The sequence below is a fragment of the Drosophila pseudoobscura genome, chromosome 4 (genome assembly GCF_009870125.1).
Source record: "Drosophila pseudoobscura strain MV-25-SWS-2005 chromosome 4, UCI_Dpse_MV25, whole genome shotgun sequence".
NCBI classification, from domain to species: Eukaryota; Metazoa; Arthropoda; class Insecta; order Diptera; family Drosophilidae; genus Drosophila; species Drosophila pseudoobscura.
This window is the reverse complement of record NC_046681.1, coordinates 4,466,031-4,589,539: the sequence shown is the minus strand read 5'-3', so window position 1 is coordinate 4,589,539 and position 123,509 is coordinate 4,466,031. Positions and strand designations below refer to the sequence as shown.

The 123,509-nt window shown below is 41.7% G+C and overlaps 6 protein-coding genes and 5 long non-coding RNA genes across 16 annotated transcripts in view; 4 read left to right on the top strand and 7 right to left on the bottom strand.

The window, feature by feature from the left end:
- The first annotated feature begins 9,776 nt into the window (after nucleotides 1–9,776).
- On the top strand, nucleotides 9,777–58,750 carry beat-Ia (beaten path Ia). Of its 2 annotated transcripts, none has more exons than XM_033380040.1 (7): nucleotides 9,777–9,862; nucleotides 50,339–50,547; nucleotides 52,871–53,006; nucleotides 54,194–54,327; nucleotides 56,845–56,967; nucleotides 57,036–57,234; nucleotides 57,456–58,750. In XM_033380040.1, exons 1-7 carry the CDS (start codon nucleotides 9,799–9,801, stop codon nucleotides 57,848–57,850), a joined length of 1,260 nt encoding a protein of 419 aa, XP_033235931.1. In that variant the 5' UTR covers nucleotides 9,777–9,798; the 3' UTR covers nucleotides 57,851–58,750. The 2 variants fall into 2 exon arrangements, with proteins under 2 accessions (XP_033235931.1, XP_033235930.1); XM_033380039.1 differs by having other exon boundaries at nucleotides 57,435–58,750.
- LOC117184036 (uncharacterized) lies at nucleotides 16,322–17,096 on the bottom strand. Its single transcript, XR_004469190.1, has 2 exons — nucleotides 16,622–17,096; nucleotides 16,322–16,550 (listed from the first exon to the last, which is right to left on the bottom strand). It is a non-coding gene; the product is annotated as an uncharacterized lncRNA (long non-coding RNA).
- On the top strand, nucleotides 34,093–35,602 carry LOC6902679 (allergen Tab y 5.0101-like). The gene is made up of 3 exons (XM_002133159.3): nucleotides 34,093–34,252; nucleotides 34,323–34,705; nucleotides 34,763–35,602. The coding sequence occupies exons 1-3, from the start codon at nucleotides 34,139–34,141 to the stop codon at nucleotides 35,466–35,468; spliced, it is 1,203 nt and encodes a 400-aa protein (XP_002133195.2). The 5' UTR covers nucleotides 34,093–34,138; the 3' UTR covers nucleotides 35,469–35,602.
- Nucleotides 40,079–42,098, bottom strand: LOC117184035 (uncharacterized). The gene is made up of 3 exons (XM_033380038.1): nucleotides 41,928–42,098; nucleotides 41,475–41,857; nucleotides 40,079–41,413 (listed from the first exon to the last, which is right to left on the bottom strand). Exons 1-3 carry the CDS (start codon nucleotides 42,081–42,083, stop codon nucleotides 40,354–40,356), a joined length of 1,599 nt encoding a protein of 532 aa, XP_033235929.1. The 5' UTR covers nucleotides 42,084–42,098; the 3' UTR covers nucleotides 40,079–40,353.
- Nucleotides 58,751–83,011: 24,261 nt separating the features above from the next.
- Nucleotides 83,012–84,237, top strand: LOC4816334 (uncharacterized). Its single transcript, XM_001356154.4, has one exon. It carries the CDS (start codon nucleotides 83,245–83,247, stop codon nucleotides 84,154–84,156), a length of 912 nt encoding a protein of 303 aa, XP_001356190.2. The 5' UTR covers nucleotides 83,012–83,244; the 3' UTR covers nucleotides 84,157–84,237.
- A 7,303-nt stretch (nucleotides 84,238–91,540) lies between these two features.
- On the top strand, nucleotides 91,541–92,380 carry LOC117184198 (uncharacterized). The gene is made up of 2 exons (XR_004469442.1): nucleotides 91,541–91,763; nucleotides 91,851–92,380. It is a non-coding gene; the product is annotated as an uncharacterized lncRNA (long non-coding RNA).
- Nucleotides 92,381–92,411: 31 nt separating this feature from the next.
- Nucleotides 92,412–93,203, bottom strand: LOC26534407 (uncharacterized). Its single transcript, XM_015181294.2, has 4 exons — nucleotides 93,108–93,203; nucleotides 92,939–93,047; nucleotides 92,690–92,870; nucleotides 92,412–92,619 (listed from the first exon to the last, which is right to left on the bottom strand). Exons 1-4 carry the CDS (start codon nucleotides 93,122–93,124, stop codon nucleotides 92,453–92,455), a joined length of 474 nt encoding a protein of 157 aa, XP_015036780.2. The 5' UTR covers nucleotides 93,125–93,203; the 3' UTR covers nucleotides 92,412–92,452.
- Nucleotides 93,204–98,712: 5,509 nt separating this feature from the next.
- LOC117184080 (uncharacterized) lies at nucleotides 98,713–99,490 on the bottom strand. Its single transcript, XR_004469277.1, has 2 exons — nucleotides 99,374–99,490; nucleotides 98,713–99,297 (listed from the first exon to the last, which is right to left on the bottom strand). It is a non-coding gene; the product is annotated as an uncharacterized lncRNA (long non-coding RNA).
- An 8,674-nt stretch (nucleotides 99,491–108,164) lies between these two features.
- Nucleotides 108,165–110,594, bottom strand: LOC6902682 (cytosol aminopeptidase-like). 2 transcript variants are annotated; one of them, XM_033380344.1, is made up of 3 exons: nucleotides 110,375–110,594; nucleotides 110,058–110,108; nucleotides 108,165–109,993 (listed from the first exon to the last, which is right to left on the bottom strand). In XM_033380344.1, exon 3 carries the CDS (start codon nucleotides 109,962–109,964, stop codon nucleotides 108,375–108,377), a length of 1,590 nt encoding a protein of 529 aa, XP_033236235.1. In that variant the 5' UTR covers nucleotides 109,965–109,993; nucleotides 110,058–110,108; nucleotides 110,375–110,594; the 3' UTR covers nucleotides 108,165–108,374. The 2 variants fall into 2 exon arrangements, with proteins under 2 accessions (XP_033236235.1, XP_002133198.2); XM_002133162.3 differs by having other exon boundaries at nucleotides 110,058–110,114; nucleotides 110,375–110,593.
- A 1,219-nt stretch (nucleotides 110,595–111,813) lies between these two features.
- Nucleotides 111,814–113,221, bottom strand: LOC26532412 (uncharacterized). Its single transcript, XR_004469494.1, has 3 exons — nucleotides 112,913–113,221; nucleotides 111,949–112,697; nucleotides 111,814–111,891 (listed from the first exon to the last, which is right to left on the bottom strand). It is a non-coding gene; the product is annotated as an uncharacterized lncRNA (long non-coding RNA).
- An 8,168-nt stretch (nucleotides 113,222–121,389) lies between these two features.
- Nucleotides 121,390–123,509, bottom strand: part of LOC26533313 (uncharacterized) — a 2,462-nt gene continuing 342 nt past the window's right edge. Inside the window, exons 2-5 of one of the 4 annotated variants that reach the window (XR_004469341.1) lie at nucleotides 123,419–123,509; nucleotides 123,247–123,364; nucleotides 122,356–123,053; nucleotides 121,390–122,298 (exon numbers count right to left, since the gene is read on the bottom strand). The exon at nucleotides 123,419–123,509 is cut by the window's right edge and continues 39 nt beyond it. This is a non-coding gene — a long non-coding RNA (uncharacterized lncRNA). Of the gene's footprint in view, nucleotides 123,054–123,246; nucleotides 123,365–123,418 lie in introns of all 4 variants that reach the window. The other 3 variants (XR_004469340.1, XR_004469339.1, XR_001451432.2) reach the window with 3 other exon arrangements.

The following is a 123,509-nucleotide window of genomic DNA, read 5'->3' as shown; positions in this document are numbered from 1 at the left end:
TTGCATTGATCTCTTACTATTTCTTAGATTCCCGTTTGGATACAATTTTTGTGAAATATTTAACACTTTCTGCTCCATTATCGACCAGTTTTTCGCCGAACTCTTCGCTCGAACTCGTTTCTCGCTTGGTGAATGGTGAGCCATTGCCTCTTGGCATCCGGGATGGGGCTAATGACTTTATTGTCTCCAGTTGCCTGCATAATTTGTATTGCATTATTCCCATCGTCATCGTCGGCAGAGTTCGAGGAAGCCCTGCCAAGAAAAATGCTCGTATCCTGAGGCAACAAAATCTAATGTGTGCTGCTGTCCTTACACGGAGCTGAGTCTGCATCTGGAGGAAGGCACAGACAGCAGGCAGGAGGCAGGAAGCGGGGCTGGGCTAATGAACTGGAAATGTTTTGCTCCAATTGTGGGGATGGATGCTGGATGCTGCTGCTGCTGTACTGCGGTCATCAGCATAATTGCAAATTTTTATGATTATGACATTTTGGGGCCGTAAGTGTTTCTGCCAATGCCAATGGGAACTTATCCCAGCACCCAACTCCGTTGCCCGTTGTCTGGGGTCATTTACATGGTCGATGCTCCACTTGAGGTTCGCATCGAGTGGGCTTTTTGCAAATTTTTGGCAGGCGGTTTGATTTACAATTATGCTGTATCCCAATCGGGAGTCTGATCCCAGCCAGAAAGACGCCTGCTGTGGCCATTCCTGGTCATGCACCAAAGTCGGCTCAGAATTGCAAAGATACTCGTAGGTGCATGCAATGTTGCTGGAATATTGATTTACGAAGATTTTACGATCGATGCAGCAGGGGTATTGTGTATGTTTAATTGTGGATGAATCAAAGAAGTAGTGAATTGGTTTCAATAAGATACATCTCTAGATTTAAAAAAAAATTCACCATGCACATCAAAGGTATAAAGCAGTGCATCCGAAGGAGAAGTGTGGTGATTGTGTTAATGCACTGCTTGTGGAGGGGTACTGTTAAGATGGTAAAGCAGTTCATGCATCAGTTCGAATAAAACGTGATGGAGGAAAATATACTGAAAGGAACGTAAAAATCAATAAACTCAGTATATCTAGCAATAAGTACACCAAACAGATGTATTTCCGCATAAATAATCCCTGTTATACTCGGATCATAAATTTAGATTATCATTTACCATTTTAAAGCAGCTTCTTCCAACGTTTCCCCTTCTTAATATATTCAAGCAGTTTTTACTAGTTGAAATCACGGTTAATAAGCAGTTTACAGGGGTAAGCCGGGTGGGGAAACAATATCAAAGCAGTGCGCATAAAAGGGGAATGAGAATGACAATTTATGGTTAATTTTGTGGCAGGTCCTACGATAACTAAAAAAGCAAGAAGCAATATGAATTTAATATGTACCGCTCGAATCGTATCTATGTATTTTCATAAAAAATATACTTATTTAAAGCACACTGAGAGAAACATGCTGAAAGAGACAGACCCATACATATTTCAATAAAATATTCGGTCTTAAAATAAAAATACATATAGTTAAGTTAAAGAGAACTTACACCTTGTTTAAGAATAAATGCATTAAAAAGTATTTTTAATACTTAATATTTAATATTTAATACAGACCACATATAATCTAACTATAATAAAATAACAAAATTATATAATATTCGTAGGAAAATATATTTAATTAAAATATGAAAATATTTAATTTAAATATGAAAGTATTTAATTGAAGCTAGTGAGTGCTAGCCCTGTGCAAAACGGTGTCCGAGAATGGGGTCTATCCAGTGGCTTAATTCTGACTACATTCTGCGGTAGCACAGACCCTGCTCTTTGTTCTCCGGCTATGCGGTAGCCACAGATGATAACCGGCGACTTGGTCTACCCCGGAGAACCACAATACAGTAAAATTCTGATTGCACTGCAGTGCAATAATTGACGAACGTCAATTGGCGTGTCAACCCCAAGCTCAGCCCCTATGAAACCCGTTCGTCTCAATGGAAATACGGTAGCGGCTACAGTAGAAGACGTGGCGGCACCCAAGAGATTTGTCAGATTTTTAAAACGCTCAGCGTGTAGTAGGCAATTTCTTGAAATTTCCGCATTACGGTCGAGAATACTCGCTTTTCGCGTAAAGAATTATCAAGCATGCTAAAAAACTTCACCTACCCTAAAGTACGGAGGGGAAAAAGAGCTGGCAACCGCTGCAAGCAGTGTGGCGTTTCCACCACATTTGGCACTCTCCCTTCATGCAACGGACACGCTTCGCTCTCTTGTTGCCTTTCTGTCTCTCTGTTTCTCTTTTTACTTACTTACTTACTTACTTACTCCCCCACTGCTGGTCGCTCTCTCGGCATGCTTCGTCCTGGCCTCGTCGTGCTTCGGTCGTCATGTGCTCTGGTTCCCCATTCGCAGGATATCGCAGGATATGGGGCTCGGACTCGTGGGAAATCTGTGCCTTGGACTCGACGCTACGCGAGGCGACTCGGGCTTGCCGTCTGCTGCTGCAGTTTACATTGCGTTGTCTTTGCGTAAGGACGTGCGTAGATCTTGTTTTTCCCATTCCCATTACGAGCGTGCTTTTTCCGTCGTGCGTCGTAGTTGCACGGAATAAAAATAATAAAACCCAGAACCAGAACCTGAATCCGATTCCGAGTCCAAGCTGAAGCGAACAGACAGACCGCAGACAGCAGAAAATTGCTAGAATTCGACTCCTTCATTGTGCTTCTAAAATTGCATTCAAAGACCTGAAATCTAAAAAGAAAAAACACAGGACCCACCAAGATCCGGCCGGGGATCGACCATAGCTGTCCTCTGTTACTGTGTGCGATGCTGTTGCTTCCTGTGTCCGTGCCAATGAGTGTGTGCGTGTGTGTGTGCAGTCACGTGTTCTAAGGTGATTTTAACGAGTTCCGTGATACGCGAAATGAGATAAGAAAAAAGCGGAGCCAAGGAGGAGAACAGAGAGAAGAAGAGAGAACAGCGCAAAATAAATCCCCTTGCCCCTGGCCAAACACACAGGATAACCGCTCGTTGGCGTTAGCTGTCGCCTCGCTGCCTCTTAAAGGATTCGAGGATAAATCACCCGAAAATTGCATAAAACATAAAGCAAAATTGTTTGGAAAACTGTGCAGAAAAAAGAAAACCAGAAACAACGGGAAAACCAAAACATAAAAAAGAAAAAATCTGCGACTTTTTATCAACGGCAATATATTGATCAACAAAAAATAACAAAATCTTAATCAAATACATTCGAGATATATGATCTGAAGGTAGGAACTGGATTTCATAGATATTATATTTTGTGTATAGTCAATAGGATAAACCGAGAATTAATAGTCTCATCATCTTGTTTTGAATTATCGTTAAGATTATCACATTAAACATCACTTACATCCAGTAACTGCTGGAGAAAATTATTCATCATCGGGGGGAAAAACATCATACCTTTACGGTCCGTTAAAGAAAAGCTTAAAATGATCGCCAGTTCCCACACCAAAAAAAAAGCCCACAAAAAAAAATATATATGAAACATAATCCATTTGATACATACTCCATAAGTTAATAAATAAAAAAAAAAACAACAAAAAGACGACATTTAAAGAATTCTTCAAGAACATAATAATATAATGTTCCACTGTATAATGCACAGTCTTATTCAAATAAATCAAAAACGGCAAAATATATCAAATATTTATTTACTTGCCGCTTTATATGTTTTTGAGTGCTCTATAGATATATGTATATACATTTTTATTGTATATCCATTCGGAATGTATAATTTCGATCAAATCCCCCAGCCAATTTCAGGGATAACCTTTCACATCCAAAGCAGACAGAGCCCAAGATAGACAGACAGAGGGGCGTGCCCAAAGATATCCGAAAAGCAAACAAAACTTGTCAATTGCATCGAGACGTGTCCCTCTCTCCGTGCTTTTCCATATACCTCTCCCCGCCTCTCATTGGGCACATTTGCCATAGTTGTTGGGAAACTACGACTACGAGTATGCAACAATGTCTTGGGCAGGCTCTGCTTCTTCCGCTTTCGTCCTTCTTTGTTGATGGAAAATGTCAAATGCCTAGCAGAGTTTTTCCCGCTTCCTCTTGCTTTTTTGGCTCTCCCCATATTTTCCTGACTAGGCAAAATCGTATTTAGTGGGACAATCAATACTGGCCGGGGGACTGGGGGTAGTAAAAACATTTATTTGATTGACTGATTGATATGTGAAATGATTTATTACTGCCGAGTGGGAAATGGCGGAGCCTTAAAGCAAACTGTCCACACAGAATGCTGGCCCAGAAAGACTTTCCAACCAAAAAAAAAAGGAATTTCTTAACCCGTCGAGAAGGAACATTTATTTCTCTCTTTCTCTATCTCTTCATGCTTTTGTTCTTCTGTTTGTTCCTGTGTTCCTCTGCTTCTGTTTCTGTTTCAGTTCAGTTGCACTTTCTGGGAGCCGTAAAAATGGCTCCGAAAAAAGTTCTCCGTGCGCTTTATGTGAGAATAAAGTAAAATAATGAAAGCTATTTAGCACAGCCAAGGGGCGCATTAAGTCGTCGGCAGCGTTTGCGGATTATCCCTGAAACAATAACAACAGCAACAACAACGGCAACAGGCTTAAAAACAGAAGCGCAAGGAGGTAAGGTAGCCGTAGCCTGTGACAGCGTTTAATGAGCTGTGCCCCGATCTGGGCTGCGGATGACCCGCGGCCCCTGCACCAGAACGAGGGCCTGAAACAGCCAGAGTCATCCCATCCCGCTCTTCACCCAAAGACCGAAAGACCTGAGGAAATTTCAACAATTTTTTACTGCCACCTGCAACGGCGTCGCATTCTTCTCACGGCAAGGCATTTCTCTTGTAGCTCCTGGTCTTTTATTTCCCTTCTTTTTTCGGGTTAGGTCGGCTGTGGTTTATGAAAAAGAGTGATTTTCTTTTTTGTGTATAGGATTTAAGGTAATTCCTGTGAAAATGCTAACAAGAAGCTGAGCCAGGTGTTTTGGAGTGGGCTGGGCGTTAATTAGTTTTCGTCGCGTCGTTGTGGAAATATACATATTTTTTGGAATTTATGCCAAACTCTTTTTGGGGTATCTTGAACCATTTGAGTTCCGTTCAAAGGGGACTTATTTCAAAGAGAATGGGAATGTGTTTAACAGGCCACACATCCTGTGTGGGAAGAATCTAATTCATTATTATTTTTAATCAAGTTCAAGGTGCCCTTTATTGAATCTGACTACAGAATGGTACCATTTATTAATTTAATTATGGCAAAACCATATTTTGGTTATCATTTTCAAGAATAGATATGAAAATGGGACTTGAAGCATTATTTAATGGGAGAAATTGTATAAATAAAATGACAATTAGAAATTTATTTTTAAGTACTAATTTCATGATTCAAGCTTATTGAATAAATGATGCGTCGACTTATCTACAAATTATTCCAATGGAGTTCGCAGGTCAATTACTTTGAGCTCATTTGGTATGTGGTTGGTATTCGATGATAATTTATAAATGATTACTAAGCGGTCTGTGATAAGTTTACTACTAAGTGGCTTTTGACTTACAGACAGTTAGGTGGAAGAGCTAATAATTAATTAAACATGCATACCCACGATTAGGGGTTAGTTTAGGTATTCATTTAACATTTATCCTTAGTGCTACAATGTTCATTTAGGCATTAATTGATTAATTCATAAATAAGCTGAGATTCAGGATTTGATCTAATTATTTTGGCTCGAAATCTGAATCATAATACAACGTGTCGATTCACATTCCCTTGGCTGAAAATCTCAATATAAACAAAAATATTCGCTGATGCAGGTCCAGGTTTGGTTTAGACTTTATTATTTTTCATCACTTTTCTCAGCAATGTGTCATATTAGAACAAAAATCGATCCAAAGAAAGACTACTGTTTTCACATCCACAGCGAACACTCCACTTAGAGCCCGAATCCATATCTCCAATAATATATGTATTGAAAACGGAAGAAACTTTACAAATTTTCTCCTGTCTGGAGGTACAACTTTTCTCCTTTCCAGCGCTGCTCGTGCTGGCAAAAAAAAAACTCATATCGAGGGAAACTTCGCCTCAACAAATACACATAACCACATGCGCAGGAAAAACCTGTGGGGCGATTGAAAAATATTTTCGTATGCAAATCTTTTGTTGTTGTTACTGGAATGGCCATCGGCTCTCTCCCATGGATATGTGGGTATTCTGCAAGGAGTATGTGTGTAATTGTTGGTTCCGTTGCCTACTTTCAGTCGCCGGAGCACATCTCAAGTGCAACATTCAGCGAAAAGTGCTTTCGAAAAAGTCCCTATATGTATGTTGGGGTCGGTCTCTGTACGAGTATGAGTATGAGTACCTAGAATATTTGTTGCTCTGTCTGTGGATGCAGAAATTTTGTGGCATGTGGAAATTTATTTCATAATCTCTACAACAACAATCCCATGCAACGGAAAAAAGGCGAAAACTTTGTGAATTCGAGTAGAGGCCAAAGGGGTCTAAGAACTATGAGTAGCTAAGCATGTAATTTATATCCTTCTCCTCCTGAGGGTGTGGTATCTGCATCTATGCAGTTATTGTATGTGGCAAAGGGCGTAGGCATTACGATTATCGAGGGATCGTACGAGTACCTGAATTTTAAAATGATATTTTTTAATCGTCGTTATATATATTTCATGCCATTGCCTTACATGGAAGTCAGAACGATCTGCCAAAATCTGTAGCTATAATTCTTGCGCAAAAATACATTTTGTTTCGTTGGTATTGTTCAGCTAACGATTATGTTTTGGGCTTTCCTACATTCCCCAATTAAACAACAAATATTACTGCCTCAGTTTCGGTAATCGGATGTTTTTGGTATACTTTTTTTTACGAATATTTCACTGTGGACTCCCCCCTCTGACTACGACGCTGCTCGGACTGCATATATCTTTTATTTTTATATTTCCTGCTGGCTGAAGTTTTTGCCAGTATTCTGGTATTGGTTTGAGCAGCCATAAATTTGTTTCCGTTCCTGTTGTAGCGTCTGGCTCTTCGGCTGCTGCTGCTGCTCCTGCGTTAGCCTTCGCTTTTAGCCAGCTCCACTTCAGTGCTATTTTATTTGACCACATAAATTGTTTACCAATTTTCACAAGTTTGGCTCAACCCTGCCTCCTATTTCCCCTCCCTGTTTGTGTCTGTGTATGAGGATTCACGTTGTTTGCTCTCAGTGCTAAAAGCGGTTTAATAGGTCTCCTTCTCCTCCTCCTCCTGGAAACCCTATTTTGATTTAGCTCTCAGAGCCGAGCAATCTATCTTGGTAGGCAATTTGGGCATCCCTTTGTTCTATCGCTGGCTTTGTAGCTATTTTGTAATTGAACAATCTGTGAAATGCCGGAACATCAACAGCACAGCAGCAGATGTCAAGCCAGTCCAACCAAATGATCGGACATATTTATTGGAACGGAATGTTTGCTAATCGTCTTCGTCGATGGGAGACCGACTAATTTGATTGGAAGATGGTTGATGGATTTATGATTTATCGGAAACTTTTTAATAGATGTTTCCACTTTGTTCTATGAAGTTTGACAGTCTTTAGTGTTCAAAATAAGATCCAATTGTATGCCCCTTTTTATAATTTAAGCATCAATATCAGCATACAATTAAGTGCGATTAATCTACATATATATTGAGTAATTTATGAATTTCGATTTTTGAAATGCTTAAGTCTTAAACAAATATATTTCCACATTTTACACAATTCGCTGCACAAACTATAAATAAGTCTCTACATACTTAGCAGCAATTTAAGGATTTAAGAATAATACTTCAGTGAAGTCCATCATTTTCACAGCCTTGCTTTGCTCAAAGGACGCATAAGCCTGTTTACAAGTCAGTCCAGTCCTTAAGCTCCTCCCGAACCGAGCTCTGAACCAGATGAAGCTTTCTGCAGACCCCCTTTTTGTGGCGGTCAAGTCGGGTCAAAGGAACGATTTACGAATCAGTTCCTTTCTCTCAGTAGCTTGCTGAAGATGCAATTAAAAAAGAGTACTGGGGACGGCGAGTCGACGTTTTCTATTTTGTTTGTTTTTTTCCGGTTACGGTTACCCTCTCTATAGGGGCGATAGTGTCTGCCCCACTGAACTTTCTCTGCTGCCGCAGGAGTGTCTGAGAGTGCAGTTTTTGCGGCTTATCGCATTGGGAACAGACTTGGCTCCTTTGTTTGTCCTTCTGTCCTGGTGTCCTGCTATCCTTCTGCCTGGCCCCGGTACTAGCTCGGTCCCAGACCAAGTCCCATTTGGTCGCTTAAGTTTGTCAATGCATAAATTAAAAAGTTAAAAGTTTTTACCAAATTCTCCCTTTTGGTTTTTCCTGTTTTCGGTTAGTTTTGTTCTGACCTTAATGAAGCCCAAGCAATTAAGACAGGGTTCTGCAAAGTTAATGGAGTATACACCAAATAACCATTCGGCCTCCATGTGAGGAACCACAATGGGATTCCGCTTCCGAGATGGTCCTGATCCTTGTCCTGGTTTTGGTCTTGGCTTTCGCCTTGATGCAGAAATACAATTTGCTGCCATAAAAGATTACAACTTGTTAAAGTTCTTCATCGCTGCTCCTGAAAGCCCCCCGCAGCCCGATCCCATATTTCTCCCATATCCTGTTGACCGTTATGGCTGACCAGGGGATTATTATAATCCGATTTTCAACTTTAAATGTGCACCAAAAAAGGGAGAAGAATTTATGGAAAAATGTTATACTCATGCTCGAGGAGCAACCGAACATTTGATGTGCAGTTTGGCAACAATGTGTTTGCCAGCCCCATTCTCTCCCTTCTGCTTCCTCTCGCTCCTTTCCTGCTTCCCTGCTAATGGAAAACTTTTCACTCAAAGTGTTGGTGTGTGCGTGCGAGGGGACGAGGAAAATCGCTGCAGTTTTCTTTATAGTTATTACTTTATAGAGTTTTTCCTTGTTCTTTTCTTTCTGATCACAAAATTGCTTTCAATATTTTGCCCAAAAGCTGGCAGTCAGTGAGTGTGCGAGTAGGACGGCATTTGGCCTGGTGGAGGTAACAAACCCACTTTCGAGCACCTGCCCGAAGGAAACGTTGCCCCGTTAAATGCAGTGGGCCTGGCCCCGTACAACTTGAGCTACGTGTTGCAGCAAAAGTTTGACGCATTAAGAACCAATGTTGTGTCTGCCCTGCCCGGTTGAAGGATGGGGTTGTTGTTGCTGCTCCTGGTTTTATTGTTAGTCGGAAAAGGATGTTTCTGAAGACCAGATAAAAATACAAGTCTGATCACGCTGGAAATAAGTTTGCTTTGAGACATCATGCTTTCAATTTATTAAAGCTCTTCAAAATTAACCGAGCAGATCCTTTTGATACCTTTATTTCTCTTTTGAAACACTTTCTTGTAATGATTAAAACTAATTATCTCTCTTATTGAAATGAAAGTCTCTCCAAATCAAACAATCAAAACAATATTATTTAGTTCAATGCGTTGTTCTCTAACCTGGGATATTCCGATCCGCGTTAAATCTTAGATCTTCAATTAGTTAAGTAGTCTTTCAATAAACCAAATATATATCTTGTTTCACTCACATCAATCAAGCATTGATTTGTGTTGAAAGTATTTATTAGAAAATGTTAAAAGCCTTCGTTCTTTATAGTATGTATATTATCCGTGAAACTACCCAGAAAAAGGTTGAATATTATGCTACCTTCTTGAAAATTCTTGACGACTGGTTTTCCAAACCTCTTTCCAACCTATTCAGTAATTGAACATATATTTCCTCTTTTTTGCAGAAAATAAAAGTGCATTTTTCACCATGCGGTTTCCCCAAGTTTTCTATCAAATGGCCTTGACCACAATCCTTCTAACAATCACGATAGGTAAGTTAAATGAACATTTTCCAGGAAAACATTTGCTCTCTCGACGTGTGTAAAATTTCTCGCAGCATCAAAAGAGATGTTGATGCAGTGAATAAGTATTTTTGGAGCACATAAATTACCGGTCAATTACGGCTAGAAGGCAAAAAGGCTGAAAAAATTGTACATGTGACAGAAGAACAGACCGACAAAATAAATCAATGAAGGCCTCACCTCTGGTCAAATTAACAAGTTCAAAGAAAGGTCACATAAAATGATAAAAAATCAATGCACTCCATTAATTCTTAACATAAGCAAACACTGGAAAATATTAAATGAAATTTGTGGGAAAACATTAAAATGCCATTATGATTGAGAGTGCATTAAAACCCATATTTATGTGTGCTTAATGATAATTGTATTTCCTTTACGGAAGATAGTGAAAAATTGCTCACTCGCCGAACACTAATTAGCGGCAATTAAATCCGATGTCATAGAAATGCGGCGCGATTAAAATTTATGTGATTTGGTCAATGCGTCAATGCAGATCAAAAAATCAATTTAAATATTTGTTTATTTTTACAATATATCCTGATATTTTCCAGTAATTAATTACGAATTGGAATATATTTATTAATAAAGGAATGAAACTGTATTATTTTATGGAACGTTTATCTTGTTGCAACATTTGCAGTGAAAGGCAGGTGGAAGAGAAACGTTTGAGGCGTATCTTTTATTATATATAAATAAGTCCTACCATACCAGATTGACATTCAAAATAGTTATTAAAGATACATTAAAAAGAAAACTAAACAAGTCTTACGAGAAGTGAGTCTTCATTCTTAGTCCTTCATGGGTGTTGCCACATCATAATTCTCTAATCTCATTTGGGGTGTGACCACCACATTCAAATCATAAAACTTCGAGCCAACAACTCATTCTGTCAGCGTCTTCTACTGCGTTTATATTCCCGTACAACGGGTCGTATATACGAATATGTAGGTCTGGCCATGCTTTACACACTCTTCAGATTTTTATTGCCTCGTCTTTGCGGCTTTCGCCGCCATTGGAGGTCTCAGTATATTTACCGAGAACATAAATTTAAAAACCGCACGCACACATACATAGCTACATACACACTCGTACTCGCACTCGCACTCGCACTCGCTCTCGCACATGTAGATATAAATATTTGAGCATCTGTTAGTTGGGTGGAAGTCGGAAAGGGGAGTTGTAGGGGAGACTCGCTCCCAACCTGATTTATTCAATAAATCACACAAGTTGCTGCGGCTTCCTCTACCTATTCCTGCCTTCAGCCTCACCTGCCTTTAACCCGGGAGCGTGTGGCGGAGATTTAAATTTGATCTGCATCTCCCGACCGTTGAATGAGTCCCGGGCCTGCGAGACCAGATGGGCAGAGCAGGACACATGTCAATAAAAGGGGGAAATATGTCACTTAATGCATTTACCCTACAGACGTAGGCGTTGACTGTACCTCTATCCGAGGTATTGGGATTGGGGTAGTGCGAGCAGATGGAAGGGTTTGAAATGGGAAAGTGGGGGATAGAAAGTTGATTTTTCTTCCATCTATCGCTCACTCTATCAACTGAAACTTAAATGACAGAGAATACATCAAACGACATTCAATCCTTTCGCGTGACTGAAGTTTTCGACTCTTTGTCACTCCGAAAAAACCATCCCCAGCCCAGCCGTGTCTCACGGGCCCTCCTTCTGTCCTCCTTCGCAGAGTCTCTCGTCTCCTCCTTGTTAGCAACACGGCATCTGTGTGTCTGTGTATGGGTGTGGGCGTGTGTTCGCTTGATAAATGTTGCTAACGTGCCTGGCATTTGTTTTGTGCTGCCTACCTTTTTGGGCTTTATTTATATTCTCCACTAGGAGCACACACATCTATTTGTGGGGGGCCCAGGCCCAGACTATCCCCGAATGCTGTGACAAGTGACTGCCGGGCTTAGTTTTTATTATATTCCTCGCAGGCTGAAGGCAAAATAAAAACTGCTTTAAGTTGTGTTAAAGAATGGATTACAATGGACTTTACCTTGAATACCGAGAATATTTGTTACACTCGTAGCTAAATAGGGAGCAAGGGTAAATAAAATGAAAGAGAAATGGTTTGCCGAAGGGGATAGAAACTGTAGACAATATATTTCAAAATATTCCAGGGAAAACGTTCTACAAACATATTTTCTTTATCTAAGCAAGCATTATTTGCGTTATTTTAATTCAATGAAAAAAACTTCTCAAATATCGATTGAACCGTTATACGTTCTGATATACCTGAACCCTATGCATTGCGAAGTTCAGTCATCCCACTTCCATGAGTCTTGGGTCAGCTCCCACATGAGAAAGAGGAGGGGGAGGAGGAGGAGGAGCATTAGCCATGCAAAAAATACTGCCCATACCATTCCGTCTGCCACTCGTATGTCTCGCCATGCGTTCAATGTCGCACAAAAACGTTTATTAACCTGCCATTATCGAGGCGGACCCCAGTGCACTCAGCGTAGACGACATTGTACGAGTGCTATGAGTGCGAGGATCCGGGGACCTTCAACCTCCCACTCGCACCCAGGTCCGGGGAACGGGGACCGATACAAATCTCCAACACGCACAACAATCACACAACAGCAAAACGTTTTCACTCGAAGGGTCTGGTCGGGTTGGGGTTGGGGTTGGGGTTAGGGCTGGGTCTGTCGAACAATGCGACAAATCCCACACACACAAGTGCCTAATTAGTCTGGGGTCCTAGGTCTGGACTTCGTAAATCGGTCGTGCACTTGATTTACTTTTAATAACCACATGGTAGAGTCGTGGCAGCCCTGATGTGCTTGCAAATTTGTAACAATATTATTTCCATTTCATTTTGTTTGAAACTTTTGTTAATGTCTTAATGCCCGGATTGTATTGCTCGAATTGTTTGGGGAAATGGACATTTATTTGGGCTTTGGTTGAGCCTTGAGGTTTGTCGGGGGAAATTAGTGGCTATCATGTATAATAAATAGGCTATAATTTGTGTGAGTCGTAAATGTGAATTAAATTGAATGGGCAGCCAGGTCAGGTCAAGGGAAATGTATTGATTTCTTGCACTTCATTTCAATGATCAATTACCGGCGGGGTGTTCGGACTAATTGACATGACAATACAGGAATACGACTACAGTACCTAGATGGTATCCCTATCTTTGTGTATAATCTGGCAAAGGACTCAATGCGTCCAAGTGTCTCTCCAACGCTAAATAATCATCCATCACTTTAAACTTTCCTCACATCGAGCCCGTCACCATCTGCCCTCAACGATTTCTTCTTGCTCAAAGCCCAAAAGACAACGAACCTAGCATAAACGAAAGCCACCACAACCAGGTCACAAATTGTCACCTGAAGTGACGTTTACCTTTGCCGGCTGCTGCTCTTCTCCTCCGCCCCCGCCTTTAATTAAATCCTCTGGAGCAGAAGTGCTGGGTAAAATCAATCGCTGTATATATTATCGAACCAATTACAGTGCATCCAGCAGCATAGAATTTTTGATCTCACAAAACCACTCTGGCACTCGAGACACGACACGCCACGCCAAGCCAGGGCGCAGTCCCCTTTCAACGATGCTTGACTTGACTTCGCCTTTCGCTTGGCGTACTTAAAACTAACAGGCAAATCAATGGGGAACTCGGGCCAGGGACTCGGCCTGGAGAAATATGAATAAAAAAGAGCTCTCGCGAGTGTTGGGGATCAGGAATTCGACTCGTTTCCTCGTTTACTAAAAATCATAACCAAACGCAAACGCCAAACACCAAACACCAAACGCAGACCAGACCAAATCGAACCGATGGGTACCCCCGAACACAACTATTATGGATGCAGGGACCTGTGTGGGAGGGGGAGACATGCGGCAGGGGGATCGTTACATAAAATGCATGAAAATCTCGATTCAGCTAAAAGCAAAAAAAAAAAAAACAGGAAAGAGAAATGGGGAAAAGAGGAAAGGGAAACAAATTGAAGCTTTAGCCACGACTGACAAACTGCAGCTGTAACGGCCCAAAGTTTTTGGCCATTTTATTTTTCATTTTCGCTTCGTTTTCGTTGTCAAGCGGATGGGATGAAGCTTAACAATTTTTATGGGGATGCACCCCAGAGGAGCATAGCAGGGCACCGAAAATATGGCTCGAGCGAGGAGAGGGTCAAGCCCTGGGTTAAGCGGCTTAATTGCTCTGGTAAGGTCAATTCGGGGATACGAAGCCCTCCAAAAGGAAAACTATTTCCATGCCATGCTCCCAGCCGGAAAGTGCGGGTAGCAGCCATCAAGGAATTTACATAATAACAGGAAACAATTTCGTTGTGTGCGTGCCCTATGCGACCATATTGGGTCCCATCTGGCAATGGCCATAGCTATAGCTACAGCTATTGCTGTGGCTCGCTCGTAGTATGCACCGGAAAATGATGTGTTAGTTCGATAAAATGCATCATGAGCACAAATTACGGAGGGGGAAAGGCAATACGAAATATCTTCAGATAAAATTCCTAGATACATGTATATTATATTTTTATAGTTTGCTTTCGAATCAAAAGTTCTAATACAGTCAGTACTCAGGCGTCTTTTGATGCTGCCAATAACCCCCATGACCCTTAAAAATCCACTTTGAGAAGCTTGACAAAGGATAAGGATGCAATGATATCAAACTTAACCCCTAGTTATTCATGATATAAACCTAAAATATTAGTCCTGTTTTAATTATTGAAAAGAAGAGGAAAAGTGATGGATATAAATCTCATTTTCCCCACATTGCTTTATCATACGGAAGTGCAAAAGAGAACTTTATAATTTATAACATTTGATTGCCCCCTCGGCTTGTTATTGTTTTAAAAACACACAATTATCTCGCCGCTCTCGGGGGCAAGACAGACTTACAAATCCCACTGTCTCTCATAAATACACACATGTGTACATATTTTGTATATGTATGTGTATGGTATAAGCTCCTATGCCATTATCTATTGTTGTTCCTCGGCGCTGCTCGTTTGCCGCGCTGGCAAATAGTTAATAATGATTATTAATATTTACGCGGGCGAATGTCAGGCGTATAATGGCAAAACGTTGCACACACGCCACCCGAGACACCGACCCGGCCATTTGCACCTTCGACATTCAGCAGCCATAGCCACCCACTGAGGCGCAGCAAACGAAACATCCCGTCACCCCCTCTGCCACTCTCCACCACCCGCAAAAAGAGCATTATATGGTGGCTTCACCTTTCCTGATTTTCACTACCTATAGTTTTCCGGTCAAGCCGTGGCCAATGTGAGTATCACATTTTTCCATTTTTAATATGTCGATCGATGCCATGCCAAAGGATTGAATTGTACAAGCATTATGAAATAAATTAAAACCTAAGATAAATTATGTTGTAAGAATGTATTTGATTTAGATATCCTCGTTATGCTTATCGAATCCCCTATAAATATCCCCGTGAATACATACGATTTCTCTAAATCACTGTCTAACACTGTTCAATGTGTGCCATCAGTCGATTTATGGAAATTTATCTATAGTTCATTTTTATATACCATATTTAAAATTGATAATTGCAATAATTAAAAGCACTTAAATATTGTAACTAAAAATTATCGTCCCGAGTGAAATTTAATTGTGATTTGTTTTTAGCCGTTAAAATATTCAGAATATTCGAGAATTTAGACGCACCAGTACGAACATATTGCATATATTTTTTGGTAGAAAATAAAACAAATTTAAAATTCATTGCTTTCGGTAGCTCAAATGAAGTGTCGAAGTTTAAATCGTTTGCTCATTGTACATACTTTGGATATTAAATAATAAATGCGCTCCGGCTCGCCGGACTTAATTAACACTTTTGTGCGAGGGAGGAGTTGAAGTGGTCGCTTTAAACAATAGTAGAGCTATTTCGTGGTATTTGAAATAGAAAGAATTCTCAGGAGAACTCTCGAAATATGCACATATTTAGTTAGAGCTGGTAGCTCTATTTCGACTATTTATTTCACATAATTACTCTACAGCCAATTTGGGTTTTTGCTTTATGACTGCCATAACAAAGAGCGAACATTTTCACCGCAGCGGAGCTCCTTTCCAGCATTTTCCGTTCGCTACAGTCTCTGTGGTGTTTTTTCTGTGTGCCACCGAATTCTTTCTGTATACTTCCACCCATTTTAACTACCACTACCAAATGCATTGCAATTTATAGCCAGTAAAGAACGCGGGAGAAAGCCCCGGTGGGAGTGAGAAAATTCTTGGGAGGCAACAGTTCAATCAAGGGTCAGTACGGGACTTTTGCATTTCAAGGAACAGTACGGTTCGAGTATCACCTCCACCTCACATATGGAATCATCGCTGACATTTCCAAGTCTGGCCAATCAACAAAAGGCAAAAAAGGTGACCGACTCACCTGTCGCCCATCGTCTTTCACCTCCGCCTCGCCGCAGCAATAAAAACTTAATGAAAGCATTTAACATGCATATTTTCCCGTTACGAATTTACGAGACACTGCAACAGGAAGCAGCTGAACAGCAGAACAGAGCCGTGACAACAAGGACAATAAAACAACGCGAGCGAGAGGGTGCAGCAAATGGAGATTGCTGGCTGGGGCTTTGTTTCACAGGACAGGGAAATTAATAAACTTGACTGGTTTCCTCATTCTCTGCCTCGGAGCCGTAAACCCTCCATCTGGTAATGGCTGAAACAGCAATAACAGCAATAACATTCAAAGCTATTGATTAAAAATTGCATGCACTCAATGCGAGCTACCATCGTCGAATCGTTGAATCGTCAAGCTCTGTCGGTGTTCATTCCTTACAAAGTTTGCAGCTAAAATTATTGCACATTTCGTCCTGGTTTCTGTTCGTGGATGGTGACCTCAAATAATGAACGTGTAACCAAGTTGCCAATAAACACGTACGTATCGAATGCCACTAATGGTTCGCAAGGAGAACTTTTCCGAGAACTGGCATTTGGCATTTGGAGATTGCGATTGACACTTACCGGGAGTCGGGAAGGGAGGCAGGACCAAAGCAGGGGCAGTGTAAAATGGGAGAAAGTAATGTGCTAAAGAAGAAAGATTGTTATTAATTTAATAAATATTGCATGATACTGAGAGTCAAACTGATCCTCCTATACTCTTCAGTGTTATCAGACTGAAAAGTAATTATTTTGATTTCAAAATAAATGTTGACCCTTCAACGAAATTGAATTGAATATCCTATAAAAGCCCACTTTGATAATTGATAAACGTTAATCGATCAAAATAAAATCTAAATACTTAAGCCTTAAAGTCTTTGGATAGTTGAAGATGTATTGCCATCTACCGTACCATTCTGATGTAACTGTTTAACAGCACGCCACTGACTTTGCTCTGAAAAAACCACATCAACCAAGACCCCCTATATTTCTTCGCCCAAAGACCCACACACATACTCGTAAACGTGAGAGCATAAGAACACCAACAAATCAATGAATAAAACTTCACACAAAACTCAATTTTCAACAACTTTTCCGCATTCTAAACACATTTTTCTTGCCCCCATCCAATCGGATGCCTGCCACGTGGCACGGAAGCAACAAACAGTTCCAAGCTGCGTGGATAAGGCGACACAATATGGCCGACACCAGAAACCCAGAAAGAGACTGAGACTGAGACGGAGACTGAGAGTTCCACTGTGACTGGGACTGGGACTGGGACTGGAAATTAAGGCCAAAACGTCATGATAAAACTTTTGTCCCTTCCTTCCTCGCCTTCAATTCTTTCGGTATTTTTTGGGTGTTGTTCCTTCTGGTTTCTTGGCTTCCTCGTACTCGTAACACGCCAACTTGAACTTGACGCATGTTTGTTGGCAAACAATCCGACGTAACGCCCCCAGTCAAACCAGTCAACCCGGCTGTTTGGCTCATTAAAATGCGCGGCGTTGGTTCGGTGCCATCAACAAAAGTTAAAACCAGAAGGACCGAGGAGAAAGTCTGCAGAAAGTGCGCAAGAGACATCCTGGGCGGGTAGCCCGACCTGACCTGACCCGACCCGGCCCCATGCCGACCTAGAGCGACGCCCACGCCTGGCATCTTTGAACGTCAGCCAAACAAATCTTATTTAATTTGGCTTTGGCGCATTTCACACCAACCAGCCCGCGATGTTCCATTCGATTGGTTGGAGACGGCAGCGTGAGAGAAAATTGAAACCTGGGAGCAGCACAGCACATTCGATTGAATAGTGTCTTACTATCGACTTCGAAATTGATTGGCCCATTGTCCGGTAGTATTTTTCAATGTAGGTCAAACCGAATACGATTCAATTCCGGGTACAATCAGACAATTGCCATTTAAATAGCTACCCTACGTCTGATGTTGTCTCGACAGCATTCATCATACACAGCATCATTAATCATCCTGTTTTCTAATCTCGATGAGCAAATAGTTCCCAACCAATCTCCAACTTTCCCACCAACTGCCAGACATTGACAATGCCCATCACGTCACGCTCCCATCACTAGCAGGCATTGACAGGAGCGGAGCGCTCTCTGCTAGGCGCTCGCCCCACCTCATTAGAAGGTCGCAGCTGTTGCTTCGGGAATTTCAAGTGCATTTGAATGGCTGCGGGAAAACCGACACTCGGAGACTTGGAGCCTTGCTGGCTCACTGGAGCACTAGCCTATCCCTAACCCGCCCGACTGCTGTTTGCCAAAGTGTTAAATGTCATGAAGGGGAGCGCAGCTGGGCCTTTGAATTTATGGAAATTTCACGGCGCATTTACATTTACTACATGCCATATTTATTATTTATGCCCTTAGTCGTTGTCGGGAAGTGGATGGGCTGGGGCCTCGATTCCGACTGCCAATAGTCCTCGAGCTGCCAAGACGCATTTCCGACTGATGTCTGACTCCCTCTCTTCCGTTGTGCACTCCCTTCCCGGTTTCGTTTTCGCTTTTTATTAGTTGGAAAAGTTTTTCATTTGCCTGCTCAATATTTTATGACTGTTGCACATATTTTTCGCTTGCATTTTTCATGCGAGTACATGCAAATATTTCATGATAAAACACAGTCAGAGGCCAGTAGAAATTAACATGCGCACCTCCGGTTCGTTTTCGCTGTTGAAAAGTCTAAATTGAATTTACGCCAAAAATTATGCAGCACTGGTTCGCACTAGCGTTTTCCGCTCTGCTCCGCCTCACTCCACTCCCCTCGCTATGAAGCGAGTGCTGGCATATTAATTTAAGTTAAATTGATTTCCTGCAGCTGAAATGGGAAAGGGTATTGCGGAGCAGGACTTCAAGATTGACAGACTCAATTAAACGTCAGATTGGACATTAAGTGGTGGACTCTGATCGAAAGCATCGATGAGGTTAAAGTTGAAGCTTGCTTTAAGCACTTTTCAAATATAGAAACACATTTAAAAATGCTAAAATAATGCACAGACCAGACCCTCTTTCTTGTATTCCTCCCAACTCTTCTTTACAAGAATGTCAGCTATTTCTTGAATATAATGAAAAGGAAGAAAATTTCAACGATTTCATGGAAAATGCCTTACCCTCATCGGCTTCACTCACCCCTAGTTGGAGAAATGCCTGGAAAAGAATGCCACGGCACAGACGGGGACGGAGACAGATACAAGTCCCCAAATAACATTTCAACAACATTAATAAATTAGTTCAAGTAATTGAAACTTTGTGGTCCTTGGAGCACCCTTCTTGGGGCTTTGACTTGGGCAATTGCAAAATGGCAAAGTTTTTTTTTTGTTTTCTTAACAAACGAACAAATAGAATTGTTGTGAAAATAAGCAGAAATCGCCTTGTGACAAATCGTTGAAAAGCCTCCAGCTCCGGCGATACTTTGGGGAATCGGAATCGACAAAAGATTATTTCATTTTCCAGTCTATCTTGGCCGACAGTCGGCTGCCCTATGGGACAGTCTGTCTGCAGACAGTAATTGATTGTGTGCAATGGAAATCTCTCAAGAAGCCAAAGAGATAGAGATGAGAACAATGCGATAATCTTGGGGATTCGTTCAGGTGTCAGCGGGGCAAGCGTCAAGTGACCAATTAGCTTAATTCCCCCAGTCAATAAACGGAAGTTAATTAAGCGACAGCTTGGTTTAGCTGCTCGCCGTCACCATTGTCATTTCCAGTAAGCTTACCTTTATCAATTTCCCAAAAACCAAATTAATCATTTATACGCTCATTATACTTTAAACGTAGCTAATTTCAACTTAATTTGACCCGACTAGCAGTCACCTTCTGCTCCGCTGACTATCTGTCTGCCTGTCTTCCTGTCCACTCTCGTCCTGGAATACTAGGGCGAGTTTTCGGGCGTGAAAAATGTCAAGGAATGTCATGGCGGTGTCAGGTCTCCTCTCTTTCGCTCGTGCTTGCGGCTTGGCCAGCCCATGGATGTACGTTTCTGGTCCTGGAGGTGGAGGCCGGGTGGGTTATTTGAACCGGCTTCAATTGTGCTTGAAATTTGCACGATTAGCGGAACGCGCTGACTGGCTAACAGCCTGGGGCCTGGACTGAGGCTGGGTCTAATCGGCCATGGCCGGGGCTGGGTGTTGAGTTGAGTGCTAGCCATCGAAATCCTTTGGAATGTTGAGAGAATGTCGGCCTAGCCAGACACTTGGGTACAAACTTTCTCGATGACTCAATGGAATGAGTGATTACTTTTGATCGAATAAGTTTCAATTGGTTTAGGGCGGTGATTTGTGCGAAACTAAAAGATTTTGTGGATGCGGAATTCAACAGTCTATAGCCTCAGAGTGGAATCAGATGGAAGCCAATGGTTGGCGAAATATGTAACTGCAGATGAACTGATATTTGAATACACAAACATTAATTGTGTGACCATTGAAATCCTGTACTGCTACCTATCCAGATATCCATAGCAATGCAAAATGAGTGCTGGAGATATGTAGATGTAGATCGGAAGGATTAGAGAACTCAAACATCTCCTTCGATATAGCCCACTTTACAGTGGACAGTAGTCTACTACTCTCCTTTCCAGACGCTCTCCTTTATCTGCTGCAAGCAGATAAGCCGTTGATTCCACACCTCCACAGACACAGACAATGCCGAAAAATTCCGCTTTTGTTCCCACTCACAATTACCGCCATTAACATTTATGGGGTTGACCTCAAACAATAAAAAAAACTTCCCACAAGCCGACACACCCACCAAAACCCGTTAGGAAATTAAGTAGAAAATTGCGAAAATTAACAGAAGGAAAAGGCTAACTGAAGGAAGGAAGCTTTCCTTCCTGTTTTGGTTCTGCCAGATTTTTGGCTATGCCATAGCCCCAAGCGTCTTAGACTGCTTAAGGAAAATTAATTAAAAATAAACATGGCACACGCTTGTTCTTTAGGAATGCCAACCAAAATAGACCGCAGGCAAGAAGAAAAACACAAAAAAAGAAGGAAAACAACGGGGAAGGAGAGCGGCAGTGAGAGATTGGGATGTGAGGAAATATCCCAAGACCCATAGCCAGACAAAATAAGAGAGAGAAAAAAGAAACCCATGCTAGCCAAATTCCAAACAAAAGCTCACGAAACATTTTGCGGCCAAATCCGAGACGATAAGAAAATAAGTAACATAGAACAACAGAAAGAATGAGAGAGAGAGAGAGAGAGAGTGACAGAGAGGGATAATCGTAAGGGGGGAAAGACTTGGTGGCCGAAGCTTGGCATACCCTTAGATTCATGATTTTTATTACAGCACCTTCCTTCTTTGAAGTTCCAAAAAGTATAATATTTGACAAAAACTAGAAATATGTTTTAACGAAAGGGAGATTATGTTAGTCGGCTTAAGATGTCATTTTTGTATATTACAAATGGTCGGAGTACCCACTTTGCTAGGAATATAACCTAAATTCTCTGAGAAATAAACTCTTACCAATAGAAATCAACTGTTGGTCTGATATCCAGCTGGCTGACATTTTTGGCGACTATCTCCGATTCCCTTCTCTGCGTTGAAACCGAGTGGTCATGAAAAGGACGTTGGCAGGATGGCGTAAGCGACGAAACTATTTAGTAATTACGTCAAGGGAGAAACAGGGAGTGTGGGGAGGAGGTCTCGTTGGCCAGGCGAAAATTGCATTAGAAACGCTCCAGTGGGAGACGAGGCTTGTCCCCCATGAACTTCTCCTAATAACTTGAGCATGCGAGCGTCCATAATGAGTGTACGCCTCTATTTGCCGCATCAGCTATGCATGTTAGGGATGGTAGGATCAGCAGGTGGTAAAGGCGATCCGGCAGGGTGCCAGGTGCCAAGGCTTTTGGCCAGCCATCGCCATCGCCATCCAGCCATTTAGACACATGAAAACTTTAGCACTCAGGAAACAGGAAACTATTGTTCTGCGGCGACTTCCATGGCCTCCACGGTGCTTGTCCAAAGGGTGGCAGCTGCCCACTTTTATTGTTTTTGCGGTAGGCCGAGCCACGTCGAATTGTCTGATGTTTGATGCACGTGTGTACGTATTCTATATATACATATACATACATATGTATGTACTATATTTGCTTGGGGGAGGGATATGTTTTATGTTCCCTGCAGGTAATTTGACTTTAATTTGTCGGCAACTTTGACCCCTTTTGAGGTGTCATGCTGGGGCAACTGCATTTGGTGCGGGGGATTGGTGCATGTGACATCTATTGTCCGGGTCAAGGCGCACACAGAAGTTAACTGTTATCTAACTAGCCTAGGCCATATTTTTCATGGAAATAGAGAATGAAAGTATAACGCCGTTGAGGTAAACTTCGTAAACGTGGAACAGATTATCATAACAAAATACATACCTGCCTCAGATGTTGTTCCGAGGACCACAGCGATGTTAGCACCCCAGTTTAACACAATACTATTTTTTAAAATTAATTCCTTTATTAAACTTTTTATTGCCGAATCAACAAAAAAGAGATAGAGCTTTGCTTTAAATTTTTCAATTTTAATAAATTCTTCTGTAAATCCGAAATGAGCACAATTTACTTTTAAAAGATGAACAGAATATTGAATATTTGTGGCATATATTTAACAATCCATATCAAAATGTAAATAACCCTAAACAAATAGCCACTTACACATAATCTCAGTAAAAACAACCAATTACGAAAACACTGGCAGAAGTGGGAAATAATTAGACTCAACCGAAAAAAAATCATGAAAAACTGATTTCAATCAAAATAAAATTTATCTATGAGGCAATAAAATGAAAAAAAAAGATATCATACCATACTGAAGGCCACGTTTTGTTGTTAGACACATCAAAGATTATGCGAAACCAAAGAGAAGAAGAAAGGAATCCCAATGCATTTTGCATCAAACGAGATGTATTATAAAATATTAAAACAATTCAAGAGGAAAGAGAAAACGTACAATATAAGCGAAAAAAATAAATACTCGAGGGATAAGCATATTTCTAAAAGAATATTACACACATGCACGAGGACCTTTTATATGGGTGCTGGGTACTAAAAGCAACCATAAGAGCGGCTTATCAGTTTGTGTGCTTTTTATGATTTTGATAAGATTACTTTTTCGATGTAGAACCGGATAAAAATGCCTAGGAGTGGAAGCATTTTTCCCAAAAGAAGGGGTAATAATGTGGCATAATTTCCAGATTTATTTGACTAGAAAATAACAATAAATATTCCTCAATGTATTTGCTGTAATTGTTTCCTTTTCAAAAAGGAAACGCCAAATAGGCAACGATAAAAAATGAAATCCAAGAAAGTTTTATTAAATAAACTCAATATATTATGTAAATACTATGAAATTAATTACACATTTATTGAGAACGGATAAATGATTAGTTCCAACTGAAGACGCATCCGATTTGTATGATAGGTTCCCTTTCATTTCCCCATTTTCCCTCTGAAGTTTCGCCATTAAGCAGTCGGTACAAATCAAAGCGAATTAAGTCCTGCCAGCTGAGAGCCAGAAGTTCGTCTTTCAATAAATTGTCTGAAACCCCTCCTGGAAGCCAGACAAACCCAATTTTAGCAGATATTCCCATATTGGTTATTTCTGCCATTTGGCATTTCTGCAGCAACAGCAGCAGCAGTAGTGTGGAGTGGAGTATACTGGAAATTAACGCAAGCCGCTTTAATTTGCAATTTCGATTCCTTCGGCTGTCGACAGGGCTCTGCTCTCGCCCTCCCGGGCTGATGGCTGCTTTCTGGCTGATTTCTAGACAGTAAGGCACATTGGGGGTGCATGTCGAGCATTAATATATTAAATGGGGAAGCATTCATTCCCATTCGGATTTCCGCCCTCCTCCGCAAAGCAGCAGAATCAATCCACCCTGGGCCACAAATCTTCTCCGACCTCCGACCTCAGACCTCAGACCTCTCCCTCGCTCCATCGTTCCATCGCCCCGTCGCGTGTCTGTGCCAAATTTTGGCTGGCAATCAAAACGCATTGCCAATCAATTGATTTACACAACGAAATGCTTCATACACCATCCCAAAGCCCCTCACTTACAACCAACCCCGCTGCTCTTGTCTGATTTGGCAAATAGCTGTCACTGGGTTATCATAATGTCAGTCACAGTCTGGTCGCCAGAACATCGCGAACATCTCCATTGCTTTTACGAATACCCTTAGAGGGTATTGCATTTGTAAGCGAAGAGGAGGCTGCACTGTATTCAATGTATATTCTTGGTTTCTTGGTACTTTCCTAAGTAACTACTGTGTAACTGCTAAAATGTGGCAGTATCAGCAGAATCCTTTCTTTGGGTGCTGATCAATAATTTAATTGTTGCCGAACCAATAATGATTTCTAGACGAGTCTTGATGAAAAGTCATTTTATACTCTGCAAAATAGCATTCTTTTTATAATTAAATAAATAATAATATAATTTATTTTTATAATTAAAGAACTGGTAAACTTAAACTTAAAACTTAAACTCGTGCGTTTTATTCTCACAAAAAGAGATAGTTATATAGAAGGGAAATTATTTGAAGTATCATTTCATCTTCAGTCTTTGTGAAACATTTTGTGTGATTATGTGTGTAGTCAAATAAAATAGGAACAAACTACCAAAACTAATTGAACCTTTTTTATTATTTAAAATATAATTAAATATCCGCATTTATTTTATTTTGTACATTCGGAAATTTAATAATCGAATTTTTCTTTGTTTATTAAGAACTGGATTATATGCAATTTATTTACTTGTTTAATTTTCTATAATTGTTTTTGCATTTGATTGGACAGCTTAACTTTAAAGATCAGCTTATCAACTTGTAGTTCCATTGCCTACCTTAAGTTTCGCAATTTCGAATTTATTCTAGACAATTATTTTGCGATGGAGTCGGAAAATACATTAAAAATTTAAATGTATTGGCCAACTTTGCGGGCTCAAAACCTGACCGGTCAAAGTGACCACATCTATCTTAGTTCCTGTCACTTCTGTTCACCTAATTAAACTAATGCAATCCACTGCCGAAAATCAACAGCCGAAGTGTTAAGTCAAGCCAGAAGAGGAGTATATGTATGTAATGGGCTTCTGGTCAAGACAAAGCCTGCTCGACCAGGACAAATGGGATAACACAGCAACACAACACAACAGGCGACACAACGGGCGCCGAAGATGGAGAATAAGTTTCACAAAAGACTAAGTTAAATTTATAGGCATTGAGACCAGGAATTGCAACTTCCGGCACTGACAAGACCCACACATCCAGAGGGAGGATACATTCAATGGAATTCTCATTCCCCCCATCCAGACGGGGAAACTTCAATGTGGCCTGGCGACTTCATTTTGCAGGAGAAGGAACTTTAGAGAAGTTCGCTTCAGCAGAACCGTCGACGACAACGACAAGATAAAATATAAATGGCTTCGGTTTACTTCGAGTGGGTTGTGGGTGGTGGGTGGTGGGTAGTAGGTATTGGGTGGGCGGATGTTTTGGGCAATGGGGAAGCGGAAGTGCCACTGATAGCCGTCACATGTTGAAGATTTATTTATTAATGCCAGTCTGAGCCTGAGCCGGCATCCTGCCAAGGATGCGGATGTTTGGGTAACTCTGGCAACGTTCTGTACTGTGTTTTGTTTCGAAGCATTTCGTGTTGCTCCTTGGTGCTCTTGTGTTTTTTCCCTACTTTTTTTCGGTTGCTCCTCTGTTGACTTTCCACACCCTTCTGTGTATTTGAGACATAATTTGTGCCCAGAAGGAGGTCGCAGGACAAAGGACACCGCCGACAAAGGGCAGCAGGGAGCAGGGAGTCGGGACAGGCTGTTGCTTCTTGCTTTTAGTGACTTTGACAGTTTTATACGATTTATGTCATGGTAAATTAAAAATTACGCGTGCTCCGTGTCATCCCCCATCTATTTATCTCTCTCTCTCTCTCTCTCCCTCTCTGTATGGGGGAGGGTTAATCTTCAGGGTGAATTGCGCGGGGGGGGGGGGGGGGGGGGGGGGGGGAACTGTACAATGCATCGAGTGGGGAAGATTAGAAAATAAAGATATGTATATAAAATAGCATAGGGGTTGTTTGGGAATGCTTCCAATTTTCTTGATCTGATCTCTGAAATAGTTTTTATGGTGCAATATTTATGATATAGAAATTTCCTCCTCATATGGCCATAAATGAAGCCCATCTAGGTTTAAAATATTTGAATATAAATAGCTTGATATAAAATAAAACGTATTAAAAGCCTTGCAAAACTAAGAAAATATATTGGATATATTATATAAAAAGATCACGTAGATAATAATAATAATAACAAATCTCTAGCGCCATTTTTTCCGTATATCAGCCATTCTACAAACTGCCCGTATCTTTTTTTAATTCACCCATATTCCCATCGTATCTCCGTCAAAAAATGTATATATAAAAGTTCACCAACGAAACTAGAACGTTAATCTCTTCGTTAAACTCAAGTTATTTACAGGTCAACAAGTCAGCAGCTCTTTTCGCCATGGAAAAAAGCCAACCAAAAAAGGGCACCTTGGAGCGAGCCAGCAGCAGCGTCGCCAAGGCAAACCGAGTCCCCTCGGCCTAAACGACCATTTAACAGACACTTGTGTGTTCCATTTTGTCCGCTTTGCCAGGACAAATTGTATAAAAAATAAAATAGAATGGCATTCCAAAAAGAAGAAAAAAAGCAAATTTAACAAATCCTCAAATAATTTGAACGTCTGGCCGCCGCGGCGGCTAGTACACACATACATAAGTGTGTGGTTGTGCGCTGTTTGGGCGGATGCGGAGGTGGAGGTGGAGGCGTGGCAACACGGTCACAATGCGAATGCGAGGAGTATAAATTTTCACCTGGGCACCTCCATACGAGGAAACACGCTGGCACTGCAATTTTCGCCTCTTGGATCGGAAAGGAATGCAAAAGCGTGCAAAAATCCTCCAAAAAATAGAGAAGGCCAAGCATTACACACAGAAGCGCACATGACTGTGTGTGTGTGAGGGGTTGAGAGTGCGACAGTGCGAGTGTGTAAAAGGTGAGAGCTTAGATGCAGACAGACAGAGAGAGGGGCGAGAATGGATAATAAAAAGCTCATTGCAACAAATTCCCGCACAATTTTCAGTGTTGGATTAGAAACGCTGCACAAAAGAGTGAGTCGTAGGTGCAAGGTGGGGATCGCCGAGAGGATTGCAAAGGGTTGTAAGGGGTGGTGCAGAGGGTGCCACAGATACGAAGAGGCGACACATGATACGTTGTTCACTTCTTTTTTCACTGATTCTAGATTCTACAGTTTTTCGGGTTCTCTTTTTTATTATTTGGCTCTACATCAGACCCCGTCTGTGTGTGAGTGTCTCTCTTTCATTTGTTTGATTCTTTACACTTCTTCATAGCATTTCACCTCGTAACCTACCCCCAACTATGCTCCTTACTGTTCGCTCCTTCCTGCCTTTCCCTTTCTCTATACCTGAACATTTCCCACCTCTCTTTACACTAGTACACTTGTTCGTAGGATCTTATGAGCTTAGCCGGCGATTTAGCGATGCTTGTCTTATTTAGTTTTTAAATAAATGGCCAAGGATGTTGGCTTGGCTTGGCTTAGGGCTTGCCACTAAAGACGAGTGGCTTGCAATTATTGCATCTCGCCCACTCTCGCTCTCTTATGCCCTTTCGGAAGATTCATTGAGAAAATATTAAGAAATGTAGGTATTGCTATACAAATCTTGGCAAACGGTTCGTAATGACGGATCGTAATGCAAAACATTTGATTTGCTGAACTTGCTGAAGTCTGAATTGTGAAGAAGTATTAAGTTAACTGATTAAAATACATGTGTATTCTCGATTTGATATAAAACTATATTGGTCTATTGAAAAGGTAATAAAATAAAAATCTTGAATAAAATAATAAGATTATATGTTTAAGAAACTTTTGAATCATGAAACTTAAAGTGCATAAGTTACAAATTTCCATTTTCTGAGTTATGCACTATAAGATTTGTATTTAAGTGTCGTTTCAATTAAACCTGGATCCAAATCCGCTGGAATATCACGATTTTTCTTAAAAGAAATCATTCTTACCTGAAAAAAATTTATTTCTAAGCTGACAAAACATTTTTGGTACATCATTCACATCACCGGAAAATATGCCGGTGAAAATGTTCAATGTTGAATTGGGTCTGAGTCTTTGTGCTATTGTAACCAAAGCCATTCTCACAATTGTGTTACTTTACCATTGACATTTCTATTCAAAAAATCTGTTCACAATTACAGAACTGAATGCATTAAATTTAATGAAAAATCCCCAACCCAAACGACTACAATTTGTCTGTGAGGAAAGCGGAAAATGTGCCATTAAATGGCAAACACCAAAACCGAGACAAATGCAGTACTTTTAAAGCGGGCGATGGGTGATGGTGAAGGGTGATGGGCGATGGCTGATGGGTGAAGGGTGAAGGAGCGTCCTCGACTATGAGAATCAACAGAAAAGGGACGACATGGCAGGCAGCCAGTCTGGCAGGAGGTTTTTGTACTTAAATTTCATAATCAACACAAAAGGGGGATAGACACAGAGACACAAAGGGCGCTGGGAGACATGAATATTGTCGTTGAATGGCTCCAACGAGGCGGCAAAGACAACAGGGATAACCGACTTGGTCAGAATTCCGAGTTGGTAGTACTGGAAATGCACGAAACGAGTGCCGCACATGTGGGAGGAACGGACTGACTGACTGAATGAGTGAGTGAGTGAGTGCCAGTGTTTGAGAAGGACAAACAAACGAAGACAGGGCTCATGGATGTGCAGCAGCAACAGCAGCATTCATTTTCGCCAACCAAAAGAAGTGACGTAAAAATGCATTAAGCAGAAATTGTCAACAATTTTTCAAGCCACCCCCATGGAAACCTCCTCCTCCTCTTCCCCCCCCCCACGACAACGAACCGTCGAGGGGAGCATCCCCGACGCGATGGCGTCAAGTCCGCCTGAATAAACAGAACTTCCCCCTCTATGGGGCTTTTGGAAGTGTGGATATTCGGATGTGGGGATGTGGGGAGGGAAGGCTGATAACCCCAGATGGCAGTCAAATCTGTCTGAATAATGACTGCACTGTACCGAGGACACAAATAGTGCTCGATACCTTCTGCCGGACAACCCGGACCCCATTCGGTTATCGGATCAGTTTTCTTGGGGTTGGATTTGCTGTCAGTTCGAATTACATTTTCGTATGATTTTCAATTTCTAATGTCCTTACAATGGCAGTACAAATGATGATGAATTTGGCGACAGATTTCGCAGATTTCCCGACACTCTGGAGTGTCAAAGATCCAGATACTGCAGGGTTGAAGGGTAATTGTTCCACAATTCCGAAAAACCTCACAGCCGGTTGCAGCCCAAGTTTTGTGTGCTTCCCTGCGCTGCTAAATTAATTAAATGCCATGTCCTGGCCAAGAGTATGGGGCTCTTTGCCCATCTGTTGCATAAGTGTATCTCGACGTTATGCACATTTCAAAAGCCAAGCTCCATAAACTTGGACATTGCAAAGTTTCCACTTGATCCAGACTCCCTTTCCTCTCGAAGAGCAAACTTATAGCTATTCGCCAGCTACTTCGTGAAAACTGTGTGGTCACTCAGGCAAACGCTGCTGCTCTCAGCCAGGGAGTTCATGCGGAAGGGAAATAATGTGGAAGTTTAGGTCACTCTTTTACGGGGTCTTCTACTCTGCACCAAGTTTAATTTTCATATTTTTTTGTTTTTTTTTTTTTTGTTTTTTACGCAAAGTTTTAATAAGCTGGCATTGGGGCTCGCAAACCTGCTTGACAGAATGTGCCATCATTTTTGCAGCTAGAATGAAAAGCACTTGGACTGAAGTTTGGTAGGGTTTTCAGAAGAGTGTCAAGGATACCTACATATCCCATATGGATCAGTGATTAATTAAAGACAGAAGATCATATTTTGCTTAAAAAAGCTTGAGATGAGGTTCGGAAGCCATCCATTCCTTAACTGGATTAAACTGAATCTTTTTACTTAGCTAAAGCCCGAAAGCTTCACAGAAGTAACAAACCTCAGAGAAATCTATTAGCTAAAGCCACTTGTGGTGAATGTAATCCCAATCTCGACTCCAATCTGATTCCGACGGTGGTTTGATGGTGTAAATCACGCACGGCTGTGGCAGCAAGACTCTGCCGGACATCTGTTTGACACTTGAGCTGGAGCCGAGTCTGGACCCACACTCGGACCCGCCACAGCTTGCCAGTTCTTAAAATATGCCATGCATGTTGCATAAACAAGACTTAAACAAAAACGAACGACAGAAGCCCAGGGCCCTTCGCCCCTCTTTTGGTCATAGCAAATATTTGCTGCCGCGTGTCACCAACAATGAGGTGGGATGCTCCCCAAAGGGACACCCCCGGTGGCCTCCAGCTCCAGTCCGTTGCGGACTGCTCTGTTTTGTGGGCTGGAGCTGCCTTTTCACTGCCAGCGTCGAGTGCGGTCTCGTTTCTACTTTGTGTGCCACTCACGTTGTGCTCGTTATTCATATTTATTGCACACGTTGTGAGGCGCCTTTCGGAGTAGACTCCACCTTCACTTGGGCTTGTACTCTGCTGCTCCACAGACAAATGGCCGGGTTGCATGTGCATTGTTCTTGGGGCAGACGCTTTTGCCACGACCCAATGTGGCTGTTGCTGTTGCTGTTGTTGTTGCTGTTGGTAGGCGTGGGCGTGGGTCTGGGCCTGGGCGTGCGGCCCGTGTCTAGCAGTAAAAACTTTGCAATTACAGTTATTTGATGGGATTTACAGTGCACCAGCCTCACAGTCCCTCCTAGACAGATTGTCTGGACATTCATTTGCTTCCGCATTGTTACAACCTTGTCTATTTAGTGCGGCATGAAACGATCCCCAGATAACCCAGATCCTGAAAAAGGCGCTAAATGACAGAGGAGTCAGTCCAGGCCCCGCAATGAACGGCAATTATAGAGGAGGTCAAGGCCAATGTTGAAAGGGTAATTTGGAACTGTTCCTCATGTTGGATTGAGTTGATAATGTATATTGTAAATTCTAAGACACATAAAATGTGTCTTGATGGTTGAGGACAATTTGGGTGGAAGAAGTTCGGTGAAAATGGGATCCATCTAAATGATTGTTAGGGATGCCGCACAGTCGGACATTCCGCCGTTTTGGCTTACTAAATTAATAACTTCTAAACAAATAAAGATATCTCCATGAAACAAACTGCATTTGAAAGAACAATTTTTCAAAACTGACGAGGGGGAACGTTGTGAGTTGAGGCGGACACCGCAACTCTACAGTTATACCCGATACTTAGTCAGTATTATCAGTAATATTAAACGACACGACAAAGAATGCGTGCGAGAGAGACAGAAAATCAGTCTGAGCGTGACGTCACGCGCTGCGTAGCCAGTGCAAATTGATTTGTTCCTTTTGGCTAAAAAAATGGTCTGATCTGATCCAGATTCAGCAATCTGATAGATATGGTTGCTATCTATGATTCTGCGTTTTTAGTTTTCTCGAATCTGCAATATTGTGGATGCAACAGATTTTCGTCTTTTGTGTGGGTAGGGCGAAATTCTGACATATACGTTTTATAGTGACATCTTAAAGGAGTGTGTGTACCAAATTTGGTTACTCTAGCTTTAATAGTCTCTGAGATTTGGGGTTGCCCCAGATTTTCGTCCTTTGCGGGGGCGGAAGGGGGTGTGTCGAAATTTTGACACAAAACGATCAAGGTCCGATATCACAGGAGTGTGGATACCAAATTTGGTTGCTCTGGCTCTTATAGGTTCTAAGATCCTTGAACTAATATTTTTCGATTGGCAAAACCGACCATGAAACCTGTGTGTTAGAGTGAGACAGAGCGAGAAAGAGTGAAATTGTTTTCGTGATTCTGGCTATAATAATTATACGATCTGGTTCAGATTTTGCACTCTGTAAGATATAGTCATCTTCTACGATTCTGGGTTTTTTTTTCTCGTATCGTCGAAATTGTGGATGCCACAGATTTTCGCCCTTTGCGGGGGCGGAAATGGGCGGGGCAAAGTTTTGAAAAATTTTTTTAGCAGTGACATATCACAGAAGTCTGGATCCAAAACATCGTTGCTCTAGTTCTTATAGTCTTTGAGCACTAGGTGCTGAAGGGGACGGACAGACGGACGGACAGACAGACAGACAGACATGGCTCAATCGACTCGGCTATTGATGCTGATCAAGAATATATATACTTTATGGGGTCGGAAACGATTCCTTCTGGACGTTACACACATCCACTTTTACCACAAATCTAATATACCCCAATACTCATTTTGAGTATCGGGTATAAAAAACCTCTAATCGAAAGCAGATCAAATTTCAAGAAAATCGTTCGAGCCATTTCGGAGAAGTTCAATATCAAACGTTGTAACCCAGGAATGGAAAGTATTTAAGCAATGTCACTAAGACGTAGAGGGTCAAATTTGAGTCGTCAAACGATCAAGTCTAGAACCATGCGAGATATAAGAGTACGAATTTTAGGTGAACAACTCCAAGAAAACAATGCAGATGAGTGTGTGAGCGCGTTAAAATGCTTCAAGATCCATCCGCCGAAACTTTCTCTAAAAAACTTCTGTTCAATCATCGATTCGTAAAATTCTCTCATCGATAACATATTTCCCGATGTACATACACACACAACTTGAAAATCATAATTGGCTGGCAGAAAGAGCGATTTTAGCAGCATAAAATGTGGACGTCAATGGGTTAAATTTAAAGATACAACATTGTTTGCCTAGGGACTTGGTGTCATACAAATCTATCGAAGTAGTTTGCGATACCAGCGAAACTATGACTTATCCAATTGAGTTTTTAAATTCATTGGATTTGCCAGGCATGCTACCACACCATTTACAATTGAAAGTTTGATCTCGGATCATTCTGCTTCGTAGCTTGAACCTACCACGGCTGTGTAATGGCATTAAACCAGTAATGATAAACGTTATTGAAGCTATAATTTTGAATGGAAAGTTTCAATGAGAAAATGTGTTGCTGCCACGAACCCCTATTATTAATTCAGATGTGTCAATTGAATTCAAACGCAATCATTTCCCAATTAGATTGGATTTCGCTATGACGATCAATAAGTCACAAAACCAGACATTGTTTGTTATGTGGCTTAGATTTGAAAATACCATGCTTTTCCCACGGACAACTACATGTTGCATGTTCTCGCGTGGGAGAACCATTCAGTTTGTTTGTGTTGGCTAAAGACGGACTAACCAAGAATCTTGTACGCTATATTGCGCTGAGAGACTAATCTTTATTGTTAGGTAATCTTATAATTGATAAATAAATCCCCGCATTCGCATAGTAAATAGTTATTTTTATTGAACTGATAAAATGATTCCCAGAAATAATATACATGGCAAAACAACGTTTGCCGGCTCACCTAGTCTATATATTTCAATATATGCTTATGTATACATATGTATACACATACACATATGTATACATACATAAGTTTTTAAATAAAAAAGTGCATATGTACTAGTATTATGTTGTATTTGACAATACTTATAATATTCAAATAGAGACTACGCCAAATGTATATAATACATACACATCACCGCAGGTGCTCACGAACACCCTGTGTTATGAAGCACAATAAAACGAATTATCATTCTGCTATGTTACAACCTTCTTATAATCCACACGTGTGTTATTTCTTCCCCACATATCATCGTCTCAATACATTTAAATTTGATATGCTGGTAATAACTCGGTTTACAATTGGCCATGGTCAATTATATGACCATGATAACATGAATATAAGATACTCGTATACGGCCATGAGATTCTTATTAAGAGTGCGGTGTGCCACATCGACAACTAGCCTGCCATAATGTGGTGGTGGCTGCTGCTCACTTTTCCTTTGACTATTCATTCTCAAAATGAGGAATGGTGCGATCCAAGCTTGTGCGAACGAGAATTGCACATACTGTGCAGGGATACTGGGGTACGTACAAATCACTTAAATACAAATACCGATCATTAATTAGGGAAAGACCCTTACGACGGGATAACAGAAGTTTTACAGCTCGTGCCCACGAGATCAGGCAAAACTCATAACAATGACAGAAAATGTCATAACGATGTTAACGCATGTGCATAACGATTTGAGAAACAAAGTAGCAGCTGGCTACAAGGATATGCCAATGGCAGCGAGAATGTTAGAGATGAGATGGGATCGGGATCTGGCGAAAGTGGCCGAGGCGGCTGTGAGGCTGTGTAGATTGGAGAAGCTCTGGTGTGCCACAACGCCAATGTATATGTGGACCGGTCAGAACGAAGCCTTGGATAAGTCTGACTGCCTCAGGAGTAGTGATTTGGTAATAAGAAAACACCTGGACGAGTGGATCAGGCAGGGAGACTATGCACGTATGAATCATTTGACTGAGCCTTTCTCTGGGTAAGCAAGCATGTAAATAGACGAGCTCATTTATGTATTTAATCAAATATTATATAGGGAAAGCGCATGGCACTTTCTTCAAATGATACGCGATAGAAGTGACCGCTTTGGATGCGCCGTCAGTCGCTATACCGATAGAAATATAACTCATCAGCTAATGAAATGCATATATAAATGCACCATTGCGGTGTCCAACACCGCAAATACCGTGTACGAAGTTGCACACAAAAACGGAGGTGAAAAATGTGTTTCAGGCCTCAGCACTGGTTACAAACAATTATGCCATAGAAGGGAAAAGGCTAAACCATGTTGGGAAAAAGGTCCACCTACCCCTTCTCCCGATCCTTGTGATCCTCCTGGTCCAAATTGTAAGCCTGGTGCTCCTGGTCCTCCTGGTCCACCAGGTCCTCCTGGTCCGCCTGGTCCACCTAGTCCACCTAGTCCACCTAGTCTACTTCCTCCCTACCCTCCGACAGATAAATACGTACCACCTCCAATACCCAAGAACCCCCCTATTCCCCCACCAGGACCTTCTTATCCCTACCCATCACCGCCTCCAATGTATGAGAGCCCCCCGCCCTGGTTCAATATATTAGGTCTCAGGACAGGTGGAGCTCCGCCAAGAAAAGCCCGACCGAGGCCTCGAATAAACTCAAAAGTGTTAGGCAGCGCGGAGTATGACTTCTCCGATTACGTACAAGATGTTGACCCCTGTGACAGCTGCACCTCGTCATCATGCAATTTAAAATATCATTGCTTTTAATTTATTCGCAAGTTTTGTAGATCAGATTCAGCCAAATTAGCACCTCATACTATTTTTAGCCAAGACAAGTCTTTAAGCAAGTCTAGAAATTTTTAGATAAACTGGAAACTGTAAATACAAAATATTTAAGATAATGTTCTACATTGTTTCTTTTTGGTAAAAAAACATAATAAACATGCAAAAAAAACTATTTATATTTTACTGTGCACTAACATTAGCGAAAGCAATTTATTTCAATAGTCCCAGCTTATTTGTGAAAATTACACACCTTTTTGCACCGGGTTAAAATTGGCACCAAAATTCGTGTGTATGTGTACATTGCTCGAAGTTAAAAATTACAAAAAAAAAATTTATTAGATTTATGTCAATCGAATAGATTAAGAAAAAAATGTTTTTCGGATTTTGAAAATTTAGTTTATATAATTTAGATTGGTCGTTTGACCCACTGTGAGTCGGAGTAAACATAACTTGTAACATAACTGTTTACAAGAATCCAAGTGTATAATCTCCTTATTATCACTATCTTAAGAATCTTTTGAACTATATTATAACGACTTAAAATGAATTACACAGCCCTGTCTGTCTGTCCGTCCCTCTCAGTGCCTAGTGCTCAAAGACTACAAGAGCTAGAGCAACGACATTTTATATCCGGACATCTGTGATATGTCACTGTTACAAAGAATATTTCAAAACTTTGCTACGCCCCCGCAGAATCATAGATAATGACCATATCTATCCGGTTGCTGAATCTGAATCAGAGCGGATCATTTATATAGCCAAACGGTACAAATAAATTTACAGTGGCTACGCAGCGCCCGACGTCCCGCTCAGACTGATTTTCTGTCCCTCTCGCACGCACTCCTTGTCGTGTCGTTTAATATTAGCGGCGTCTGCCGCAGGAGAGCCATACTGACTAAGTATCAGGTACAAATGTAGAGCTGCGGTCTCCGCAGCAACTCACAACGTTCCCCCTCGTTTTTTTGTGGGGATGTGTTATTGTTAGATAGCTCTTTGATGGGTTTTAGAACACAGATGTGCAGCCAAGTATAGGAGGTAGGATGGGTATAGACGGAGAAGCCTGACAACTTTGATTCTCCAATTTGAAATAGGGCATAAAACATATAATTGAGTTTCTGTATAGTCTAGTCATTCCATTTTCTCTGTCTACGATTCTATTATAGTTTTATTACTAGCATAGAATCTACGCCAATTTCCCTGAGCGGACCTTTCCAACAAGTACGCAGGGCGTGCATCCGAAACGACCCCGACCGTGTTTGCTACAGTGGGAAGTGCGCATAGTGAACCATTGTGATTTAGCTTTTATATTCATAGGGCTGCCAAACACTGATGTGCAATTGGATTTCCTTGGAAATGCAATCGAAAATTCAAGCAAGCGGATATCAATCTTTTCTGTTTTCTACGGAATAAACTTGTTAGTAATATATTCATTTATTTTTACTTTCCTGTAAAAAAAATAACAAGATGATGAAATAAATTACATTCATAGACTAATTAAGACTACCATTTTGCTTTATTATTTATGTATCTTGTTATAGTCTCTATCGTCTTCAAACTGAAGAAACTGATCTATAAAACTGTCGAATAAATTAAAAACAATGATACTTTAATTTACATGGTGTCGTGGTGCAGCTGTCACAGGGATCCACATCATGTACGTAATCGTAGAAGTCATATTCCGCGCTGCCTAACTCTTCTGCGTTGATTCTAGGCCTTGGTCGGGCTTTTCTAGATGGAGCTCCACCCGTCCTCATACCTAAGCTTCTCCACCAGGGCGGGGGGTGCTCATACATTGGAGGCGGTGATGGGGCGGGACGAATAGGTCCAGGTGGTGGAACTGGAGGGTTATTTGGTATTGGCGGTGCTATGTATATCGGGGGTGGTGGAGGTGGTGGAGGAGGTGGAGGAGGAGGTGGTGGTGGTGGTGGTGGTGGTGGTGGTGGTGGTGGCGGGGGTGGTGGCGGTGGTGGTGGTGGTGGTGGTGGTGGTGGTGGAGGCGGGGGAGGAGGAGGAGGTGGTGGTGGCGGACCAGGAGGACCAGGTGGACCAGGAGGACCAGGAGGACCACCAGGACCACCAGGCCCACCAGGCCCAGCAGGACCAGGTGGACCACCAGGCCCAGCAGGACCAGGTGGACCACCAGGCCCAGCAGGACCAGGTGGACCACCAGGCCCATCAGGACCAGGTGGACCCGGGGGACCAGGCCTACATGGAGGACCTTTTGGACCAGGTGGACCTGGTTTACCAGGAGCACAAATTGGAAGAGGAGTGGTAGTCAAAGGGGTCGTTGTAGTAGTGGTAGGTTCATCTTCTTCATCTTCAAAACAAGGTATAGCGGATTCCCTTTTATGACATAGTTGTTCATAAACAGTGCTGAGGCCTGAAGCACATTTTTCACCTCCTTTTGTGAGTGCAACCTCGTACACGGGATTTGTGGGGCTAGACACCGCAAAGGTGCACCTATATATGCATTTAATTAGCTGATGCGTTATATTTCTCTCGGTATAGCGACTGACGGCGCATCCAAAGCGGTCACATCTATCGCGTACCATTTGAAGAAAGTACGTCACGGTTATCCTATATAATATTTGATTATATACATAGACATATAAGCTCGTATATGTACATGCTTGCTTACCCAGAGAAAGGATCAGTCAAATGATTCTTACGTGCATAGTCTCCCTGCCTGATCCAGTCGTCTAGGTGTTTTCTTATTACCAAATCACTACTCTTGAGGCAGTCAGACATTTCCAAAGCTTCATTCTGGCCGGTCCACATATAGATTGGCGTTGTGGCACACGAGAGCTTCTCCAATCTACACAGTCTCACAGCCGCCTCAGCCACTTTCGCCAGATCCAGATCCCACTGCATCTCCAACATTCTCGCTGCCTTTGGCATATCCTTGTAGCCAGCTGCTACTTTGTTTCTCAAATCGTTATGGACATGCGTGAGCATCGATCTGACCCTTTCTGTCATTGGGATGAGTTCTGCCTGATCTCGTGGGCACGAGTTGTAAAACTTCTGTTATCCCGTTGGAAGTGTCATTCCCTAATTAATGATCGGTATTTGTATGTAAGTGATTTGTACGTACCCCATCATCCTTGCACAGTATGTGGGCACCGTTGTCGCACAAATTTGGATCGCACCATTCCTCATTTTGGGAATGAATAATCAAAGGAAAAGTGAGCAGCAGCCACCACCACATTATGGCAGGATGGTAGTCAATGGGGCACACCGCACTCTTCATAAGAGTCTCATGACTGTATCCACGTATCTTATATTCATGATTTTATGGTCATATAATTGGCCATGGCTAATTGTAAACCGATTTATTACCAGCATATCAAATTTAAATACAAGTAAATATGTTCAAGGGCGTACCCAGGATTTCTCGTTTCTCTTAAGTAGAGAGCGTAACTAGAGCATTATTTACCTCTTCTTATCATTGCATGATTTTTTCCAAAAGGTTTTTGCTGGTCTCACTCTCTTCGTGCCGAATTACGTATTACGGTTATAAATAAAAAAAATATTTAAAAAATTACCATTCAGACATGATACAGTCATAGTTCTTAGCCAAGTCTTCACTCTTCTCAACGTACTGAATGACCGTCCCACAGTATCCATGGTACATGGCAGAGTTAGCAGAATTTTAATGTCAAACGAATTTTGGATACAAATTGTCCTCTTTGTAAGCGGAAATCAAATCCGTACAAGTTATTTCTGCATACTGGGTATCTCATGTTCAATTCCGTGCAGAAATTTTAGCATTTGCATCGATCAAACATGTATTTTTATACCCGAGACTCAAAATGAGTATTGGGGTATATTCGATTTGTGGCAAAAGTGGATGTGTTTAACGTCCAAAAGGAATCGTTTCCAACCCCATAAATTATATATATTCTTGATCAACATCAATAGCCGAGTCGATTGAGCCATGTCTGTCTGTCCGTCCGTCCGTCCGTCCGTCCGTCCGTCTGTACGTCCCTATTAGCGCCTAGTGCTGAAAGACTATAAGAGCTAGATCAACAATGTTTTGGATCCAGACTTCTGTGATATGTCACTGCTACAAGAATATTTCAAAACTTCGCCGCGCCTACTTCCGCCCCCACAAAGGACGAAAATCAGTGGCATCCACAATTTTAAAGATACGAGAAAATTAAAAACGCAGAATCGTAGAGGATGTCTATATCTTCTAGAGTGCAAGCTGAACTAGATCGTATAATTATTATAGCCAGAGTCAAGAAAAAATTTCATTCTTTCTCGCTCTGTCTCTCTCTATTACACAGGTTCCATGGTCGGTTTTGCCAATTGCAAAATATGAGTTCAAGGATCTCAGAACCTATAAGAGCCAGAGCAACCAAATTTGGTATCCACACTTTTAAGGTATCGGACTTTGACTGTTTTGTGTCAAAATTTCGCCACACCCCCTTCCGCCCCCGCTAAGGACGAAAATCTGGGGCATCCACAAATCTCAGAGACTATTAACGCTAGAGTAACCAAATTTGGTATCCGCACTTCTGTTAGATCTCACTATAAAACGTATATAATGTATAATACGTATAATTAATGGCGTTGATGGTGATGCTGAGTTGTAAATTTGAACAGTTTTATTTTTAAAATGTATGTTTTATGGTATAAATACATATTACTGGATTTTATGATCGATTTTTACTCCATGTATTGTTTATGGGATGGCCTTTTCGATTCCTGTTAATTTTCATGAACATCTTGACGCGGTCCGGTTGAGATGTGATTTGCATGTATATTTTATTTGTGACCTGACTTGCTGTCGGGTTCCGTTCACGCTCATGAACAGTCTGCATAGTCTTCAAACTGAAGAAACTGATGTATAAAACTCTCGAATAAATTAAAAACAATGATGTTTTAATTTGCAAGGTGTTGTGGTGCAGCTGTCACATGGATCCACATCATGCACGAAATCGGAGAAGTCATATTCCGCGCTACTTAACTCTTTTGAGTTGATTCGGGGCCTCGGTCGGGCTTTTCTTCGTGGTGCTCCATCTATACTCTGAGCTAATCTTGTTATCCATGGCGGGGGGTGCTCATACAGTGGAGGCGGTGATGGATAGGGAAAAGCTGGTCCAGGTGGTGCAATAGGGGGGTTCTTTGGTATTGGTGGAGGGTAGTACGTGCCTGGAGGAGGGTGGGGAGGAAGTGGATCACCAGGATCAGGAGGACGATCAGGACTAGGAGGACGATCAGGACTAGGAGGATGGTCAGGAACTGGAGGAATATTAGGACTAGGAGGACTAGGAGGACTAGGAGGACCAGGAGGACCAGGTGGACCTTTTGGACCTTCTGGACCCTCTGGACCAGGAGGACCCTTTTCACCCTGTTCACCTTTATCACCTTTATCACCTTTTTCACCTTTTTCACCGGACGCACCAGGTTCACCAGTCGCACCAGGTTCACCAGGTGCACCAGGTGCACCAGGCTCACCAGGCTCACCAGTTGCACCAGGTGCACCAGGCTCACCAGGTGCACCAGGTTCACCAGGTGCACCAGGCTCACCAGTTGCACCAGGTTCACCAGGTTTACAAGGTTCACATTCACCAGGAGGACCAGGTGGCCCAGGGGGACCCGGTGCACCAGTAATAGTTATTATGTTAGGAGTAGTAGATTCAGTGGTAGTGGTAGGTTCATCTTCATCCAAACATGGTATAGCCTTTTCCTTTCGATGACATAATTGGGTGTAAATAGTGCTGCGGCCTGAAGCACATTTTTCACCTCCTTTTGTGAGTGCAACCTCGTACACGGGATTTGTGGGGCTAGACACCGCAAAGGTGCACCTATATATGCATTTAATTAGCTGATGCGTTATATTTCTATCGACAAAGCGACTGACGGCGCATCCAAAGCGGTCACATCTATCGCGTACCATTTGAAGAAAGTACGTCACGGTTATCCTATATAATATTTGATTATAAACATAGACATATAAGCTCGTATATGTACATGCTTGCTTACCCAGAGAAAGGATCAGTCAAATGATTCTTACGTGCATAGTCTCCCTGCCTGATCCAGTCGTCTAGGTGTTTTCTTATTACCAAATCACTACTCTTGAGGCAGTCAGACATATCCATAGCTTCATTCTGACCGGTCCACATATACATTGGCGTTGTGGCACACCAGAGCTTCTCCAATCTACACAGCCTCACAGCCGCCTCGGCCACTTTCGCCAGATCCAGATCCCATCTCATCTCTAACATTCTCGCTGCCTTTGGCATATCCTTGTAGCCAGCTGCTACTTTGTTTCTCAAATCGTTATGGACATGCGTGAACATCGATATGACCCTTTCTGTCATTGGGATGAGTTCTGCCTGATCTCGTGGGCACGAGTTGTAAAACTTCTGTTATCCCGTTGGAAGTGTCATTCCCTAATTAATGATCGGTATTTGTATGTAAGTGATTTGTACGTACCCCAGTATCCTTGCACAGTATGTGGGCACCGTTGTCGCACAAATTTGGATCGCACCATTCCTTATTTTGGGAATGAATAATCAAAGGAAAAGTGAGCAGCAGCCACCACCACATTATGGCAGGATGGTAGTCAATGGGGCACACCGCACTCTTCATAAGAGTCTCATGACTGTATCCACGTATCTTATATTCATGATTTTATGGTCATATAATTGGCTATGGCTAATTGTAAACCGATTTATTACCAGCATATCGAATTTAAATACAAGTAAATATGTTCAAGGGCGTACCCAGGATTTCTCGTTTCTCTTAAGTAGAGAGCGTAACTAGAGCATTATTTACCTCTTCTTATCATTGCATGATTTTTACCAAAAGGTTTTTGCTGGTCTCACTCTCTTCGTGCCGAATTACGTATTACGGTTATAAATAAAAAATATTTCAATTACCATTCAGACATGATACAGTCGTAGTTCTTAGCCAAGTCTTCACTCTTCTCAACGTACTGAATGACCGTCCCACAGTATCCATGGTATCCATGGCAGAGCTAGCAAAATTTTTCGGTCAAACGAAATTTTTATACCCGATACTCAAAATGAGTATTGGGGTATATTAGATTTGTGGTAAAAGTGGATGTGTGTAACGTCCAGAAGGAATCGTTTCCGACCCCATAAAGTATATATATTCTTGATCATCAATAGCCGAGTCGATTGAGCCATGTCCGTCTGTCCGTCCGTCCGTCTGTCCGTCTGTCCGTCCCCTTCAGCGCCTAATGCACAAAGATTATAAGAACTAGAGCAACGATGTTTTTGGATCCAGACTTCTGTGATATGTCACTGCTACAAAAATATTTCAAAACTTTGCCCCGCCCACTTCCGCCCCCACAAAGGGCGAAAATCTGTGGCATCCACAATTTTCAAGATACGATAAAACCAAAAAAACGCAGAATCGTAGAGAATGACCATATCTTTTAGACTGCAGAATCTGAATTGGATCGTATTATTATTATAGCCAGCATCAAGAAAACAATTTCATTTTTTCTCGCCCTGTCTCTCTCTAACAAACACGTAGCATAGGCGGCTTTCCTTAGAGTAAAACATTAGCGCCTAAATCTCAGAGACTATAAAAGCTAGAGCAACCAAATTTGGTATCCACACTCCTAATATATCAGACCGAGACGAGTTTGTTTCAAAATTTCGCCACACCCCCTTCCGCCCCCGCAAACGATGCAAATCTGGGGATATTCACAAATCTCAGACACTATTAACGCTAGAGTAACCAAATTTGGAATCCGCACTTCTCTTAGATCTCACTATAAAACGTGTATCTCAAAATTTCGCCCCACCCCCTTCCGCCCACACAAAGGACGAAAATCTGTTGCATTCACAATATTGCAGATTTGAGAAAACTAAAAACGCAGAATCATAGATAACGATCATATCTATCAGATTGATGAATTTAGATTAGATCAGATAATTTTTGTAGCCAAAAGGAACAAATCAATTTGCAGTGGCTACGCAGCGCCCGACGTCACGCTCAGACTGATTTTCTGTCTCTCTCGCACGCACTCTTTGTCGTGTCATTTAATATTAGCGGCGTCTGCCGGAGGAGAGCCATACTGACTTAGTATCGGGTATAACTGTAGAGTTGCGGTGTCCGCAGCAACTCACAACGTTCCCCCTCGTTTTTTTGTAAATTTTAGCATTTTTAGCAAATTTTTAATGTTATTTAAATAAAAAGCAGATAAAAAAGTGGTGATTATATTATTCGTGAAATCGTTGTTTAACAGATTAGAGGGAAAAATATTGATCTCTGGTAATATGGATCTCTGGCACTATGTTAAAGTGGTTGTGATCAGTGTGATTGCTTTAAAATAATTCGTGGTGTAGTAATTTGAATCGAAACGCTGTGTACTACTCGAGTGGATTCTAAGAAAGTCATTAAATATTACATCAGCCGTATTTTTAGATATTTATTTGTTTTATTAACAATTATCTGCTAATAATGGAACATAGTTACATAAGGAGGAAAGGGGAAGTTAAAAGGTGATTATATTTATTACATGCTGTTAGCTTAAGGGATAGTGTAGGGTTGTGCCATATAACCTTAAAGGATTCAAGTTGGGCATAATTATACCTACATATGGGTAAGTGGATTGGGCTAAAAGTACGGATAGGTCTAAATGGAACGACAAAGTAAATCTGACCCAAGAAAGTTTGGGCGTCAACAATCCTGAGAATGAGCTTGTGAGCGAACAAGCTGCAACCTGCAATGATGGCAGGTCAATAGGGTGGATCGGTAGGGTGGAAAGATTCTACCCGAGTCCCTACAACACGTTAGAAAACAAAACACGTTGAGTACGGTTAGAGAGATAGGACAAAATACAATCAAGAAGATTCGTTAGGAACCCTAATAAAGAGAGCTTGTGAATAAGCAGAGCATGGTTCACAGAATCGAATGCCTTGCTGAAGTCCATAAAAACTACATCCGTCTGCAATCCAATTTGAAAACCACGGTGGATTAGGTTAGAAAACTCAAGAAGGTTAGTCGATGTTGAACGATGTCTGAAAAAACCGTGTTGCGACGGATATCAAGCTGCAACAGAGATGTTGCAGTTGCTGGGTGACCAGGAACTCAAGAAGCTTCGGGATGGCGGAAAGCTTTGCAATACCACGATAGTTCACAATATTTGATCTTGAACATTTTTTGTGAAGCGGAATGATGTAGGACTCATTCCAAATTACTGGAAGACAAGACTGTTCCAAAGAGAAGTTGAAGAGAAAGGTCAAGGGATTGCAAAAGGACTGGGCACAGTGCTTAAATACAACTTGGTACATTATCTGGGCCCGCAGAAAACGATATGTCCATAGATGACATATGTACCTTACAGAACAACGCTTTCCTCGAAAATAGGCAGAACGAGGGGGAACGTTGTGATTTGCTGCGGCGACCGCAATTCTACATTTATACCCGATACATGCATAGTCAGTATGGCTACATTGAGCGACAATATGTGCGTGCGCCCTTTGATTACAGATTATCGCCCTTTGTGGGGGTGGAAGTAGGCGGGGCAAAGTTTTCAAATATACTTGTAACAGTGACATATCACAGAAGTCCGGATATAAAATGTCGTAGCTTTTATGGTCTTTGAGTACTAGGCGCTGATAGGGGCGGACAGACGGACAGACGGACGGACGGACAGACGAACGGACGGACAGACGAACAGACAGACAGGGCTCAATCGACTCGGCTATTGATGGTGATCAAGAATATATATACTTTATGGAGTCGGAAACGATTCCTTCTGGACGTTACACACATCTATTTTCACCACAAATCTAATATACCCCAATACTCATATTGAGTAGCGGGTATAAAAAATACTGTTAGCGTGAGGTAGCTGGTACGGATACGGAGTGGATGCGTTGTCAATATGAGACGAGTACATTGTTTGGAAAAAGGTAGAGAATAAATTTGCAATACCAACAGCAGAAGCTTCTGTTTTGTTCTGGTAATGCAGGGAAAGAGGAAAAGCATTTGACTTACGCTTAGTGTTAACGAACGAAAAGAATTTTTTACGATTAATACGAAAGTTTATACTAAATTGTGAAATTATTGTGATTATAACTCTGACTATTAACGGCACAAAAACGGAGAGCGAGCGGAGGAGTATAGAGAGAAGGCCGACGTGGAGCCTGTCTTCTGGTACTTTTTATAGAGCCTGGATTTTTTTTTTTTTTTTAAGTACAGGTACCGTAATTTCTGGAACAAATTTATTAAGGACGGAGTAAATAGAGCACTAAAACGAGTTAACAGTTGCGACTATGTTCGGTAATGAATAAAGAAACGACCAACCGAAAAGCGAGAGTTGTAGATTTAAATCAATAACGTTTGTTTTTCGAAAACACTTTATGCGTCAAGAAGCCATGGAGGAAGGAGGAAGGGGCGCCACCAGATCGGAATCTTTGTGAAGGAACTCATGCATAATTGTATGCTCAGGCCTTATTGACGGTTCAAGAGATTTAGATAGCAAAGAATAAGGCAGAAGAATTTTAAAGGATATTTCCTTATTTTTCGCTTAGTTTAGAGGAAAGATGTTGTTTAACATCCTCCGTTGTAGCCTCAGGAATAAGACGGGAAACAAATATTGCTTTCCGAGGGACCACTGCATCCAACACACCCGCACTAGGAGCACTCACCACGTCGATAGTGATGGCAGCAGAAACAGCAGGGATGGGATTTATGCTGAAAGGAACTTGGATGCTCGAAGGTAGCACATTGTTCGGCGTAAAAAACACCGGACCACACGGAATAACAAATGGTTCCGATGGATGAAGGTGAAAAGCAGACGTACCAATCGGATTAGCTTGCAAGAGATTGGTATCATTATGCGGAGATTTCCGTCTTGGCGATTCGCTCAAGAGTTTTAGCCCGAGAAACTGCGATTCAAGGGCTAGAAATTTATTGTTGAGAGCCACGAATTTTTTCCGGACATCCAGAAACCCAATTCGAGTCTGTCTCATAAAAGTGCGCATTTCATCCTCAATCTCCCGAGAAGCCAAACATGACCAAGACAGACCCATACGTTTCGAGATGAGATCGTTTAGCCACCTTTTATATATAGGAATGCTAAGGAGCTAAGGAATGAATCACCGATAATTACTCCACCGAATTCGCATTTCTTTGCACTGAAACAATTGCCATTTTTGACAGCAGTTGAATCACTGTGCACAAATAAAAAGCACAGAGTGAGAGCGCAAGCGAACTGGGAGAGCAGACAGAAGAGCGATCCAACGAAGTACAGGGAACGAACAGTGAACTCACTAAAGCAGGAACAGCAAAAGAATAGTTCAAAAAGAAGAGGAATGTAAGCAATCCAGAGAGAGTGAGAACAAGAATGCGAGCAACAGGCCCGCTTATGCTTTCAAGATAGAGTGTAGGCGATGTAAACGCTGATGCGTGAGAACAGTGCACACCGAAGAAATGATGATCCAAAGCAGACTGCATAAAAGCAATAATAAATTGCTTGCCCAAGTCCGTTATTACGTTGCGATATTGTGTTTATATTAAACACTTGATTTCAAACGAAACACTGGTGATAAACACAATTAATAATTAATATTAAAGCGATTCGATGATATACCAAAACAAAATGACAACAATGTTGTATGATATTTTTGAACGCCTCCAGCTTTACGAGGGCTGCTATTTAAGTTTCTGGCCTAGTTTTTAGCCTTGTTAGGACCCAATTGTAATAGCAACAATTATTTTATAATAAAAAAATGGTTATGTTGTGATGTTATAGAAAAATGAATATATTATTATTAAATATACATATGTATAAATAATTTGACGTTTAACGACGAGATTTTCCACTGTTCCACACAATTTACAAATCGGTCAAAATGAGGCTCGTGTCTGTTAAAGTAAGAAAAGGATAAAAAAAAACGAGGGGGAACGTTGTGAGTTGCTGCGGACACCGCAACTCTACAGTTATACCCGATACTAAGTCAGTATGGCTCTCCTCCGGCAGACGCCGCTAATATTAAACGACACGACAAAGAGTGCGAGAGAGACAGAAAATTAGTCTGAGCGTGACGTCGGGCGCTGCGTAGCGTTTTTTTTTAAACCCAAATTTAAAGAGACTCTATTGTGATATCAAGCTGTTTCATATTTTGAATTTTTATATTTTTCATATTTTTATTTATTTCGAACGAGCAACAATTTCCAATTCACTACCGAAAATTGTTACCAAAGTGAACACAAGCATTTTCACAATCAAATTTGTGTTTAAAAGATCCCGAAAATTATGAGAAAAAAGCTTATAGAGTCCAAAAAAATTTAAAAATGTGACGCAATTTCCTAAGAGTCTCGCTTTGTAGCGTTCAGGTGTGGGATAGCTGTCGTTTACCCAGACTAATATGAAGAGATTTCGTGTGCACCTCTATCTATAGTCTGACTAAGCTCGCCGGATTGTCGGGGTTCCTTATACTCTCTCCTATCGCATACTGACCCATACTCGCATATTTTGTTAGGTTAAAAAAAAAAAGAAACAATCATAAAACTAATACCAGAAACCAGGTTTGTGTAAAGTGGGGATCTTATCAATTACTCTATTCAACGGGTGAGAAACTCCGCTGTTAGTGAGTGTCTCTATCTTCTCTACACTACCAACGTATGGTATACAGGTAACCTGACCGTATAGACCCTTGAATAACGTTATACAGCTTTCATCATCCCAGTTCGATCATGGTTTTCTGAGGACGGACTCCTGACTTTAGAACATATTATAGTTATACTTCAAAATCCATTAAATTACTATATATATAATTCAATATTTGCGGGTGTTCATTTTTCTTATTGAGTCTCGATAGATTTATATAATCGTACATAAATGTGTATTAATAAAGATATGAATGAATGAGAAGAAATACAAGGATGAATAAAGATATAAGGACGACAACCATAAATGGTTAATAGATTCTAAGGGGGTTAGAGGTACCAATACATTATAAAGGGGATATTAATAGAAAAATATGGGTAACACTTCTCAGCTCAGTACAAGTTTGTAAATAAGATTAATTATGTACGCATATATGTACATAATTAATCTTATTTACAAACTGACAACGCTTTTGGTTGGCTAGTACCGATTACTCCATCCGTGATCGTTGAGCTCAATGATGACGTGGGTGCATACTTCTGAGGAAAAGAAAAGATATTTAATACGAGTATATAATTAATGCTAATGTTAAATGTAAAGCTGTGTACATCGTATGGCGACAGATAATAGTTTTGGCCTGGCATAAGAAATTTAGAGGAAAAGGAGAGCGATGTGTGAAACCGACGAGTAATTACGATCCTCTATTGACGTGATCGGTAATAGCTAATTGCGAGACATGTCAGCCAGGCTAAGTGCACTTTCACTGAAGGCTTGATAAACGGGTGGCGCTTCTTTCAATTACTTCAAACTTCAATTACTCATGACTCTCTTTCTTAATTGAAATTCCGATCAAAAGGTATTTTTTTATTCCCGACTTTGTTCAACTATTAGGCGAAGTTCTTTTTGATTTTAGGGGAAAATGTTATGGAAATTCATGGACATTTCAACATGACGGTGCACAGATACATGTCTCGATGTACACCAAAAAAATATATTCGTGTGTTCGGTCTTCCAATTTCTTTCTATCGTTTTCTGCCACCTCGACTTTTTATTAACTTAAACTCAACAGCTAGTGCAGTTTTATTTGAATACTCTCATCACTTTTAATTCATTAATATACAATTTTGAAACCTTTGAATACCCATCAACAGCTCGTATAAACATTTTGAGGTCTATTCAAAAAAATGGCTCAGGAAAGTACGACAAATGTGCTCGGCTTTCGACTTTTATGACATTCTCCATGAAAGGGATAAAAAAGAGTTTTAATTTCATCACACTTAATCAGGCAACGATTTATTCATATTTTATTGGGGAAAGCAATAAATTCAAACAGGTGAAGGGTGAAGGTGTGAAATCGGGAAGACTTTTTTTGGTTGGTTATAGGTTGATTTATAATGTCAGGCTGGGCCTAAAAAACGAGAGCTCACTGACAATAAAACACGGCTTCGAACATTTGCACGAAAGTCAGTAGCATGAAACATGAAACTCGTACATCTATGCACAAAAAAAAATGTATATGTACATATATGCTGACAAAATATCTACACCAGAGGTCTTAGGGGCTTCAGTCAGTTAGAGATTTGTGGCATAAACCATGCCGACAGTCATGTCAATACGTGATACGAATAGATATTAAAATGGTTCATGTGCCATCAGAATAAGGTGGATATGTGGATACACTTTCATATATTCCAATATGTGGGAATGATAACTTTCGGCATAAAACAACTGAGAAGGAATAAATACACGAAACTGCCTTACATATCTATCAACATATACATATGTGTATCATAAATAAAGATCGAGCCCGAATTGTAGAATCTGTAGATACTCGAAATACCAAAAGAGTATTCACCGAAACGCACAGCTGTCAAAAAGGTCATGGGACTTGTCGAGTCAATAAAATCCGTTTGGGATTTATTTAATAAAAATTCCAAATAATAAAACAAAAAATTCACATCATAAATTATGCGCAAAGTCGTAAACCAAAATGAAGATACAAAAACAGAGCAACAGCGAAAAAATCGAAATTGATAATAAAATAAATGCAAATTGTAAATTGTAAATTAAAAATGAGAAATGCGATGATTTTTTTCGTCGCTGCGAGTTGATTTTTGTTTGATATTACCCGAGGGTGCTGTTTACTTAGTACGATTTCCGCCACATCGCGCTGAGAGCATTATAGATTTAAATAATTAAACGCAATTGTCGAAGGCTTATATTCATGACTGCCTTTATTGTTTAATTTCAGAGCTAGCAAGTGCCCTAAGAGATGTTCGGGTGCGAGTGCCACACGCAGTGCGGCGTGGAGAAAAGGGTATTCTAAAATGCTTCTACGACATCGAGGACGACAGTCTGTACTCAGTGAAGTGGTATAAAGGTAGACGCGAGTTCTACCGATACACTCCCAAGGAGACGCCGCCCATGAAGGTTTTTCATTTTCCGGGTGTTAAAGTGCGTGTAAGTCGAAAATTCTTAAACCCTTTGATGCCTAAACATTGGTTGACACAAACAGTGCTGCAAACGATAATACATTAGTACATCACAACACGTATTGTCAGTGGAAATATTTCAGCAATATTACAAATTGAAGTAATTAACTAATTTTTCTTTCCCTTCAGCTATGCAGTTAGCTTGTGATATATTTAAGAGTTCCATTGAATTTGTACGAGTTGATCCGATTTCACGACACAATTCAGCAACTTTGATACACATCAAGGCTGCCACCTGACCCCAGAATGACAACCAGATTGTATTCCGCAGCTGAGGGCTGTCCTTGAAAAAGAGTAACTAGCAAAGTGTCATTTCGGTTCGTTCTTTATTTGGTTGTAGACAAGTAGACAAGTGAAAGTAACAAGTAACAAGCAGGAAATGTGGCAAGTGTTCATTCCACATACAGACATCCCGAACAAAAGACAGCCCGAGCAGGAAATATATTACGTCACGAATAGGGAGAGGGGTAACCAAATAACAACATATTTTTAAGGTGCTAGAGATTTTTGTTTGTTTTTACTGCTTGTATTTTTTGGTAGGATTCTAAAATTGTTATTAGAATCCTGATCAAAGCGGTAGGTAAATGAACATACATATGTACATACATAGTACGAAAATCGATGCAAAATCAACATTATTTGTTTATTGGCTTCAGATACGATCTTATCAGTATTTTTTTTTATTTTTTGATGTTGGCAAAGGTAAAATTAAAGCTATCAAATGTCAAAAGGATTTGCAAAGGAAATAGTTATGAAATTCAGAGCTTTAAAACACTTTACTTATTGAAGAGCCACACGTGTTTTACTCTTTTCAACACATTCTATCATAGCTAGAGTTGTAGAGTCCTTTTATTCAAACAAAACCCCCTAGTGATATTCTGGCTTTACTTTTCTTTATGCCATTTGTGCAGCCAATAAAAAAAAACAAAAGAACAAAACTAAATAAATTAAACTAAACTAAACGCTCTGCGGCCTCAACAATGTAAAACATTTGCATTTGGGGGGCATTCGAATTGAACCAAATGCCTCAGTTAACAGCGGGGTATGCGGAGGATGCGGGAACAGGGAGCATGGGCAGACACATGTGAAATTTCGATGCGCAATCAAATCAAAACACGGTTTTTAACTTCCGCTTGACGGCAGTTACGTAGTCGGAATACCACACATACACTCCCGAATGTTCGACTATTGAACATTTTAGAATCCCGTTTGGGTCTGGAGCTTTTTTTGGAGTCACGATTCGGGATCGGGCTGCGACTGGCACTGGTTCTGGTTCTGGTTCTGGTACTGGGTCTGTGGGAGTGTTGCAGCTACAAATATTTTTCAATAAATATTGGCATTTTTAACTTGTTTCACAATTTTCGAAAATTATTCAGGCATATAAAGAATACGTTGACATTTTATTTATTTGCACTCCGCTTTTGCGTGTATTCCCATTTTGCATTTTCCATACCCATTTCTCTTTTCATTTCATGTGACAGAAAAATAAGGGGAAAAGTAGAATTGGATTCTTTTGCATTCAAAGAATATTTCAGCACTGCAGCCGGGTAAAAATAGCCAGAGAATAGAATAGAAATGTTTGCTCCAAATTGGAATAGGAAAAACCAACGCAGCGAAAAATACAATATATTGGGAGAAAAAAATGTTAAAACAACATTCGAAATGTTTTTTATGGGCGCAACAATATCCGTTTTTGAAGTATGGGGAAAACAAAAATAAAATATTTCCCAATCTAAAGGTTGTATGGAATTAACGAGTTCTGTAAGCTCAATATTTGATGTGGTTATAGACTTTGGACAAACCCAAAGAGCTCAAAAATGTCACTTTATTATTTACAGGGTGTTGTTGCTGGTGCTGTTTTACTACATTGTAACAAAAATATTGAAATAAATACATTAAAGGTGCGGTATTTTATATTACTTAATACTGTTATTATTTCATTAATATACGAGTAGGTACATATGTATGTGCTATATATCTACAAAAAAAGCGTGCATCCAAATAATAACGAAAATATAAATGTATAAATGAAGACCACCGATGAAAGTTTACTCAAAAAAAAAAAAAATACATCCACATGCATGCTCGTATATTTTGAAACCGGAAGGAATATAACGAGATACGTTTGTGGGACCATTTTTCAGACAGGCAGCATACACGATTCGAACACATACTCGTACCCGTATATAAAAAAATATATGTACTTATACGTTTGTTCAGTAAAATTTTTTAAGCAAATTTATTTCGGTCACTTCCTCATCGTGCTGCTTTTTTCCTTGCCTTTTTTTCAGCGCGTATCCTCGAACGAGAGCCAAGTGGTGCTGGATGCGGTAACAATGGCAACATCCGGTAAATACAGTTGCGAAGTTTCGGCGGATGCGCCCTCATTTCATACATTAATAGCCGCTGCCGAATTGGAGGTTATTGGTAAGTCATAAAGGCAATCGTATAAAGAAAAGGAATCGTCAGATACCAATTTTTTGGGCCATTATTGTATGCCTGTGATATCTTTGAAAGAGTTTTTTGTGGAGCAGGAAGTCACAAACTGAGCAATAAACAAGGCGGGGAAATACTAAAAATAACATTTGAAACCTTTAAGGTGAAAAAACTCAAGTAATTTTCATCCTTTTAGCCATTCAATGAAAAACAAAATCAGTTTTCAGTTCAAGTTTTTGATACAGACTTAGAAATCAAACTAGCCCGAGCCGGAGGCCATGACAGGGCCAAACTTGCCTGTTGACCAGCTGCCATATGTGGTGGGCCGAGGGGACGAGTTCAATTGGCTAGGACAAAACTGACGTGGCCAGAAGTAACTGGAAAGCTTGTGTGTGAACATGACAACTTAAACTTAAAAATAAACTCTTGAAGTTCGAATGTTTTGGCAGTTAAGCAGACAAAATACCAGGAGATTTGCGGGCAAACGAGACGAAGATGAAGATATTTAGGCGAGCAAACAAAATGAAAGCCCGGAGTGCAAATGTTTTGCCAAAGCCAGAGACGGTCAATAAACTGTCGAAGTGGCTGCGACTATGGCTATGACTGTGACTGTGTGTTTTTCAGTGGAGGGTTTTCAAGGGGCATTCGATATGTTGACGGAGGTAGACTCAAATTGGCTTGACAAACTTTTGGAAGTGTCTATTTCATGTTTACATATATGTCTCATGTGCTGCCTGGGGGGAGAGTTTGTTTGTAGATTCCCATTTTGACTCTTATGGATAATAGACAGACAGTAAGTGAAGTGACTTTGACAGCTTTATGTGGATAAGCATTTGTTTTTTACTGCTGAGAATATTCAAGGTTTTATTCCGACTGAACGGACGTTCCGACTGGATTTGCCAGTGCTCACAAATATTTAAATTATGAAATGGGTTGAGGCACATTCAGAAACCAGGTACACACACAGCGATTCCAATTGACAGTCGGACAGCTGGACAGCCGGACAGCCGGACATCGTTTCAGGTCAGATTCGGGGGTTTCTCAATGTCGCAGTGTATCAGAAATATAGCGACCATCGATGGTTAAGCCGGGTCGCCCATCCCTTCCAGTATACATGTACATTCATACATACCTACCTCTGATATCTGATGGCATCTCTTTTGCTCTACCGTTTACAGAGACACCGCACAATGCGCCATTCATAACGGGAATACGTTCCCGATACCGGGTCGGCGACATATTGCGAGGTAATTGCACATCGCGACACTCCCGGCCCGCGGCCAATCTCACATGGACAGTGAATAATGAAGAGGTGAGTACCATTGAAAAGCCCCACACCCGCAGGCCAGCCCCGTCATGCGCCCCGTCATCGTTCGCCCTAGATGCGCCCGAAATTATGCAAACACAATTTTCTTGTTTTTAAGCGTTGGCATCTGGCTGGAATTTATGCGTCTGTTTTTGGTCGAATAGCTGTGGGGAAGCGTGGAACGGGGCCACAGGGAGGGCAGGTTAAGCCCACTCTGTAATTACCAGAAAAACACACGCATTCGTGGAGATCAACGCACTGGTGACACTCCCATCCATATCCATACACCATACACCCATTCATTATGCCGCCCCGGAATGGATCGAACGTCAAACTTAGTCTGTCGATTTTTTTTCTCCTACACTGTCGGGAAACGTTTTATATATACTGTTCCGTTAGCATATGGGGAATATTCCGATTGGGGTTTGGCATTGTGAAATGGGCCAAATTGAGAGCTAAAAGAGCACTCGAGTCGGCAGACAATTTTCCCAGTTCGGCGTTTTGCATTTTACATAACTCTGTTTTTTTTCCTCCCGAGGGATACGCCTACTAATTGTTGGTGTCAATGCAAACAGGCTTTGAAGAATTCGAAGAAAGATAAAGATAGCTCGAATCAAAAAATAAAGCACAACTTTAAAAGCAAATTTTGAACTTGATGTTTTCTGACAGATTGCATTTTTGAAGAGGAAATAATGGATTAAATTGGAAAAAATTTATATACATATACATATGCAATGTGAAATTTGTAATTTTTAATATGGATGTCATGACATGCATCTGAGAGCAATACAAAAGCAATTAATAGAAAGTGTTCTACAATTAGTAATTAGCATAGTTGGAAGATATTTTTTTGTCTCATTTTGTTTATGCATTGATATTTTCCTATGCTAAATATGCTAGCGATCCATAAAATCGCAACCTCAAGGGGAAATGTGACTTTCCGGGAAAACAAAACACAGAATAAACAATAAAAGACTTTTTCCTAAATAATTAGTTTACATATTTACGTATGTATATATGTGAAAGAGAAAGAGATATGGAGGAAGAGAGAGAGAGAGAGAGATCTAGCAAGAGAACAGCAGGCAGCGCCAATTTCAACGTCACTCAACGGCTAACAATGCTTATTGATGCTGCATAATACGAGCACAGAGGAAGGTGGCAGTGAGCCGGTGGTGGCAGGAAAACAAAGCACACATACCGACACCCCCTCTCATACACATACACACGCATACCTACAGAGACCGCAATTCCGCGTTGGGTGCACGAATTGGTTGTCGAGCTATAGAGTCGGACTTGGCCATGGTCGATGGTCGATGGCCGGTTGATTGGATATGCGGAGCTGTCGCTATTTCTACCCAGCAACAGCCCCGTCCGCCCTGTTGCCCACAAAATCCGCTTAAACAATAAGCCAGAGAAACATACCACCAAAACCAGTCAACAATCAACTATTCCAGCGAGAGAACAGAACAACTGCCAAAATAGAGGAACAAAAGGAAAACAAGCTGGCATTCCCTTCCGAAAGAAAAACCTCAAGTGGTACCGTAAAACCACCGTGGGGAGGGGTCGAGGGGAGGAAGATCGTGGTGGTTGCGGGGCAACAGACAAATTAATTTGCAGCCATGAAGTCAATCGAAGTCAATGCCCCGGCAGGCCATCCCCAATCGCCAAAAGGGATAATGGCCCAGGAATTTGTTTTAAAATACCTTCCCTTACGAGCGCAAACACCTGCCTGGTTAGCTGTTGCCTAACGCCACTTTGACCCATATTTTGCAATTCAGAGCGAATTTCATCTATTGTATTGGTCTTTGCTGCTTGGCGCAGTGGGTGAAGTGACCAATCTAGCAGGACAAAACCTCCAGCTCCCAAGATACTGAATATAACATAAATCTGGTTTTACAGAAAGATGTAGAAAAAATGAAAGTAGTTTTTGCCTAAAACCTTTTTTTATTCAAATATTTTAAGAAAATATTTTTAAATTTAAAAATGAAAAAAAAATAGTTTTGTTTAGTTTTTAAATGAATTCGCAGGAAAGTTCAACAACAACAAATAAATTAATATTAATTATTGTCACTGTGTAGATCATTGAAGTTGCAAAAGTAACTTTTTATATTTTTATTTTTTACCAGCATCAATTTTTGCCCGATATTTAGGATATTCTTGGTTTCTGAATTTACTTTAAATAACTGTCGTAACTATTGTAACAAAAAACACATTTACTTGAAAATATGGCTTCCACTTTGAAACCTGTGTAGCTGAAAGAGTACGTGGAATATTGAAATAAACCTTACAGCTGCAGCTTGCAGCTGCCGATCTACCGATGTCAGATTCGAATTTTTGAGCATTAAGTCAAAAAAAAAGTTTTTGAAATCTCGCATTGCACAAATGAGGTTTTTATCCTGTTAGCTTGGTCGTTTCACCCGCTAAGAATAAAATGTATTGTAGCTATTCTCAATATCTCAAACTTAATTTAATTTGATTGTAAAATTGTTTGATGTTTTGAAAAATCCTCCACAATTGTTCCAGGTGAATCCCTCGCACGTGCGGCATCACAAAATCGTTGTGGAGACTCGCAACGATATGCAGACCTCCATTGTGGGCATCCACTTCGTGGTCACCGATCAGCACTTCGACAACGGCAAGCTAAAGGTGAGTCGAGGATGTCCAATATGTGTGCTAGAAATGGCTTTTAACCCGCTAATTGGTTGACCCTGCAGCTCCGGTGCAGTGCCCAGCTGCACGACGTGTACTGGAAGACCACCGAGAAGACCATCCTCGAGGCGGATCCATTTACCAAGTACGGCAGCGGAGGGGCCAGCGGGAACCGCGTCAGCCCCGACGAGTTCTACGACCAGTACACGCACGAAGACGAGCAGTTCCACAGCAAGAAGAACAGCTATCTGACACAGCTGCAGGGTAAGTAGAGCTCCAATTAGAGGAGCCCGAGTGGACGAAACACACATAATACACCACACAGCCGATACACACACAATAGCACTGACAGAATACCTGCCCTCGTACTCGTAAGAGACGATAAGTAGAACAAAGAACAACCAGAATACATACATCGAATACATGGCCTGCATTTGTCTGTGTCTTTCTCTATTTTTCGCTAGACTTTCTCTTTCATTCCTCAGGCGAAGAAGACGACGGAGCCGAAGGAGCGGAGGATGGCGGCGCCGCCTGGCGGGGCGTGGGCTCGGGCTCGTCCAGCTGCTGTCCGAGTCAATCTTTGGCAGTCAGTGGATCGCTGCTGGCGGTGCTCGGCTGGACGCTAGGCAGGCAATTAGTGTCGCAGTTGCAGGCGCTAACAAGCGGCGCCGGCATTGCAGCGAGTGGCACAACCAGCAGCAACAGAAGGTGCACCAGCCACCGGACACATTCCGGACACATGCGGGTCAGCGCCACAAAGCAACGGCAGCGGCGGGTTCATGGCCTCCGGGCGTCCGACTGCAGCTGGAGAGGATGCAAAATCGGCAGGACCAACGACAGCAACAACAGCAGCAGCAGTTGCATCAGGCAATTAACATGATTCAATTGTCATGCAACTCTTGTGCCACATTATGGGGAGGGGGAGATGAACGGGATGCGAGAGTAGGGAGCGCGTTGGAAGGAAGAGCTGTAGCAATACATATACCCGTAGAGATGCCAGAATGCGCAGAGCAGAGCAAATGCGATGCTGAGAGGTTAGAGATGTGAGAGTTCAGCCCTAGGCCAAGACCCAGAAGCAAAAGCAACCACTGCAAAATGTATCTAAAATATTTACACATTCATACACTAAGACACAAGACACTCGTTTCAGCTAGCTCAAAGTAACTTCGAATGCATTTATGGCATACAACAAAAAAAATATATATATAAAGACACACAAAAGTGACCCATTATAAAGTATGGGAGCTATTTCATAAAAAATGCAGCGAAATATTTGTTCATTTCTTCAAGAGACAAAAGGGGAATTGAAGAGGTGTTTCCAAAAGGGGTTCCCAAGAACGGTATAGAGTCCTTTTTGGAACCACATCAAAACCGCTCCATTTCATCAAATGAAGAAGAAAAAACGGAAAATGTTGTGCTAAGCTTTTCACTTTCAGTTCTCTATAAAAATATATTTATATATCAAAGTCAAGATTATTTATAATTGATATAAATGATATTTATATATATGTATGTATATGTGCTATATAAAATTATATATACATAAATGTAATACCAAAATAGTGGAGGATCCACAAAGACAAAAACGAATTAAGAGGATTGGCAAAGGGCAGAAGAGCAATTAGATTGTAAGTCTTAATATTGCCTATAAGTCTATAAAAAAATTACATATAGTATGTATTGTACTTGTATATAATATATAAATGAAACGAAAACCAAAAATCGAGATATGTATGAGATAAGTATTTACGGTAGATAATCAAAATAAAAACCAAAAGCGAAGAAAAATAAGAAGTTTTTAATTTGGTTTGTTGAAAAATTTGGGATACAAATTGAAGGAAAGTAAGTAGATGGTTGCTTCATAATACATATTAAAATAATAATATAATGGCTGAGAAGCATATCCGTAACTCAATGGAAAATGTATAGATTAATAATTTGATCTCTTATAATAATAATCTGTGTGCACTTTCTTTTCAACAAATTAGTTCTTACACAAATCTTCTGTTTTCATAACAAGAGTGGTCCGGTATTCCATTTCCAATTTGCTCGTTCTTCCATACAATAAAATAATTAATTAGTATGCATTCGTCAACGCCTCACGCCCACTCGGCCAGCACCCTTAATGATCCCAGGCATTTCACTTATAACAAATGACACACAATAAATGCGAGCTGGAGCCATCAAGCGGCCACCCAGAAAAAGGACATCCCTCGGTTGGCCATTTTCCTGGCTTACTTGCAGTTGTTGCCCCCCAAACAATTAGCATAACTAAAACGCTCAATTAAGCGCCTAAAATGCTGCTGTGGAAGGCAACCAAGCACCCTCAATTTTCTTGGGAAACTCCACTTTTCTCTGCTCTTCAGACTAATGCAATTTTCACCTGGCTGCTACTCTCATTTTATTACACATTTCTTTGCCTTTGCTGGCTGCTTTTTTCCTTTTCCTTTGTCTTTTCGTTTTTTTCCTTTCTTTTTTTTTCCTTCGTTTCTTGGATTTGTGTAACATTTTTCCTTCCATTCTCTGTCGCCGCGTAATGTTTATTTTTAATTATATTTTTTTCGCCCATTGTTTCTTTATACTGTTCTGTCTTTTTTTTGGTTTTCCTTGTTCCTGTGCTCTTTGGTTTTTGCTGGCACTTGGTGGGTGTAATAAACGTTAATGGCGGTTGGCCACAAAGAGAAATGGTCGCACTTCGTTCTCGGCCTCCTCCTGATTAGCCCTTGCACACACAGAGACACACAAAGATACATTAGGTTTAATTGTGCAACGTTTAATTGGATATTTGTTATCAGATGCTTAGTGGCTTAATTATTTGGCATAGCTCATTCTAGGCTAAGAAATATAAAATCATATTTCTACAAGCAAGAGAATTGTATGCCATTTCAAGCGTATCGTTGGTCGCAAAAGTTCGCAACAAAAAGCGGCTAAAAGCATTTAACAGAAAACGTCGAGCCAAAAAAAGTGCACGAAAGCCAAAGAACTTTCTATTCATTTTCGGGTAGTTTTTTTGTTGGCTGAAGCTGGTAAAAAGTTTTCTTTAGAAAAAAAATATTTAAAAAAAAATCAAGAAAGTTGGCTTCTTAGAGGAGACGTAAAGCGGCTTTTAAAAATGTTCCAGGCGCAACTTGGCTTTGGCTTTTCACTTAGCAAACAGCAACACCAACAGCACCAACAACAGGCAGATACATTCAGGAGGATGTAGCTACATATTCATAATGCTGATTGTCCCTGTTGTTGCTCCCTCCTGCTGTCGCCCTTCTACTCGTTGTCCCGGGGATGGAGATTGAAAATTTATTCAAAAGTCTGCCGAGTTTTGTCAAGTCTGGCGAGCGACAGGCGCCAGCGGGCGGACGAGTCTTGCAAGTGGCGCTGCCCCAGGATAATAACTTTAACTTGAAAAGTAGCTAGGCAAGCCGCTTTCCCTTGTTAGTTTCTCGCATTACCAACCCTCCCCCACCGCGGAACTGAAATTTACATTTGGGGATACGTTTAAGTAGAAGAAAGTAAAAGCTGTCGCTTGTCATAATTGTGCGGCAATTCTCACAGAGTCAAGATGTTTGCCATACGTCACTAGGACCTCTCAAGGGCTTATGCATTCAAACTCAACGCACTAGAATTAGGAATTAGCAAATGATCCGTCATCATTTAGTGTCATTTTTACTTAGAGCTTTAAACTTAAATGATTAATTTCGTGGAAAAAAGCTTTCGAAATGCCTTATAAAACTGTTCTCTAAAGATTGGTAAATATATTGAAAAACCTGTCGAATCTTTAGTAACGGGGGGGTGAGGAGGATTCTTACTAGGTTTGTTGGATGTACACCTATTTAGCTAACAATTAGTTTCAGAGATTATTATTAATCCTAATCAAAGATCAAAGCACCATGTTTTACAGAAACTCTATAGCATGGTTAGCGAGATCGCGACATAGTCTCATATTTTGAAATTACTAAATAAATAGTCCGATAAGTGATGCTATTGGCAATATTTTTTCTTTTAAATGATCAACTTTTACCATCGATTTAGAAGGTTACATTTTTATTAGTCCAAGAAAAATTACAAAAATCTAAAATATTAGGTATAAACGTGTATGTTCCCATGGCGGATGGGAACAGTTTCCCAACAGGATGCTTACATAACACTTTCTATGCGTCTGTCCCCACCTGCTTATCACACGAATATAAAATGAAGCTTTCAACAGATGCAAGTGCAAATAAAGTCACGCATGTAGTATTCGCCGCACCGCCAGCACCGTCCCCTACTCCAACTACCCAGCTCTGTGGCATGACTTCGGGGTACACCGCACACCGGCAACCACATGACACACAGCCAAACAAACAAACAAACGAACATACTCACGCACAAACACATTTAAAGTCATAAATTTTTATTTATATGATGATGACTTAAGTTCTACGTGCGTAACCTGTATCACCTTAACCACCCACCCGGAGCCACAGAGAGCACCGAAAGCACCACCTGCAGCTACAGCTCTGCTTCTCCTTCTCCTCCACCAGACAGTTACAACTTCCTTTGGCTGGGCTTTAGTTAAGTGCATGATTATGCTTTTAGTGGCATGTTGAGGTTTTGTCAGTCAGTTTGGCATGCTGGCTTTTCACTTCGGCCATCACACATCACCAATCCCCCACACTGACAGACCCCAAGCCAGACCCCAACTCTGATTCAGATTCCAAAACTGAACTTCAAATTCTTTTTGTTGCACTGCAAGAACCAGGACAGGTGTTGGTCGGTCTTCGGCTCTGGCATACGTGGGCTAATAGGAAATTCCCTTTAGAAATTTTCATCCCGCTTTACTTCTTTATGGATATGGTTTTTCATTTATTTTTCGGTTTTAATTTCGAGTTCTGTCCTTCAATCTCTGTTGCACAACTCGCCAAAGGTATCTCCTTAGCCGCTTCGGTGCGACGCTCCTGTTAGTTATTTTTTTAAACTAGATAGTTACTGAAGTTAGTACTGGAAGCTGTTGTTCGGCTGGGGTTAGGCTACAGCATTGGATTGGTGGTTTTGAAACCCAAAAACTCACATAATTTAGATAAAAAGCTTGTAACAATTAGGAAAATATATGTATACCTGACAAAAACCAAACTTTCTGAAATTGATAAAGTTAAAGATATCTTAAAAAATATTGAATAAAAAGTTGTAATAATGCATGAATAATTGCATGAAGGTAATGATAGGATTATTGCTAATTACCAAGTCGCAAACCTCATAAAAATCACTAAAATATAGAAGAGAGCAAAGTTATGGCCAGTGTTTCATATCTATTTTTGCGACCTCGTTGATAGAATAATAGTAATAATAATAAAAAACGTATCTACTGAATAGAACATAAATTTAGTGCATACTTTTGCGGTGTTTTCGTCCAGAAAGTATGCAATCAACTTTGATGGTCATATGTTAAAGAAGGAAAAGCACATATGTACATACCAACATAAATACCAAAAAACTACAAGTCAATGGGGAAAAAGAGACATTCAACCCAAACTGGCAGTAAAAAAGATCTATGAATCATACAGACAGAGCAACAAACTAACAAAATGTCATATAAATTTTAATAAGCGACTCCATAAAATATACGAGCATAATTATCGGCGAGAAGGCAAGTCAAATAAAAATTGTATGGACGAGCAAACAGCTGGAAGTGTGTAAATTATTGTGTCGAGCCAGAGGAATTAAAACATTTGCCGGAGAGAGTGGCACTGCCACAAAGACCAGACAGACAATCCAGACAGTGTCTGCCAGGCCCAAGCCCAGGCCCAGGCCCAGGCCCAGGCCCAGGCCCAAGCACTTCCTCATGAGTCATGCCAGCGCAGAGCTTGCCAAATATGCAGCTGACGTAAAAATAAGCATCAACATAAATTTAAGTCAAACAAAGCGTAACGCGTTTCTTTTTTTACATACTCTTTCATACTCGTATAAAAGTAGATTTTTCTTCGAGTTTCGAGTTGGGGTAAAAGCAAGTTTGTCGCGTTGCCAAGAGCCAAACTAGATTCTAATGTGGCCGACGCAGTTCGTCTCTCACTCTGAAAATGTTGCCTTTTATAAGGCGTAAACACTCACAATGCGAATGCGAATGCGAATGCCAAACTCACACTCCACTCGTGTGTACTTTCTCTATATTCACGAATGCTTTTTCCCTCTGTTGGGCTTTCACCCACCGCAGCCCTACACCACAATTATGTGAGAAGATTCGAGAAGGCCAGCATTTTCTCTTGTCGCCTGAACAAGCACAAAAAGAGACCAAAAAAAACTAGAAGGAACGTTAGGTTTCATCGACCCGAATGTCGAAATACACTTGCTGCTCGACTAAAAGGATAACCCATTGAGCGACTCGATTAGATAGAAACTTTGGGAAGGACACTACTATATGTATCTGTAAATGCTTTTAAATTTCTGCTGTGCAAATATCTGGGAGTGGTTGTAATACCCTTCGAAAGGGTATCCAGAAATCAGAACCTTAATGCGTTGGCATGCGTTATCTGGCTGGGGTTTGGCGGCAGTGCGACGGTGTGGCGGTGTGGCGGTGGTTTTGCGTCGTCTGTGGTGAAATGATGCGACAAAGTAAGTAGAAAAGAGGGTTGCCGGTGCTGCTCTACGGCGGCTGCTGTTTCTTCTACTTCAGCTGCCTGCTGCCTGCTGCCTGCTGACTGTGTTTACTGCAACATAAATCAAAATCAAAGCCAAAACAGAAAAACAACACGCCAGAGGCGAGCACTGAATTCGAATATTTCCCCATTTTCGGGTTGGCCTTCCTTTTGAGAGCAGCAAATGCGACCATGTACCCTAGCATAGTTAGATCTGTGGAGATAAACAAATTTTCCGCTTTGGGGAGGGGCGGACAGATGCAGCGCGACAAGTAGACAAGTTGATGTTGCGTGTAAAGTGGAAGATAAGTGAAGTGCGCTCTCGCTGGAGAGTGCAGCGAATTGCAGCTTGATGTGATCCCAGGATGGGAGATGAGAGCAATTCAGCAATGAAGTGATCAAGGGATCATAGATTCAATAGCTGTTGAAGTTATTTAATCAAACGACGAAAGAACGTCTTACATTTAAGGATATGACGACTAAATATCGGGCTGGGAAATCTGGCAAGTAATATAAACATAAAATTAACTTTAGTTATGTACTAGAAAACGATTATTTACTTTTTATATACTGTGGAGATAATGGTTTTTATCCCCAATCGGCCGACTAATTATTTCAATTAAATAAAACTCGGCGCAGAAATAAAATTGCGATATGCTCTTTAATGCGTGACATCCAAATTGCAAGTGTGGCTTGCCTGCCCTTTACATTGCCGCTCCGATCGCTAAGCGCAGCTTCGCTCGGCCGACGTCGGTAGGCAGACGCAAAGCGGAGATGGCGAAGAGCGAGCTGGCAGAGAGCGTTTAGCAGGGCAAGCAAGCGCAAAGCTTTAACAAACAAATGAGTGACATAGACATAAGTAACAAACAAAATAAGCGGCTGAGGGCCAAGAATTAGGTGCTATTTGGTAAGCAGCTAATCGGCTGCGTTCTGCTCCGAACATTCACCCCCCGTTGGAAGGCAAAGACTTTCAACAGATCCATCCTGAAGGGGCAGAACCGCAATTTTTCCAACGGCCCTCTTGAAAAGGCCTCTTTGAGTGCGGATGACGACTACCCTGATGGTTCCATCTTTTCCTGGGATGACGCTCTCAATGCGGCCAAGCGGCCACCTTAATGGTGGCAGCGTTTCCTCTTTCATCATGACTAGCGCTCCTAGCTTGATGTTTGGAGACGATGACCGCCACTTGCTCCGCTCCTGAAGAATCGAAAGATACGCCGTGCTCCATTTTCTCCAAAACGCCTGCTTCATTTGACACAGCCGCTGCCATCGACTAAGTAGGTTGACCCGGAGATGCGTCACATCTGGCTCGTCGAATGCAGCTTTCGGGGCTCCATTGAGAAAGTGGTTTGGCGTGAGCACATCTAGGTCATCGGGACTCTCTGTAATTGCATAAAGCGGACGGGAATTTAACAAAGCAGAGATTTCACAAGCCAAGGTCTGAATTTCATCAAGAGTAAAAATGTAGGTCCCGACGATGCGATGAAAATGATATTTAGCTGCTTTAACAGCCGCCTCCCACAAACCCCCAAAATGTGGTGAGCGAGGGGGGATGAATTTCCAATCGATTCCACTAGAAACGCAGAGATGTGACACAGCCGACGTATGAGGATCGCTGAGGAACATTTGACGAAGCTCCAAAAGCTCATTTTTTGCTCCTACAAAATTTGTTGCGTTGTCTGACCAAATGATTCGAGGTTTGGGACGTAGACTTATAAAACGCCTTAATGCTGCCAGAAAGGATTCTGTAGATAGATCCCGAACGACTTCCAAATGAGTTGCTTTGGTGCTAAAGCATACGAAAACAGCGATGTAACATTTGATAGGAGGCCTGCTTCTGACTTCCGACTTGTGATAAAAGGGTCCGCAAAAATCAACGCCCGTTGTGTGGAATGCTGGATTAGTCCTTACGCGATCCGCAGGCAAGTTTCCCATGATATGTTCCCTCAGCACTGGCTTCAAACGAAAACATCTAACACATTTGCGAATGATTCCCGCAACATATTTGCGTCCACCAATAGGCCAGAATTTTTGCCGAAGCAGTCCGAGCAATCCTTGAGCTCCTGCGTGGAGAAACCTTTCGTGAAAGAAGATAATAATAGAGACAGTGACAGGATGTCCCTTAGGAAGCAGGATCGGGTGCTTCGCGTCGTAGTCCAATTCGGCATTTTGGAGGCGGCCTCCAACCCGCAGCAATCCAAAGCTATCCAGAAATGGATTCAGTGAGGCCACCGTGCTTTTTGACGGTAGGGCCTGTTTGCTGGTGAGGGCCCTTATCTCTTCCGAAAATTGTTGCTGCTGTATTGCCCTTATGAGCAAATGCGTGCCATTTTTGATGTCGATTACGGTAAGTTGACCCTTCGACCGCGCTATGCCTTTGTCCTTGAGAATGTAGAATCGATATATGTAAGCAAAGACGCGCTGCATGGATCCGAATGAGTTTTGAAATTTGCAATCGTACGATACATCCCTTTCGTTTGAAACAAGCAATGCTGCATGACGACGTTCTGGTACATCGGTTGGCAATTGCAAGCCTGCAGGCCACTCCGAGCTCGCAAGACGTAAGAATGGTGGTCCAGAGATCCAAAGGCTGCTATCCATTAGTTCAGCGGGCGTGGATCCACGTGATATGATGTCGGCAGGATTCAACTTTGTGGGCACGTGATGCCAAGTCATTCCAGCGGTGAGCTCCTGAATCCGCTGAACTCGATTAGAAACAAATATATTAAAATTCAATGGTGATTCTCGAATCCAGGCAAGGGCTATGGACGAATCCGACCAGCAATGTATTTGGCATGGAACTGATAATCCCTTAACTATGGTGGACACTAGTTCGGCTAATACGAGGGCAGCGGATAGCTCAAGCTTGGGGATAGTCATACTTTTCAAGGGCGCGACTCTGGATTTAGAGCATAAGAGATGACTTTGCACAATGCCAAGAGCTTCCGAACGCATGTATACACAGGCGCCATATGCTGCTTGGCTCGCATCACAAAACGCGTGCATTTCTAATTTGGCTTGCTGCCGAAGCACGTAACGTGGAAACTTAAAGTTTTCAACCATCGACAACTGCGAAGTCAGCTCAATCCAAGTCGTATGTAGATCCTGGGGCAGGCTTTCGTCCCAATTCAACTTTAGGCTTTCGTTCCATAGCGACTGCATAAATATTTTAGCTTTTGTGATGATGGGAGAGATGAGCCCTAGAGGATCGTAGAACCTAGCTAGTGTAGACAGGACCGAACGCTTCGATATTGGTCCTGCAGCGGTTCCGACGTGAGCGAAGCTAAACAGAAGATCGTCCGTGGTGGGATCCCAAACTAGACCAAGCGCCTTGGTTACTTCAGTTCCGTCATGAAAGGTAAGGAACTTTTCGCGATCCGCCTCCGATACGCCTTCCAAAGCAGCGGGTTCATTGGAACACCATTTACGTATGGGAAAACATCCTTTCGAAAGTAGCTCCTTTACCTGCTGACGAATCTTGATGACAGAATCAATGCTGTCCCCTCCAGATATGAGATCATCGACATAGAAATCTCTTCGAACAACATCTGCGCCAAGCGGAAAACGTAATTCTTCATCATTTGCCAATTGATGCATAGCACGAATTGCTAAGAAAGCGGCAGGTTTGGTTCCGTAAGTAACAGTCTCCAACTTGAACACCTGAATCTCCTCCTTCGGGTCATTGCGCCATAGGATGCACTGCACGTGCGTATCGGGATGGGAAACGCGTACACAGCGGTACATTTTGCAGATATCGCCACACAAGGCGACTTTAAAAAAGCGGAAACGAAGCAGAGTTATCAAAATTTTAGGTTGGATGGTGGGTCCAGCCATTAGCGCATCATTCAGTGATACTCCAGACGCTGTTTTGGCAGATCCATCGAACACTACGCGTAATTTGGTGGTTGTACTATCCTGCTTGTGGACGCAATGGTGAGGCAAGAAGTACTGCGGGAGGTCTGACTGCCGCGAAGCTGGCGACATGTGTCCTAAATCACGATACTCCTGGAGAAACTCCATATATTTTTCCTTAAGCTGTGCATTTTTTGCTAGCTTCCTCTCCAAATTGAGAAATCTACGTAGCGCCTGCTGATACGATTCTCCTAATTCCTCTAGACTGAATTTGGTTGGCAAACGCACGGAGTAAGCTCCGGAATCTAGGCGAATGCAGTTTGTGACGAAATGCTGTTCGCAATGAACATCTTCCTCCGAAATTGATGAGGGCGAATAATCTCCATCGACTTCCCAAAAACGCCTTACAATATCGCACAAATTAGTCTCGCAAGCGGAGATGACAGGGGGATCTTCAACGGCTGCTAGCGCCGCACGGGCTTTCTCAGAGTTTTTAATACTTCCTGACACAATCCAGCCAAGTTTCGTCTTCTGCAATGTTGGCAATTGGTCTGACAGTCGAATCTGTCCAACGCACATTAATTCGAAGAACAGACCAGCACCTATCAACAGATCGACACGCTGGGGCTTGGCGAAATTGGGATCAGCCAGTTTTAGATTATTTGGCATTGGCCAATCCTTTGCGTCTAGGCCGAAGTTAGGCTGCATTCCAGTGATTGAGGCAGTGATAATTGCAGAGAGGAAACCGTGATAGCTTTTGTCTTGAGATTGCAGGACGATGTCTACAGCCTTGCTGGATGGTAGAATTGACTCTCCAATACCGGCGATTTGAACGTGAGAAGGGTGAGGATCTAACTGCAGCTGATTGGCGAGTCTCGATGTTATAAAGTTAACCTGAGAAGCGGAATCTAAAATGGCACGACATGGAATAAGCGATCCAAATCGGCCCCTGACATATACGATTGCGGTAGCTAGCAGCACGTTTTGGCTGGGCAGAGATTTCTGACTCGAGGGGGGAGGGCTGGTATATTTGCTTGCAACTAGGGCACTTGCAGGATCATGCTGGGTCGGTTCCGTGCTCGGCGACGGCAACTCAGCGTCAGCGCCCGACTGCATGTGGAGCAGAGTGTGATGCTTGGCTTGGCAATTTCTACATGCCCCTGACTTGCAGCGTTGCAATGAATGGCCTTTGTTGAGGCAGTTTAGACACAAATGGCGCTTCTTCACCTCCTTGTATCGAGAAAAGACAGGAAGATCTAGAAATGCCTGGCATCGGGATATGTAGTGATCAGAAGATTTGCAATACTTGCATGTTGAGCTAGTATGATCGTTAATGGAGGTGATTAGGGTGCTAGGTTTACTTTCTCCCACCTGCTGGCTAGGAATTGTTACCATAGCCGATCCCAAATTTTCCAGCATCCGACATCTTGCTTCCAAGAATGAGGCCATGCTTGACCACCTGGGCAATCCTGACGTCGGCAAGCTCTCCTCCCATTTCTCCTTGGTCTTGTGGTCCAATTTCGTGCCTATGATGAAGATCAGCAACCCATCGGAAATCTCCTGCGGGGTCGCCAAGGTCTGCAGTGCACGCAAGTGCGAATTGATTTTATCGCTGAGCGCGCGCAAGCCGATAGCCGAGCCCTTCTCCACCCCTTGCAGCCCGAAAATAGCCTTGACGTGTGCCTGAAAATGCAACAGTTTATTATCGAATCGCAATATTAGTAAATTCAACGCCTTGTCGTAATTCTCCTCAGAAAGTTCCAAGGAACGAATCGTATCCAGCGCAGCACCATCTAGACATCCACGCAGATATTGGAATTTTTCGATGATTGGGATACGATGGTCTTTGTGCACCATTGTCGAGAACATTGAGTGGAATTCTGGCCAATCCATGTAGCTCCCACCGAATCGCGGAAGCTGCAACTCGGGCATTCGAGAACGGCCTATACTACTATAGCCGAACAACGACGAATTCCCCTCGAGAGTATGCCGAGCTGTTGAATTGGCAACATTTACCGTGCGCGCAGCCATCAACTCCCGCGAAAGCCTGGACCTAACCTTGACGTAAACATTCGAAAAGTCCAGCCGGGCATCATGGGCTAACTGCAGGAAGTCCAACCTTTCAAGGCTCGTTTGAGCGGCATCGAAATCGGCATTCATTCGCTCGATTTGTTCTAAGCGAGCTTGAAGTTCTGCCTCATCTAACTCGGCGAGCTCTTCCTTGGTGAGGAAGCGATCCATGGCCTTTAGTTGGCGCGCGACGGACTCGGCCTTGTGCTTGTAGAAATCTACATCACTCGGCATTGCTGCGTTCGCGACATTGGTAGGCTCAGGTGCTGCCATGTTGAGGTTTTAAAAGAGTCACTCAGCACGACCGAAAAAGACACCCTGTATACGTATAAACGTGCGAACCGAAAGCAAAGGGATTACAGCTAATGCCTTTAGCTGTGCGGCTGTGCGAGCTGTCCGATTCCGCTTTGTACTCCGCTTGTTTGTATTAGTGAGTTCGCTGCACTGCACTGACCGAATTGTCGCGACAGAGAAATTAATAGCCAGCAATGCGTGTATGTAGGTGTATGTGAGTATGTTTTAGCACCGAATTGTGCTTAACCGTCGAAAATTTGTTAAGGCTAATAAATGTCGATCGCGAATGATAATCACTTGACACTGCAACTCAGAGATCACGTCGGGGTCACCAAATTTTATGTGGAGATAATGGTTTTTATCCCCAATCGGCCGACTAATTATTTCAATTAAATAAAACTCGGCGCAGAAATAAAATTGCGATATGCTCTTTAATGCGTGACATCCAAATTGCAAGTGTGGCTTGCCTGCCCTTTACATTGCCGCTCCGATCGCTAAGCGCAGCTTCGCTCGGCCGACGTCGGTAGGCAGACGCAAAGCGGAGATGGCGAAGAGCGAGCTGGCAGAGAGCGTTTAGCAGGGCAAGCAAGCGCAAAGCTTTAACAAACAAATGAGTGACATAGACATAAGTAACAAACAAAATAAGCGGCTGAGGGCCAAGAATTAGGTGCTATTTGGTAAGCAGCTAATCGGCTGCGTTCTGCTCCGAACATATACTTTTGATTGAAAATATCGCTGGATATCAATAGTCTATCAGCCAAAAACTGAGTAGTAACATGAGGAAACTCTATTTAGCAGGTGTCAAATATTCAATTTGTAGTTAATTACATTTCGATAAAGTTCTCCAACTTATTTAGAGCTGTCAAAACAGTGGGACCACGACCCAATTAGTTTGAAACTTATTACTGAACTGCAAAACGGAAAACTGAAAACTAAACAGCCAACAAATATGTACAATACGCTGGAATATTTTCAATTCATTTTCGATGCACGTGCAGTCAGGCCTCGGGCAAGACAAGCATCAATTTCGACACACAAAAGTATAATACATGGAAAAATATCCAATGGAAGGGAGTATCCAATCCGCGTATTAGCGGTAGGCAGGCACATGTCAGACCCCTCCGTACACCCTCCCAGCCGTTTATTAATGATTGGAGCACCTGAAATCATTGCCCATCTATTGCTGTATACAATATGTACACATATGCTTGCATATGCATACTCGTATCAACGTAAATTGATCGAAATGAACGCAAAGTGAAATGAACTCAGTTACAGGAAAATTGTAGTTCTTTCCACACCCGAGCTGAACAAAAAATAAATAAAATTACATTACATTACGGAAACAGAAACAGAAAACGGAAAAGTGTAAAAAGCAAATGCTTGCATTTAAAATTTCGCACCTGTTTTGGGCGTTGAATAAATATTTTATTAGGCCTACCGTTCCGCAGAAATGAGTTTCGGGAACCAACACACGTTCCACCAAGCACTCTGACGCACATGGAGAGTAGGAGTAAATGAAACCGAATATGGCGACGATTTTGAATCTAACTGTAGCCTTCTGTTTGCTCGCCAAAATATGCAATGACGTTGACGCCGCTACACGATATGCGATGCCTCACTGAATGCCGTCTAATGAATGGACACGGAGGCGCACAAAATCACAATCCCACCGGAAACAAGGGAAATACTCTCTCTTTTTTCTCTCTCTGTGTGCACGTGTGTTGGCTTACACGGTACTCGTAGATATCAATGGTATGCTCGATTCAGGAAAACCATGAAATTGCAATGCAAGACACTATCAAGATATAGTATAGTATAGTAGAATAAATTTTATTTCAGTTTTCGGTAGAGGCTTTTTGGTGGCTACACAGCTTCGTCTGTTCCTCAGTATGCCTTGGGTAGCTAAGTCGTCACACAATCCTACAAAATATACAGTCTTTGCCGAGGCGCAGTCTCGAAGAAACTATGCCTCGTCATGCCCATGACATACAATCTGTTATTTTTTTATTGGGCTTTCCGATTTGAACTATTCGCCAAAGACTGAATTTGTTGCTGCATATTTTCAGACCGAAAGATCCCACGTTGTAGGATTCGGGGACCGACTCAGCTGCCCCGACAAGCTGAACCACGAAACCGAGTAACCGCGAGTCGCGGTCAGTAACGAAGCTTTGGTGAAAAGAGAATTGAGAACCCGAGCGCACCCTCCACAAGGAACACCTTAGAAGACCTTTTTGGCCCCCATGCCGTATATCGTTATTGTATAGTCTTTGGAAATAGGCAGAAATAGTAATAGGCCTTTTACAAAAATTTTCTGTCTGAATGTCTGTTTTAGGGCTATTCATAATAATTTATAAAACAAACCACCATTGCAGCTTGAATAAATAGCGTGATATCATTGGTAAAATTATGGCGATAGTTTTTCTTAGAATTACTGCACCTTTAACCCTTTGTCCAGCGATTTTGTATTCCACTAAGTAAGTATCGGTATCGTCTAGTCGAAGCACTCTCGTCTTCCGCCTTAGTTTTTGTGCATTCAGCTTGTTTTCAATTCCATTTCACATGCTGCTGCCATAGGCAGACGGCAACACTCTTTTCTGCGCTGCCTTTCGCTGCATTCCTCAGTTTGTCGCTCTGCCATTTTGCCTATTATTAGGGCGTGTGGAAGACGCAGATTGCGTTTTTTCCCCATTCTACTCCTATTTGCTTTTTTCGTTTCGGTTTTGTATATGTTAAGCCAGAGCGATTCAATTTCAATGGTTGTTTGCTCGGACTCTTTGTGGTCTCGGAATTGGATCAGATTATGTCTGATTGTTGTTGGAAACTGAGCTAGAAGCTGGACGAATAATGATAACCCAATCATTGTTCAAGTAAACTCATAATTCTACTATTGTTGATTATGTAATGATTGTCATTCTGTGTCTATGTATTTTCAGCAACCGAGCACTTTACTTTTTAAATTTACTTTTAAAAGCTTTTAAAAATATATTCAGCACTGTGTATAATCCTTGTTTATATTTTCGCGTCAAATGGTTGACTGATGAATTGCAACACAGTAAAAAGCATGTTTCGTATAATTACATTTTAGTAATTTAAATTCACTTTCAAGTAATATTGTTTGTACACTGTACAATGGCCCCTAGTTGTCTCATTCAAAGAAAGCTAAAATTCAATAATTTTTTATTGAACGCAAACTCCCTTTGGTCGAATTCCGGCAAAATGTTTATTATGCAAATCGAATGACAAAGGCCAAAGGGGCAATATCAGAAAGAAAGAAACGCTAGGGGGCGTTGTCAGTCACAGCTACGACCGCGACTCTACATTTATACCCGATACTCAGTCAGTATGGGCGCACACATTGCACGACGAAGGGTGTGTGAGAAAGAGACAGAAAATCAGGCAGAAAGAGTAGGCCACTGCAAATTTATTTGTTTCTTCTGGCTATATTAATAATGCGATCTGATCCAGATACGTCAATCTAGTAGATATAGTCATTCTATATTGCTCAGCGATTTAAGTTTTCTCGTATCTTCAAAATTGTGCATGCCACAAATAGTCGTCACTTGTGGAGCGAATCGGGGCCGAATAATATTTTGAAATATACTTGTAACAGTGCGGTATCACAAGAGTCTAAACCAAAATTTTGTTTTTCTATCTCTTATTGTCTCTGAGATCTAGGCGCTCATAAGGACTGACAGACGCACATGACTGAATCGGCTCGGCTATTGATGCTGATCAAGAATATAGATACTTTACGAGGTCGGAAACACTTCCATTTCTCCCCACAAATCGAATATACCCCTATACTCATTTTGAATAGCGGGTATAAAAAGCAAACAGGAGCTGCAACGCACCCGAGATGGGCCAGAGCTAGGAACACAGAGGGAAATAACCAAAAGCATTAATTAATATTCAAGTGGCCTCCTCGCAGTCCTGTGCCCCCTTTGTTCTTATTTAATTTCATGCAGCCAGGAGGGGAATGCGAATACAGGGAGCAACTTCTTGTGGATTGCCCGGGGGGAACTTATCAGTGTCAACGTTGTGCCAATAAAAACTATACTAGTATGCAAATATTTCCACAATCAAACAAATAGCTGCTAACAGGAACAGGAGCTGGAGCAGGAGCTGGAGCTCCAGCAAACACAATACCAACAAGGATGTGCAAACAAAAGCTGAAAGAATCCCACAGGACGAGGCGCCATGTGAAGCATGCAGAAATAATGGCAGAAGCCGTCGAAAGGAAAGGGAAGGAGCAGAAACGGCAGAGCGTGGCAAGTGCTCGGCGCTAGAGAGCAGATGCCTCACGTTTCCTTCTCCCCAAAGCAACAGGACATCACGGGACTGGCTGTGGCCCGCTTCTTTAGCCGCTTTCCGCTTACGCTCAGACATTCGGCTTTGATTTGCCAAAGAAAAAAGTACGTACACCAGAACCAGCAACAACTACGAATTTGCATAGCGCACTGCAATATTTCCATTCTCCTGTTTTGTCTCAGTTCCAGAAACCTCCAGCTCCAGAAACAACATCAATTCCCCTGGTTCCTGTCTTTGCATTTCCTTTTATTTCACTTCTTACTTTAGTGGTGGAAAAAACGCGCGAACAAGTTGCCAACTTTCATACGCCATGTGGGACGCACTTTTTTCTGTGTTTTACTTCTATTTTATGAAAACCAAAAAACAAAAACGAAAAGTAAGGAAAAAAAAATTTTCGCGAGCTGATAGAATTTGGGTATCCCTGCGCTGACCTTTCCATTGATACTCTCCACCAAAAAAAGATATATGTTCTGAAGCTCGGTGAAGCTTTAAATATTATATTTAGCAGCTTTTAAGATAATTATATATTGATATTTAAGAGATTTTTCTTTTCTTTCACCTCAACATTGAATTAGTAAAGGAGTTCAATTAATACACTATAATTATTGTTTTTAGAAGATTTTGTTAGCTTTACTTCAGAGAAAATTTGTAGAAAACTAAGCCTCAATGATCGACGCCGAATGTTCGCTGCTAAGCTTTCCCTCAAGCCTTCTCTTTAAGTTACCTTAAAGTTTAAAGTAACTACGGAATAGCCGGGGCCACTTTTGTTATTATCTAATCATATATTTATATTTTTTTCGGGGAAGGCTCAAAAAAAAATGAGCTGCATTTAAAAAATGGTTCATTGCATAATTGAGTGATTTCATGACAAACTTGTAGGCATTCCCAAAACTAATGCCGGTACTCTAAACCCTTGTTATGCAGACCACCATTATTATCCCACTCTTAGTCAACTAGAAATAAGATGTTGTATCTTTATATTTTCTATTAATATGTATTTCCATAATAATTAGCTACAAGGCATAACTAAACGCTCTTATGTTTTGAATTCATTTCAATGGGTGCCGGTGAAATTGTTCAAGTTTTTGTTTATATAAGTCTATAAGTCTCAATTCTCTATTCGCCACAGATTCGACCAGTTCCTGTTCCACTCCATGGTCTGTGCTCAACAATTTATCATCCTAATCGAAAAACAGACTACGTACGAGGGTAACTTTTTAATTGGCCTCTCTCTTGCACTCTGCCTGTCTTTTTTCGCAGTGGGCGCTTAACGCATTTGTGCCAACTTAAAAACCATAAAAGCCGCAACAGTAGAAGCTGCCTCTATAAAATATATTCCTTCTCTGCTCGACTCGACTCTGCAACACTCTATTCCATTCCGCCATTCTGCCATTCCCATAGGAACATAAACCAAGCATTTACGCATTTTATGCAAACTTACGCATTTGGAAATGCCTGACGGATTGTGGTATGGGTGGAGGAGTCCTCCCTGCATTACTCCTACCGTAGGTGCCACTGCAGTAATACGAGGCGTGCCAGAGATGGAGAACCTTGGCTTGATAAACTATAAGCCACAAATTTGCATGGAGCTACTGCTGCTGCTGCTGCTGCTGCTACTTTTCCTTCGACTACAAATTGCCATTAAATGCAGCAACAAGAGGCGGCTGCTCTTACCGGAATGGGCGTGGTCGTTAACGAATCTATGTAGTCCCATGACTGCCCTCCGCCCTACCTCCAAACTATGTACTCCAGTTGAGGTTGAGTGGCGCTACCTGGGTGCCCGGAGACTGGAGTTGCCAGCCAGCCCAACAATAACTGACACCAGTTGCTGCTGCTGCTTTTGCTTTCCACTTTCCACTTTGTTGCAACAATTTGCGCGCCCCGAGGCGCCGCAAGGATACGCTGTGAGAAAGGACGAAAGATGATGCTCGGATGCTGCTTCATTGCATTTAATTCATTTTTATTGCAGAAGCTTACAGACAGATAGAAGTAAGGGATACACATAGGTGGGGTCGGACGGTCGGGCAGAGCAGTGTGTCGGGCCAAAGGCCACTTGGGTGTGCTCTTTAAAATTATATTGGGCAAAATTTTATGCAGTTGGAGATGCTAAGCTAGTCGAAGGAGCTGGAGCCAAGGATGCAGCTAACCAGCTGCCATTCCCCCGGTTTCATCCCCAATCGCCTTCCTGTGCACTCCTCTGGCGCTGCATGCTATACAAAAGTTTTTACAAAGTAGCTGCGGCAGCTGCTGCAAGTTTGAGCGGCATCGCAACCATGGGCATGGTCGCCAAGGATGGGGCATGCCACGGACAGGACGGGACGGGAGCGACAGACAGACAGGCATTTTGATGAAGCTGCTTTATATATTGGGTGCGGGTTTTGGTTGGGTGCCTGGGTGCCTGGGTGCCTGCCGGGTCCTTGCAGTGTCCGGGCTGCCAGCAGCAGCAGCAGCAGCAACATAATTTAAATAGCATGTAAATTAGACGGAAGTCTAAAACGAGTGCATAATGTCTGCTAAAAGTGTTCTAAGTGATTGTAATTTAGGTAAAAGTTTTAGTGAAGGCGCGAGGAAGCAGAATTGTGGCTTAGAAATTGCCTTGGATCAAGTGTTCGACTAGGGCAATTGCCTAGCAAATTGATATCAAGATTAACGCATTTGACAGAAACATAAATGATCTGCTGATAAGATGAATGCAATTACATTATATATTAATTAATAATTAAATATTAATGCCTAATTGTACAAATTAAAACGGGTTTGACAACCGATGATAAATTTTGTAATTAATTTAATATTTAATCCCAAAAAATAAATTAAATTCCTTGTTTGAAAAGTTTTTAATATTTTTGATACATTTTAAGGTTGAAATAAAATTTAATTTTCAATAAAACATTCCATGCTAATATTTATTTCTTGATTTGATTAGTTTTTTTTTTTTAAATATTTTTGAAGTATCGTAAAGAGTGACGCATTCCATAGCGGCATCGATACCCACATAGCTACGCGAAAAATATACCAAAAAGTAAATAATTTGGATGCAATTCTTTCAATCTTCAGATCGTTTGTTAAAATATCAGAAAAATATATCTTGTCTGGCCTTTTATTTCCTTAAGGGATCAGAAAAATATATTTTAGTCTGGCCTTTTTTTATAAAAAAACCAATAAAAAAAAAATAAATAAATAAATAAAAATAAATAATAAAAATAAAAATAAAAAATAATAATAAAAAAAAAAATAATAATAAATAAAAAAATAAAATAAAAAAAAAGATTAGAATTAGTATTAGTATTAATAATACAAATATTAGTCATAATAATAAAAATATTAGTCATACCAAAAATGTTAGAATAAGAAAATCATTCTGCTTAAAGCATACAACTACATACATATGTGAACTCCATGTGACTAGCGCATTAACATAAAGTAGGAATACTGTCGCGTTAGAAATATATATACAAATAAATAAATAACATCCATAAGTGACACTGTATGCTACTACTCGCCAGTTACATTTTTAAAGTACACACTTGATTTTAGATCTCCAGTCTGTCCCCCTAATTTTCCTAGAGAAAAAAGAACAAAAATCGTTTACACTTCCAAGTGGGAGTACTCTTCATTGTGCAGTTCATTGTGTTTCGCGCCCCTTTTTGAACTGTCCTTGAACTTTTTTCTTCGTTTTCATTTCCCGGTCGAAGAAAGGGGAAACAAACCCTTGGATTTGAGTGTGGAACAGGCGAAACAGAGCCGAAATGAGTTCGGGATAGTGGAAGCAAAACCCAAAACTGCGTGGCCGTGCTAAGACCTGGCTCAAAGTATTCCAGGATTTGCTTGGTCTTAACACCATTCACTTCTGTGTTGGCCCTGTGCACTGATCCATGTGGCCTAGCTGTGTGGCCTCAACAGACAAGAACGGAATCCGTATTCGATTCTAAGTGGAATTTCCTTTGGTGCTGCGATTTTTTGTGCGTGTGAGCTTTAGGTTGGGCCTAGGAAACTTTTACGGGAAATGTTCTATGTTTTAAATGGTTAAAATTGCTTCCAATTTGTAGCTTTCAATACTGCTTTCATTTCCAAAAAGGGACTTAAAAATTCGAAAAGTAAGTAAAAGTATTTGCTGCAATTCAACGGCGACATTTTTTACGCATTTATTAAAAATAAACGAGGGGGAACGTTGTGAGTTGCTGCGGACACCGCAACTCTACAGCTATACCCGATACTAAGTCAGTATGGCTCTCCTCCGGCAGACGCCGCTAATATTAAACGACACGACAAAGAGTGCGTGCGAGAGAGACAGAAAATCAGTCTGAGCGTGACGTCACGCGCTGCGTAGCCTCTGCAAATTGATTTGTTTCCTTTGGCTATCTGATCTGATCCAGATTCAGCAATCTGATAGATATGGTCGTTATCTATGATTCTGCGTTTTTAGTTTTCTCAAATCTGCAATATTGTGGATGCAACAGATTTTCGTTCTTTGTGTGGGCGGAAGTGGGTGGGGCGAAATTTTGAGATACACGTTTTATAGTGAGATCTAAGAGAAGTGCGGATTCCAAATTTGGTTACTCTAGCGTTAATAGTGTCTGAGATTTGTGAATATCCCCAGATTTGCATCGTTTGCGGGGGCGGAAGGGGGTGTGGCGAAATTTTGAAACAAACTCGTCTCGGTGTGATATATTAGGAGTGTGGATACCAAATTTGGTTGCTCTAGCTTTTATAGTCTCTGAGATCTAGGCGCTAATGTTTTACTCTAAGGAAAGCCGCCTATGCTACGTGTGTGTTAGAGAAAGACAGGGCGAGAAAAAATGAAATTGTTTTCTTGATGCTGGCTATAATAATAATACGATCCAATTCAGATTCTGCAGTCTAAAAGATTCTCTACGATTCTGCGTTTTTGGTTTTCTCGTATCGTCGAAATTGTGGATGCCACAGATTTTCGCCCTTTGTGGGGGCGGAAGTGGGCGGGGCAAAGTTTTGAAATATTTTTGTAGCAGTGACATATCACAGAAGTCTGGATCCAAAACATCGTTGCTCTGGCTCTTATAGTCTTGGTGCATTAGGCGCTGAAGGGGACGGACAGACGGACGGACGGACAGACGGACGGACGGACAGATGGACAGACGGTCGGACGGACAGACAGACATGGCTCAATCGACTCGGCTATTGATGCTGATCAAGAATATATATACTTTATGGGGTCGGAAACGATTCCTTCTGGACGTTACACACATCCACTTTTACCACAAATCTAATATACCCCAATACTCATTTTGAGTATCGGGTATAAAAAACACTCTCTGGTGTCTGATGAATGTTGCTTCATGATGAGGACGAAACATGTTTTACGATATTGTTTATTTTCAATTGCATACTGTACTCCAACAAGAAGTTACTCCATAGAGTCTTCTCTTTGTTCGTAGGTTAATTAGCTCCCAACGTCTGGCACTAACCACTTCAGGCACCTCTTCAGCAAACCTCCGCGCAGTGCTCCAACAGAAACGAGTATCTGAAATACTTTTACCTTTTAACGGCCACTCTGCCAACTGCAGTGCAAACATACTTCCAGATCAACTTTGTTAACTTCGGCACTAAAATGCTTAACCCCGTTTCGGGGCCCAACATCAAAAACAAACCCACTCGAGGCGCACTCTAATCTATCAATAATATTATTACTTGTTCCCGGCTAGTGGGGTTCTCTCTTGTTCATCTTGCAACACGGCTTGTTGCACTTGCCCTGTCTCCTAGAAGTTTTAACTGTATAACCCGAAGCCTGTCCCAGTCCCAGTCCCGATCGAGTCCCTCCAGGTAGGCAGCTAGCTACTCAACGAGCTTGGGTAATTCCTTAGGTAAATTTATAATTACTGGCAGCAACTTGCACTAGTTACGCCTGCACTTGAAGTCCGTTTCCCCCTGGACAGGTGTGTGTCCATTGGGGCCAAAGGAGTTGGGTCTGTGCTGCAAAAGTTGTATCAAGTTGTTGTCTGGGCCGGCGGCCAAGGCGACCGAGGCGACCGAGGCGACCAAAGCGCCAAGGCAATCTAATTTCCATTTTCCCGGGCAGACGGACCACCTACTCTTCATCCTCCACTCATACTACTGCCGCTATTTCTCCTTTTTCATTAGTTTTTCATGCTGAGGCAGCCGCACCTGGGAGTGGCTAAAAAGTTCATTCTAAGCGAAATTAAGTGCCATTTTTATTCGATTTTGTTTTCACTCGTTTTTGGCTATAGAACAGTCGGTAGCCCTCGGTAGTTACACAGAGTTTGCGGAGAGGAGAATTTTCCCTGGAGTTGTTCGGGCTAAAGTTATTTCTGCTTTGCAACTCGACTTTTTTATTTTTCGTCGGTTTTAATGAAAATGCAATTAAAAATTTAGCATACTCTAGGGTATAAGTGCATTAACATTAACTGAAAAATGATTTATAGCGTGTTTGACATTTTAATTATGCTCGTCGACGAAAACAAACAATCATATAGATATTCTTATGTGCGTGCGGGCGAGAGAGACTTTCTCTGAGCTCTTTTTTTGTTGGGTTGTGTTCAATTTTCCAGCCATTTGGTTTAATTTTTGTTGTTTGGTGTTCAATTTTTAATGTTCAATTAATTGCATTAAATTATGTGCAAAATTATGCACTTAAAATGCAATAAGTTTCAACCTACAGACAGACCTGACCCAACGGATCATCGGAAATCTGAATCAAAAGCGAGACTTTTTTTAATGTGGAGGGGAGGAGAATCGGGCGGAATACCCATTCTATCCCATTTTAATTTAATTGATTCATTTCAATTAATCAATTACAGTGCATTATGCACGCTTCATTGGAAACAATTCTTACATAACTATTATAGCAAATGCTACTTTTGTTGGCAATGTAGGCCCATCTTTGATGGTTGGCGATCTGTTAGTATCGATACCATCGGTAGAAAAGCATTAGCATTGAGTTGGAAGCATTGGTGGCATTGTTTTTCTTATTTTAGGCTTGTCAATATGGAAGTATTAGAGGGGCGATTATATTGCATATCCCCGTTCACTACACTGATGTTTTAGATTTAGTGATGTATCATGAAATTTAACAGATATGCATATATGTTTACTATGTTTTTGGGAAAAAAAACTTTTTACACATTTTTCTTGCAAATTCCAGAAGATTTTCAGTCACAAATCTAAGGGGATTTCCTCCGGCCAACCTTCAACTATGGACCTTTTTTTCATAACATGCCGTTGGTATGAGCTCAACAGAAATTCAGTTTCATAAAGTCCAATCTCCTAGCGTTTTCCCATCGCCAGCTCTCCCTGTCCTTGGCAGCCCATCAAAAACCAATTAATTTTTATGTTCCAGCTTTGTGCTCTTTGTTGTTGTATATTTTTTTGCAACAGAGCAGCAAACAGCTACAACACTGTGGCGAGAGCATCCTGGCCAGGACATACGCATACAGAAGCAATTAGTCAGAAAATTTAACACAGTTCATTGGGCAAATTCGAACATGGCCGAACCTAATGACATAATTTCGCCATTGACTGGATTAGATAATGCCCACAACACACACACAAGCATCCAAGCACACGGACACGCAGACTCTGAGAAGAGGCCTCCGCCCTAATCTACCAGCAACGACTAATTGTTATAGGTCCTGGCTGGGACACAAGACAATCTGTTATAAGCCTTCAGCTAAAGATTAATGATCAGAAATCCCCTAATGAAGTTATTCGGGAACAACGTGGATTGCGATTGGATTGCGTCTGCCCGATGAAGTGATGATGAGCGTAATGACAGCAGAAAGAGAGGACCACAACTAAATGAAGGATACGAGAGCACACGACACGGCTCTGGGCTGAATCTTCTTTTTATTTATGATGCATTTAAATTGTTGCTCTTTTGCATATTTACCTTGTTATTTTATTACGTGCCGGAAATGAACAGAAATATAAAAAAAATAAAAATAAAAAAGTACCCCGACAGAGACAGAGACCCCAGCGAAACCGACCCCAGCATAAACAGCGCGAAAACATTGTCACAGCATGAAGTCGAATGTTTTTTATATGCAAAAATATTTCATTTCCTACAGCAGCGAAATGTTTAATAATAAAAAGAAAACAACAACGGGAAGAGCCGGGAAAATCAGCAGCAAAATGAGCGACAAAGTAAAATTCATAGTGGCGGGATGGCGCAGAGACAGAGAGGCAATGAGGCAGTGTGGCTGGGAGGCAGGGTGGAGACAGAGCAAATAAAAAAGTGCAATAAAAATCTGTTTAACATGAAGTGCGGCAAACGCACAAAAGTATGCTCCAGCGACAACTGCAGAGAGAAAGGGTCTGAAGAAAAAGGAGCTGCGAAATCATCCTGTTATGTTCCTACCATACACTTTACAACTTATGAGTGCTAATAAAATTCACTCGGCATATCCCTGACAATTCACAGAAAAGTAAAAGAAGAAGAGAACTGTGCGCGTCCTTCAAGGTGTGCGCTTTGATAAAGAAATCGCCCCTCAACCAGGTCCGTTTGATGGGGACAAAGAATGGGGTACATATACATATATATGAACATAGCTGTGGACAGCATAAAATGCAAGGATTTCATTTTAAATTTCACAATTTATTGTGCCAGTCATGGTCACAACAGTTGCTTTGTGCCATTTCTATGATAATTCAGCACAGAATGGAAAAAATCAAATAAAAAACGACACTGCCTTTGATGATGAAAACTCACTCTCTGATATCCCCGATGCATAGACTAATGATAAGCTTATTGAGAATTTTAACTACAGGACAAACCTCGCTTCGACAATTCGCCAACCCCCGGCTCACTTTCTTCGCTCGTTAGGGATAAGTAGAAACCACGAAAAATGCTAACCCATGTTATATTTTATGAGTCTCAGGAACGTATGACCCAAATGTCACTGCTGTAGTACTTCTACTACTATTACTATTAATGTTAACCGGTAATGTTACCGGGTCGACCACGGGAAAGCCCCAACATTTTGTATGAGTAAAATATAGGGACCAAGAGTGCATGCTGGAAATTTTCGTACAATATTTTGACTCACTAGAAATGTGGGATCAAGAACCCCAGGCCAGTTCACTTGGAGAATTGTCGTTTCAGTCAAACGTCAGGCGAGCCTCATTGACAGACTAGAGCATTTTGATAGCCATGACATCGAAAGGGACACTTCTGGCAACTGTGCTACTGATGGTGCTTATCCCACTGCCCATCTGCCAGGCCATTTGGTTTCCCTGGTACTTCCATCGCTATGGACTAGAGCCGCACTCGGCTCGGCACAAGGGACCCGGCGGTGGGACAGCTCCGGCAGTTCCCAGTGGAAAACAGCCAAAGCCCGCGGACGGAGCGAAGCCCGGCACGAACAAGAACAATAGCAAGGGTGGCTCGACCTGTCCGCCTGGCTACGAGCCAAAGGACCCTAAGGCTGTCCGGGAAGCGGGATCGACAACTCGTATCTGCGATGATAACCCCGTGCTGATGCAGCTTGCCCGTCTCTATGTGGTCAGTCCGGAGAGGATTGTGCTGCTGTTGGCCCAGGCCTCCATGGTTGATTCGTGCGCTGAGATCTGCGATGTTCTCGGGAACATTCACGCTGCAACCAGCAACTGTGTACTGGCCCCAGACAATATCTATGCAAAGCTAAGCGATGGACTGGACTACTTCAAGGAAGTTGTATGCGCCACCGACTGTGAGGCCAGCCCACGCAAGCGGTTTGCTGGGCTATTGGAGTCCCAGAACTGCATCCGAGAGATGCGCACCGACATGATCGAGTGCGAGGCACCACCCGATTGGTATGAGACGCAGAATAAATCCAAACTCTGTCAGATCTACAACGATGTCCTGGACTGCTACTACACCAGGGCGGCAATGCTGTGCGGCATTGAGTCGGCCAAGCAGCTGAGATCTTTTGCTGCTGATAGCATGGGCCGGGCAATGAACCATAAGTGTGAGGTCAGCAAGAAACTTCCGAGGGTGGACAATGCCATGCCCTCGATGGCGTCGGCCTCTTCGCACATGGGCATGGCTCTCTTTATCATTTTTCTGAATCTCATCATTTGTTAAGGTTTTTTTTCGAACATTTTTATATTTTCTTACCAGCGAAACCGTGTGAAAATTGTTTAATAAATTAGAGCATTTATTAAATGTTTTGGTTAGATATTATGTTCACTACTAGATGAATTTGCCCTCTAAAGCGTTCCTTTTCTAAGACCAAGCATAAACATACTCAAATAATTGTTTACATATGTATAAAAACTATATTTACTAGTATATAACTAATTTATCTTCCCATTGGCCCCATTGGCAAAACACTTAAGTGTTTGGCTATTTTCAACTAAATTTCAATAAATACCCAACGGACTTAAGCTGTCGACAAAATAAGCCAATTTACTAAGGTGTGTCGGAGCTTGTGTGAGCGTGGGAGAGCCACAAACACACAGCAACACACACACTCGCAAGCAGCGGACAGGACACCAGGAAAGCCAAATGTCGGCGCTGCCTCTTGCTTCGAGCAAAACTCATCAATTATGTTGATGCGACTTGCAAATGTATGGGCGGTCAGATGGTTTCCCTATGTGACCTTTATTAATGACACCTTAACCAATCGGTTGTGCAGGAAAGAGGGACATCCTACCGTTAGGGGTGGCCTTTTGTGGCTGTCCATTGGTCGGAAACACCTCGAGCACTCGCATCGCCAGAGATGAGGAAATGAGAGGCCCGAAGGCCTTCGTAATGAGGGCATCTTATATTAGTTACTTTTTTATTTTGTTTTTTTTCATCAACAATACCTTCAAACTAGTTTTGATTCACTAGATTTTGATGTTTTTGCTTCGATCTGGTCGATAAAGATATAAACCAAAGATATCGCGGGACGAACTTATGAAATAAAACATCTTAATGTCTATGATATTTTCCATAGGCTTTGGGCCTTTCATTAATTTACTAGACAAAACTAGTTATGAACGCCTTTGAAGCGCAAAATGAATTTCCAACACGGAATTCCAACTAAAACATAATAAACTATAGTTTATTTTCCAGTGGGAGCTGCAAACCAAAATATATGTTGTACGTAATGTGATTATCTGTTAGTATTTTAAATGAAACAGGACTCAATGATCAGTGGCTTGGTTGCAGGTCCGAAAGGGGATTGACCACGTCAATGCGTATTTAAAGCCCACATTTTTACTGTTGAATGAATCCCCCTTTAGTATCGGACAAAACAAAAACAAAACAAACAGCTACGCCACTGATCCGAAAATAATTACGAAAATATTAAACCGCTTGCCATAGCTAATAATCGAATAATCTTGCTCCAATATACGTATTAATTTCAATTATTTCCACAAATTGCCATCAATAAAACGAAGGTGGCAAAAAGTTATGAGAGCCACTACTAAAAATTTAATGCCATAATTAAACAAAGCGAAATGGGTGCCAAATGGAAAGTGGCGATGGAAAGTGGCGATGGAAAGCCACCAACTCGAACCCGATAAAAGCATAGTGGTTATAGAGGCAAATCCTAGCTGACAAAAATGGGCGTGGTTTCTGGCGAGGGCACAGGAGCAGGATGAATCGAGTGGAATACATGCCAGGAGCATGAGCAGGAGCAGGACCACGAGCAGAAGCAGACGGGATCAACTGTATGTGGCGCCCATTTTGTGTCGCCATGGCTGACGTTGTCTACTCCATTAAAATGAAGTTGTGCTTTTTCTCTGTGACTGCCTCTGCTGTTGTTGCTTGGCGCCAACGAGACGTTGAAAACAAAAAGCAGATTGTTCACAAACAAAACACGGGCCACATTTCAATGGGGTTTTACCTGTAAATACTCATAGTGGCACCAGGCAAGAGGGACGACTGGCAGAACTGTAAGCCGGACCATCAGCACGCAGCTGTCCCCCTGCAGATAAAGTATCTTTTTTCCTCCTGTTTTGTTTTCCTTTCTTTTTGCTCTGTTTTTCCTTGGCTAAATAAAAATAAGTGCTTCGGAATACAGACCATCCCCTCCTGTTGCTCTCAATTGACAATAAACATGGAAGCTGAACGGTGCGGCCAGACGGACAGGACTCGGAGAGTAAAACGCTGGTCATTCCCTCAGATGAATGTCTCTTTGCCATGTGTGTGACTCAGCCGATGGTTCCATTCAACGCCATCATTGTGCATTTTATAGCTAACAAAGGTCTGGGGTCTGGTCACTGGAACCAGAAAAATGCTTCCTTAATTCATCCGTTTCGATATTCTTAGAATAAATATATTTTTTGGACGTTGATATGCAATATCTGCATCCTTCAAGTGGCGATGCAATTACTTCACTATCAAGTGACCTGTGTGACACCCAGCCATCCTCCCGCCCCACCGAACGAGGGGCGCTGCCCCTCTGATCGCGAACATGCTGGAAATATAGCTGCTAAACTAATATGCTTGAAAAATTATAGCTAAGCCTTAGAACCTAAGCCGGTTCATTTCAGGAATAATACGTTATACCAAGTGGAAGAAACAGCGGTATAAAGTTTCTGGTGAATCTTATAGGAATCACGAAGCATAAGACCCTAAACGGTTCATTTCAGGAATAATACGTTATACCAAGTGGAAGAAACAGCGGTATATAGTTCTTATAGGAATCATGAAGTTTATGTAGCTCAACAAATCGGGGATATATACATCACGCTTGGTCAAGTTGTGCACAAAAATCACACCTAGCTTTTTTCTACGATTAACTAAGGATGGTAGGCTTATTAGTATCAATCTATTAGAGTGAGATGGTATTCTCACATAAAATGTTTTTATGGACAGAATATATACGGTCCTGGTGTACTTTGTACTGAGGGCACCATAAACAGGAGCCGTATTCTGAGATTCTGAGTCTAATATAACACCAAGATCATCCACCAGGGTTATTATTACATAGCGAGATAGTAGAAGTAGGAGAACCAACTTCTGGAAATTTTTTATAAAATCTTGATTTAAAGTTTTTTAGACTGTATAACTCTTTGGTAAGCCAAGGAGGTTTTCCAGATCTAGTCGGACACGAAAGCGGGACACATGAATCAAAAAATGTGCCAAGGGCATTGTAAAAAATGTGTGTGCCTTTTTATACCCGATACTCAAAATGAGTATTGGGGTATATTAGATTTGTGGTAAAAGTGAATGTGTGTAACGTCCAGAAGGAATCGTTTCCGACCCCATACAGTATATATATTCTTGATCAGCATCAATAGCCGAGTCGATTGAGCCATGTCTGTCTGTCCGTCCGTCCGTCTGTCCGTCTGTCCGTCCGTCCGTCTGTCCGTCTGTCCGTCCCCTTCAGCGCCTAATGCTCAAAGACTATAGGAGCTAGAGCAACGATGTTTTGGATCCAGACTTCTGTGATACGTCACTGCTCCAAAAATATTTCAAAACTTTGCCCCGCCCTCTTCCGCCCCCACAAAAGGCGAAAATCTGTGGCATCCACAATTTTGACGATACGAGAAAACTAAAAACGCAGAATCGTAGAAGATGACTTTATCTTCTAGAGTGCAAAATCTGAACCAGATCGTATAATTATTACAGCCAGAATCACGAAAACAATTTCACTCTTTCTCGCTCTGTCTCACTCTAACACACAGGTTTCATGGTCGGTTTTGCCAATTGCAAAATATGAGTTCAAGGATCTCAGAACCTATAAAAGCCAGAGCAACCAAATTTGGTATCCACACTCCTGTGATATCGGACCTTGACCGTTTCCTGTCCAAATTTCGCCAAACCCCCTTCCGCCCCCGCAAATGACGAAAATCTTAGGCAACCACAAATCTCAGAGACTATTAAGGCTAGAGTAACCAAATTTGGTACACACACTCCTTTAAGATGTCACTATAAAACGTATATCTCAGAATTTCGCCCCACCCCCATCCGCCCCCACAAAGAACGAAAATCTGTTGCATCCACAATATTGCAGATTTGAGAAAACTAAAAACGCAGAATCATAGATAATGACCATATCTATTAGATTGCTGAATCTGGATCAGATCAGATCATTTTTATAGCCAAAAGGAACAAATCAATTTGCAGTGGCTACGCAGCGCCCGACGTCACGCTCAGACTGATTTTCTGTCTCTCTCGCACGCACTCTTTGGTGTGTCGTTTAATATTAGCGCCGTCTGCCGGAGGATACCCATACTGACTTAGTATCGGGTATAACCGTAGAGTTGCGGTGTCCGTAGCAACTCACAACGTTCCCCCTCGTTTATTTAACATCAGTGCACAAGTACAAGGCGGACCAATCAAAATCCCTAATGAGGCAGCCGACACGTTCAGATGGCCTACTCGACCGATCCAATACAGTTGGACCTATGTCGTGTGACATTTCGAAAGTAGGACGGTAGGACGTGTTCAGGTTTAAAAAGCATCGATCAAGAAATCGACCGAAGGAATTTTTCAAATGGTTGACTTAGACCGGGACAGGTCAAGCAAGCCATCAGCAAAGTCATTTCATGACATCGAAACTAGAACTAGAATCGCTTTCCGAAATCCAAACAGTACTTGTCAAGTTAAAGTCACCAATAACTATCATAAGACCTTTGTCTAATAGCTAGGGAGAAGTAATTGTTAGGCACACAGGAACTGCTCATAAATTCAGATATCCACAGAAGGTGGAATATCCGATTTCGTAATGAAGATAGCAAAGACGAAAAGAATCAGTTTTACACATAGGAACTCCAGTTTATTTTGTACCGCCTGCGCGTCGATACGAACCAGCATTTCTAAAAATTATGTACCAACCTGAGAACACAAAGAATGTCAGGTTTTAGCCAGGTCTCGTTTAGCACAATAATGTAGGATGCAAATCCAACACTATCTTGAAAATAGGGTGTAGAGCTTACTGCGAAAGCCTCTAACATTTTGGTAAGTTAATAAGATGGAAGACAGTTTTTTGAATGCGTGGAAGGTGGATGGAAAGTTGTGCGCGGCACGGTGGGCTGATCTGTGAGTGTTATGGGGGGCCATTATTTTTCGTAGCCTTGAACTCCTTCACAACCAAATGCTGCAGCCAAAATTAGGCAAAGCATATGGTTGGGGAGACCCTTATCTTAAAGGAGGCTATCTCCTTAATAATATGCAATGGTTGTCCATCCGGAATAAGAACAGTTGACACTCCGGAAAGTGAAGGCAGGAGCTCCCAATGAATTCGCATATGAGGAATACATTTGGGTACATAAAGTATTGCAAGACGCCGAAATCAGCCATACAGAGGGAGACTTTATTTTCAAAAGAATTTGTGTATTGTTCCAATAGTGAGCCTACTTAGTCTGATCATTCGATGCAATAAAATTAAGAACCATTACCTTATTTTTCATCTTCCGATGTAAATTCCTGTAAAAACCTTTTTATGAATTCCATCTCCAGAAATATTCAACCTGCCATAATTCTTGTTCTTGCAGTAAACCCGTTGGGATCCTCCACCAGCCAAAATCAACGCCCTCCGCCATTCTAAGCTAACTCAATCACTCCCTCAACCTCACTCACCTCTAATTCGATCAACATCAATTCAACCACACAAAACGCTACACCACAAACGCCCACCCGGCCGAAAGACATTTGTTTATGCTATTCTTTCCATTCAAATGCCACAGCACGTATTCCATTCCGAAAAAAGGGCAGAACAGAGCTGGAAGAGCATTCCCGAAAAGGGCGCAAAAGCAAGAGAATTGAGCATATTTAATAAGTTGACAAAACATATTTCACACGCACAAATGCGTCAGCTTTCCGCTGGCTGCCATTTGTTTGGCCCTCGACTTACTGCCAGCTGCCTACATATGTCAGGCATCATTATTAACAGATTTTTGGGTGCGACACGCACGAAACCCCAAATATCTGAACTCTCAATTTGGCCCCGGGCTGGGGATGGTCTCGCTGGTGGCAAGGTGGGGAAGAAGGACACACAGCGTGTGAAAATGTTATTGACATCTATTTCAATATTTATAAACGCGCCCTGAAAGTATTACCATACCCTAGGGGTATAAGGGGTGAGATTTTGGTTTCATTAAGTATTCCACTGAGCTCCGAGTGGCTGGTCCTTAAATAAAGAATTGTATTGTCCAGGCATTAAAGCCCAGAAATAGAGACCCACAGAATGAACTCCGAACTGACAAACTCATGCACAGTCCATCAAAATCAATTTAACATTTCAACATCAATCTCTTAAAGGACATTTTCAATTGTTGTTGTGTGTGTTTTCCTTGAGTGATTTTGTCCGTTGCAATTTTTACCACCAGCACAGCACACTCCCCCCACGCAACGCAATCCAACCAAAGCATGTAAGTCTCATGAAATATGCATCATTTAACATTTACGAGAGGTAGGGTCCGAGCAAGCCGGAACCTTCAGTACATCCTGCGACTGACAGGGGAATTGGCGGAGCCTGGTGGCGGAGCTGGTGCCTGGTGGCTGACGGCAGGGCAAAGCGGATTCCACCTTCAGTTATGGTCCCTGGCTGGCCGCAACATAAATGCCACAGCATTGGAGCTGACACTAATACGCAAAGCCTGGTTGGGCAACTAATAAGCGTGTGCCGAGGTGTGCCAACCGGCCACCCCACAGGATAGAAGACAGTGGACACGACAGGGGATGGCCGTCAGTATGGCCGAACCTGACTGGGTGTCATGGCCACGCTGTAGTTCTACGGGGAATGGGAATGGGACGGGGGCTCAATCTTAAGGGTAACCAATCTCTGGAAATGCAGCAGGCAAATTAAACCCATATCAAACTAAAAGCATTGAACTGCTATAAGCCAGGCTAGACATGGTTGCTCCAAATATCCCAGGGATAGTAAAACGTGCCCAGCACCAAGCACTTTCAATGGAACCAGAAAAAATCGAAGGACAGTGGATAACATGGGTAAGATGTGGAGAGTGGGAACTGTAGCAAATAAATGGGGAATCTCTATTTAGTACGAGTAATCGCAATAATTCGTAATAGGACAGGAAGGAGAATCGATAGTTACTAGGGTTTCAATGTACCTTAAATATATGAAAAGTCTATGCCAAAGAAAAATGGTGACTTTTCTTCAGAATTTGAATTGTTAAACGTGATTGGAAATTAGTTATGCAACGCTCAGAGACAATCAGTGCTTTGTAAGATCGATTAAGCCGCACTAAATATATAGATAAAATGGAATAACTACAAGTTTTGATCGGAATAAAATTATGTTAATTTTATATGTTACACTAAGTGGATTCAAGATTCATTACATTAACCAAAATTTGTATAATTTTCAAGGTCAAAGGATTATTAAATCATCTCGGGATATGTGAATTTATTTTGTGCCCATTTAAATAATAATGAAAATCAGATCATCTTTAAAATGTTCACCTTCTACTTCTAATCGATAGTACGAGTACTTTTTTGCTTCGTCACTGAGTTTCCCATAGTGCAGTTTCGTCAGACCTTCTTAGAAATTTAAATCAAGGCAAGAGTGAACCCAATACCGAAGACACGTCTCAGACATGCAAAAATAAAATGAAAAGGAGAAAAGTACGTTGCAAAGAGCACAACAGAGAGAAGTGAGAGAAAATGCCCGGGAGAATACTCGAGCAGAAGCCATATCATTGGCATATCTATGCACAGTTTTTTCTGTTCGAGAGTTCAATGCATTGATTATATCTCGATTACGCATACGCCACGACGGCCAGCGCAGAGTGAGTCGTTTACAGATTCAAGATTAAATTAATACCTGCTCGAGTGGGCCCGGTGGGCCAAGTTCAATAATTTATTGATTTCTCCAGTCAACCCGCAACTCAAACAGAACGTCGAACTGGAATCGAAAACAGAAAAGTCGCCGCTGGTTAGAGGGGAACACAGATCCCGGCAGACAACCTTCAAAACAGGCTGGACAAATTATTCCCCCCCACCCCCTTGTGGGCTCATTGCTTGCCGCTGTCATGGCACTTATTTAATTTATAATCAAAATCAGCAAACCCGACCCCAGACCCCCAGACCCCCAGACCACGGACCAAGCCCAGCCGGGTACGAGCCAAGTCAGTCAATAAAAGTCAGAGGAGGTTGGAGTGGGGCTGGAGAAAACTTGTGGCATTTGTGCTTATTTGGACATTCAAATTGCCTCAAGCATGAATTATGTGCGGAGAGCGAATCAAATTTGACTCGAATTCATTCCCTGTTTTGTCCGCCATTGGAATGAATGTAAATAAGCGTAAAGATTCGCTTAGTGACTTTGATACCAAATGTTGGCCTTTGTTCACTGATAAGTAAATTGAACTTTCCTTTAGTTTCGAGAGCTGCGAGAGTTCAAAGTTGATCAACAATGCTTCAAGAAATGAAGGTATAACTAGTTTTACTTAAGGTTTATTTTTGCACAGCCCTCCAAGGTTCAAACTCTGTATTGTGCGTCTATATACTCGAATTCTGTACAAAAAGAATTATCGGTGTAGTTGAGTAGTCTCAGCGGGAACTTAAAATTCCTCTTCAGTGCATTCGAAATCGATGCTATGGTTTCCGCCGTGGGCTCACGTTCCTTGACAAAAATGCTGATTGACCCTGGAATATTTTTCAATGTTGAATATTTTTCGAAACCCAAACCCAAAACGTTGGATGGGATAGTACTTACTCATATGCTGAAGTTTGTTGGACCGATTTTTATCCTGATAGCAATAATATTGCACTATGAAATTATCGTTATCTGTTATTCCAATCTGCGACCAAATGCTATAGCCCTGAAAAGTACGTTTTACGCACTTTTCTTGGAGATAGTTTGGGTGAACTGCGTACAGAAACCAGCTTCCAGTGAACTTTGTGCGAATGAATACTGATAAAGGTATCGATTTTTTTTGTATTAAATATATTTAATTTAATTTACCGCCGTCTCTTTGGAAAGCTCATTGGTTAGGGGCATAAATTTCGGACACTGACCGTCAAAGGATAGCCTATGCTCCTTGCTTAGAGTTCGGCCAACCACCAAGAGTGCACTTGAGCGAGAATTGTCATCGGATAAATGGCAGGTTGAGGTTTTACATCTTGTGACTTACCAAAGAAACTTCAGCATGGTAAAAGCGCTTTGAATACTCCTCTCTACAGCGAAAACGAATATCAGCAAGTACCACAAATCGAGTTAGTCACACTTTGTTGAAGCATTTGCGGAAATAAATTGTATAATTTGCCTAGAATCGTAACGCTACTCAAGTTTGTGGCATGAAACAGGCAATGTTAATATGCAAAATTTGTATACTATATGTTATACATAAGTCCCTTCGGTAAACAATAAGCTATACCCCTAGACCTTGACCGCAATCCTTCCAGCCGATATCAAGGAATTTTCTTTCAAAGAATAATAAATTATTAAAATGCGTTGAATATCACTTCGCGGTCCTCATTAAAACTCAGATGCCCGACAAAACCTCAAAGACCCCACAGACAGCCAGAAGAACAACCTTTCACCGAAGATGATGCGGCTCAAGAAGGACTGTCACTCTCGACGGGTTGCCTCCAAGTAGTTACTCACTTTCCACTAATGACATGCGATTTAAAGGACTTTAAATAGTGTCGCCTAAAAGTGTGCCAGCCGCTTGCGGCATGTCAATGTCATTATACAAGAAATGGCAGAGGGACGATGCGACGGAGACGGAGACGGCGAGGGCGACGGCGACTGCAAATGCAGCCGCAATCCTCATTTATTTTTCAGTTGCTACAAATAAATGTTCATGGATACATCCCAAAACAAACAAGCAAATACACAAGTACATATATGTATATGTACATATGTATGTACATTGATGTACATATATATTTCTTATATATAAAACAATATAAATGCATTTTTAACACACAATATATATGTATGTATGATGTATGAGCATATGCGTGGCTGCATTTGTATGGCAACTGGGCAGAGGAAAGCCGAGACGAGACGAGACGAGCGCAGCGGAGGTCGAGCGAGTTTGTAAAACAATTTTTATGCTCCAATTTACAATCAAGACACGCACCAAAAATTCATTGCCACCTGAAGCATGTGGGAGAATAAAGCTGAAAGCGAACAACAACGGCTGACGAGTTGAATTGTGCCGGCCATCTCTCGATTCTCGATTCTCGTTTCTCGTTTCTCGTTTTTATACTTTAGAGAAATTTTGTGGCTCTGGAAAAGGGTCTTTGGCGTTGGTAAGACGTGGTAAAGTGAGCTTAGATTGGCCCAGATTGCTGAGGAATTACAGCAAGAAATCAACCGCAATTACAATTTCTGAAATAAAATCAATGAAGCCGATTATTAAATGATAACAAAAGCTAAAGCGTTCATTTTAACTTTACAATATTTACATATTGGAAACCTAAATCCGAAAAAACAGAAAATAATAATCTCAAATACGTAAAAAAAAGTTACCGCGATATATCTTATCGATTCTGTGTTCAAATTCTTTAAGATTTATAATTTTCGTGCACCCACAATAAAAAGGCAATGAGAACATAAAGGGATTATGCTATTCCAATATCATTTGCGTCTTTTTTTCCTTACAACAAAGCTCTGAGATGCTCGAAAGTGAATTATTCTCGGAATCCGAAACACACTGAAGTTCATTTCATGTTTACTTTATTTCCGACTCTAGGCAAATTAATTAAGAATAAACCCAATGCGATAGGCAACACTCGCACACAAATCGAAGAAGCGAGCAGCCCAAAATGTTTCTTCTGCAATTTTGTGTAGTGGCAGTGGCAGTCGAGTGGGAGGGAAAATAATTACACAGCACGCAGCAGACAATGCGAGGTGAAAATTGCATTTGCCAGAGCCAGAGTGGGGTGCTCGAGAGAATGATGGAGATGGCTAGGGCTAGGGCCATAGTAAGAATGTGCGCGAATGAGGGCTTTGGGTAGTACAGTAGTCGCATTACATGCTTCTTAAGTATCTTTCGCCTCATACGTGCCTCGCGTCGGGGGCTAAAGATATTTATACGAACTTGTTGGTTCTGTTTCGTTTGCAGGCAGGAAGCAAGGCGGATGGAGGATGTAAAAGGGTAGCGAGAAAATGCATTTAACGAAACTTGAACAAAATTGTAATGTAAAGAAGGGGAAATTATACAACTTGTTGTTGCTGCTCCTGCTCCTGCTCCTGAAACGGAGCAAGTCAAGAAGTTGCCTGCCTGCTCCTTCCGTGTCCCTGTTTATACCCTCCAGTTGTACGACTATGTGGAGCTTTCTTCCAGTTTTTCGTTGTTTTTTGTTGGGAGAAAGTGAAGTCTTGGCACCTTTATTTAAGAGACAGCCCCAAGGAGCTTTTGTTGCTGTATGCAGCAGATTGAATAGCAAACGTGAGAGGAGACCTTGAGAAGTGCTCGGGAGGGGGAGGCGACATATGTTATGTCTTCTCCGTTGCCTGAGTCAGGATGGAAAATGGTGCCTCCGCCAGCATAAAGTCATTAAGTGGGGGAAATGAAAATAAATTTACGCTTGGTAAATAAATCTCTTTGATTCTGCACTTCTTCGCTTCGTTTTCGTTTGCCGAACTACTGAGAAATACTTTAATTAAGTTTTAATAAAAATCACACCCGAACTAAGTTCAAGGGGAACGTGAAATAAGTAGAAACTTTCTGTATTATATTTCATATAATCTTTATGAAGTAAAATATTATGAATAATATTAACTTATTTACTTTATTTTCTTTTCGATGGGACGATCTTTCATATCGAAATTCCCTTCATTGACTACATTTGAATTGTTGAAATAATTTTCCACTTTTCGTATCTAATCGAGAAATGTTGGGATGCATGAACTTCATACTCCTAGAAGGGAACGTACACAAGCTTCTTAGCCAGTTTCGCCGGCACCTCGCTTAGCCCATTTCAGCAAATGCGTAAACATTTCACGTAATCGCTCAACACCTAATCAGCATTCAGCTTCAACTTCAACCCTTCTGCCGCTCTTGGCATTGTGATGCAACAAAGTTTGCACTGGGTAGCATGGCTCAGCCCCAGCCCCAGCCCCAGCACCAGGCCCTGCCCCTATGAGATGTTACGAGTGCCAGCCAGCATCCCATCAGCATCCCCATCCCAGGAACAGAAGCCACAAAAGTTGATGCAATGAAGGGAAAAGGGAAACGAGCAGAGCCACGTTTATCGCAGTTCCTTGTTGCTTCAGAAACGATTGTTGTTGTTGTTGCTGCTGGTAAGCATATGAGCATAAAGGATATACGCTGTAAATTTTCATTTTTATGAAGTTACACAAAGTACAGAAATGTAGTTACATTTTGGATTAAACTAAGGTAAGTATGCAAAATGTTTGAGTATACCAACATTACATGCTTGCACTTATTTCTTGGCACAGCCACGGACCAAACAAAAAACAAGTAAGCAAGAAAATCATCCCATCTAAATAACGAAATTAAACTAAAGCAACCAAAACTTGTAACCACACCCACAGCCTTATGATTGCAGAAGCTCCAACAAATCTATTCAAATATCATTGTTTTATTTTTTGCAGAGTGATACACTAAGTATTATCTGAACTTAGGAACTTAGAAATCCTTTAAAATGAAAAAAATATATCGCTATGATTACCTGTTGTAGTCTAATAATATCTGGCTAAATTCTAAAAAGGACCTCCAATGAAAGTTCAATCGCTGTTATATTTAAGCGTCACCAAGGACTCATCTATTACCAAACACGAGTATGCGGACTCCAGCTGCTTTTCTCTCCAGGCGACAAAACCGCAAGAACTTTTCAGCGATTCTTTCGATTTTCAGCTGCGTCTGAAATGCGGGGTACGCTATGGTTGATTTATTTTACATGTCACGACATAAGCGCACTTCCAAGTGCCAATCCGAGGGGTCCCTGCTGCCTGCTGGGGCAAATGTGACACGTTTGGGTGTTTTCGTGCGTGTAATAAATTTTTTATATGTACTGCGCAAGACAAAAAAAAAAATGCTAAATTCTTAATCGACACCTGTCAATAAAGCATTCTTCTTCCATTGTCGTCTGGTCGTGATGGGACTGATGTGTTCTCTCTGTGCGCGAGTGTGTGTGGATTCTGCTAGGACTGGGACACTTCTTTCCCTTTTTAATATGCCTCCCATGAGTTTAATACACATCCATGCCCGTAATGCTATGCATACTCTTATTCCTAGCTGCCTGTGGGGCTTCTCTGATTAATATCCGCAAGTATTGACAGCTGAGATTTCGTGCCATGTTTCGAGTGGCCCACAGACAGAGACGGAGCCAGCGTTGAGTTAATAAAACATCGAGTGACATGTTTTAGGAAGGGATCGTGCGTGAAATTCTAAAAAGCGCAAATCCTTTGCGGTTTTGTTCCCGTCCTCTCAAGCCGCTTGCCATTGTACTACGCTTAGCTCTTAAATTATTGTCGGTACTTTTTTTTATTAAAAATTGTGCATTGTGTGCAACTTTTGTACAGGGCGTAAGTAAACATAACTCATACGCTGCGTATGCCGCAGTTACCACATCGCTCGGGTGGAGGACTTACTAGAGTCGCTGTTGACCTCAACTCTACACCTGGACGGGGTGTTAGGTAAGCTCCGAAGGCTGCGGCCCAACAAACAAAGTCTAATGACAGAGATTTATGCTGTAATTGCATTTAGTGGGTCGACGGAGAGAATGAAACAATGTTGGGTAGGGCCAACGATGAATACTGAATACACTTGCTAGGATTTGATATTATTTGAGGGGTGCTTTTATATCAAGGAGTACCCTGGATCCCTACCTCTGCAAACTCACATTCAACCTAGAATTGGCTGAGCTGCTTATGGTGCATGTTTGCGAATCGCTGGACATATCCGATTGGTCCATTCTTTGGAGGTAAAGGGTATTCGTTTTGAAAGAAATGCGGCATAAATAAGCACTGAAACCAATTATAAGTTTTGTTTTGCTGCTTGCAATTGCAACGGTGCCCACTGCACATTGGCCGGTGCCTGCTCGGTGACGGTGACATCGGGCAAATGGCAAATGGCCAGGCACAAAGTTTAATGAAATTGAAAATAAATGAGAAAACATTTTACACGACGTTCCGTTCGAGATTGGTTGCAGAAGCGGGAATGGCGAGAAACTCGTTTGGATTCAGTATTTTAATTGCAAAATGGCAAAGTTAAGCGTACGCTTAAAATGAGGTGCACAAACTACAAAGCAAGTAGCTGGGCTCCCAAGCTCATCGCTAGTCACAGAGGACCTACATCCTACTACTCCGACAACTCCCATCATCGTCGTCTGCAGAAGCAGACCAAAACAAATGGCCATATTAGCATAGTCCAAGCTCCTTCGCCAACATCCAACCCCCATTCCCATTCCTCTTGTCCAAATACTCCCACACACACGTGCGCACTTCACTTGGACTTCATTGCACTCGGGGAAGCACGTGAGGAGAGCTCAGAAGAGGGGAAATGGGGTTTACACACTTGTGAGTTTTATGGGTCAAGTGTTTATTACGCCCACGGGCGTGGCACGAGGATGCGAGCCTGAGAGGACGTAGCTCAAAGGCGATGCTAAATTGTAACACATTGTTCCGAGAGCTAGAAGCCTGAAAGTGCCTGTTTACTTATGTAATTGTGACGCTTCCGTGGCCTACTCCCTCTGCTCCAGCCACGCCCAGCTCCCACTCCGAAAAGCGAGTGGTGGGTGCGGCTTTTGTCCAAAAACAGATTCACTTTAATTGAAATTTAATTGCGCGAATAGGCGACACTTTTAATTGGAGATCTGTCCTTGAGCGCAGTACAATCAGTCCATCATTTATTGAGTATTGCAGCATCATTTGCCAATGACTAATTAAGTGCAGTCAAGTGAAACAGGCAGACTCTCTGAGTACCCATCTCCGCTCTCCCTCAGTCTATTGCTTTGCCTAATAATTGCAGTTAATTGAGGAAAATTGCCGTTTGACCAATATACTGAGGGGAGCCTTTGTTGTCTGTCTCCTCCTCGTACGTATGAGGCATGTAAGAAAAATATTTGTTAAGCATTGATTGCCAACCATCCAGGCGGGTCCCTTCGCAAACGATAGTGGAAATCTTTCTGTTGCCAATCTTTCTGGATAGCACAAAAACATGCCTGAAAACGAAGGTAATTGATAGCTGGGCTCCTTGAGTGCGTGACAAATGGGTAGACAGGCTGATTGAAGACATAATTCCCCTTGTCACAGAAACTGTTCCTGTCCTTGGGATCCTTTAGAGAACATACATATTGTAGAGAACAACATATATTTAATATCTGAGTTGAATAATCGAGTAGTAGCTAAATAAAGAAAAGCAATACTCTATGACTCTATAACGGTTCTATGTCGCGTCAATTGGCTTGATTGTACAAGTACCTACTACTGTAGTGGATTAATTGAGTCAAAGTAAATGGTTTTCGCAAAATGAGTAGCAAATAAAAATGAATCTTGATAATCCCCCATTTGAACCCACAAAACCCCTTGTAAAATCAGTCACATCAAATCCCATTTAATCTTTTATTTCATTACGTATTAACACACTCATATAAAAGCCTGCTTTTTTTGTTATTTTCTTTTTGTTGCTTCTGGTTGTTGCTGCCGCACGACGGTGACATAATTTACGCTACAAACACAATTTACCAATTAATTAACGAAGTGATTAACGGCCCTGAGCCTGCAGCTCGGGGCCACGGAGGCGTGCAAATCAATTTGAACGCACTCTTGCTCTTTTCATAACTCCAAATTAAAATTAAACTGTGCGTAGACTTCCACAAATAAAGGGATAGAGACGGAGAGAGAGAGAGAGCGAATCGGAACCACTTTCAAGTTCAGACAGCCATGAAATGACAGGACACTGTGCATCCTTTCGCATGTCATTCTGGCGGATAAGCGGGAAATTGTGTTGACAGTAAAAACCTGACGAGCGAGGCTTACGTTTTTGTTTAGTGAATTTTTCTAACGGAAAGAAGTTAATGAGAAAAGCTTTCGGATGTACGAGTCAGTGAAGTCAGAATTGATCTAAGATTTTGCTTTCTTAAGTTTTGCCTCTTTAAATTTCGCAATTTCCGAACCTCACAAAGCCTACCAACAGCCAGAAGTGGGGTTCCATAGATGTTCATTAAAGCCTCATAAAAGTAGAAACAGAAATCACCTCCATCGCCAGTTGTTGATGTTTGACATTAGACGGGAAAACTTTACCCCGAAAAACCCACTAGAGAAGCAGGCGTAGCAGGCCGTCCCAAGCCATTGGGAAATTGTCTAATTAACTGGCTAAGGCCACAAGAAACAGGAAACAGACATCTCTTTGGGCCATTCTGACCCAACAAGCTCATCCTCGCTCATTCAGAAAACTAATGACAATAATTTGGCAACTCTCATCACCAGTTTGCCGAGTTTCTGTTTCTGGAGTACAATAAAATAAATATACTCGAGTCTATTTCGCCACTTACATACATGTCATGGAAGCAACTTTCGAGACAGTCATTGTCTCTATGGGGATTATGGGACAAAGTTTATCGTGGTGCAAGTGGGAAGCCAACTTCCGCATTGAGATACGTGAGGTATTATGCGTGGAAATCAACTCCTTCCGTTGCCACACTCCAAATGAATGTGGCAATGAAAATGAAACTGAATGAAAATTCGGTGCATTATTTGTCACGTTCGCAGTAGGCAAATAAATACGAGTAGTTTGCATTGACTGCACAGCGTCGCGCATACGTATACGTGATGTTATTTCGTTTGACATCCTCGCTGTCCTCATCATCATCATCATCGTGATCAAAACCAGCATCATAATTGGCCATCAGCGGCCGCAGTGGCAGCCTTGTCATTGAGCTTTATTGTTTCACAAATCGAATTCATTTGTATTATACGCGCTCCGATTGTTTTTGTGTCTTTGGTGCTTAATTTATGCAATTTGTGCATTAAAATTTTCACATTGACACAAAAAGAGGACTAGAAATAATGGCTTTGATTTTGCAGTTCGAGGCTGGAACTACCCTTTGGAATCGAACTATTCTATTGTGTTTAATATTTTGCCGATATTCTTGGCATCTTCCATGTGTCGAATATCGTTTAACTCGAAAATGGAATTCGCAGTCGGGGCTTTAGTAAGAGAATATAGTAACAAACTCCTAGCCTTATTTACAATACTCTCTGGAAGAGTATCGAGACTGTGCGTTTTTGTGCATTTGTGGGGCTTACGAGTGTCTGTCATTTCGGTTTGCTTGTATTTCGGTATGATTTGGGAGCAGCTGCAGGTGGAATCTGATGGAAAAGCCACAAATGTGTCCTAAATTCGTGTTATTTCTTTTCAGATGAAAAGGATTGATGATCCAGTGGCATTCTGTTATTGAATGCGCAAGCAAATTTTACTCTAGACCACCATGAAGAAGTCATTAAATTTCCTTGTATTGATTGATTATCCAAAAAACCAGCCTATTAGTGGCCCGATTGGACAGCAAAAAAAAGAAATGTCCACAAAATATGCTTGTCAAAAGTTAATATCCCATAACGTGGCCATTATGTCGGCACAGGGGCGAATAAAGGACCAAAATGAGTTCAAGTTACGCTCAAAAACGAAAGCGAAATAAGGGGCCTGGAATTCGCATCCCTTTGGCAAATGTTGGAGCAGCCCTAATTGTCTGGCCGACGTCCATCGGCAGCCTCGTGTTGGCCTTTGTCCGCCTTCCAAACTTGCCCCAGCCATTGTGCGCTGGCTCCTTCGTTCTTGAATGGAATATTGAATTACGTCTAATGGCCAACATCCCATATAATGCTGGATTACAAAGACCCCAGTTAATAACAGCGCAAGAGAAGAGGAAACACACACTTTTTTTGTTTTTTAATAACAATAAAGAAATATTTTAAATATTTGTCAACCTTTAATGTTTTGCCCAAAGCACAGGCATAGCCCCACTGAAGATATTAAAGCAGCTGCAGTCTATTTGAAATACGAACTAGACCAAGAAGAGTCCACTCGAAATGTATTTATTCTCTTGTCTCAAGTTGAGGCTGGGTCGGTGCAGATCGAAGGCGATGTTTATTTGATGGGATGTGAAGCTCCAATACCCTACTGAAACGTTCAGTTCGTGTGGTACAACAGTAGACATTGAACAGTTTTAATTTTATTATTTTCTTTACACAGGACTACTTTTATTTGCAGAATTGATCAATTTAATTCTATTCGAACATCTTTTCCACTCAGCAAAGTTAACGGACTCACGGCAAGAATCAGACTATGATTAAAGGATGCAGCCAGGACCTTTGTGTGAAGGTCCTTCCCGAGAATAGAGAAGCTCATTGAGTGGATGGCATGGCTTTTGTTTGATGGCATAATAAATATTTCGCCTGCCCTCAGTAAATAGTGCAAACAATGGCGACCGTTCCACTCCACTCCGCTCCACTACTACGAGTATCCACCGTTCGAAAGTCTGTGCAAAACGCAATGTCCAAGCCGTCCACACAAGCGGAAGTTCAATATGTTTGCATAGGCCCAAGGAGCAGATTCTGTGGAAAGGCATCTGCGAAAACGGGGTACGGATGGGTACGAATGGATGAGGTCAAGGGATGAAGGCCTTTTGTCAAAGCCAGCTCAAAGACAGCAGCCCTAAAATCGCTTTTTTATATGCCATTGAGTCGTAGCTCTCGTGGTTTGTTTGCTTCTCTGACCTCTGCTCCCCGCCTTTTTGATGGGAACTGTTTGCCTTTGGTATGTGTTCGATTCGAGTGGGGGTCCTTAAAGCGAGGATAGAATCAACCATCTAATGGCAATCAATTAGCAAAGATGGAGCTGCCGAGCAGCATCGGACTGCTCATAAAGGGACAACGAGTTTTTCTCTGCGCCTTTCTGTTTTGAAGTGTTTGCCTTCAAAAGTCGTTTATGCTACTTCCTATCCGATTTTTTCCACCGTAAATACCCCAAAGTGAAGGGGCGATAGGTGCTAAAGCTAAATAACAAACTTGTTTCGGATGATTCTCCATTCTGAGGTTCTGCTCTCCTTTTCTTTTCAGACTTTTTCCCCAACCAAATATAAAGTTCGAGTGACAATGGCAAAGCAGGGAGGAAGGAAAAGGCTACGCACACGGAAGTCGCCTTTCATCGAGGTTTTCGGCTTCTCTCTTCTTTTCTTTTCTTTTCTTTGCTTCTCTTTATTTATTTTATTATTTTGTTGTTGTTGAAAAGTAAATGAAGCCGTGTTTGTTGAGGGTCTTAGGTCATAATAAAGATAAATGATAAGAAAGTGATAAGACCTTTTTTTAAAAACCAAGGAACATGGAATGAAGGTTGCCAGGAGGGCTTGAGATATTCAAAAAGTGTTTAAGGGAACAGTGTGCCAACGGTTTGAAAAAAGGATCCATTCATTAAGACAAGAGGAATTATAAATAAGCAGAGATTTCTGGTTGAGTTCCTTCCATCAATAATTCTTATAAACATCTCAATATCTGGATAATATCCCTTCAGATAGTTTTCCGATCTATCAAATCTAGTTGTCAACGTAATTACCAAAAATTTCACACCACTGTGCGATTTCTTTTCCTTTTCATCACTTAGCTTGTGTAACACGAAATTCAGGCCGCAAATATTTGGCAAACAAGCGTTAATCCTTTTGGAATTCGGAGCCGCCGCTTTTTAGATGACTTTCCAGCCAGCCGTAAACTTTGCTCACATTTCGCCTGAGCCACACAAAGCGGCTTAAAGCAAACAAAATTCGATTACGAAAGAGCAATCATAAAGCCACTGAAAAAATATGAAAGAAGGCCGGAAAAGCGGTTGGTGTAAACAACAAATTGATATAAACGATACGACAGATGAAGACTTTGGCAACGGCAGGAGCATGGCACATAAAAAATGTATTAATAAAGTAAATGTTTTAAACGCTGCCGCGGGCAATTAAGTCATGATTGGGAGCGGGGAAGAGAGATTCGAGCGTTGAGGAAACCCGAGCGGACAGAGGCAATATCCGATTCTTGAAACAATGCCACATGGAGGGGAACCTGGCCGCAGCAAATATTTGCCAAATAAATATCAAAGACCATCCATCAGCCACCCCCGCCTGCAAGGGCCGGATAAATCAATTGGTTGTCGTCGTTAGGATTTAACTTTCTTAGCCCACCCTTGCCGAAACTCCACAAGGGGTAGAGCACCCCAGTTTTAGAGGCACGCGTCTGTAATACTGTCGCAGGAATTATGTGCAACATTCGACTTCGTCATGCTCGCAGTTTCCGCTGGGGGGCTCCAATATCAAATGTATTAATTCCGTTCATCCAGAGGGCTGGGGGTGGAAGTTGGGCTCTAATAAAACTGCAAATGTCTGTCCGCTCTTGCGTTAAGCAACGCAAAGAAGTGCTGCAAAGTCGTTGGACAAATGTCAAAATTTGCGGCTATTGATTTGTCTTCCTTGCAGGGAAACTCGGAGGGTGCCATCTATTGATCAACGGGAGGAGGGAAATGACGTCTATTCTTATAAAGACATACGAGCACATAGACAAATTGTAATGTCCTGGAAGGGCGTATAGTGCGAGTGTGCTTGTGCACAGAATGCATTTTAATTTGAGGAAAAGGGGATGGCATTTAAAAGAGGGTGCTGTAAGCAAACTGTGATGGTGTGGGTGCTAATGGTTTGTGACCATTATAAATGCTAAAATTAAATTGCTCGAACGTAAAGTAAAGGTTATGGCAAGTAGTTTAGAAGTGGAGATGGATAAATAGGGACGGATGAAGCTATGGGATGGTTTTAGGGGTGGCAATGAAATCCTAATGGGGGTGGAATTCGGTGGGAAGTTGTACTTAAATATGGAAATTTCTATAAACGAAGACTGTGTATCTGTCAAATTTATTTTAGTTTTACGCATTAAGTCCGGTCTATTATTTAAATGCGATCAATTACGAAAACGTATCCCATCTTTGTGTAGAATATTAGAGACTTCCCGCACTATGACCGATACTATGCAGGTGCCCTGGTCTCTGGAACTCTCAATAGACTTCTCCCCTGTTATAGCGGCAAATTCCTCAAATTGGACAAGGTTTCTCCGATCATGTTCACTTCGGGCGACACCAATTCCTGATGGAGATGGTGTCCCTGCCAAATCCTATTGGCACCAATCAATTTAACATCAACTGTTCCAGCCCTGCAAACCCTTTCTGGGGAAAAAATCCTGTCAACCATCTCACGGCTCTAATCCATTTGCGAGCTGGGGCAACAAGCTCGGTATAAATCCCAGAAGCTAAAAAAAAACATCAAAACTTTGCACCAACCTATCCTCAAACGGAAAAGTGAAAAGCAAACCGTCAACGCAGTTTTGGTGGACACTTTAAAAATTCTAGAGGGAGATAGACGTGCAGGACTGCCATGGATAGTTCCAGGCCGATAGAGAGGGAAAGCCAAACACTTTAAATGCGATTGCTGTCACGCTGGATGACGACTGGCTCCGCTCCGTTCGAGATGGTAAACAACGAAAAACTTGAACCCAATGGCTCTACACCGTCGCTATCACTGGGGTGGGTCCAGGTCCACTGCCTCACACCCATGAGGCACCATCCCCTAGCCGCCTCCACCTCCGCCGTACGTAGAGTAATGTCAGCAATGCGATTTACGACCATTATTCAATCAGTATGACTGTTTGTCATTTTGTGCGAGCATTTTTTTCGTCTTTCGCCTCTCGGTCTTCCAGGGGCGATAGAGATGGAGATGGACCTACAGATGGAGGTGTCTCCTCTGGGGGAGGCTAGCTTGTGATGTGGAAGTCGACTTGACGCCGTCTCGTCTGTTGCATTGTTGGAAAAGCTTTTTCTCGGGGTTTCTGGCCATGCTGTCCTTGTCGGGCTGTCTGTATTCTGGTCCCTGCCCTTGGTCCTGTCCCCAGTCCCAGTCTCAGACCCTTTCCCGATCCTGTCCCTGCCGCATAGTCAGTCAACGTTGACGCGCGCTTTTAATGCATTCTTATGTCATTTTTTGCACTGCACTGCACTCGAATGTCATTTCTTTTGTATGTTTGGAGCACGGAACAACTCGCTGCTTTCCCAGCCCCGGAAAACCCCAATCCCAGCTCCAACCACTGAGTGCCCCGCACCACCCTCTTAACCACTCTTCATTGCTGCCGTTGTTGTTATTGTACTTTTCGCTTTTCATTCATTTTATACTTTTAGAATTGAGCAAGAGAGAGAATGAAGAGCGAGCGAGAGCGAGGACGCGCCGTCGCCAAACTTGAAATTGTGGGCGCATTTCATTTATGTTGACAAAAGGGCTTTCCCCACCCATCCGTTTGCCACCCTCCTCCCTTTGTCTCGCCCAATTTGGGGACTCTTCCCGGACCCCTGGCGCCCCTTGTTTGGGGAGACCCTTTTTTTGTTTCGTGGCGCATTCTGGCTTCATTTGGAAGAGTTGATGCTTTGCGCATTTGTTGCCTGGGGCAACATATGACATGCTATCCAGGGAGGTAGGAACAGGAGTGGGGAAATGCTTTCCAGGGTAGCTCAGGAGTGGGGGAAGGCCATCTGGTGAATTGGAGACCTCGTGTATCTCTGAGAGGAAATGAAATGGCAACAATCGGTAGCTTAACGTTGGGTGCGTTAATTGATTTTGATTGAGATACCGAACCACCATGGATGAATTCCAGATTTAAGAACACACGTCCTGGGAAACGGACAAGGGAACCCTTCAAAAAACAGGAATATCAATGAAAATGCATTGAAATCGATAAAGAGAAATGTATTTGAATTGGTTGGAGGTATGGATACTGACGGACTATTTGTAAACGCCAATTTCTATTTGCAATATTCTTCGGTTGTCGTGCAGTTTTTATTTGTATACCCGGTAGTTTGAAGATACCAAAAAAACGCAGAACCATAAAGAGCGACCATATCTAACAGATTGCAGAATCACGATCAGTTCGTATATTATTATAGCCATCATTATTATAGCCCGTATAAGCAATTCAATTTTCAGTGGCTACGCGACCTCCTTCCACGTGATTAGTTTAGTTTTTTTTTTTAAATACATTGATACATATGTATATACATGCATACATATTACAGATTCCTAACGCTACAGTGTTTCTACTTTATGGTAATGCGCTAGCCACAAGGAGTTCACATACGTTTTTGCCTTCAAGCTATATGATTAACTTATCCATCGCAGCACAAAGTGCAGTACAGTGAACCGATCTTTGTTATTGTGTTTTTTGTATTTTATACTTTCTGACTGAATGTATTTTATTTTTAAATGCTTATGTTTAGCTTATGTTATATTTTTTTAGAGTTTGTTAACTATATAATTTACTTCTTCCTAAATTGCGTTGCTCTGCTGATATTTTTAGTGTTACTAGCTAACTTGATCAAAATTCGAATGGAATTTATTACAAATTCTTTGGATTTAATGGTCAAGTTTGTACAGTATGGTTCAAAGTTCTAGTTGACGAAGCAAAGTTTAATCTATTCATTCCCTCTATCATACACTCTTCATCGTGCAGTGTGCGCTCTCTAACGGAAGGCAACGTGATATAGCGGCTGGCAACGGTTGGAGAAGAGAACGAAAGATGTAGCGGAATAAAAAAACATGTGCGGAAAAAACAAATAAAATATTCTAAAACGCTAATCAAATAAATGTACATATGTCAGTGGAAAGGGGACAAACGAATACTCTACATTAATATTTTATATTATATTAATTTTTTTAATATTAATATTAGAACAGAAGTAGCGTACTCGTAGTTAATATTTGACAGATATGTGCATGAACTGATTTTTCGATAGAATTGTTTAAAATTGCTGTTTATTCTAATTTTTGCATAAATATTAATTAATATATAAATATATATATCTTCTTCCTAGTGGTATAATACCAAAAGAAAATGAAAAAGAGGAAACTTTAAATTTTTGCTTTAAGCGTTATTCCATTGAAAACAGGGACCGTAACTGTTTTAAGTTTTAAAATAAAAATTGTACGATTCAATAGCTTTCATATGATACATCACATGTCCTTCAAGGACATACACCTACAATCCTACTCTTTCTTTTTATATTTCATTTTTTCTTCTACATTCTATGGCAGTATATGTAGTATTTATTGGCAAACAAAATACCAAGATATACTAAAACTAACAAAAAATACCACAAAATTCCAAATTAAAAAATATTATAAGTAAACCAAGTTAAAACAATGGCATCAAATTTGTGCTAGGTCAAAAACTAATAATTTACTTTTACATCGATTTTTCTATGGTATGTTTGTTTGTCTGTTGCATTAGATACTGCAATACATTCACTGTGTACTCTGTACTTGTCTGCTCTGTCGTATCAGACAGAATAAGTCGATTCGGGTAAAATATAGAAACAATCTAAAAAACAAATATACATCCAATCAAGAGCTGAACCGACCTACTCGCCGGGACACGCCAACTGGTATAGAAACTGCACCAAAGTTCTAGTGGGGCGTCCTGTCATTTGGCCCGCTCGGAGATACGGTATCAGGCCGTACGTCGACATTAGCCCTGTGCCAAACGTGTCCAGATGAGCCCAATCGGAGCAGGGGACCAGCTCGTGGAGCACTGCAGCCGCCAGACAAGACGAGGCAAGCCCATCACCATCGTTGGAGAGATCAAAACTTCTGTGATTTGCCACCCGGCGCTTGTAGAAGTCCCACAGCGGGAATCTCCACAGCCGATCTCCGGTGAGTGACCCAGCCTTCTGGAACTGCTTCCAGACGAAGTGCGAATTAGACCAGATACCCGTTGCACCGCCGCCCACGGCCTTCTTGATGCCCTTGCACATCGATCCGATGTCTACAACCAGTCGCGGCTTGTATGTCTGCTGGCCATAGATCATGGGATCCGCAATGACCACTACGCCAGCGCGGTCCATATTTCGAATTGCCATGGTCTTGGCATTTAGGAGGGTGACCACGTCTCCTGGCTTGACAGCCATGCCAGAGGGCATATTCTCGCAGAGGGGAAGGACAGCCGTTATGTTGATGGGAAGTGACAATCCAGCAGCCGCTCGCATGGCCGCCAGGATGGAAGCAGCTCCATTTACATCGCCACGAAACTCAGCCATGCCCTTGCATGGACGCAGATTGATTCCGCCCGAATTAAAGGTTAAGCCCTGGCCCACCAGCAAGATTGGCTTGTCCTCGGGCGAGGTGCCGCAGTAGGCGAGCTCTAGTACGACAGGAGGCTCGCAGCTCCCCTTGGCAACCATCAGGAAGGAGTGCAGCCGCTGCTGCTCGATCCACTCCATGGTGCGCACCTCCACGGTGATGCCGCACGGGCAGAGCATATCCACACCAACCTGTGCCACAGCGGTGGGTGTCATGCAGTTGGCCGGAGCCTCGCTGATTCTGCGTGAGAGGTTCTGCGCCTCCGCCTTGAAGAGGCCTCTCGTCCAAGAGTCAGTATCGGTCGAATCAAATAACTCCAGTTTGGGCTGGATCGAGCGTAACTTTTTGGACAGATTCTCCTCGAAGCGCCAAATGGCCAGGGTTGAGCCCTCGGCCGCCTGCTCCGGGTAGTCCATGTTATCCACATGGACCTCAATACATTCGATTTCTTGCAACGACCTGGCACCCACGCCTGCGGCTACGCGGACATTCTCCATGCCCTCGTCGAGCATCTCCAGTTCATTGAAGCCTATGCCTTCTATACCAACGCCCACCACGCACACCGACTGGAACTCTTCGTCGATGTTGTTGAAAACCTTGCCGCGCCCCAGGCGACCACTGATCTTGGTCTCGCATATCAGCTCATTCAGTTTGCCGTTCAGACGGTCGTCGATCTTCTCGCCAGCTGGCGTCAGACGTGGCCCCCTGTCCGCCTCCTTCTCGTACAGCCCTAGGACGAGTCCTTTTCCTCCTTTATGGGCGTCGGCACAGGCGATCGATGCAAGATGCCGCTGGTTCAAAACCAGACGGCCGATCAGGTCATGGCTCACGCTCTTCACCACTGACCGGGCCATCAGCAGTCGCGAACTCATGATTGTATATGTATATGTGTCGATATGAGCTGTATAAAAGTAAATAAGGATTATTTATAGCATAGTCGAGAAATACAAAATATGAATACTAACGCGAACTGAGTTGATCGTCAGCTTTTTGATTTATGGCTTAGACCACTTTTCCTGCAACTTCAAAGAGCATAATTAGATAGATCAGAAATGTGGCAGCAAAATGGGTTTACTATGATAGTTTAAGGGACGGTTACAAATATATCTTAATCTTCACTAATTATGTACATATGGATTTCATTTATAGTTTAGCTTTTTAAGAGCACCCCCAAGAACCTATCTAAAGACACTAAAGATTCTCCTTTTTATTAACTGCTTACAGAAGTCTCTATAGCGCTTTATATAAGTGGGGGATACGTAGTAGCTGGGCTTAAACTCACCATCAAGTAAAAACGATGAACAGATTAGTGAGGATCGGAAAACCCTCTGATCCTTTTGAGCTGCTGCAGGTCCTGCAGTTGTGAATGTTTTCTATATTTCGATCAACCGAATCGCTATGCAGTACTGAAGAAATCGAGGCAGAATGTCAGGAAGTTTTCGTGTTACAAAAATGTGTAAAAATACTTGGTGTTAAAATATTTAGATAGAAAGTGATTTGATATGCTAGGATTGCTAGCAATGCTTGCTAGGATTGTTATACCCAGTACTCGAAGAGTTTAAAGATATATTAGTTTTGTGGTATATGTGGATGAATGATGCGATTTCAGCTATATATTCTTGTCTGTGTGTCTGTCTCTCCGTCTGTTCTTCCGTCCCGATACGCGGGTAGTCTCCCACCAGCCCCGTTCCGCCTCAACAAACGACGAACATCTCTGACATTCCAAATTTTAAAGATAAAGATAAACGGATGAGTACCGAATAATGCCGCGACACGCAACGTTGCAACTAGTTCATTTTATATTTATTTAATTAAGAACATCCCCTAGTTGTAAGCATTGAATGTGACTTGGATAAATCGTCTTTCAGAATTCAGATAAATTCTTATCATCAAAAAATATACATTGTTAAGATCTTAGGCCATTAAATGAATGTGAGCGTAATCGGATAGTCATAGTCGTGCAAAGAACCCAAATGAATGCATTTTCATAATTTTCGATTGAAGGAGCTCAAATAATAAAAAAAACTAATATGAATAAGTCGAAAGCATAGAACGTACATATGTATTTTCAGCATTAAAAAAACCACCAACCACCTTTCAGATCTTCAGCGCAACTGCTGTTGGGTTATGCAGCCCAATATTAGCCAATATTCCAAAGATAATAGATTATTATTGGTTGTTGTTTGCCTGCAAACTGTACCACATTGTAGTCTACATACTATGAGAGTGAAATATAAATACTTTTTGGATGTTTTACTTCTCCAAACACCTCTCTTATCACCTGCGGCGGATCAAAAAACTAGTTTGGCTTTACGCCTGACGAGGACTCTGAGAGCACATCCAAGCGCCGAGGAGGCCGAAGCCGACAGGGCCCGATTCATGAGAGTGCTTTTAGGCGATCCGACGTACTCCAGTCGAGGCAACGAATTCCTGGGTAATTTCTCGGCTAACATAAATTTCCAAATCAATGGACTCAGCGCTTGAAGTCCCCTCCAGTGTATGCCCGATGAGAACAAGCGCCTCCGTCACTAAGCCGGAGCCTATATCCTATATCCTATCCCGCAGCGAGCTCTGCCGACTGGAATGCCAGCAGTGCCGAAGCGGGAGAGAGCTTCAAATGCTTCACCTTTGGGCGAGGGGGGCTCGGCTACCATTGCTTCGACTAGGACTTCGACTTATATTATCAGAAAGTAGAAATTGATTGCATTTATATTTGGGGCTCAAATCCCAAGCGCATCCCCAACTGATCGGGAAGTGCATTTGGCCCGGAATCCAGTCAAACCTGATACCACATGGATACTATAACGAGAACTTTATTGATTAAAAGTGCTGTAAAGAAGCTTACGAGCTGGTTACGTTAAATTACGCTCCTATGCATTACACGAACACAGGTCAGTCCCCGACGAAGTGTAACGAGGAATATCTCCACTATTCTCAATGCGTACCGGAGAACATATTGTGGGCTCTGACAGCAGATAAATATACCGTATTTAACAACCAGAATATGGTTCTTAATGATATTTTATATTTTTATTTGTATTCTAATTCTATCCTAAGGGTAGAAGCAAAAATAAATACAAATTGAGAGAAGGTGTCATCTCAATTTTGAAAATATTTTATTTTTCAGCTTGGCGACAAAACCAAATTTTAATTGACACAATGGGCTCCCACCTCCTCTTCCTACAGGGTTTTGTTGTCAAACCACAAGCAATATTCACCAGCAAATCCTGGACAAATTCTTAGTTTCCTAGTCGAGACCAGAAGCCAACGTGGTCTGCATAAATTGAGGTCAATAAGAGGCAACAACTCGGGACACAAAAAGAAAAACTCGTCTCAAATTAATACGAAAAGTTTCTTGATTATTTGCGAATCACCTGAACAGCCTGGAAACAGAAACACAAACACCAAAAGCAACAGCAAGAAGCCACAAATGTTTTCCATGTTTGAAAGCTAACGTCACATGAGACACAGTCTACGTCGCAGTCTCTCTGGGGAAAACTTTTAGCCAAAGAAGACGGAGACACACCAGGGAACTCACTAGGGGCCAGAGATGTCAAGAATCTAACTAATCCGCCACTCCCTCTGCCGACTCACAGGGTACACGGCTGGTTAGTCAAACAGAAAAGATAAAGAAAAATTCTTAACTCGGTTTGATTTTACTCGGAGGCAGAAATTTGTTGGCGGCTTGTTGCGCGTGCCATTTAAAATTGTGCAACCGTGCGTATGCTTAATGTTTTTCATATGTATGAACCACCGACACGGCCACGGCCACGGGTACGGCCCCTGCGTGACAGGCCACCGAAATTGAAATTCAACATACATCACACCCAGGGACTTCAACCGAATTCAGTCGAGTCGAGTCGGGATGAGTTGAGTTGACTTGACTTGACTTGACTCCGCGTCAAGTTCGAGTAGAGTTGACTTTTTGGCTGAGTGCACCAAATGATGATGTTTTAATTTTTTCGGTTAACCAAAAAAACTTTGCAGCGAAATTTTCCTTACCCAACATCGCTTTCAGTCTCTCTCGCCAGCATTCGTTCCGGAAAAAAACTAATTTGTATGCCAGGCGGCAGAAGTCGTTAAGTCGTTTCAACCAGCCAAGAAACCAACCATCTTGACTTGTCTTTGAAGTTCTCAGTATTCAAAAAAAAAAAAAGGAAAATGCAGCCAATTTCTGTGTTAGGACTTCTCTTCCCCTGGTAGTTGTCCTCTCTCTTGCTCTACCGCTAGTGCAAATTGAATTAGTTTTGCTTGGGGAAGAGCTAATTAAAATGCCGCACATCATTTACTTAAAAATGCATTTTAAATTACACTTGAAAAATTATGTGACAATTTGCCAAAAAAAATAGCGACTGTTTGCTTCCAAAACATAAAGACCTTGCGGAAGAAAACATTCTGCAAATTGAAGTCGCGAATTTTAATTAAAATTCCTGCTCCTTAAAAATAAAACAGACAAGTGGAAAAGAGATAAATTCGCTGTATGCTGGGAGAATGTTTTCCTTGATGAAATTACTGAAAATTGAAGAAGTTGGTGAAGAACAAGTTCTTTTAGTTGTGGATTCTGTTAATGTGCTTGTTGATCTAAGAAGCTTGAAGACGCGTGTGTTTTTTTATAATGCAGAATATAGAATTCTTACCAATTGTTATGACATTTTTCAGCATTTGGTAATGCACATTAAACAAAAACTACTTAGGCATAAATAAATAAGGAATAAATAAATAGGAATAAATAATCAAGATAAATAACTTTGAGCACACCTGAAATTATTCAGAAAGCTGATTTAGAATGTTTTCCTTTAAGCCAATATGCAAATCAGGCAATAATATTTCGAAATTGAACATATGTAATTTGATGAGGAAATTCTTGTGCTGCGGCTCCTGCCACTTAGGCTCCTGCCACTGCCAGCAACAATTAGTTATGCAAAGTAGCTGAAAAAGCGCCAGTTCTGAATGCTGAAAGTAGCTGCCAGGCAAGAAGACCATCAGGTTGCAAAAAGCCGTCGAAATTTTATTACTGCTCAATTGTACTGCTCTGCCTTGTGCAGAAATCAAAGCCCATTTTGTTAGGGTTCCCCAGGCCACTCACCAGCCATTCACCCAGCCTTCAATCAGAATCAGAATCAGAATCCCAATTCGAATTTCTCAATTTGCTACCCATCCTCAATCATTCAATCTGGCAGAACAAAATGCTTTGCGTGTCCTTTGCAATTTTCTCATACATCAATTTCCATATTCATATACTCGTATGTACATACATACATACTCGTCGTATCTATATGTTACGTATTGACTCTCATGTATTTTGCAATATTTTTTGCTCTGCGACGAGAGATGGAACGACAAACGATTTTCCTTTGTTCGCATTTTACGCACGATTTCATTTGCATTTGTGTTCCTTTGGCTTATGGTTCTCTCCCTTTATTTTTGGTTGGTTCTTTGTCTTTGGATTTGGCTTCCCCCAAAGTCCCAAAGGAGGAGCGAATCGGTTTTAATAAAATGAATTAAGTCTCAGCTGCTGCGAAGGAAATGCTCAGTTCCACAAGGGTTCGATTGGCCTAAGATTGACCCACTGCCGAGGTGATATTTTTCTCGAACATAGATGCATAATGAACATAGAAGTTTTTCAATAAATTGTGAATTGCTCTTTTTTTTGGGCATTCGGATAACATAAGAAATTACATTTACATATGTAATAAGACATTCTTTATGTCTTTTCCACGGTTTCACGGCTTTTTTTTCATATGTTTTGGCGTTTAAGAAATTGCTTAGATTGTTTTATGTGTTTAAAACCAGCGTATACACTTTTCACTTGACCAGTACTATTATAAGCTTAGTTTCTATAATAATTGATAAATAGTTTGAATAAAATGTACATGTAGCAAACTAACTAACTTGTTTCAGTCAATAATTTTAGTGTCCTACCGTTAATAGAAATCGTATATTTTTTCGCTAAAATGCTACATTGTGCGCATTCCAAGGACAGAGCATCTTCACTTTGATGGCTGGTTAACAGTGAAGACAGTGGACGAACCTTTGACTTGGCCAATAAAACTCGTATGAGCTTAAAATCGTCATTGTAATACCGAAATAAATCAAATGAAAATTTGAAAAATTAATGAACATTTTTTTAAAACGAGCGAAAACGTTGTGAGTTGCTTTCACATATATACCCGATACTTAGCCAGTATGGCTCCCTTCACAAGAGGGAACAAACATTAAACGACAGAGTATGTGTGAGAGAGAGACAGAAAAACAAGTCAGAACAGTGGAATATCGCAGGAGTGTGGACACCAAATTTGGTTTCCATTGCTCTTACAGTCTCTGAAATCTACATAGATGCTAATCGGGATGGACAGACAGACATTGCTCTATCGCCTCGGCTTTTGAAAATCTAATATACCCCTATACTCCTTTTGAGTATCGCATATAAAAACTCAATCAACTGAAATTATTCCACATATATAAATTTCACAAAAAAAAAAAATACTATAAAAACTAATTTTGTAGTTAAAATACACACATTATGGTATAATTTCATTTGCATTCATTTGGTTATTCCAGCTATCGCGGAATAGCACGCCCATTTTCGGGCGATTCGATTAATTTGTTTGGCTTGGGGCCGCATTTTAAAATGATAGAAAATATTATTCCATCATTGACAGCTGCGGTATTGCATATCAAATTTGCATTTATCATACCGACGTTGGACATAAACATATATTTGCCGAATAACAAACAATTGACCGCATTCGGTTACAGCAGATGAAGGGGCAGCGGGAATCAAGTGCCCGTCAATGGCTGATTGAGGCAGGGATCTCCAATTTAGATGTGCGGTAAATGCCCGATGCAGTGAACATTTGTTTATTGTACTTAAATGGATACTAAATATGGATACCAACAGTTAGTTGCGTATGTGGGCGAACTAGATTTTAGGGTTAAGAATTCTGTTAATAATATAAAAATGAAGTTCTGACAATAAGTTATGGAATTTCCGAGTGAATGAGGATATATTGGTAGCTCTTATGAATGCACCAGAATAAAAAGAATATCGGCATGCTTCCACTCGCAGTTAAACAACCTAAACAAACTCTCATATAATGTGCTTAATCTATTCGAAAAGAAACTTTAACTAATTTCACAATGAGACTTTGGGTTTTCTTCTTTATACTCCCTTGTGGTGGTGAAGGAAACGAAAATTGCGATAAGCGACTCTGACAAACATTTATCTGCGTCGCATGCAAATTTCCCTCCATCTTCCGCCGCTCTTAAACACACCCACACACACACACACACACACACGCATTCAAATTGGGGTCGCTGGAAACTTTCGGCTGGAGTGTCGAAAGGCAGAAGCGGCAAAAAGTATGCCACATAGATAAGAGTTCCGAAACCGGCTAACTGAAATGGGTAAGCGCAACAGAAGGATGGCATCGTCAGAAGGGAGGAAGGGCAGAGGTCGAAGCGAAGGGAGTGGCAAATGTCATGCTCATTGTTTGCGATACAATTGAAAAGTATAATTAATTAGACAGACGCAGAGTGAGGGAGGGGCAACAGCGGGAGATAGAGGCACACACTCTTGAACTCGTATAAATGGCACTTCACTAAAGCGGCTTAGACCCAGACAGAGGAGCCAGAGCAAGAGAGGGGCCAAGAGGGCAGCAGACCGATCCTATACAAGTACGACTACGAGTACGAGTACGAGTACGAGTACGAGTACGTCTCTCAATCTGCACAAATCCCCTGCAAAAATGAACGACCCAAACGCATTGCAGTCCCACACATAAGAGTACACTTCTGGTATGGGGTATGGGGCATAGAGGAGGGAAACCATGGTGCCATGGAGTCGATGCGGACCCAAAGCCCCCTCAGCATTGTTGCCTGCAGTGTAATTAGCATATTAGACAGTTCAGTCAAGGGTCCTACACCACCGATGGCAGTGGGGTTGTGGGAATGGAGCAAATCCGAAACGAAGGCGTTCAACCTGCCCCGATTCAATGCAATTAACGTGAGGCGCTATGAGCAGGCAGCAGCTGGAGCAATCTCAACTGTACTCTGTGCTCCGTACCTGCTGGGTTCCATCTGTTGATATGACAATTCTGATTTCCAAATTAGTCCCCATCTCCATGTGTGTGTCAGCCAAGGGGAGAGTGCAACTGTTTCACACATACCAAGACTCAAATATTTGGCCACTCACTCACTATATAGAAATAGAAACAGAGCTAAAGTCAGTGGAGCGAAATACTCACATTCAAAAGGGGGTCTTGCGTTGGATAGTTAATTTTACAGAGAAATTTCATCTATCTTGATTCCATGATTACAAATGTACCATATCCTTTTTTTATAAAAAAATAAAGTATTGGGAAAGGGAAGCGAGTGAGTCGGGGTTGGCGCATGAGTGAAGCGAGTGTGCTGTGAGCTTGCCTCTAGTTTTAAATACAATTTTCATTTCTTCCGCTTAATTCGGTGAATCGCTGACCCATTCTATAAATAAAATAAATTCCTTTCTGAAACGAACAAGCTGAAAAGCAAACCCTTTTGGCTACGCCACTGAGTGTCGTATAATTTAGAGCCAAGTCAATTTGTTGGCTTGCATTACAAGGCAGACGAGGACTCGGTCCGCACACTTGGGAGTACCAGAGAAATGCAATTGTCTCACTGTCTTACTGTCTCAGTGTGCGTTATCCCCCGCAATTGAATTGTAGCCCTCTCCCGCTGGGAAGAAGAGTCGGCGTCGGTATCGGGCAGATAAGAAGTAGAGAATAACACAGGCAAGCATAATGCTCGTGTTTAAATTATAGACATTTATGCATAACACTTGGGATGCAAGACCCAAAGTTAGCCAAAGCCCGGACCGCAAACAATCAGCCCAGAAAACAATGCCAGATGTCCATTCGAGGGGGGGAAAAACGAAGCGAGCTTAGTCAAAGGATATTCAAAATAAAACAATAAATGCGTCAACTATGTGCATGGCGGCAGGCAGGAGCAGGGTGTCGGGAACATTGTCCAGGCCAGGATAAAGCGCACCGGTTTGCAGCGCGCAACACTTGCAGCGAATGTCCTTTTGAAGCGCCACGATTGTTTCAGTGGTCCACAATGGGGTCCGGTCCGGACTACGTGGGGTAGGGGGATGGTACGAGCATCACCAGTCCAGTCAAATGTTGCAAAAAGTATGCGTTTTATTTCCATTGGGGTCATCTAGCTGAATGCGTCTGGGTATTGTTTGGTTGTCTGGTCAAAGGTCGGGGTCGCTCTTCCCACAAACGATTCACTAGATAGCGTTTTTCTTTTGACTCTTGTTTTATTGGACTCTCGCAGCCGATTTGGTGGTCTTTTGTGTGACTGTTGTTAAAAGAAATATATAACTGACAGACCAAGTTTTCGTTGATACGAAAACGCACTTTTAGTTGATACAACTTATACGAAAGATAAATTGATTCTGAAGCAATACTGCAGGGTTGGGAAATTTGCTGCCCATCTTTATGTTTTATATTCATTAACTCATTATATTAATTCATATCCTCACTTTCCCTATTCATATGTCAAGCAGTGTACATAAACGCTGAAGCATGCTCATAATTGTGTTGTTATTGCCAGTGTATGAAACTAACTGTAACGCTCTCACATGCACAGCGATGAATTCCGTGTTGGCATTGAGACCGTCGCGACGTTGCATCGCGTGATCTTCGGCTCAACTTCTTTGCGTGGAGTGGAGCTAGTCGAAATTGCCTCGAACCGCCGAGTCATAGCCGCTTCGCTACTCAGTTAAAACAAGTTGTCACTTGGCTTATTAACCACTAATATTAATTAGAAATAAAATCCATATATTAAAGGGATAAAAGAGCCCACTCACTCGCAAACAAAAATAATGAGAAATCTTGTTGTCCTTTGGTTTCCATGTTTGCATTATACTTTATGAAAGCATACTGAATAGACTACGTCCTATCGAATTCGTGGAACTCCGTACCATTTCTCAGAAATTTTATCAACCCTCTATCATGCCTAATGGTATCTGATAATATTCCAGTTAAAGATGCAAACAAAACGCACATATCTCTGCCACAAACAAAGACTGTAACTCAAATTAACTTTTCCCAAGGCACAGACACACAACAATTTGCCCTTGGCCACAAAATAATCCCAGACCAAATCGAGGACAACATGGATCAACGATAAAACGCCTGCTCTAATTACACACAATGGGCAATAAATAAAATATTGACAAATCAAGATGTTTTTGTGTCTGCTGAAGGACACTCCTCCAAGCCTCCTACTTCCGCAAAACATAAGATACAAGGGAAAAACACACTCACAAAGAAATCGAAGAGCTGAAGACGAAGTAGAAGCAGGGGAAAAAATACGAAAGCAAACCCAAAGAGCAGACCTAAATCACTTGATTATGGGGATACTTTCCCAATCATTAATCTTCGAGAGGAATGCGAGTGTGTGTGTGTGATAAATGGCCAAGGAAAGCTATATTAATAACTAATAGATGACAGCATAATTGTGATTTACAAGAGCGAAATAAATAGATTTTTATTAGCCAGCGAGCAATGGCGTGACGAAAAAGGGGAGCAATATGCAGACAATTTACGCAATTGTTTTGAGTGGAGCTTTATTCTTTCATTCCCCATAAAGTCCACTTTCTCTCATCCTGCAAATGTTCAAGTAGCCGCGAGCAGCTCTTCAGACCAACTCCATTCCATTTAGCCATCATCAAGTGAACCTGTTGGCAGTTTAGAATGCGAAAAGTGCATTTCAGCAGGTTTGCTCGAAAAGCTTAATGGACATTTTATAGCACCCTTCATCCCTCCATTCCTCCGCACACATACTCATACACGTGCACACACACATACGCATACCCGTACGTCTGTACGTTCCAGAAAAAATAACAGAAAAGAGTTTTAGTATGGCCAGGGTGCCATACATCATTTTAGCATTTCAAATATGTAGGCACATAAAAATCTCTTAACACCAAGTCGACGGCAAAAATGAAGCAAAACAAAATGCCAAACAGAGAGGCAGAAAAAACTGCAATTGTAATTCAACTTTAGTGTTTCCAAACTGTTGGAATGGCGGCGCCCCGAGTGGGCAGGACCGAGAGCCGGCAATCTGACTGCTCTCAAAATGAAAAATTGAATTTGTTGCCTGTTCTCACAGTCATCGCAGCGAAAACAGAGGAGAAAAACCAAAAATAAAACCGAAAGTCTTTCTCTTAAATTGAAGCGCTCGTTACGCACACTTTGCACTGTTTGTATGCGTGAAATTCGCCTTGATTTATGCAACAATAGGGGTTGAGAGGGAGAGATATGCAGCTCTCTCAGAGCTGAAGTCAAAGTGCATAAAGCATAATAGGAATGAATGTGAAGTTATGAAGTACACATAATTGAATTTTATGGATGCAAACTGCAGGTTAATGCAAAGGGGAGGGAGACTTGGAGCCACGATCTTGGAAAAAAGACTCGGTTGAAAGAGTTCTATCACACGATATTTCTCGATGGTATGGACTGTGCCTTGTATGTAATTAAAAAAAGGAATTTATTTTAGTAAAGAAAAATATATATTCATGCATTTTTTTTTTTTTTTTTTTTGCTTTAACAGTTAATGGTTTTAGATATTAGAGGACGACCATCCTTGAAAATCATCGCAACCGTGAAGTAAATTTCTGTATCTTATATCTGAGTCTTCTGAGAGCAAGCTGGGCTGCATGGACACATATTTGTGGGCAGGCGGTGTCAATTTCTTATTGGTCTGTAGCTTCTGCTCGGAGTCATCTGCCTTTTCTTGATCGCGCATCGAACTCTTACGATCTTCAGAGTGTCGCCTCCCCAAAGCAGCAAGGCCGCGGGTACCGTATTCTCAGCGAGTAGGATGTCGGCCCTGCACCGCAGAGGAAGAACAGAAACATTTGCTCGCTGCACAGACCGCCACAGGTAATGACCCAGCTCGTTGATGTACTTGCACTCCGGCTGAACTGCTGCATCTGGCACATCCGGGATCGGTAGACCATAGCGTTGCTTTGCTTTCAAACTGCGGTGTATTCTCGGAAAGGAGTATCGAAAATATGGCACCTTCTCCGACACCGGGTAATCGCTGTTCAATTTCTTGCGCCGTAAGGCCATGCTGGTGTTGCTGATTTAAGTGATCGTATCTTTGTAGGCCTACGATGGAACACAGTCGTCCATATCCTCAAGGCGCTAATTTCGTTACACGCAGAACCTGGGCCTGGGCACTTGGGTCGCTCACATCGTACATGCGCTTGCTCTATGCTTCCCTCATTGAGGAAATACGCAAAAATAGTTTTTCATTTCAGAAAAGCAATGCTCTAGAGCCGTATGCCATGACCAACTACATTCATTAATGTTGTATCAGTACCATCCCGTTGTACATCTTCACATATACTTTTAGTTCTTAAAACCACTGTAATTGCTTGAAACAAATTAGTTCTTAAGCCCACTGTGCTGTACCGTCAGTACCAACGCATATGTAAATATACTCCAGTAGCATAGAGCGCATAGAATAAGAAACACAAAAAGCGAAGAATAAAATTGAGGGCGAGAAAAATAAATAAATAAATAGTTTTTCCAGGCTATCTAATCAAGTAGCTCTTGTTTTATCTGTAAAAAAATACTTGTGTCAGAATTTCAGGAATTCAGTATTCGAAACAAAGGCAAATATACCCACAAAATTGACAATGAAGAATCCACTGTATTTCCTTTTCTGGCTAATTGTCTTGCTCTGGCTGTCGTTCTTTGTGGCCTTTTTCGGGGCCTTCTTCTATATCTGGTCTTATATGTTCTCTCAATGCAGTGACTGCTGCGAAGTGAGTTCATTCAGGAATAGCCACAGCCGCAGTCTTGCTATAAATTGAAAATTAATAACAATCCATTCCAGGGTATTGCTGAATTTTTCCTGAAGTGCGTTCAGTTTCCCGGATACTGTGCTGCAGGTATGATGCAGTGCAAGAAACCGTGCTAGAATCGACGAAGATGGCAAGAGGCGGCCACCCGCCACACAGTGCAGCACAGTGTCGACACTATCCGTTTACCACTGTACCATATACATTTCGTTGCTATGTAGTTTCCATGTTTTACTATCGGTTTGTATTTGGTTGTTGTTTTCCTCTTCAATCCTCCCTCGAATCTTTCGTTCTCGTCTACTACTTAGATACCGCCAGAAGATCTTCCTCTGCGTCTGAACTTCCTTCAACTGCAAAACCACCACGGACATCATGAACAGATTACATCAGGCCAACAGTTCACTTACTTTACTGTCGGTTTGTATTTGGTTTTTGTTCTTCTCTTCAATCCTCCTCCGTATCGTCTATTACTTAGATACAGCCAGAAGATCTTCCTCTTCGTCTAACCTTCCTTCATTTAGGGAACCATCTCCGACATCATAAACAGATTACTTCAGAATAATAGTGACTAGAAGATCAGTGGATGATGACATTGAGTAACAATATTTTAATCCGCAGTTTTATGGTAGAATTGCTTAAATTTTTCAACACTTATCGGCAATTAGCATGAATGACTTATCAACACAATCCTCAAGATTTTAAGAGTGCTTTGTATCCGGCGATCAAAATAAATTTAAACATGCGAATCCAGCAGTGTAGAAGGCTTAATTGGTATTTTAATTATTTTTAAATTTGAATAGTTTCATATTTAAAATATTGGAAACGAAATCTGATGGTTTTGCCCTAAGTCTAATAGATTGAGGATTGGCCTGAGCTACCATCAAAACCATAACTCGAAGTCAAATCTGCAGCCAAAAACTGCGCGCCTTGCTCTAGCATTACATTTAAAATAACTTCATCTTGTATGCAAACAATTCTACTAGCAGTGTGAGCTAGAAGACTTTGAATTTTTCCGCTTTGATTAATCGATTATTTCGCAATACTGATCATTGCTTTGAAACGCAGGACTAAGGCCTCGCCGTACAGCATTGCGAATTAATGTAGCCTAATCTGGACAGAAGGATACAAGCCTTAAAACAAATGAGAAGTCATATTTGCCTGCAAATACCGCCATGTGGCCATGTGGCCAAGCTTTCCCTTGAATCAATAAATTAATGTTTCTCCTTCGGATACTGCAAGATCTGCAGCCTGCACCCTTCGTCCTTAATGACTTTTCTTTGAATATGAGTTCTACTCACCTGCATATAATCCATTTTGTTGCAGTACGGTAACAAACTACTCTGCATTGTTGAATTTGAGTTTATGATCTATTTATGCATATTCCAAGAAATGTGGTCAAAAGTGGAATTTCTTACTCTACGAAATACGACAGGCTTCAGGGTCGGACTAGGTGGGACATGTTTAACATACCTTTTTGAAAATTTGTTCTTATTAAATTCATTACATTCAGGCAGGCTCCGTTTTTCAATTACTTTAGCGGATTACGTGTTCAGCTAAAACG

Bases quoted from the DNA above. Each gene is read 5' to 3' on its own strand.
- LOC6902679 (XM_002133159.3), top strand. From the start codon at position 34,139: ATGTGGTGGTGGCTGCTGCTCACTTTTCCTTTGACTATTCATTCTCAA. The intron at 34,253-34,322 runs GTACGTACAAAT...ACGGGATAACAG, and splicing joins TACTGTGCAGGGATACTGGG to AAGTTTTACAGCTCGTGCCC. The intron at 34,706-34,762 runs GTAAGCAAGCAT...AATATTATATAG, and splicing joins TTGACTGAGCCTTTCTCTGG to GGAAAGCGCATGGCACTTTC.
- LOC26534407 (XM_015181294.2), bottom strand. The intron at 92,871-92,938 runs GTAAATTAAATT...ATTCGCACAAAG, and splicing joins AGCTTTCCAAAGAGACGGCG to TTCACTGGAAGCTGGTTTCT. The intron at 92,620-92,689 runs GTAAGTACTATC...AAAATATTCCAG, and splicing joins CAACAAACTTCAGCATATGA to GGTCAATCAGCATTTTTGTC.
- LOC4816334 (XM_001356154.4), top strand. From the start codon at position 83,245: ATGACATCGAAAGGGACACTTCTGGCAACTGTGCTACTGATGGTGCTT.
- LOC117184035 (XM_033380038.1), bottom strand. From the start codon at position 42,083: ATGAAGAGTGCGGTGTGCCCCATTGACTACCATCCTGCCATAATGTGG. The intron at 41,858-41,927 runs GTACGTACAAAT...ACGGGATAACAG, and splicing joins TACTGTGCAAGGATACTGGG to AAGTTTTACAACTCGTGCCC. The intron at 41,414-41,474 runs GTAAGCAAGCAT...AATATTATATAG, and splicing joins TTGACTGATCCTTTCTCTGG to GATAACCGTGACGTACTTTC.
- beat-Ia (XM_033380039.1), top strand. From the start codon at position 9,799: ATGCGGTTTCCCCAAGTTTTCTATCAAATGGCCTTGACCACAATCCTT. The intron at 53,007-54,193 runs GTAAGTCATAAA...TACCGTTTACAG, and splicing joins TGCCGAATTGGAGGTTATTG to AGACACCGCACAATGCGCCA. The intron at 54,328-56,844 runs GTGAGTACCATT...CAATTGTTCCAG, and splicing joins GGACAGTGAATAATGAAGAG to GTGAATCCCTCGCACGTGCG.
- LOC6902682 (XM_033380344.1), bottom strand. From the start codon at position 109,964: ATGAGTTCGCGACTGCTGATGGCCCGGTCAGTGGTGAAGAGCGTGAGC.